General features: G+C 35.3%; 1 protein-coding gene across 1 annotated transcript; it reads left to right on the forward strand.

The window, feature by feature from the left end:
• Positions 1 to 879: 879 nt before the first annotated feature.
• On the forward strand, positions 880 to 70084 carry LOC140168645 (protein Wnt-10a-like). Its single transcript, XM_072192056.1, is given in 5 exon segments — positions 880 to 1739; positions 8026 to 8303; positions 38090 to 38212; positions 38215 to 38351; positions 67957 to 70084. Coding segments are annotated over 5 exon segments (1086 nt in total). The 5' UTR covers positions 880 to 1671; the 3' UTR covers positions 68437 to 70084.
• The last annotated feature ends 74095 nt before the right edge of the window (positions 70085 to 144179 follow it).

A 144179-nucleotide genomic window follows, 5' to 3' on the forward strand; every position in this document is an offset into this window, starting at 1 on the left:
CCTAAGGCACACAAGCTCTCCATAAACAAACAAGCAAGCCGGAACTGTGATTGGTCGAATGTTTAACATGAATCGATAATATCAAAATGTTCGATTCCACGTGGACTCGCGAATAAAAAAAAACACATAAAGATTAAAAAAAATACACGCTCGGTCCATCACTCCATGCATGTCATTAATTTAAGGAACTGGGTATGAAAATATCCAAAATATCGCGTTAGGCCTATAATATTTTGTGGAAGCTAATGTAATCATCTATCAATATAAATTGCACTCTAAAACTTCAGTTAGGCACACGTCAGACCATTATATACCTAATGTGGCTGCCAACATCATGTCGCCAAAGCTTCCCTATTCATCTGTCTCAGTATGGCGGTGAAAACCACCTTAACAAGCTGCAAAAAGAAACAAAAATATCTTAATAACCATTAACAGTAAGTCGTCATATATAATCAAACGCTATTTGACGTCCGCCAAAAGCGAATCAAAATTAACCGCCTCTACGATATATAAAGAAAAACAAAAAGATGAAATCCTAGGCGGTAAACGCACAACAGGAAAAACAAATGTTGCCAAATTTAAGGGTGACATTAGGGGTGATAGAACCCCTAAGGCATTGTGTGGTGAAGAGAAGAGTTAGTGAACACGGTGAACGGTCAGTTTGAGTGAGTAGCTAAATTGGTAGGCCATTTGCCGGGCATAGCTACGCTGTTGGGTATCCAAAGCTACACGCCACGAACTCACCGCTACTCTTAACGCTTTCAAAAAAAAAGTTTAAACGTCAATCAAGGATTAATTTATAGTCAGCCAAAATCGGATACACTGCGCGTGTGCGCAAAATCACAGCAACATCTTGTGCTCTTTGGGTTTAGTCGGTATAACATCAAAAAACAAGATGATGAGGATTATTATAACAAGCGATGTGGACTATAAAAGGTTTCAATGGGAACAAGTCATTGTGAAGTGGTCATAAAAGTTTTCTTTCCTCGTGTTGGGCCTCAGTAAAAACACTCTTCAAACACATGCATACCACGACTGCCGGCGATAAACCATCTCTTGCAAAGTATCCTAGAGGAAATATCGGCATCATTGGAAATCACAACATAACTGGGCCTTTTCTTTCTTCTTTTATATACGCGGTGTGATGCTTTGACGAAGCGCCAGTGGATTCTCTCTCGTGGATTCGTTCTATTCGAAACCCTGTAGCGGTAAAAGCGCTGTGATTTACAAATTAATACTGCGCCGGCTATTATAACTTAGTAGTAACATACATATCGGTCACTTTGTTATTTTTGGCAAAGTGTATTTTGATGTGAAAATTGAGTTGTATTGGTTCACTGGAGGAACGTCAAATGGATAATAAAGTTTTCAGCACTTTTTCGTGGAAGAGAAATAAAGAATAGTGCCAATTGTTTGGTGTTTTTATCATCTATAAAAATAAAATGTTTGGAAAAGTTGTTTGGTCAACACTTGAAGGCAAATAGCAACTTGACAATGTGATGCGCAACATCAATTTATCGTTGAGAGATATCAGTACCATCATTATGTGTTCTTAAAATAAGGAGATATTTGAGCTATTTACGTGTATATAGGAATTTTTACTTGTCCTGTCGAATTCGACAACCGTTCAACATTTTCCATATTTGGCCCAATTTGGGGCAACCGGAAACAATGTGGATGGATATTACCATGGTTACCCATCTGTTCGTCGTCATAGTAACTTGGGATTGTTTACAAAGGTGAGTTTCTACATTAATATAAAGGCAAATTAGCTAAAACGGACGAATGGTAATACTGATAAATAGGCATGGGCCAGGAGGAATATACCATAACATATACCAGGAGGAATATAACCATGACCATCCGGCGCGACCGATGGAGAATGTTGTCAGTCGAGAGCTAGAGACCCGCGGTATCGAGGATGTTACTACCCTATATACCATGGAAGTACTAGTACTTTCATGCATTGCCTATATACTATATCTTAAAAAATTCCAAGTAGAACCAAAAATTGTGTGTAGAACCTTAAAAATAGTTCTACAAAGATCTAAATGGTTATGCAAAAAAGAACTCGGGGGTTCCTGCAATTCTAGTAGAACCCTAGCTGTCTAGTTTGTACAGTACATGTAGAACACTAGTACCTTTTGTTTTCTAAGAGCACTATAGATATAGGCCTATTCTTAATATTAGGCATCGCCCAAATATGGTAAATGAATAAATAATATAATTAGCTTCTATATTTGACTTTTTGTTGGATGACAGAATGACACAATTTTAAGTTCTATAAGACACTTACATTTGTGTACATTATTGAATACTTACGTGTCCTTAAATGCAAGACATGTGTAGGACCTAAAATGAAACATGCACGGTCCGCATCACATAATGGTAGAATTGAGAAAACATTCGAGTAGGCCTATATTGTTTGAGCTTTTGAAACTTTTTTCTTTCAACATCTAGGCTACTATTTTTTGTGCATCAGCTTTCGTCACTGCAGCTTGTTGTCAGTATGTAACATGCTTAATAAACTTTTATAAACAAGGGGTTGCCAACTGAGGTTAACTTTGTTTTGGGGCAATTGACTAGAAACTCTCTTTTTGGCTAATGTCCCTTTCCCCTCCCACTCTTCCTGTGGGAGCCTCACATCAACTGAAAAGTTCTTCATATCAATTTAATCACCTATTAGAAACAAACAGAGCATTGTTCCGTACTCTATGCCCTACAAGTTTCCCCCATAAGCTTAACTCACAAATATATCCATTTCATGTTTTGTTCGCAAGTCACAATATCATAATTATGATATTCAATTTCACCCCGCAAGAAAAGATCTCCTTCAGTTTGTAAAAGTATAAGCTTCAAACATGATAAAAAGTTCATCCGCCAGATATACATGTAAAGTATGAACGGAACCGTTTTCTGCTCTTAACACAGCTCAAGGGAATTGAACGCGTAGTATGTAAGACGGTGTCGAATTTGGCATACTTCCTTATCCACTCAACCACCGAGACACCTTTAAATGAATGAGTCTCCCTCATTGCCGAGAGCTCGCGGGTACAGCCGACAGAGAAAGTCCATCCAGTCAAAAGCGTCTTTTAGTCTAAAGTTACTCATATCTTGGATGGCAAACTTGTAGTTCGGATGATGCTAGTTTAGTGTGAGGATGTTATTTTAAGATTTTATGGCGAACTTTTGAAGTGATGACTCCCGATGTCTTTATTTCAACCTGTGAGCGAGATACTAGTGGACATACATGTGCTTAAGGACAGATTTTCTCGGTGTATTATGCTGCTGAATATTCAATTGATTACTTTGTTTCAGTTTATGTTTATTTCACTTTGGAATGAGTAAGTACAAAAAATATGATTTTCTTTCCTCCTTTTTCTTCTTCTTCTTCTTTTTTTTTACATCTAGTTGATTTAAAGATTGTTAGTTTATTTACATAGGTTGATGCTACTTTTCATTTTATAGCATATCCTAATCAATCGATCAATCAATCAATCAATCAATCAATCAATATCGTCAGGTTACCCTCTAACATGTCTAAATTGAAATCAACATTTCGATTTCTAAATTATCACAAAATTCTTTGGTTAATTTATTAACAATTTATCTTTGTCGCGTCATTTATTATTAAGGAATGAAATAAGAATGCTTTATTTTGCATGTTTTTTATGTGATGTAGCCCTACCCACATACATGTAGTACACTCGAAATTTCACATGGAACAGGTTTCCCAGGGCAGGTATCTCTTATATATCCCTTACGTATACCAGACCACTAAATTAGTAGCAACTCGTTTAAGTCACTAATAAACATGATAAACATGCTTGTATCATCAATAAGCATGCTAATAATAAAAACATTCTCTGTAGCCAAATTCTTCTGGGACTTGTTGGGAATAAGTTAAGGCTTTCAATAAGTACACAATGGCTTTACATCTTTCTATCAGATCAGTACAGTCTAGAGTATTATAGTTTAATGTGTGAAATAGTAAGATCCGTTATGCTGTCATCACAGATATCACGGATATGATGGATATCTCTCTTTTGCTTCATTTCTGCCTGCACAGGTGTCTTTGCAGACATACTATATGCATGCTAAGGATTATGCTGTTCATGCTTTTCCCGAATATGGCTTTACAAAAAGTGTCTCGATCTGCATCATGTGCAAGAATAATAATATTATTATTAATACAGTTTAACATACCAGATCTGATATACAGTGCGCAAAAGAAGGTACCAGTTATGTTCATCTCTGTACATGTATATCCTGAACAAAGACAGATACCGTAAAACCTCGTCTACAAGTGTTTATGATGAAAGCTAAATTAATACAAAACAAGTGTAAGTATGCTAATACAATAGATTGGTCATACAATAATACTGGTTTATATATGCGTGTATCTGTAATTTATTTGCCCAAACTCCATAATGTCGCCTCGATTAATTTAGCTTTCATCAGATGCACTCTGTATGCTTGTAGACGAGGTTTTACGGTATGTCATAACTGGAACCAGCAGCCAATAGCTGCACCTTTAGCTCGGATTTAAGACCTCATTTGTTGAAATCGTTTAAGAAACAAAGATGCGATGATCCGAAACCCAAGTAAGATATAAATTCATAAGTTGCAGTTTGATCTATTATACATGTGTACAAAGCGTTCTCGAACAAGTGAACTAGCGTCGTGTTTTCCATTGACAAGCACATTAAAACTAAAACTTTTCATCTAATTAAGGCCAGAGTATTGGAAGACACATTCGTCCACGACCGAATTTGAGATTTTTTGATATTTATCAACACTAAGATGTATTCTTTCACTTGAAACTGATAAAATACAACTTGCTAATATTTATTCGTATTTTTGCTTGATTTATTTCACTCTTTTCAACTCTAAAAAGTCACATGGCTCAAGACAGCTTAGTAAATTGGCGGGAAATAATGAGTCAGAAATGCGCGAATGCGAAATATTGTGATTACGCGCGCGATTCGCGTCGCGTGACGTGGCGCAACTCTGCGAGTATGTCCAACGCAGTCAAGGCGCATTCGGTATGTTGTTAACGCAGGCAAGTGTGGTGTAAACAAAACAAAAATTTGCAGTCAAAATACCATTTAGATTTTTTAATTATTTTGAATTTTGGCGCACTGAAAGCAGAGATTATAGATTCATTGGTACAAAAAGATGCATATTTAGACCATGCACCAGATACATCTTTTACAAGTGTAAAAGTCTTACCGTTTTAAAATTTAAGGACGTTTTGTGCATAATTTTGACATTTTTTTACTAAAACGTCGATTTCTCAGAGTTCACTTTTGACAATATTGCGCGATTTTTGTGACAAGATAACTCGAAAAATATGCAAGCAAAGGGTATACTTTTTGCACTATCCTTTAGAGTACATCAAAGTCTAGGGAAGGTTTTTTCATTTTTTCCAAATATTTGTTTTAAACAAAAATATACACCATTATGTGCAATTTTTAGCTTAACAGAGTGACAAAATGGCTTTTTTCACATGTTTTTTTCAATATTTCGAAAAAAGAGACGAATTTCAAAAAAATAAAAAAACCTTCCCTAAGTTCATGTCTCTTCTTCATGAAAAGCTAACTGATTTTTTTTTACTCTGAACGGATTTTTTTCTAAGTTGTCACAAAAAATTGAGGTAAAAAATTGAATTTTTGTGATTTTTTCACAAACTTGAGATTTTTGAACAAATCTGACGTCACCATGGGATTCCTTGACTCATTTCCTTTCCAAAAATGTATAGTTTTATATACTTTGGACATATAATTCAGAAATAATGAAGCTCGAAAAGGTCCATGTTCTCTCCCATTACTCTGCCCTTAAAACATAAAAGTGCAAATTTTGATTTCGTTCCTTCGTTAGGTTTTAGATCACCGTTTCTTTAATTCTCAAACAATTTCAACAAATGATGTCTTAAACCAGACCTAAAGAGCACAGGTATTTGCTGCTTGTTTTAATTGTGCCAGATTTGTCTTTAGTACATACAGGGGTGAACATAATTGGTACCGTAACTGAGTGCTCTGACACCACACTATAAGTTTGAAAAGCTCATCTGAGAGTTGAGAAAGTAAATTCTGTATAACTGTCTTTCTTGTGTCTTTCTTTGACTGAGTTCTGAATCTTTTAATCTTTTTAGATGCATGGACATCATTAGAGTTTTCAATCCTTTCAAAGTTTTCTCCTTTGCAAACTCATTAATATTGAGTGTCAATCTTTGAAGTTTAGAGGCATGTTATAGAAGTTCTGTTGTTCACTACTTCGATCCTATACTGCATAGTCAAATATCCTAAAATCAGTTATGGACGTCTCGGGGTGGACGTGGACCAAGTGACCAAAAGAAAGCAAACATTGATGGCACTTGTGGACATGATTGAGTTTGATTGCAATAACAATGTTAATTGAGTTTGCTATTGCATCAAACTCAATCGAGTCCACAAGAACAATCAATATGTGATTTCTTCTGGTCACTTTGTCCACATTCGCTGAGAGACGTCCATGAGGATGTGTGTGACTACATGTATGCAATATGGTATAGGGTCAACTTAGTGATACAAAGTCAGCGCTTTCCCGGCCACCCAATAATGCTCTTGTTATTTAGTTGTATCGAATCGGCAGAACAAATTAATGTTAGAGCGTGAATGGTCAAAATATGTATACGTATCTATTTACAAGCAACAATAAATTATTGGATATTCTAACAACATAAAGTTCAAACAATACCAACGTGTACAATAACATTTTGCATCGAAAAATCTGGTTATTCAAGTTGACAGGTTCTGATGTAATAATGAAGCAGTTCATATAAACGTGTATATAATATTGTTTCTCTGATACATCTACTTCTTAATATTAATATTAAACTATAATCTAGTCAACTGGACTTACTATTTTTGAGTGGGAAATTTTCACGTCCAATCCTGAACGCATCATCAGCCCTACTGATGTTGGGGCGGCAAAAGTTCATTGACCTGTGAAACGGATGTTGTAGTATCACAGGTCACCACCTTTGAGTTCAACCTGAAAATTTCCCAATCAAAAATAGTATTAAAGTCCAGTTGACTAGATTATAGTTTAATATTAATACTGTTTACTACCTGGATGAATGATAATCTTCACAAACGTACTTCTTAATATTGTTTCTCTATACCGTAAAACCTCGTCTACAAGCATATAGAGTGCTTCTGATGAAAGCTAAATTAATCCCGGTGCCATTATGGAGTTTGAGCAAATAAATGATATATAGATTCAAGCATATACGAACAAGTATTATTGTAAGACCAATATTTTGTATTGGCATATTTACGCTAGTTTCGTATGAACTTAGCTTTCATCAAAAACACTATATATGCTTGTAGACGAGGTTTTACGGTATTTGTCTATATAATCTTGCTTCAAGATTTTGTGTGTTCAACAACAATCAGACGACTTCAAAAACTCCGTACTCTTCAGCAGAGCAGGTATGCAGACGGTGCCAAATTTGTATTGAATAATGTAGCTATATCATACACATGCATACTAACATAATAGGATACAGGATTTTTGTTTTATTTCTTGTACCTAATTTGGAAACTTCCGACATTTCTTGAAGCTGTTTTGTTACTGCCAGCGTTATAGGCAATCCCAATACACAAAGCATGAATACACCGGGTTTCATAGCCTTTTAAACAAACAAACAAACAAGCAAACAAACAAACAAACTATATTTAGATTACAGAGCACAAATTGAAGTTTTTAAATATTCGAATAAAATAAAATAAAATAAATATAATACACATTCCAATGAAGAGACTGATAAAGAAGGAAGTTTATTCAAGCATTTTTTTTAGATATTTACGAAGGGTATCATATAATTTACGAGGGTCATTTAAAAAATGCTGCCTTAACCCTCATACTTCTGCTTCTAGAAATCCCAACCTTATTAAACTTTTTGAACGACCCTCGAATATGGTTCATTCTATATAAAATAAATTTCTTAATCGTTTAAATTTATTTTATCTGATCTTTTAGGACCAGTGCAGCTAAAGGCAGCAACGACATGGTGTTACGAGAAATATCCAACGAAGCCACAGATTACAGTCCTTCTACACGATGTCGCAGTTACCCAGGAGTAACTAAACAACAGAAGAAGTTATGTAGACAACAACCTGATGTAACGGCAGCGGCAATGGAAGGCATAGACAATGCAGTCAGGGAATGTCAACATCAGCTAAGACATCGGAGATGGAATTGTTCTAGTTTATCAACAAAAAATGGGAATCCCTACACACATGCTATGATGAGAAGAGGTAAGTTGTGTAATGTCAAGTAACAACGACGTATCTGCTTTTTGTATTGGTAGCAAGTACTGCTTTTTGCATTGGGAGCGTATCGTAAAGTAATATGATGTCACCAGCTTCTCTTAAAGCGCTCCACAGACTCCGAGTATTAGACGTACAATATTGTATGTCATGTAACATATCTACGTTATTTAATCTATTGCCATTCTATTTCTAGTAATGTTTAAGTTCTAACGAATGTTTGATGACGAAAAATCGATAATATGTTACATATAATATCTAGTAGAAATATATTATCGATTTTACGTCATGAAACATTCGTTAGAACTTAAACATTAATGGAAATAGAATGGCAATAGATTAAATAACGTATATATGTTACATACAATATTTTACGCACAACAAAAAGTCTGAATACTGCTTTAAACCTTACACATACATTGTATCTGCTACCAAATTGCAGTTTCGTGCTGTCATGCCTTACCACAGACAAGGCACAGCAGATATCATACGCATTGGGCTCCCATTCCATATAAAATCCACACTACTCCTGTTGAAGACTTGGAAATATCTTCCACAGGGGGAGTATGAATTTCAAATGGAATGAACACATTAGCAGCTCCATTCAGAATCTCACCCTCCCTCAGTGGAATATTCAGGTTGAATCTTTCTCAGAGGGTGTATGAAATTCAAATGGGGCTGCCTAATGTGTTCATTCAATTTGAAATTCAATTCCCCTTGTGGAAGATATTTCTAACATCTTCCACAGGGGTAGTGTGGATTTTAAATGGAATAGCCCATTTGATGGGTTTGGATTTGGGGTTTGAGTTTGAACTTCTGCATTATGTTTCAGATATCTATTGGGATGATGTCAATAACCTGCAGTCGCCGAAAATTTAAGTTGGACAAAAATGTAACAAACTGTGTTCTTTATTCGTGGTATGGCTGAACACTTGCAGATTTCATTACAGAGGATAATATTTTGACAAGACGAACCAACAAAAATTTCATTTGGAAGTTAAGAATTCACTCCTGCGAAATCACCCAACATGCAACATGCTCAAATTGCTCTCAAACAACAAATGAGCAAACGGTGCATCTCGAAACGCAGCCGAGTGTTAATCGCATTTTGTAAAATGCAGTATAACTTAACTTAAATAAGATATTTTCTCGTGAATCTTTGTTATTTTTTAACTTGTGGCAAATATAGCCTTCGTTACATGTAGTTACTGTTAGATAAAATGGAATAATTAGCTTTAAGCAGCTGGGAACAAAGACAGAGTCGACATACTATTATTATTTTGAGTGGAATATAGTAGGCCTTAATTTCCTTTAGCCCCATGCATCAATAGTATTAGGTCTATTATACCTATACTGTATAGAGATTTGAGGTCTCAAATCACTGTTAGAAGTTATGTTAAGCCAGAGGGGTAAACAGCCGGGGTTACATATCCACTTATCCACCCATTCTCAAGTTAATGCGACTTTTCTTCGCTTCACCATTTACCATATTCTAACTAACCTGTTAAACACCTGTACCACATACCGCAAACACCCCACTAACCTACATTCTGGTTGGTTAAAAGTTCATATGACGTCATCATTTCTAATTGTCAAACTCAATGACCACAGTACACGATATATGTTTGCGCCCTTCCTTACAGTTCATGATAATACTACGCACACCCATCCCCGTGGGGATTCTTAGGTAACACGGATTATCACACCGTACAAGTGTTTTCCTATCCAGAGAACATTTCTGTTAAAGAATTATAGGCTACATTTTTACCCGCGCGAAGTTATCATAGAATGCATAATAGATAATTACAATGTATGTGCAATGCAGATCACCCGCAAATCAGGAAACAAAACTCTCACCAGAAGACCCTTGTTTTCACCAAAAGCCCATTTTTCTCGATTCTTTCTGAAAAAATTGCTATTTTTAGTATTTTCGCCTAAAAGAACCCTATTTTCCACACAATTTTGCCCCCCTCCCAAAAGACCACCATGTAGATATTTTATTAGTTGAGTGCACCCCAGATTAAAGGCATGTGATACAATTTTGAGGTCACAAAATATACAAGGCGATTCTTTAATGTATACTTATTTGAAAGTTGTAGGCCTATAGGCCTAAGTACAACCTTTTAGATTTCACTCACTCTGAAGGCATCGTCGAATGTTATAGCCAAAAGTTTAAACTGAACATTTAATTCTACACTTTGTATGTAGACGAAACGCCCCATCAATGGGTATATTCTTTGGCATTCACTTAAACCAGGTTCTATAATATATTTACGAGTAAAGCGCGCTTCAGACTCCGAGTATTGTACGTACAATATTGTATGTACAATATGTACGTTATTTAATCTATTGCCATTCTATTTCAGTAATGTTTAAGTTCTAACGAATGTTTGAAGACGAAAAATCGATAATATGTTACATACAATATCTAGCAGAAATATATTATCGATTTTACGTCATCAAACATTCGTTAGAACTTAAACATTACTGGAAATAGAATGGCAATAGATTAAATAACGTGTATATTGTACATACAATATTGTACGTACAATAAAAAGTCTGTATACTGCTTAAGTGTCATATATTTCATACAGGTATTTCACATACCCCTAATAATTCCACCTGATCGATATCATGCAAATCGATATCATGAATGCCTAGATACATAACTTCATCCACTCCAGTAAGAATTTCCCAAAAGTCGTGTATTTTTTGTGGGTGATCCGTCACTCCTTGTTAGGTTATATACGGTCGTAAGTATATGTATTTACTAAACACGATGGCACCGCCGAGGTTCGAACCCGCGACTTTCCGGTTTTGAGTTGATGCTCGTATACGCCATCGTGCTCATAATGACATAATATTGAAGAATCCAAAAAGAAAAAAAGAGCATAGTATATCTTCACCTGAATCGTTTACCTGTCAAAACCTTACATACGTAACTTTTTCAATATTGTGTGGAAATGTTAAATTTCTGCCGTCAGATTCAGCTTACATTTGGTTAAACTCAGGTGATAAGGCGCGATGTCAAAGAGATTAAGACCCGAGTCTTAACATAGGAAGTCACTTGTGAATACACGACGCGATTCTTGTAGTTGGAGGTGACAGTAACTGGAACATTGGCCAAACTTGTATTACCTTTATATATACAACCATCTGATTTCATTTGGCAATATTTCGGATTTGCTTGATTCTTAGAATTGAAAAGTGGCTAAATGAACATTTTGTACATGCTTTCTGTTAGCTGACTAAAAGACTAGTTTATCATTGAAGCTCATTGAACATGTTGACGAGAATCGCTGAGGTAATGAGTATGTGGATTCTAGAAGGTTCTTACTCGAGTGGATGAAGTTTTGTATCTATAGGCCAACATGATATCGATTTGCCTCCTTTAAGGGGGTACTACACCCTTCGATAAATTTATGTGTATTTTTGCAGTTTTCTCAAAAAGTAATAACACACTGGTAACAAAAGTTATGTATATTATAGGGGCAAGGAATCCAATTACTACAGTGGAATTTCAGTGACCCAAGACAAGCGGTTCGTTATTTATGACAAGAAATGAACCGCTTGTCTTGAGTCACTGAAATTTCAGTGCAGTAATTGGATTCCTTGCCCCAATAATATACATAACTTTTGTTACCAGTGTGTTATTGGTTTTTGAGAAAAATACAAAATTAGTCACAAATTTACCACAGGGGTGTAGTACCACCTTAATTTAAAAGATCAGGTGGAATTATTAGGGATATGTGAAATACCTGCATTAGATATCTGGTACTTACGTCGCATATTATAGAACCTGGCCTGATTAATGCATACCCAATGAATACACCCATTTAATGGGTGATTTTCTTTAGTTACGTCATACAATTGTAGAATTAAACATGCAGTTTAAACTTTTGGCTATACAACATTTATAAACGATGCCTTCAGAGCTAGTAAAATCTGAAAGGTTGTCCTTTACGACTTTCAAATAAGTATTAAAGAATCGACTTTGTGTATTTGTGACTGCAATTATTGTATCACATGCCTTTAATCTGAGGGTGCACTCAAATAATAAAGTATAACATGCATGTGCGACACAACATTCAACATGGGGTCTTTCGGGGGCAAATTTTTGTGAAAAATAGGGGTCTTTCTGGGGAAATTACTCAAAATTGAGGGGCTTTCAGAAAGACTTGAGAAAAAATGGGTCTTTTGGTACAAAAAAATGTGTCTTTTGGTGAGGATTTTGTTTTAAAAGGGGGTTTAGGAGTAAATTGTAAAAATATGGGGTCTTGTGGGCTGTGTGGATGAAAATATGGAGGTCTTGGGTTGAAAGGACCTATCACAATACAAACCTCAATATTTAGTGCCACCTGCCTTCAATATTGTGGGGGAGTCTGATTGCATACATGTATATGATACCCGAACTATATGTGATTCATATGTTAATTTCATTAGTAAGCAAAATTAATTTAATACAGAAAACAAGAACTTATAAAACTTAAAACATTTTAAAAATTCAAGTTGTCAATAATTGTGTGGTAAATGTACCTGCCTTCGTCTGTTAACACATCGACTCCTTAGTACCAGAAATGGGTAAGTGCAATAGCTGCCATGTATAGCTGCCATTATAGATGATTACAACATACTGTGTGTAAATTGCCAAATGTTCACAGGGCAGCTATTGCACTTACCCACTTATGGAAATCGGTATGAAGAGGATTACATTCAGTGTTCGTACGAATTAAATCGTTTTTATTTCACTTTTATTTTATATATTATTTTTGGGAGGGGGAAGAGAGAGGTGCCTTTCGTGTGACGAATAATGACTTGTATGATATTTTAATTTATCGAAGAATTAGAAGTAGTCACTAATATTTAGTAATAATTGTTCTTGAATTGTGGTCCCCTGGGATTTCATTTGCTTTTAGTTGTACCGGGCTAATCCATTTGAAGTCCATACTCCCTATGTAGATGATTTTGGGAATACCTACCACAGGGGAGTATGAATGCTAAACGGAATTAGCACATTAGCACACCCTCCCTCGCGTGGAAGATTCACCTTGAAACCTTTTCAGAGAGAGTATGAAATTCAAGCTAATGCCCAATGAGTTCTTCCAATTCCCTGTGGAAGATATTTCCAGAATCTTCCACTGGGGGAGGTGCGGAACAGCCCATTGCTATTTAATATTTTAACTGCTGAAATCAGTGTCGTAACCAGTGGGGGGGGGTGAGGGGCCGGGGGGGAAAGCTGCCCCCCGACACAAAAAACTGGGAAGAAGAGCAAAAAATTGGGAAGGGGAAAAGGGGGGAAGGAGAGAAAAAGAGGGAAGAAAAAAGGGGAAGGCGAAGAGAAAAAAGAGGGAAGAAAAAAGGGAAGGAGAAGAGAAAGGGAAGGAGAAGAGAAAAGGAAAGAAAGAGGAAGAAGATCTATACTACCTTCATTGTGAAATTTTGTACTCTGAACACTGGATTTTTAGCTTCTAATATGCCAAAAACCATGAGCTTCAGGGGGCTCCGCCCCCTTGACCCCCGCCGGGGCTTTGCCCCTGGACCCCACCAGGGGCCCTAAGGCGGGCCCCTGGACCCCACCCGTTTATCACTTCGCAGCAAGCCGCTCGCGATGCGCACATAAATAATACAACTTTTGGTCAAAAATTGGGAAATTTTTCAATCTTGCCCCCCCCCCCGGAAGGTCAGGTCTGGTTACGCCCCTGGCTGAAATAACTCTTGTTTTATCTTTAAATATGACATGCTTTTGACAAACATCGGTTTTAATTAATTTTATTTGTTAATTATTGTTTTAACAACATGTTTTCTTGCAATTTAGGAATTTAGAGGATATTGAAAACTGAATTCTCGCTCTTTTATACGTTTAAAGAGTATAGAAGAAGGAAGAAAGGAAGAAACTATACTTTTGTTGGTTCAGTTTGATTCTTCCCTCCAGTAATTGCCTTGACATGTTCAAAACAGTTTTATATTAATAGTTGAACAAAATAGGCCTACATTTCATGTACAAACCCTCAGGCTAACCTATAGACCTACAAATAATGAAAGTTTTCAATCAAATAAATATACCTTACATTAATGAACTCCTAGACTGGTCAAATATAAACGCCACGACTGATTTCCTTTTTCTCTTGCCCGTATAAACCACGCCAGTTACCCCTGTGCAATGCCCTACATTGTGCCCACCACGAAAAGGCACATGCTTTTAAAAATTATATAGGTTAGGGTAATAGGCGGGGACAGTTGAAGCCTCATTCAGCGATTTGCTCATTCGGAAAATCATAAAAATCGTAAAATTTCAGTTTGTTTTTGCACCTTTCTTTTATTATAGCAAAGGCCTACATTTACATCATGCGCTAACATAAAACCGTGTATTTTTAAAAGACAAATAGGACGTACGTGTAACGAAATCAGCGCAGCCTCATTTTAAGAATACTTCATCTATAAATGCATTGCTATTGTTATTTATTTTTAAAGACACTGAAAACAATTGAGTTGCTCATACATAATCATTTAGTATCATTTTCTAACACTGGTATTTGGTAATTTTTAACGTAAAACAAACATTTTGTAAAAATATTATCATTTATTCAGCTTATTGTTATTGCTATTCATTTTTCTCATCTTTTTTGAAAAAACCAATTGGCCTAGGCTACATGTTTCAAATATTCTTTATTTTGCGGAGTTCCCAAAGTGTGTATCAATAACAAATTGGTTTAAAAACATAAACATTTTCAGATATAATACCTTATAGCACGGATAAATGTTGATTTCAAATATTAATATCCACACCAACGACATTAATTCGTGGACTCTCTGACTTGCAAGGAATGACTTGCACAATGTATGTCAAAAACTTGCTTCAATGGAGCTGGAGCCAACAGCAATCATGATGTATGTTTCACAATGTCCAATATGAAAATAAAACCCTTTTGCATGTGGTGTTCCAGATCATTGCTAATGTAACCGCCCTAAATTTGCCGACTCATTTGAAACAAATTGCGACCTGCATTTGACATCATTCTTAAGGTAAAAACAGTGAATGTAAGAAACATTGATTTTTGTCTGCTGTTCGGCTGTGTTTTCTTGTTCGTTTTGGTTTACGAGTTTGTCCAAGTCAGATGAAAGAAGTGTAGGCCTGGAAGTTTAGGCCTATAAAAGTAAAAGATTTGGACAAATACAGCGTATATTCATTCATCATGACTTCAACCACGTTCATTTTTACATATTTGCCTAAGCGATTTTATAGTAAACATTTCTGGCCACTGGACATTGTTGTCAAACTGTTCTTCTTCTATTTTGGATTGAAGCATCAAACTAATTATTGGTATACTATGAACAAAAATCTTTAGATTAGCGGTTACCCTTGAATTGGTTTTCCGAATCCACTTGATCCCACATTGTATTATATTATTAATTGAGTACAGTTTCATCAGGAAATGACATTATATATATTATCTGTATTGCAAACCACTGACACAGGTATTTGAATGAAAAGCATGAAGCAAAATTCCCAATAAATAGTCATTATCATCACCGTAAAGCGATTTCAATCAGAAAATCACGATCATAGGAACACATAGGCAGCTAAGTCTAAGACGTTCAGGGACCCGATGTTAAGGGTACGGATATAACTTAGTCACCTTAAATACCGGGCTTATCAAGAACAAATCTACGACTACTTTAAAATGTGTCAATCACAGCGAGACATAATAATATTATTAAATTATGCAAGATATATTTAAATTTAAATTTATTATCTACATAATGACTATTTTGTTAACAATTAATTTGGTTATACAGGCTATTTCTTTAAAATATAGTTTGATGTTGACCTTCATTCTGTGTAAAATGACTCAATTTTGTTTCCTGTAACATAATTTAAAATTTTATCTCTTAATTGAGGGCTGTAATTATCATTCATTTAATGGATAAAGATATATACATGTAGAAAGGTCACTTATATCCGACTGTCAAAGATTGTTCTTATAAATTTCGGAAGTGTACAGACAGAGGGTAAGTGATCCAGAGTGCATCTGTCGTACACAACATATTACTCAATGTAGGTTTCAACAGGTTCGCCGTCGGTAGGTCTGACTTCTTCAAGACAAAACTATTGCAACGTTTGCAATTAGATTGTATATCTTGTCTACAAAGTCTGATAGTAGGCTCCTTGCCTAACAATGATTAAGTAGATTGTCCCTTTTCTACTTATAAGATGTGGTGGCTCTGAAAAGAGTCGTTGTAGTAGGTGTCCCTTTCCTACCGAAGATGTGATGGCTCTGAAAAGAGCTGTTTTGGTAGTAAAGGTGCCCCTTTTATACCGAAGATGTTGTGGCTCTGAAAAGAGCCGTTGTAGTAAGTGCCCCTTTCCTACCGAAGACGTGGTGGCTCTGAAAAGTATTAGGGACCCCTATAGACCTCAATATGTAGCACGAATAACCGTTGTAAAAAGCATATCTGGTCAGATACCTTTGAAGTTGGCCAACAATTGCTAAATCTCATTTTAAAAGCTATGCACGCGGGGTCCTGAGACAAACTTTTTTTGCCTTATATGCAAATCATACCTTTGAAAGTATATCATGTACTTTGATATGTTATTACGTGTGAATAATACCATGCATGGGACCATGTCTTTAAAAATACCAGGAAGGCATTATTGCAAATTCACCGTGATGTGTTCAATAATATCATGTATATAGACAACAAAAATAGCATATTTGGCTTACAACATGTACAAGGCACCACCTCACCTGAAAACCACATTATGTACAGGGAAAGGTTTTCAGTTACATCTTGTTTCACTATCATGATTATTAGGGGGTATGATGATCTTTTGCGTAAGTGACATTGTTATTTTTGTAACGAGGTTTGGAAATATTTTAAAGTTTTCAGTAGAATTTTATTTAGTATAATTATTATTGCAGTCACAAAAGTTTACGACATTTACAAGATATACCCCCGGGGGCCACTCAAACACCCCCTAAACGAGTTTTACCCTACCAGCAAATTTAGGCCCTTAATAAGGTAATTTAATATAAAATTTACCCCTAATGAGTTTTTGGCTAGTAAAATGAAAAATGTACCCTTTTTGGACTCGTAACTTACCAAAAATTTGAAAAGGTACCCTAAACAAGTTGTTCAGTTTCAGAAAACTACCCTTATTCTTGAAAATCAGTGTTTTTTAGACCCTAAATGCGTCACTCACGTAACTTGCCTTGCCTAAAAAAACCACCCCCTTTTCCTTGTTTTTTTTGGTCACGCATGCGTACAGACCATTTATGTGAGTGATCCCCCCGGGGATATACCCATGCATTATTTTATGAATTATGACTTTTTACCAAACTTTGCTCTGACAAATTTGGCTGATTCCATTTAGGTGCAAGTTGGGGCACGTGTAAATATTAAAAATATGCCAAAAAATCAGGTTTAAAAAAAACAATTTCATATTATAAGATCGTACATTATGGCTTTAATGCATTTTGTTTTTCAAACTATCGGACAAATTGAAACGTTGGTTGACTAGTTGTAAACCGCGTGAACTAATCCGTCCCATCGGGTCATCGGGCAAGTAAATAAGACAAAATCAATGCGGATATCACGAAACGTTTTTAGTTCTACATGTACAAATATATATCAGAAAAAACAATTGCAAATAAGATCAGAAAAAAGTGCAAAAAGAAAATTAATTCCAGATACGCCTTCACTCTCATATCCGTGATAGCAGACTTCCCATAATGTGGTAAATATGGTTTTATTATAACTCAATCAACACGATGGGTTTAATCTAAATTAATTTGAACTAAGCGCGATTCAGATCAGGTACGTAACGCGTTATGCGCAATATACGGATATGCACATAATGCGTTGCTCTTTTTTGGACGATAGATGCGAATCGATTCGTCGCAATACCTGTGTCCGCGTGGTATGCCCATTTTAGAAGATACAGTGCTCGTCTTGAATCCACTTCAACGTGAATCTAAACTTATCGTTTGAAATGGCCCTTTAAATCACAAACAAAATTGATCAGGAACAAAAAACCCGACTGGACCAGAAACGTACTTGTCGAACAAGCTCCCAATACAGCCGTAAAATACTTGAGTCACACGACACGGGGGTGCCCTATATCAAGAATCAAGTTCATAATCATTTAAGCAGTCTAACATGATTACATTAAATACTATACATTTCATCATAAGGCACTATGAGGCAATTATAATACAGCATCATTCCTTTTGACATATTTCAATCACCGCCATTATTGCTGTTGCTTTGGCCAAATCTTACACAATGTCATTTTTCAATTGAGGGTTATTGTTTTCAAAACTTTTTTCAAAGAGTTATAAAATGTTTTAATAACATCAATTTAAAAACATTCTGTATAATTGTGAAGAGCTTATTTCCAAACCATGTTAAGTTCACAACCACATGTTTCTCATTAGAAACCAAATTAGAAAACATTAGTAACAATGAGTTGTACCATCAACAAGCCATTATTTACCATAACAATGCTGCGAAACAATATGCAGACTATTGTTCTCATTTGGGATTCAAATGCCTCACACAGTATTGTTACTGTGCATCCATCCACTGTTTGCTTTGTAATGGTGTATCCAAGTGAAATACTATACGCTGGCGAAGTTACGTAATAATCGGATTAACTACCATAGCAATACATGTAGGTCATAACAATGTTTGAATATACCGCGCTGCACTGGTACGTTCACGCGGTACCTCTTCATTGAACCATATCATGCTGATCACATGCACCTGTAAGATTAGTATATTTGAAAAGACCAGTATTGTATTCAATCTATGATTGCAGACATACACAGGTGATGAGTGTAACCTGCTTGTAGTGCAGCGCGATAAGTTCAAATTGTTTTGACCTATTGCTATGGTAGTTAATCCGATTAATTACGTAACTTCGCCAGCGTATATCATCACACCCATTGCAATATATCGCACAGCAGAAACATGTGTTTGTGGACTTAAAACACGGTTTGGAAATAAGCTCTCCATATCATCAATACATGTTTTAATAAACATGATAAAGTTGTCAAAATTTTACTGAAAAATGCGTTTTCCTAACAATAATCTTTTCAACAAATATTGTGTCCCTACTTTTGAAAATATTATGAAAACTTTTTATAACCTTAATCTAACCTAACATTTAAACGTGTTCTGGCAATCATTTCAAATGTCATAATTTTGAACTTATATTAGACCTCATTTGATTAAAAATCTACTGCATTTTCTGTCTAGCTGTCAGAATTTCAGACGCAAACTAGTCTTTTTTTTTTTATCTCTGTCTTTCATTATACGTGGTGAGGCTAAGGTACATCAGAAGTAGGGACAGGATTTAATTCGATAATGTCAAAAACCAAAGAATCTGGCACCTGAATTGAGTGTGAATTCCAACAAAACATCCTCAAACGGGTGTTGCTCTTTTAACTTTCAAGCAACACATTTATTACAAATAAGAAGAGGATCACTACGCCTCGTTGATCCAATGTCGCGAGTGATTTCCACCTTATGACATTATTTATAAGCCAAAATCCGGACATGATACAAAGACTTTAAGATAAGGAAATATGTCAGCTCAAGTCATTTTCCTTCGCTATTAACGGTATTAAGATCTATTTGAGGTGTTTCGGTAGCTTCCCGTGGTCATGTTGTGGTTGTAATGGTGCTGTAAGGATGGTATAACACGCAAAGCGTTCGTTAAGTTGACAATGATGTTCATGTTAAAGGTAGACGAGGTATTGTTGGTCGAAGCAGCCAACAAAAAATCGATTTTCATTATCTAAATTATTTAAAAATAACACTTTGATGTTTTGAAAAAGTTCATTCTACAAATCATATACCGGTACTTTGAAAACTTGCTTGATTTATTGTTGTGAATGAGTTATGTACGTTTTACAAAAGTGTTGTTGTTTCAGCCCTCTTTACAACATAACTCAAGACACACTGGACTTACAAAAGTATATCTGTGATATTTGAATTCTTCTACACACTCGCTATGAAATGATCATTGCCATTTTTGCCAAAGCTCACTACCATTCGCAAGATGCTATGAACTACCAAATCGCAACAGTTTAAAATAGCTGTTAACCTTAATTTAACCTAACATTTAAACATATTCTGGCAACTTTTGAAAATCATTTCAAATTTAGACTCATTAATTAATAATCTAAAAATGAGCTGAACATTGTTACGTGATGGTAAAAGGTACATCAGAAGCAGGGAAAGAAAGAAAGAAAGAAGGAAAGAAAGAAAGAAAGAAAGAAAGAAAATGTGATGTGTTGCAAGCTGTAATTATTGTCCATGCTACACTGAGACCTCAAGAGAACAAACGGTTTTATTTGATGTTACCAAAGTGCAAAATAAAAGGTAGTTTCAAATGTTACAATAAATACATACTTTTATATGTTTTATGTTTTTTATGTTCAGTCCCACCGTCGCGACCTAACATGCCAATTTAACAACAAAATGTTGCGAAGTTTAACGTATTTCCAATACTAAATAATCTGTAAAATAAAATGTGTTGATAGATACACGTTCATATCAGCAACACGGCACCACCTTCTTACGGATTATAAGCTATATGAAATAGTAGTAATTGCTAAGAATAGCTGTTTATAGGGTTGGGTTTCCTAAGATTACATAAAATCTTGGAGTCATGTTTACAAGAAATTAATATTACTTTCATTCAGTGCGTGAACTTGCGTTATGTCACATTTTGTACCAATGCGTGACTGTTCATTATTTTTTTCTAATAACATGAGAAATGAATTAATGTAATGTAAAACATTGTGTATGTACCTGTACCACAATACCCGTCGAAGGATGTATTGTAAACCTACCTAATATTAAACGATAATATCTCAATCAATTTGTGCTGGCTATACATGTAATATTTTGACTTGGTGTTTGTGCCGATGTAACAATTTATTGTTTTCATCAAAATTATTCTCAAAACTACGATCTGAATCAGGCCAGAACCAAAAACAATCGACAAAAAGGGCCACTTTTCAGAGGAAAATGTTAAAATTTACTCATGAAGATCAACATTATAAAGAAAAATGAATAACGTCCATTTTTGCATTTAAGCATTTGGAAAAATGTCCCTTGTCAAATTCCACTGCCCTAAAATTCCTGGCTATGGGCTTGATCTGAATCAAATGGCCTATTCCAGTTAAAATCCTTACACCCCCTATGGAAGACATGACTTTAATCTCCAACACAGGTGGTGTAGCTTTCAAATAGAGTCACCCATTCAGGTAACCCCATTTAAAATTCGCACTCACTCTGTGGAAGATTAAGGTCATATCGGGAATAGCCCAATGTTTCCTTGAAATTAATGCCAGCAATGCTTTAAAGGGTAATGATCAGTTTCAAAAGTATGAACTTAATGTACATTGAATAATACGTGTTTTGCTGTTTTGAATTAAATGTCAAGCGATTCCAATTTTGTCACGATTTCAAATATCAAGAGAAAAATCTAAAACATAGCATTGCGTCATCTGATTGAATTATTAAATTTGTATGAGAATCAAATTTATTGGTTAAATTGGATAATTTTTCTCGGAGATAATGCTTCCGATTTTGTACGAAAACCCTTCAGACAATAAAATTGCTATTTTGATCAATTTAGAGACATGTTGAAAAACATGACAGAATGCGTGGTGAATACATATAAACACCTTTCTTAACAAACATTCGTAATGCATTCTTTCAGTGTTTATATCCGTTTTACCTCTCTTGACGCGGGTGTCGACTGCAGACGACAAGTTTCAATTTTTTTTAATTAAAAAATTTTAGAATTGTAAATTTTCATGACCATATTTGGAATCAGCATGAAAAATGCATTAAAATGAGTACAAACAAGCCTAGTATTGCTTCAGTGATTCTTGAGATAGTTCTTGATATTTTTGGGAAAATATCTCATAACTTGGACGTTTTATGTTGAAGCCTACGGTTATAACATGCATAGCATTATTTTGCACTTTAAACTGCTTCTGTCAATTCAATGCGAATGTATGAGTAGATACTTAAACTTCGGTGCTGAAAAGGATATGTGTTTGCATTTATTTTCCCCCTAAATTGTCTGAATTTTGTATCATCAAGAACCACTAGGCCGCACATTTTACATAAACGCGCTTTCATTTGTACGAAATTCAACATTTTAATTCTACTTTAGTTGTTGCTTTATCGTCACTTGGATAAAAATCAATAGAATGTTATAGATTCGCGAAGAGACATTGCTATAAGCGATGACATGCACATTTCTCTTGGTGCTACTTGGCACACCTTAATAGTTTGACATTATTAAATGACCTTTTAATAAAAATATAATTTTTTTACACATTTGTCACTCAATATAGAGCAATTTTAGCTAATTTCCATTTTCTTTCCAGGAGATGTAGATTGTATTTTGAGTTTTTAAATGTTGGCCATTGAACCCATTGGGTAAAGTGCGATGTAACCTTATTATACTTGATCAGCTCTTAATAGGCGGGAAATGTTAGGCTTTACCACTACGCCGAAAAGTAGACCCACGTTAAGAGTGCTATTAGTTGACCTGTCTGGCCTATATTTTGTGTGTTAAAGAAAGTAGACAAAGTACAGGACTTCAATTAATAATTTGTGATGCTTCTGACGAGATGTCAAAAGACAATAAAATATTTTGATATTAATTCGCGATGTTTAAGGCCCGTCGATTACGAGCTGATCAAAGTATACGTGTTGTCTCTAGTTTTATCATGGTTTGATAATGCTTAGTTTTTATTTTAAGATTTTTTTCGTAGCAAAGGCATCATAACAAATTTAATAATCTAAATTGAATGATTTGTTGCCCAGTGTCTTCAATAAGTTGTAGTTAAGGGCAATTCAAGAACTTGTGTTGTTCCTAACTTTATTCTTTTAGATAGGACAATTTGACTCAAAATTTGATTCAGAAAATCTGAAAAAAAAACCTATCATTGAATATGTAATTTTTTATACTTGTATTCTGCAAGACCAAAGGAGATCTACTAAGGATAACATTTTTTCAGCTGAGTGCACGAAGCTCGTTAAGCAGCCAAAATAAAATCGATTTTCATTATTTAAATCAATATATTATTGAAAAATAACACTTTGATGTTTTGCAAAAGTTCATTCTACAAATCATATACTTTGAAAACGTGCTTGTTTGATCGTTTTTAATGAGTTATGTACGTTTTACAAAAGTGTTGTTGTTTCAGCCCTCTTTACAACATAACTCAAAAACCACAGGACCTACAAAAGTATATCTGTAATATTTGAATTCTTCTACACGCTCGCTATGAAATGATCAATGCAATTTTTACCAAAGCTCACTAACCTTCACAAGATGCTGTGAGCTACCAAATCGCAACAGTTGAAAATAGTTGCTCACCTTAACAAAGCACTTGCCATCTTCTTGCACACATATGGTAATGCAGCAATATGAAATTGAACTGAGCTACGCATTGCTGCTTTATAATAATTATAATTTGATCTCTTATCACTTTTGAACTATTCTTACATATTTCAAATATGTTAACGCTTTCGTTGGGATTACTGACAATGCCTTCCCAGTATTAGGTATAGGTAGGCTTTATCAGTCCTACAGAGACACATCTGACGAAAGCTCGACCACTCACACAGGGACCGGATGCACCTCAATCGACGGCGTACGCACCATACGCCCGTATATCTATTGTGACGGGATTTTGAATCGATCTACGGGCGTACGATACGTACGTTTGGAAATCGCAACCTCTGTAATATAACTTAAGTATTCCGTTGCGAAGTAAGGAAACACGCTATCAGCTATCACTATCATGACTATGGACCACAATGGCCTCATCCCAATGGCATAGTTCAATAACCTCAATTAAACAATCTTAGTGCAAAATTTGACCCCAAGTTGCAGAGTATGAGTTTTTGTACCCACATTTTCAGAGGAATGTACAAATGTATTGGGGTTAAGGAACTGTGCCCTGATAGGTGAGCATGTTGTGGATCCTAGAGTATGACAATCTGATATCCTTGTCTCACGGTATACACGTATTAAAGTAATGAGTAAACTTTAAAAGAAATATTTATCGCATACTCATGATACTGGACTGTAGTTTGGTATACTAGTACTGGGTAATTCCATAATACAACATTGATGTATACCTTATAGTTGCACAAGGATGGAAATGAATAGTAATCCTATAGGAAATTATTGGTAATCTGTAGGACTAGAGAGGTATCAAGATATGGCTTGGGTGGATTGCAATACCTTCCGTTCACAGGTGACGGGTATGGAATCTTGTTATGTACCTTAATTGCTTTAAGGGTACAGAAAAATGACTTGAACTGTATTTCACACTTTATTGTTAACTCCGAAATTGGGAGAAATTCCGCGTGCACTTTTGGGATTCCTGTTTTGAGTGTGATTTAATGGAAGTCCAAGGTTGATATAGAAAGTTAAAAACAAAAAAACCCAAAAAAAAAAAAAAAAGAAAAGAAAAGGGAACAAGCATACAAACAGATAAAGAGATAACTCATCAAAGAAAGAAAGACAAAGCAAAAGAAAAAAAGGAACAAAAGAAAGAAAGAAAGAACGAAAGGAAGAAAGGAAGAAAGAAAGAAAGAAAGAAAGAAAAACGAAAGAAATTAATAATGAAAGAAAGAAATTAATAATGAAAGAAAGAAAGAAAAGAAAGAAAGAAAGGAAAAAGAAAGAAAGAAATAGAAAAAATAGAAAAGAAAAAAGGACGAAGGAATGGAAGAAGGAAGAAAAAAGAAACTTAAAGACAAAGTGAGAGAAAGAAGGAACAAAAGAAAGAAAGAAAGAAAGAAAGAAAGAAACAAACAAAGAACGAAAGGAAGAAAGAAAGAAAAAAAAGAAAGAAAGAAAGAAAGAAAGAAAGAAAGAAAAAAAAAAAAAAAAAAAGAAAAGAAAAAAGGATGAAGGAAGGGAAGAAGGGAGAAAAAAAGAAAAAACAAAGTGAAAAATAAAATACTAAAAGAGAGTACGATGTACATAGATTTCGGGAGAAAGAAATATAGAAAGAAGGAAATAAACAAATGAAAAAAAAAAAATGAAAAGATAAGAGAGAAAAGCTGAAGGATGACTCCCGGGGAATGACTAAAAACTAAAGAATAATGAATAAAAGTTTCAATGTTTGATACACACGTAAACTTCCTATGTTTCTCAGATCACACTTTAATATTCCACTATGTGACCCGTCAAAGTTTTAACACCAACCTCTGTTATTTCATTAAAGATAATTAATATTTCGTGTTATAGCTATAATGTGCACCATTTTTAATGCTGTGGTTTTCGTTAATCGAATGGAAATTAATGTAATTAAAACTTAATAACATTAACCAAGATCAATGTAATGTCAAGTGACATTCATGTCATATATAGGAGTCAGAATGCTTCAATTTACCATTACCATGGTAACGCCTCTAGTGATGCTATGGGGGTTCGCATGCTTTTCAACTCAGGTTTCGAAATTTCATTTTGTAAGGATTCTAGACAATTTTCTAAAACCATATTGTTTGGGAACCAATGCTCTATCAGTGGTGATACGACGAAAAAGCAAAACAACTTTTACCAACTCTGAAAAGTACTATTTTGTACCTCTGTGTTCTGCGATCGCATTGTTCTGTTTAGTAGTATTTATTTTTGAGAGGAGCACCGCATAGCTCTCTGGGATCGGGAATAAAACCTATCTATAATTAAATCGCCCACTCTTGCCTCTTCATTAGCTTAATCAATATATTAATTGAAAAATAACACTTTGGTGTTTTGCAAGAATTCATTCTACAAATCATATACTTTGAAAACTTGCTTGATTTATTGCTGTTAATGAATTATGTACGTTTTACAAAAGTATTGCTGTTCCAGCCCACTTTACAACATACCTCAAGAACCACAGGACCTACAATAGTATATCTGTGATATTTGAATTCTTCTGCACGCTCGCTATGAAATGATCAATGCAATTTTTGCCCAAGCTCACTACCATTGACAAGATGCTGTGAACTACCAAATCGCAACAGTTTAAAATAGTTGCTAATCTTGAAATTGGGCTAATCCAGTTGAAATCAAAACACCCTCTATGGAATATAAGACCTTAATCTGCAACACCTACCCAGCAAACACAAAAACGTTTTTAAAACGTTTTAAATAAGTTATATTTTGGGTTTTGGTTTAGGTAAAATCGTTTTAATAACATTAAAATGTCGGGTTATATAAAGGTCATGAAATCGTTTTAAAATGTTTTGTATGAAAACACACTACAACAATGTTTTTAAAATGTTTTCGAAATGTCATTGTAAACTATTTTTGCAAACATTTTTGGCCAAATATTTTGTCAACACTTAAATAACATTATGTTAAAATATTTGCACCCAGCAAACACAGAAATGTTCTTAAAATGTTTTTTACAAAACGTTTTAATAACATTTAAATGTCGGGTTATATAAAGGTCGTGAAAACATTTTAAAAACGTTATTGTAAATATTTTGGGCAAACATTTTTTGCAAAATATATTTTCAACCCCAAAATAACATTCTGTTTAGAATGATTTGTACCAAGTTTTCAAAATGTTTTTGGAATGTTATTAAAACGTTTTTATACCCTTTATATAACTCGACATTTAAATGTTTTCTGTAAAACATTTGTGTTTGCTGTGTAGTAAATTACCAACAAATGTTATTTAATGTTATGAAAACGTTTTATACCATTAATATACCCTTTATATAACCCGACATTTAAACGTTTTCTGCCAACCTTTTATAACCTTTTGCGAATGATGTAGAAAACGTTTTTGTGTTTGCTGGGATGACACAGGGAGTGAGAATTACAATGGGGTTACCTGAATGAATGAATCTATTTGAAATCTACACCCCCTATGCAGGAGATTATAAAGGTCATGTCTTCCAATAAGGGGTGAATGAATTTTAACCGAAATACCCCATTCAGGAAAATGTTTCTCTAGACCACCTGTACAACTTTTCGCAGCTTCTACACTCACCCACCTAATTGCTTAAGTCTTAAGTCATGCTTAATAAGTTCAAACCCCTTGGCGCAATGTTGCACTGTGGAGACAAAAGGAAATGACATAATTAATTTCACTTAAACTCTAATTTACCGTAAGCTATTATGTGCAACTTTTTCATGATCGTTAATTTAGTATGTGGGTAAAGGTAAGGACTTGTAAGGTTGCCAGCAATAATGATCAGATTTAAATATTTTATTAAAACATAGATGATTATTAATTAACAGGCTAATTTCTGGAATAGCAAAATAAAATATTCGCAAAATGTGACGAATATGAATATTTATTGATCCAGAATATGTTTATTTAGAAACAAAATCATATCATTTGCACGATGTTCATAAATCAAGGTTCCAACTGGCAAAAACTGGACTTTGTCTATCACCTGGACTTGGGCGTGGTAGGTGGGATAATTAAAAGGCAAGGTTAAGAGACCTGTCACACGACTGAGGTGCATTGGGCACATTGGGCACTAACTTGTATATTTTTCTATGATAAATATGAACGTGAATACATATTGATTATCAAATAGACCCATGTTAGGTAATACAATGGAATGGTGTTGGAAGCTCTCTTGATATTTCTTCATAAAAAGACTTGTTTTTACATTTCTATTTTATTTGATACAACTAAATGGTTCTGTGCTTATTTGTTCGATTTTTAGAAGTTGAACTTGTATAGGCAAATTATGTATTGACAAGTAAAGTCTGTATAATCTACTGCGAGTCATCGGCACTAGCTTTAAAGTTCAGCGTGTGCTGCGTTGGTTTAGCGTAGTTTCCTGCGTGTACATATGCGACACATTGATCGCGCGCGTAAAAATATGTACACGCACCAAGTAACGCTAAGCTACACACAGAACACGCTGAACTTCAAAGCTAGTGCCGGTGACTCGAGGTAAATATACAGACTATAGCTACCTTCTGAGTAATGTGTTTTCCCTGCTCTTTTTAAGAAAGAAATTATTCATGTATTGAATTGTGGACGGAAGATCAAAATCAGACAATAATATTAATATTTATATAATATTGAATGGCTTTGAGTGTGATACAAGAATATTTTTCTATCGAGTGCAATATATTCTTGTATCACACGAAAATAAGCCATTCAATATTATTATTATTATTTATATCAGGCTTCTGCTATGCGGTAAAATAAAAATTTAAGCTTACCTAGCCACCGGGTTTAACTAATGTGTATTGTAATGTAAGCTTACCTTTTGACCTTCTTGTTTTCTGCTCTTTACTCTCCAAAGACAATTTCGGAATAATTATATATAGGTTTATTTGTAGATGTGGATTATATTTCCTAAGGTTATCATCATCCAGAATTGCCGCGAATTAAGTTTGTGATTTTACTTGTTTATACAGTACTAAATCTCCAGTGAGCCGTTACGGTGTCTGTAGTGTATTGTTGTGCTGTTGTATCATGACGCGTGTTGGTGCTGTCACCCTGGTAACGCGCGACGCGTACGCGATACGAGTACAATATTTTGAAAATATTGTATTGCATCCGGGTATTTTGCAAATATTGTACAATATACAGTTTTATTGTATCGTTCAAAAGCCTGATATAAATAATAATACATAATACTAATTTGCTCTGATGCACTTTTTAGACTTATTTGAAGTTACTCTTATAGGCCTAGTTATATTTTCACATGCACAAGCGCTGTATATTACGTAGTTTTCTTCACAAAAAATGCTGCTTTTTCGAAACGTAATATTCTGTTAATGTATCCCATGTTCGCTGAGACAATTCTATATTTAAGTTTATCACCCTCAATATTCGCGGTAGCAGCACTGTGAAACACAGTGTTACGACTCTTGTATACATTATAGGAAATGTTTAAAGGAAGTTGCTACTGACATACCACTCGTCTGGTCTTATCATGATAAACACCGATTAGGGTTCAAAAAAGATCTACTGATATATTCCTTTTCATTTGTTTGCTGCAATACCAGCCACATATGTGTAATGTACAAGGTTTCATAACTTAAGATTAAGAGACCTAGTGATTTAAATAAGAAGAAGAAGAAAGAAAAGAGGTGGGGAGAGGAGAAAGAAGAAGGAGAGAAGAAGAAGAAGAAGAAGACGAAAGAGGAGGAGGTGGAAGAGAAGCAAAATAACACGAAGAAGTGTGATAAGTTATTGCTCATTCTAACTTGAATTTTTTTAATTCAAATTTAGTACCACGATTGAATGTATACGTACTTCATCCTTAGCTAGATATTCCACCCAAGGCAGCGAATGTCTCTAGAAATAAGTACTTTTAGTTTAAAAAGAAATCTTTTATTTTAGGCAATAAAGTTTGATAACACATTAATCATGTTTACAGTAACACATAATTGGGCCGCAAAGAACAATATGATAAAACCATTGAGCTAATGGTATTTGGTGTCGCATTTGTCATCAATCCATTCATGTAGCCTTTGGCCAGTGTGGAGTATGGAATAGCTATTCGCCGTAGAAGTGATGATGTAACAGGATTAACTACCATTGCAATAGAATATATCGCACTGCACTAGTACGTTCAAGCTGTACATCATATCATGCTGATCACTCGCTCCTGTAAGATTGGTATCTTTGAAAAGAGCGGTATTGTATTCAATCTATGAATGCATAGATACATTTATCTAACTCATTGCACAATCACCCTGCGTACATAAAGGATGTAGATGAACTGAGGAGGAGAAGGTGAAGAAGAGAATCCGTGGTTTAATAAGCTGAGCTGAGCATTTAAGGTAGAAAATGTCTCGTTGAAAAAATACTTAACTGTGATAAGAATCTGAGTTAATCTTTCATTATAAGGCAATAATAACATTAGTCATGTTTACAGTAACACATAATTGGGCCGCAAGGAAAAATATGATAAAACCATTTGGCTAATGGTATTTGGTGTCGTATTTGTCATCAATCCTTTCATGTAGCCTTTGGCCAGTATGTAGCAGAAAGTACATAGCAAGATCAATGTGAATTCATGGTGGGAAAAGGGTTTAGATACCTTATTCCCTATTACCATAGATCATCTGAGTGTTTCCCTCAAACAGTAAAGGGCTTCCCGACCTATACGTTCTTATTGACTTCCCCCCTTAAGTTTAAAGGGCCTCGCTAAGCGTTTGTCCTTATATTCATACGATTTTTGTCATAAATAATACGAAGCTTTAAAAATTTGAAGAAAGGGGAAGAAGAGACAAGATAGAAGATCAGAAGAAAACTGCGTATACCAACTTCGATTTAGCACAAGTACCTAAATGTGCCTTTATACTTCATCCATAGGCAAAGATGTGGAATAGGCTGACATGGCTATTACTACCTAAAGGAAACAATGTCTTTTTTTTGAAAACGTACTTTTAAAACTTAAAAGTTTTGAATATAATCTGAGCCAATCTTTCATTATTAGGAATTAATGTTTAATAAGACAATTAATCATGTTTACAGTATAACACATAATTGGGCCGCGAGGGAAAATATGATAAAACTATTGAGCTAATGGTATTTGGTGTTGTATTTGTCATCAATCCATTCATGTAGCCTCTGGCCAGTGTGGAGTATGGAATAACTGCGCAATTCGGATCGGGATCGTTATACAATCCAAAGTCTATAAGAAAACATTTATAGGTGTATTGTCTCCGAGGAATTCCCTTAAACTTTAAAATTCCTTTTAACGTTTCTCCATTAAGCTCGACAGCATTTCATACATGGACCTCCCTTTATAGGTGTATTGTTTCCGAGGAATTCCCTTAAACTTGGCGCATTGCCCACCCATCAACATACTAAAATCACAGAAAAGGTACCCTAAAAACGTGGTACATCCCTACACCTTTAACCAGAGAGAACCCCATCCGGACACTTCCCATGGTCAATCAGTGAAGGTGATATCCTTATCTTTAAGTCAGATCTTAAAAGATTTATCTGAAGTTGAAAAGGACCTCTTTAAAAAAAAATGGTCTTTAATCGATGCATTTTGAATGATTACATCTATAGTGGTTCTCGAGAAAAGAACAAAGATATATCATATATAACTCGACATCCTATAATACCATCTTCACCTGTTGCAAACAGGTATCTATCTGTATGTAGCAGTGGTAGCAAAGTGCAATGACAATAGCCTGAAGATACTGAACTCCTGATCAACTTAGCAACAGTTATAAGGCGTATCCTCACCTTAAGGCATTATTCTAATGGATTTGTACATGCTTAATGATCTTAAAACATGTTCCATGCACTTGACTTTTGAATTTCTTTTCGGGGTATTATGTTGCAATAAAACAATGAGGGACACAAATCGATGTATCGTATTGTCATTTAACTTTCCTTCCATTCAAGTTTGAATGTATTTAATTAATGTGAAAGTTTTCTTTCTTCATTTCTTTTGTTTCTTTTTTCTTGTGTTGTTTCTTTCTGTCTTTTGTTTCTTTGTTTCTCTGTTTCTTTCCTTTCTTTTTTTCTTTCTTTCTTTCTTTCTTTCTTTCTTTCTTTCTTTCTTTCTTTCTTTCTTTCTTTCTTTCTTTCTTTCTTTCTTTCTTCCTTCCTTTCTTTCTTTCTTTCTTTCTTTCTTTCTTTCTTTCTTTCTTTCTTTCTTTCTTTCTTTCTTTGCACTTTCTTTCTATCTTTCTTTTGTTTCTTCTTTTCTATCTTTCTTTTGTTTCTTCTTTTCTATCTTTCTTTTGTTTCTTCTTTTCTATCTTTCTTTTGTTTCTTCTTTTCTATCTTTCTTTTGTTTCTTCTTTTCTTTCGCTTTGCCTTTCTTTCTTTCTTTCTTTCTTTCTTTCTTTCTTTCTTTCTTTCTTTCTTTCTTTCTCTCTTTGTATGTTTGTTTCTTCTTTTCTTTCGCTTTGCCTTTCTTTCTTTCTTTCTTTCTTTTTATCTCTTTGTATGTTTGTTTCCCTTTTCTTTTTGTTTAAAATTTTCTATATCGACCTTGGACTTTCATTTAATCACACAAAAACAAGAATCCCAAAAATGCACGCGGAATTTCTCACAATTTCGGAGTTAACAATAAAGTGTGAAATACAGTTCAAGTCATTTTTCTGTACCCTTAAAGCAATTAAGGTACATAACAAGATTCCATACCCGTCACCTGTAAACGGAAGGTATTGCAATCCACCCAAGCCATATCTTGATACCTCTCTAGTCCTACAGATTACCAATAATTTCCTATAGGATTACTATTCATTTCCATCCTTGTGCAACTATAAGGTATACATCAATGTTGTATTATGGAATTACCCAAGTACTAGTATACCAAACTACACTCCAGTACAGTAGCATGAGTATGCGATTAATATTTGTGGTACATGTGCATGTTTGTATAATTTGACACAAATTTATATTTTCCCATATTCTAGATTTCAGAGTGTTTATTTTACGACTTTTCTTCCAAAACATACAAATATCCTTTTTCACATACTCACATAATTTATAAGTTTATATGCCACTGAATTCAAAAGCTGAAAATATACTTGATCTGATAATATACTTGATCGCTGAGCGATGAGCGATTAGTATATGACCAATAAGGTAGCGCGCTTTTCCCAACGCAACAAAAAGCGCTCTACGTATTGGCTAAAAACCAATCGCTATCACTTAGCGATGTAGTATAAATTCAGCTTAATACCAGTAGGCCTACTGCCAAAAGATTTCAAATCTCGATCAAGGGATAGACCTGTTTCCTTTATTCTCCTCCTTTTTCTTTTTCAAACATCTGCGGGGGATTCGGCGGTGTAAAAGCAAGCAAAGCTGCATGTCAGATATTTAACACAAAACACCGAGTAACACTGCAATCATGGTAATGTCACAAACGCGTTAGCCCGTATCCGTGGTATTCTAAAGGGTGCAATCATACTTATTAATGTTATGATTTTTCACAGTCAACGTATGGATTGAATTTGCGACCTGTCAATTTCAATGTAGTTATAAATGAGTGGCATGCAGATGCAAGACACCGTGCCAAAATGACTACTTAATGTTTCAGTTTTATTCAAAAAGAGATTTATGTGCATCTTAAAGAAATCTTTTAAATTCCGTATGTCTCTGAAACATTGTTATTATTTCAGAATATGAAAAGATACTCCTAAAGGATTAGAAATCGTAAAATTTTGAAGCTGATGGTTTTCGTTTCAAATACAGCGGGGCTAACTTTTTAAGTTTTGGTCATACTTTTCTCCCGGACTGTAATGATTCATAAGTGAAAAGTATAAAGATATGAATAAATGCCATATTGGGGTAACGCTTTTTATGGGAAATTTTATGTTTTGCTATGTGTTTAAAACACTAAATTTCGGCTCACAGCATCCTCAATCGCTTACGCCAAGAAAAAGGACATCTTAGGTTACCGATTACATGAAACCGCCCGCTTGTCGGGTTGCTTGTCCGCATTTTCCCGAAGAGTCCTCTCTACTACTACCAGGTGCAGATTATCAACCCAATCGTTACTCTAACGAATTTGACTCCGCTGCAGTGCTTAGCGCGGTTGGATAGCATTTGCTGTGTTTGGTTAAAATTAACCTCTGCGTCACCTATTTTTATGATATCATGTTTGTTTTTTGATTATCAAGCATTGGGAAACTCCTGTTGGAAAAACCAAGTTGTTTGGAATAAAGGAAAGCTCGTAGTGACATAGATGTTAGGAATGAAGTAAACGCGTGCACTCTAAATTACAAGGATTTAAAATAATATCTTAAGGTTGTAATTAGGAACTAATCAATTTTAGATTTAAAATTTATGTTATAGATTTGAATTTTAAATCTCAAATATTTAATTTTAATCTTAAAGATTTAATTTTAATCTTAAAGATTTAATTTTAAATCGGTAAGATTTAATTTTAAATCTAATACTGATTGGTCCCTAATCACAATTCCTTATAAGATTTTATTTTAAATCCTTGAAATTTAGATTGTACGAGATACATATAACTGTAGTATGGAAATGTTAACATTTTATGAACATACATCATACATGTCATACATGTGTATTTGAACTTGGAGTATCTGGAGCCTAGTGGAAAAGATTACCATTATTTTCTTGTAAGCAATATCAGTCAGAAGAAAAGAACACCGCATCCAAAGAAATCATATTATATCCGTAAATCGCGCAATTTGAAATATAAATGCAAGCTTAGATTAAAAATAGATTAAAATTGAACTAATCTAATTTATATTTATATTTCTTAATCTTAATAGATTAAAATTCAAATCCATATAAGATTAATTTCTTAAATCTTAGCATGGATTGATATTGGACTAAAACATACACTAATCCAAGACTAATCATATCAAAATTGAGATTAAAATTTCAATCTAATGGAGTTGAATTGTAATTTATTAGATTAAAAATTCAGATTAGCTCAATCTTAATCTGTAAGATTAAGAATTTTTAATCTAAGCTCGGATTTGTCCCACACCGCAATCGAAAATATTCACTTTTTAATCTTAGGAATTTAGAGAGTATAGTGATACTAACAATATGAGTGAAGTCATCAGTTGTGACAAATTGTGACAAAAATATCAGTTGTGACCGTTTGTCGTAGAAGAACAGTTTTAGTGTTTATATAATCATAGACATACACTGTAAAAATTTGACCGCAATTTTTATGATAAAATACCTGCACACTAAAGTTGGCAGCATTGCCCATAATCCTGTATAAATTACGGCAGATAGTATTTACATTTTACTGTAAAATACCTGGCAACTGGGTTGCCAACATTCTACCGTTAAAATGGCAGGTGTCGCCGTACCTAAACACTGTACATTATACGAAATAACATTCAAACACAATCTATTTACTTTAAAAAAAATTGGAAGATGTAACACTTTACACACAAAAAAATGAACAAATACAGTTTTAATAAAGGTACTAACATGCCTATTTTCAATGAAAGTAATTCAGTTTTACCGTAAAAAACAATAAAATTAACGGAAAAGTGCCGTAACATAACGGACATATTTTACCGTGTAGCCTACTCATAGAAAACAAACATCACATTACAATCGAATAAAAGGTTATTACCTTGTTAATGTTCTATGTGAAATTGATCATGCCCAGAATTAGAAAGATACTAGAACAAGTAGCCATTTAGCCAGCACGCACTTGTAATGTTATGTCGCCATCCGTTCAGGATTCACCGGGTACGGACAGATACTGCTTTACTCCAATACTTACTGAGCAACACATATAGTCTATGGTCCATGACACACCCAAACATTCAAGCAGGTGCACATTATTATACACATATCACACAGAAATGATAATATCTTTAAGTGGGTCGTGATTAAACTTGTGTGTTAAAAATGAATTTCAAGGACGTCCACATTTCTTACGGACTTTTTAGGGAGTGGATTAGCGTAGCGGGCCAATCTGTTGTCGCTTTGCAACAATGAGGTCTCAAGCTTCGCACCACTGAGGTCCCTGGTTCCAATCCCGGTACGACTTCACGTGCATTTGATTTCCAGCCAATACTTAATCTGCCTTGTCTTCATGCCCATCCTGAGCATCTCAATTGTACTAAAGAAAACGGTGATCTAAAACCCAAGGAAGGAACGAAATCAAAAGTTGCACTTTTATGTTCTAATCAATGAAAGCACGGCGCTAGTTTAATGTGCTAATCAATGGAAGCATGGCGCTAGTTCTCTCGTTTCAGAACGCTTTGTGTACAAATCAATTGGGCATGCATTGGAGCAAACTGCAACTTTAGAATTTGCATCTTTTGGGTTTTTGATCATCGTGTCTGTATTTCTTGAACGATTTCAACGAATGAGGTTTTAAATCCGATGCCGCTGTTGGCTGCTGGTTTAATTATGGCATAACAGGCCGTCTTTGTTTAGGATATAGGCTACAATCATGTACAGGGGTATAACGTAACTGATATCTTAATTTTGTTTTGTGCACTGTATCTTCAGTAATGCTCTACAGTTTTGAGACTTTATACTTTCATCTTTCTTGAATACGTATATTGTATATTATTGCATCACATAGAACTCGTATACAGGTATTATATGAAATGCCGTGGTAACTTAAGCAAGTATCGAATGACACATGAATATGACACATACCTACGTATCATTAAGACACACTTGAGTCGTATTAATTCCATGCTTACAGACATGATGTAATGGAGTTATGGTCTTTTAAGCAGTCTGATGTTGGTCTGATGTTAAGTTTGCGTCTGATGGCCTTTTAGTAAACCGGTTTGCGAAATCTTATATTTTGAAGCATTAATTCGTATGAATTCCGTAGCTTTAGACGCGGTGTAATGGAATTATGATGTTAATGTTATTTTTATGAGCAGTCTGATGATGTTTGAAATTGATTTGTTGTCTGTTGACCTATTTGTCACCAACATAAACGAGCTCATGCCGTAATATCAACTTTATTTTGTACGTGCAACTAACAACTTCTTCAAAAACTGTATGTGAAACTCAATTCTGAAAGAGGGGTAGAGAGAGGGAGGGGTAGAGAAATTGGGAGAGTTAAAGAAATTGAAAGGGGTTGAGAGAGGGAGAGAGGAGAGGGAGAGAGGGGAGGGGAGAGAGCAGAGGGTGTGAGAAGGATGAGTGAAGAGCGAAAGATTAGAGTTAGACAGGGGGAGGGTAGAGAGGGGAGAGTGAGAGATAGGGAGATAGAGCAAAGGAGAAGAGGGAGAAATAGGGAAGAGGGAGCAAGAGAGACAGGTAGAGGGAGACCCAGCAAACACAAAAACGTTTTAAAAACGTTTTAAATAAGTTATATTTTGGCTTTAGGTTTAGGTAAAAACGTTTTAATAACATTAAAATGTCGGGTTATATAAAGGTCAGGATAACGTTTTAAAACGTTTTGTATGAAAACACGCTACAACAATATTGTTAAATGTTTTCAAAAATGTTAATTTATACTATTTTTGCAAACATTTTTGCCAAATATTGTGTCAATACTTAAATAACATTATGTTAAAATATTTGAACCCAGCAAACACAGAAATGTTCTTAAAATGTTTTTTGAAAACCTTTTAATAACTAACCTTTTAATAATTTAAATGTCGGGTTATATAAAGGTCATGAAAACGTTTTTAAAACGTTATTGAAAATATTTTGGGCAAACATTTTTCGAAAAATATTTTTTCAACCCCAAAATAACATTCTGTTTAGAATGTTTTGTATCAAGTTTTCAAGAATGTTTTTGGAATGTTGTTGAAACGTTTTTATACCCTTTATATAACCCGACATTTAAACGTTTTCTGTAAATCATTTTTGTTTGTTGAGCAGTAGATTATCAAAAAATGTTTTTTAAGGATACGAAAACGTTTTATACTCTTAATATACCCTTTATATAACCCGACATTTAAACGTTTTCTGACAACCTTTTATAACCTTTTGCGAATAATGTCGAAAACGTTTTGTGTTTGCTGGGGAAGAGAGGAGGGAGACGGAGAGGGAGAGAACTTAGGATTACAGCGAGGAAGAGACAGGGATGAGAGGATTAAAGAGCGGGGAAAGGTGAGGGAGAGAGATAGAGGAGACAGACAGACAAAGACAGGCCGAGGGAGAAAACAGAGGTGATTAGAGTTAGAGAGGGAGAGATGGGACTGTTGTAATGTTGGCCCTTTATTTAGTAGTGTATAAAATCAAACATATTAAAATTATTTGCAGAGTTTTAATGCGAAATGGAATGAAAAAATTAGTTTTCACTTTTATGTCAGTGGTCAAATAAATGATTTTCCTTCTTATCATTAACAGGCTATAGAGAAACAGCGTTAGCATATTCCATGATATCAGCCAGTGTGTTGTACCACGTTACCAGATCCTGTAGTATGGGTAAATTACGGGGTTGCGGATGCGACACAAGATACAGCGGATCGGGGACGATTTTGAATGGGGCGGATGTAGTCATGACATCAACTTTGGCGAACGATTTGCAGTGACTTATTTAGATAGCCGAGAGAAGGGAAGCGATCCAAATTCACAAATGAATTTACATAATAATAAAGCTGGAAGAGTGGTAAGTAAACTGTATTTATCTTTTTACACATAATCTCAGAGTATTTATTCCTTATGCACACTCACTGGGATCACTGTATGGGCCTTTATAATTATTGATTGATGTCAAGAATCATGGTAACCACCCGATATATTTTAACTCCTCCAATTATAATTGTCACTTACTTACAAGAAGTTCTTCTCACTTACAATTCAATAAGAAACATCTCGTATAAAAATCACACAGAGCATACAAAAGAAAGAATGCAAAAAGCAAAAAGCAAAAAAAGGCCCAAAAAACCAAACCAAACCAAAACAAAACAAAAAAAAACCCAAAACAAAACAAAACAAAACAAGAACAAAAGAACAAACAAAAAAACCCCCAAAAAACCACAAAAAAACAAAAAAACAAAAAGAACCCCCAAAAACCAAGAAAACCCCCAAAAAACAAATCAAGAAGCAACCATAACAACTACCACCACAATAAGAAACTTCTTTTTTTTAAATACAAGAATCGTTTGTCATTGTGTCCAAAAAATGCGTAAAGCTACGATATTTAAAATGCAAAACAAAATCCCCAAAACAACAACAGTGATAAATCATAATCAAGCAAACAAATATATAGAACAAGAGGCTATTCAATAAGCAAATGAACAAATAAACAAATAAACAAACCATCAAGTAACCGGTATATAAACATAATGGACTTAAAAAATCTTAAGAAAATGCAAATTTATAATTAATGTTGATCCATTTAATTTAAAGTCTTAATCACATTAAAACGTGCCGTTTGTCATGTTTTGGTGATTTTTGTCACTAACACATCAAGTCTATTTTTAGGATTTTATATTTGTCGGCGTCGAGTAGACGCAAAAAAGAAATAACATGGTTTCTTCAGGCAGTTATTATTTGTGGTCAAAATGAAATTTGTTTTTCTATTCTTATATTCTTTTTGACCATCGTGTTAAATTTGATAGTGATAGGTATGCCCCGAAGTTAGTTTCAGTAGTAGTGACCACATATATGTGGACAAAATTTCTCAATTTAAAGTTCTTGAAGAGGTCACTCTACCATGTATGATGTTACTACATGATCGAAGAATGCCGTTTGAAGAATGTATCTATTTGAGAGGCCGGCGGCACACTGGTGCATCTTCTAGTTAATAGATTACTAAAAAAATTCTATTTATTTCTATTTGACTCACGCAGAAAAAGGTTGTAATATACAAATAGATTAAAACAATGTTATGTCTTTTGCCATACCGTAAAAACTCGATAGTTAGCATATGTGCTTACTATCGAGCGCTTAACGTCCGGCGCTTTACCAACTGAGATAATGGGTTTGAGACACAAATTGGCAGGCTAATTTGTTCGTATGTGTATCGATGATTTGCTCAAAACCCCTTACACTTTTGTGGATGGTGCTCTTCAGCTCTTGTGGAAGCGCTCAATAGTAAGCACATATGCTAACTATCGAGTTTTTACGGTATATTGATTGGTTAACAGTATGTCAGATACTTTGGCAAATGAAGTATTTTCCTCTTATTGTCATTACAAAGATACAACCTTTTACTATATTACGACAGTAAAAACGTTTAAATAATGTAAGTGATGCGCATTTACGTGTTAACTGCATCGGACATATTACAGTAAGCAAAAGAATTAAGGTACCAGTTATGTTCACCCCCTGTATGTCTTAAACAGAGACAGCTATGTCTTAATTGAAACTAGCAGGCAATAGCTGCACCTTTCAGCTCGAATTTAAGACCTCAATTGTTGGAATCGTTCAAGAAATAAAGACACGGCGATCGAAAAACCCACTTGCAAATTTAAAAGTTGCAGTTTGCCCGATTGCATGCCATATTGATTTTTACACAGAGCGTTCTCGAACAAGAAAACTAGCACCATGCTTCCATTGATTAGCACATTAAAACTAGCGTTGTGCTTTCATTGATTAGATGACAAAAGTGCAACTTTTAATTTCGTTTCTTCCTTCTATTTTAGTTCACCGTTTCTTTAATTCTCAACCAATTTTAACAAATGAGGTCTTAAATCAGAGCTAAATAGTACAGGTATTATCTTTTTGTTTATATTGACATATTTGTCTTTGTTTAGGATATACAGGAGTGAACACAACTGGTACCTTAATTCTTTGGCTTACTAACTGTATTTTGGATTCGGCTTTACCCTTTATTTTTTAAGCAAATATAATGATGTGATATGAAGTCGCCAAATGCTCAGAAAGTTGATACGAAATTGAAAAATGCTAAATTTTACACATCATCCAATTTAAAACGTCATTCATCGTTGCGTTCGGTCACAATGGCTTATACGTACGAAAAGATGCAGTTTTGAAAGTTGCTCTTTGGTTCATTCTAAGCTCACAAAGCACGCAGATTGTAATCTACAGTAGGCCAGGCCTGCTGCATTGCTTGAGAATTGAATGGCACAAAGTGTAACTAGCAAGATTGCATATTTTCTTACATAATGAATCATTGTGACCGAACGCAAAGATGTGAGACATGTAAATCGGACCAGTTGTGCCAATCAAAATGGACTATCAAAACGTTTGATTTCGAATTTTGTCCGATTTATTCTAAGAAGACTTAGGCGGAACTTAGAACTTGTGACACCTTTATTTATATGAATGAAATGGTCCACTCAAAAAATAATTGTATATCAGTTGAATGCATGGTTAACGAACATGATTTGATTTTCCCTAAAAACTCCTTATTAGAGTTGTGAGCTTTTTGGTACTCTAGCAAGTGTCATCCTCACCTTTCTTTGGCTCTGAAGATCAGCCCTCTGATAAGGATTTCTCTAGGAAAAAGAATCCTACTCGTGTTTACCGACGTCGAATAGTTTTGTAAAGCCCTACTCGTGTTTACCGACCTCGAATAGTTTCGTAAGAAACATAATAGTTTTCAGAAAGTACTTGTAACTTAATTTTGAGCAAGTTTGGGTACTGCACAAAAGACTAGAGAAAATATTACATACGAGACACAAGAACATTTTTGTTTTTGTTGTGAAATTATCGAAACCATAGATGTCATGTATCTGATCAATATATTAATTCAACCTGTCCATGTGTTACAATGAAAGGAAGAGTCTACAACCGTTCTAAACATTGATTAATTTGAGCAAGATGTGCCGATAATTTGTCAGATTAACGGTAAATTCATGTCTTTCGTCGAGTATGGAAACTCAAAAATCAGTGAAAATGTGGTTTTCTAAGTCGTTCCAAATTCGAATATCCTGTATTCATTGAATTAGCTTCCAGTATTACCTGTGATTATTGCTATTATCAAGATATCTGTTGGATAAGATACGACCAACTTTTGACCTCGTAAACACTTTTTTTAAAATGTTGATTGGCATGAATTTTATTGAATGCAAAGATGTTACACAAATTACAAGGTTAGCTACTATTTTAAACTGTTGCGATTTGGTAGTTCACAGCATCTTGCGAATGCTAGTGAGCTTTTGCAAAGGTTGCATTGATCATTTCATAGCGAGTGTGTAGAAGAATTCAAATATCACAGATATACATTTGTAGGTCATATGGTTCTTAAGTTATGTTGTAAAGAGGGCTGAAACAACAACATATTTGTAAAACGTACATAACTCTTTAACAACAATAAATCAATCAAGAATGAACTTTTGCCAAATATCAAAATGTTATTTTGCAATAATATGTTGATTTAGATAATGAAAATCGATTTTTTTTTGGCTGCTTCGATCAACAACACCTTGTCTACCCTTAACATTACCGGCTATCCCGTCCTTAAAATGTGAATAACCCTTAACACTTTAAAAATATTTCTGTGTTCAACACTGATGACAATATTTATAGCATGATACGGTGTTGATTGGTATGATAAAGTGTTAATACATATTTTCATGTTTTTAAGGATTATATGGTGTTAAGGGTAGACGAGGTATTGTTGGTCGAAGCAACCTAAAAATCGATTTTAATTATCTAGATCAATATATTATTGAAAATAACACCTTGATGTTTTGCAAAAGTTCATTCTACAAATCGTATACTTTGCAAACTTGCTTAATTTATTGTTGTTAATGAGTTATGTACGTTTTACAAAAGTGTTGTTGTTTCAGCCCTCTTTACAACGTAACTCAAGAACCGAAGTACCTAAAGGTATATCTGTGATATTTTAATTCTTCTACACACTCGCTATGAATTGAGCAATGCAGTTTTTGCCAAAGCTCACTACCATTCGTAAGATGCTGTGAACTACCAAATCACAACAGTTTAAAATAATTAAAGTGCTCAATGTTGGTCTTTAAATTTTTCAGAGGATTACGTAAACGTTTTTCTCTAAGAAATTTACTGTTAAGGTAGCTGTAAATGGGATTCCCCAAATGTTCTATATGTTATGAGCTCTGCTAGCAAATTGCTGACGAAAAAAGGAATCTGAATTACCGTATAGGGCATATAGAGGGTCATACATGAGATTAAGGGGTTACACAATTCATGTGGGTGGACATATTTTGCGTGAGTCCAAATCGTATCCTAAAGGAACGCTCATCAACATGTTGCAAAAACCCAATCTATTCAAAGAGCCAAATCCACAGGGCTTATTTGAAATCTTCCGATTGTGTTTCCGCTAAGAGGTTAATGTTACAAAATCATTTACCCTCAAATCTATTGAGCTTTAACACGCTTTAAATCCACAATATTTATCCTATACTTGGTAAACGGAATGAAGTTATCACACCGCACCAGACCAGTCCGGCGACCCTAAGAGAACCCTAAAGCCATACCGACCATGGCGTGTGCCGGGTTGACTTCGGCCAAAACATGTCTAATTTTCATCACTTTCCGGTGTATATGACTTAAGGGTAATCTTCGAGATCATTTTCAACCACAGATTGGCGGTGTGGTCCCAAGCGATGTTTGATACAAATTTCACGATGAAAATGCTCTTTTAACAATAACCGATAGTAACCTTGTACTTGGAGTTGATCTACAACTTACTTCATGCACTATTTGCTTAACACACAAACCTACCTATGAAATCGTGCATAGTCTAGGCGCCAACCCGTCAGCTTTTGTGTAATGATACCAGCTGTTAATGCCTTGATATGTCTTGACATAAAAAAAAGGGAGGTCTTTCAAGAACTCTAGAGTTTTCATAAACAGATGTGACGAAGTTATTGAAGAGCCCGAGATTCATCAGGAATACAGTAATCAGATTTCAAAGTTTTCATAGTATAATTCCAAGAAAAAACTCACGTTTTCCATACAGTTTCGTATATACTGTCTTTTGCCTTTCTCAATGGTGTAACAATAAGAAAGGTAACAGACTGGATTGCCGAAACTGTATATGGAAAACGTGATGTTTTCTTGGAATTATACTATGAAAACTTTGAAATCAGATGTGACGAAGTACTGAAATATAGAATGGAATAGAAATGGTGTAAAAGATGTTCCAAAGTTTATACTCTGGTAGAGTGTTCATCCGGGGATGTCCAGATACTTAAAAACACCAGTAAGCCTGTTTTAAGACTCTTTCAAATCAGTCAGATGTCAGAGGTTTACCACTTTAATGAGTGTTTCTACATTCCACATGAAAAGGTAATATGGAGATTATAATAAAGATTTTGCATTTACAATAATTATATCTAAACTTTAATTGCTGCCACTGGAGACAAAATGAAATGCTCATCTATTTTCCATCTCGTGTATGTTGTAAAAAGTACTGGTATCATGGTTTATAGGAAAGTTTGTATTACCATAGACTGTAAAAAAACATAGACTGTAAAATGGTTAATAGCAGGTACTATTATGTATAGGTCGCTCTTTCTATCAACCCACCTCCGGGAACCCATCCTTAAAAAGTTGAACACAGGTTTTTTCTACAATCTATGGTGACAGTTTCCAAAAAATGTCAATATTTAATTCACCTGTACATGACATCCGCGCATTAGGTTTAAATATCACGCCCTAAGGCTCGGCGGAGTAGGCTGCCGACCAAGCCGTCGGATTCTATGGCCAACCAATCCCGGCTAACATCTTGTTGTGGGCAGGACCACCGAAGGGGCGCCCTGTAAACTCTTTGAAGTACAATCGCTTGGTCCATTAAGTTCTTTCTCCTACAGTCCGCCTACCTCCATGACCTACAAGTTCAATGTATTGATAGATGTTATTTTCATGTTTACTACGGACAATGAACTTAGGAGATAGTACTTTTGTTTGTTTCGTGTGTATATACTTGCACTTAAACTTGAAATGTAAAGTTATTTAATCTGTCAGCTCTTGGGGAGGGGGCACATATATATTGTGACCTATATATTTGTCTTTCTTGCAACCGGGCATGAAAATAAGGGGATATTAGAGACAGGTTTCGTAGGACAAAGTGGTCATTAAGTATGGGTATGCAAAATATGGGTCACGAGGTGACCGTGCAAAACGAATGGTGTCCATATTATTTTTAGAAATTACAATTTCGTGATTTTTATAAATGTCAAAAAATTACAAATATCATACTTTATCGATAGACACTGGTCAGCTGGTTATTGATAATGTGTATGCAATGTATTACCTAGAATTCAAAATATAGAATACAAAATATAGTAATAAATAATTAATTTTGCAAATAAACTTATCCAATATGTCAAAATTGGTGACACATTATTGTTACTTATTGCCAGGCATATGCCATGCAATAAAAATGTACATTAAGGTTATACGATGTATTGTTGGTCGAAGCAGCAACAAAAATGTAGTTCACAGCATCTTGCGAATGGTAGTGAGCTTTAGCAAAAATTGCATTGCGTGTAGAAGAATTTAAATATATATATACTTTTGTAGGTCCTGTGGTTCTTGAGTTATGTTGTAAAGAGGGCTGAAACAACAACACTTTTGTAAAACGTACATTAACAATTAACAACAATAAATTAAGCAGGTTTTCAAAGTATATGATTTGTAGAATGAACTTTTGCAAAACACCAAAGTGTTATTTTTCAATAATATATTGATTCAGATAATGAGAATCGGTATTTTCGACCAACAATACCTGGTATAACCTTAATACACATGGACGTGGTCGTTAATGCATCTGTAAACTGAAATGCAAGTCAGTTGCATCTGACGTTCACCTTCGCTCCATAGCTACCCATCATTTTCAGATATTACCATTGCCAGTCGATTGCAGAACTAAGATAAGTGGTATCATAGTAGCAATATTACCACTGATGCCACTAATCTAAATTCTATAATCAATTGACAATGATAATATCTGAAATTGATGGGTAGTGGTGGGTTGAAGATGCACATCAGGTGCAGCTCGCATTTTTGAATGCATCAACGACCACATCCACACTGAAAGCCAAACTGGAGTCTAGGTAACTCTAAAAGCAGAGTCCAGCCACTCTGCGACTCTATGTCTAAAATGACTCCATATTGGGAGTCATTTAACTCCCTTGAAGAGTCATACATTTCTTGACTCCGCTGAAGAGTCACTGTTGATGACTCTACACAGGAGTCATTTGACTCGACTCCCAATATAGAGTAATTTTAGACATAGAGTCGCGTAGTGGCTGGACTCTGCTCCTAGAGTAACCCAGACTCCATTAATAGAGTTACCCTGACTCCATTACAGGGTCACTCCGACAGTCCGAAAAAAATACAAAATAATGATACACATAATAGATGTATATCAAGATAAAATTTCAAAGTAAAGACCTACCGGAATAGGAGACTTTACTCTGAGTTTCACGCCATAGGCGATTGTCAGACGACACGACCACCCTCCTCTTGGAATGGGAGAATATACAATCCATGGTGTCAAGAGCCAAGCAATTACAGAGTCTGACTCCCTTGAAGAGTCATAAATTTCTTGACTCCGTCGACGACTCTGAATGTAGAGTCAATTGACCCCACAGTTAGAGTCAACTGACTCTCCTGTGATAATCAGGTGACTCCTTTGGAGAGTCACTGCTAGTTTACTCCACTTATAGAGTCACTTGACTCCATTCTGGCTATCAGTGTAGCTGTATTTGCGTACATTCTTATCATGCACAGGTACAAGTGACATTCCTTATAACACTAAGAAATTCAATGACACCCTGTAAATTAATGCAACTCTGATTTTAAAACTCTAGTTTTAATTTTGACATATTTATCTCTATTTGTCATAACTAGTACCTAATAATTCTTTGGTGCACTATTAAATCCATGACAGATCGGTAGATACATACAGGTGCTTAGGGATGAAAACTCATCTCAGAGACGCGGAGATGATACATCTCTTGACAGTCAGTAACATCTTCCTAATCATTGGCAATATGTTGGTTTTCTCGCGTGACGAAGGCTAATGATGCACGAAATTGACAGAACCACAGCCACTTGTATGCAACACCACAAACCTCAAAACTTTAGCAATTGTGATGTCAGAAACAGGTAAAACACACCAACTATGATGCAGTCTTGAAACGAATAGCTTAGAATGGCTTGAAGGTTCTTCATTTTTTTATTTTGGTTTTAAGGCAAGATCCAGTTCATGTCACAGGTAATTAAATAAGACAGATAACGATCCTAATTCGGATGTCAGGTTATACCCGTTGTGGCTATATGACATACATCTACGTCTGAGAATTCAAAATGACCAATGCACGGCGCGCATTTGCCTTGACGTCAGACGCAAACTAGTCTTTTTATCTCTGTCTTTCATTGTAGTTCACATAGTATGACTAAATTAGACCGAATTCTGGGGCAAGTTAAGGACGTCGAAGAACAAAGAGAAGTAAAAACAATAGATGAAGAGGAGTAGGAGAAGAAGAAGAAACGAAGTAGCAAAATTACAGAGAAACAATTGCCGAGTCTCTTGAGTCACTTAGCGAATCATTGGACTCATCACGAATGACTCAATAGACTCATTATAAATTAGTCAAAAGACTCACTATTTTACTTGTGAGTGAGTTTCTTGACACATTTGGTTGGATTGGGTCTTTTGTCTCACCACAGGTTAGTCAAATTACTCACTATTTTATTTTTGAGCCATATAAATCATTCGTTTTTATATACGTTCAACATAATTGTTACACCAGCACCTACGGCACTCGATACGTCACGAACAACAAAATTACAAAAGATTGCGGATCAGTTGTCGCGTTCAGTCGACTTTTGACTCGGTACCAAAATAAGTACTGAGTCAAAAAGTCGATCTTGACTCATCATACAGTATTATGCGTCAACATATCCAAACCCGAAATGAGTCACTGCATATTTTGACTCATTATATTCATTAATGTGAGTCAAGTGCAACCCGATAGTCAAGAAATACGTCATATTACAAGTCACTCGCGCAAACACTAGGGCTAGAACATGTCGAAGTGAGTCAAGTTACTCAGCAGTTCTTTCTGTGAAATAGGTATACAGCCACATACGTACATGTATAGCCACGTCAACCAGTAATGTTGAAAATAAAATTATTTAAAATGAAACAAATCCAATACTGGCGGGTGGTTCAAAATTAGTCAGTTTTTGGTATGTTTGGAAGCAATGTGTCGACACCTTAAGAGTGCAAGTGGCAGACACAATTTCTTGTAATTTGTAAATTACGCGCACCGATGAAAGATATTGTTTAGTAATACATACAAAACAATTATCAGGAAAGAGGTACATTTCTGGATGCTTACCAATTATCAGTGTAAGGGTGAATCTATTTGTCTGAATTCAATGTTCAAGGTCATATCCCGCTTAAAGAAACGATTTTTACCCGCAATAGATGGTATGTGGTAAATCACAAGTTCCGTTGTTTGGTACAAATTCCTGAAAAACAACAATCCATAAATAGATTAACAAAATTTCTGCCAATAACAAAATGTTCAGCACTATTTACATGATTGTAAAGGGTTTAGAATGGGATTTGTACTTGCTTGTAGAAAAAAACCCTTTTGTTAAGGGTAGACTAGGTATTGTTGGTCGAAGCAGTCAAAAAATCGATTTTCATTATCTAAATCAATATATTATTGAAAAATAACACTATGATGTTTTGCAAAAGTTCATTCTACAAATCACATACTTTGAAAACTTGCTTGATATATTGTTGTTAATGAGTTATGTACGTTTTTACAAAAGTGTCGTTGTTTCAGCCATCTTTACAACATAACTCGAGAACCACAGGACCTACAACAGTATATTTGTGATATTTGAATTCTTCTACACACACGCTATGAATCGATCAATGCAATATTTACCAAAGCTCACTACCATTCGCAATAGTTTAAAATAGTTGCTAACATTAGAAGTACAAAAGGAATCGCAGAAATGTTTTACCTCACCAAAAGGCAACTAACTTCTTCTTTCTTTCTACATAGTGATACTACATACATTGTACAGTCAACTGGGTAACACTGATATATTTTTTGTAAGAATCGGATTAGACACTAAATACTCTGTAATGACATTATAATGGATTCAATTGGTTTAATATTACGTAACTGGCAATGCATACAGGCTTATTAATTTGTTAGTTTGTTCAAGTACAGTGTTCAAAAGAAATAACACCCCCAGAATTACAAAACATTTCTTTGCATAACTAGACATACCTTTAGTCATGTTAGTTGATTTGCAAAATTTAAAAACCTGTGAATAGAAGAATCTTTGTGCTACCCTCCCAGTCTTCTTTTATTTTAAAATCATTTTTTGCTGGTCAAAAATAATCACATTTTACAAAAATGATGCTTTCAGGAAAAAGTTACACTTTTCAACATCCAATACAAGTGATGTTTTGATTTGATTTAATTGTTAGTTTATTTTCTTACGTTTTATGTATCCGATTACTCAGTTACCCATATAATCATCTTTCAGTATAAAACAATGATTCATTGACATGAATTTTGACATGAATGGGGTTTTCAGTCGGTATTTCAAAAAGGTTTGTAGTGTGATGCTTATTTCTTGAAAGACGATTCCTCAATTCGCAGCATTTTAGATCGTTCAAATCAACAAAATGTATGTATGTCAAGTTATGCAAAGAAATGTTCTGTAATTTAAATGAGAGTTATTTCTTTTGATCCCTGTATATAAGTATAGGTGTGGAATGAGATGGGGCGTGGGGTTGTGTTTGTGTGTTTGCTCTTTTGTGCACCCTGATAAGTGATACCAGGGAAGTGCAAACTGGTGATACTTTGGCATGATGTCTGGCGTGTATGAGTATGTAGGATGGGTAAGGGTGTGTATTGGGGTGGGTGTGGTTTTTGGGCTGTTATTGTTATGGGTCCAACTTCGAGCAATCGTATGTTTGTATAAACTGTCAGCGTGTGCGTTAGTGACATTCGGTACAATTCTTGTTTACCCTGCGCACCATGAGTTTCAATACAATTCTGGTTTACCCTGCGCACCCTATTTTTAGGGTTAGGTTTGGGGTTAGGGTTAGGGTTATACTTGTGCGCAGGGTATACCAGAATTATTCCTGACATTCTAATGAATTCAATTGGGGGAAGGAGCTAGAACTTACTTATGAACAGGTCTTTTGACAATGAATTTTCGCTTTATAGATGTTTATGATTGATTGATAATTATAATGTTCAATTTAGAGTATCATTGTGTCATGGTACATGACCCCACCCACGTAAAAACCCAATGATCATGATGATACATTTCTTTCTATATGATGAATCGTCTTCATATACCTCCAAGCTGTTATACTATAAATATTGAGATATGTATCTCTCTGTGGAGTTACAACATATTTGATGTCTTTTCTATTTACAGCCCTGAAGCTGTTATGATCACGTGACCCAACTAGCAACGTGATCAACTGTACACTAAAACATTGACGATACAATTTGAGATATGCCGTCAATTTATAAAAGTATGTCTCCTACCACCATTCAAACTATTGTATTACTTCATTGACTGTTAAAAAGGAAGTTATGCATTGTAATGATGAGTTCAGAATAATTACTTGAAAAATAGGTAAGGGCAATGTCGCTGAATATTTTAATTCGTGTTATTTCGCTTGATGATTGGTTGACTTTTTGAAATTATCTTTGAGAAAATGTAGCTTTGGTCTTTAGCAATTCGGTACGATTTCCTTTTCTGGAGAATCCATATTTCTAGAGATTTTACCCATCATGCACTGCATGTTTTTCCACTGATGGTTTTACCAAGAATTCAATGAGAAAATGCTAAAATGTTTGGACTTGAAGGATTTTTTTCCAGCGACAGAAACATAGACGAAAAGGACAACATACAAACAGGCAAGTTTCAGCATCACTCGATAATGAGGGCTGGTTGTTCCATGAAATGCGACAGGCGAAACTGTTACGCACGTACCGCGTATTTTTACGGTCTTTCGCGTAAACGCGAAGGTCCAGTGGCGTACCGTGGCCGCCCCTTCCCCGGGGGGCTGAAGAAAATCCAATTTTGCCGCCCCTTCCTCAGGAGCCCGAAAAAGTTGCCCCAATTTTTTTACGGTCGTTTGAAGAAGTGAAGAGCAAAAAAAAAACGGTTTATAGGCGCTAGCGCCCCAAAAGCAACACATTTTGATGTATAGTACAATTTTTGCAAATGTTACGCCCTTCTACTAATTCTTTTTGCCGCCCCTTCTTCTTCCGCCGCCCCTCTTTTTGCCGCCCCTTCTTCTTCCCGCCGCCCCTTCGATTTTGCCGCCCCCGTTTGGACCCGGGGCTGGCACCCCAAAGCCCCCCAAATACGCGCATGAGCTCTATCGCGTATACGCGAAAGCACGCAACGCGGGCGTGATTGTTAGACACGACACAATCGAACGATCGGTCCTCATGAATATGCGAGAATTCACAGCATACAATGCACGGAGACTTCGACTGTTGATACATGGTCTGTAGTAGTCTGTGGAAAGGTGTCTTATTTTGTGCACTTCCGGATTAATGAAGTTTCGACTCATAATCATTTCTTTCTTTAAATCGCTTTCTTAAAAACTGACTCCATACTATGCAGTTAGGAAGAAATCAATAATACTAAATTCCGTTACCTATTTCGGACAATGGTCGAGGTCCAATGCCTTTTAAACCTTTCCCCAACACTACCGTGTATTATGGAATCAATTATAGTGCTACTGCTGCTGATGAAAAGATGAAAATGATGATGATCATATATAATAATTGATTTGCTACGGTATCATATGAATGAAGGATGTAAACAAATTATATGTTATAGCCACAATGCCCTGTAACCGATCATCGAAAATTTGAGCAATTTCACTCTAGGCAAATTGTTTCAGAGAATACAAAAATGATGAGTTAATACTAGATAATTTGATCACAGGATAGTGTCATAGCATTGGAATGTGTCGACCACGTAGTAATAATGTCAAAGGGATTCTAAAATTTGGTAAAGTTGATACTTGTATATTATCACTAGGATCCACATCATGTTCATCTATCAGGGCACAGTTCTTTAACCCCAATACATTTGTACATTCATTGAATGACCTTAGAAAATTTGAGTACGAAAACTCATACTCTGCAACTTGAGGTCAAATTTTGCACTATGAGTGTTTAATTGAGGTTATTGAACTATGCCATTGGGATGAGGCCATTGTGGTCCATAGTGTATGGTATCCCCTAGTGTGAAGATGATAATTTTAGGATGGCACGTACAGGGTGTCCCTAAAACCCACCCTGAAAGAACCGTACGATCGGAAAGTAGGAAACGTTCATTTTTGGGTGTTTTAATACCAAAACTAAACACAACTAAATAGTTGATGTTGTTGTTTGAAAATTACAAGATTGGGAGGTCGTGGGCTCGATTCCCATGCCGGCACATTCCCCCCTTTTTTTTAAAAGTTGGGTTGTGTGCCGGTTAGGATTTGTATTTATTTGTTGTCATGTTTATTGTAGCACTTTGGGTTGGTAAACTGTTCATTCTTTCTTATTAAATAAATTCAGTTTCCTCTTGTAGCGAGCAATCGTTCCCCATTGTGTTTATTTGTCCTTGTGCAGGATGCGTATCCCCATTACCTACTTTACTTATGAAAATTACACCCATTTCGACGATTTAAGGGTTGACTACGTTTTGTTGGTCGATTTTCATTGTCTAAATCCATTTTCATTGTCTAAATCAATATATTATTGACAAATAACACCTTGATGTTTTGCAGACGTTCAGTCTACAAATTAAATGTACATGCTTTGAAAACTTGCTTGATTTATCGTTGTTGATGAGTTATATACGTTTTACAAAAGTGTTGTTGTTTCAGCCCTCTTTACAGCATAACTCAAGAACAACAGGACCTTCAAAAGTATATCTTTAATATTTGAATTCATTTACATGCTCGCTAAGAAATGATCAATACAATTTTTGCCAATGCTCACTACCATTCGCAGGATGCTATGAACGACCAAATCGCAACAGTTGAAAATAGTTTCTAACCTTAAAGGCCCCTTCAGTGATTTGCTCATCCGGATAATCGTGAAAATCATCAAAATTCAGATTTTGGCACCTTTATCATTGTCTAACATCAGAGGATGTTTAAAGACATTCCCACAACCCAATGGGGTTTCTGACCTTGTATGTCTGGCTTTTGTACACATATGGTACAGTTGATCATGCCTTGCATTGGAATTGTGTGCAAATATCTGGTGTTTTCATCCTATTATTTAACATTCATAACATCGAGACTTAGGAATAAAATTAATGCAGTGGGACAATATGAATGTTTCCTGTAAGAAAATCAAATATCAGTCCTAAGTCTCAACTATTAGCTCGTTGGCTGCAGTTTTAAAATGACCATTTTGTGTGTGTGGCAATGGGGACTTTGCCTTTAAAATTAGGTTATATTGATCAAATTTCCCAATCATAGTGCATTGTAGTAATGCCTTTAAGCCTCCTCTGGTCTAACATAGCCTAGCAGATGTGCTAACATAGCCTAGTAGTGGTTCAGCCAAAAGCCATGTATTTAAGACAAAATAAGGCATTTTATACGAATCTGTAATTTATAATACTGACAGTATATAAATTAGCTACATGTATTTGAATGGGGCTTCAACTTTTTCCAATACTGATGCTGTTTTCTTCGTTTTTTGCCAATTTTAACATTTCCAAAATACCAAATGACAATTTGAATGACTTATCCTTCACTTTTCGTTGGGATCACTGAATCGATCTTTAATAGAATCCTCATGCTCAGTGATTGGTACTTCAGATTCAGATAATTGATTGATATTTGAATCCGTGGAACGGTTTGAAAATTAGGATTTTTTTGTAAAATGCTTTAAAGAACGAAACGATCTATTTTCAAAATTAACACAAAATGTATCATTCAACTGTTGAGGTTTTCGTAGTTAAATTAATGTTGAGCAACAATTAGTGTTTAAACAACATCAACGATATTGCCGATATCATGAACAACAACAACAAAAGCAGCAGCAAGAACAACATGAATAACAACTTCAGCAACAATAATACGACAAGGTGGAAGAAGTCCAAGGGACTCGAGGGTTAAGGGCCCGGTTAAGGGACCCGAGCTAAAGCGAAAATGAAGGGATTAGAGATGTTTTAAAAAAGGGCCCCGTACTGTTCCTTGCCCATGGGCCCCGAGGCCCTTGCTACTGCTACGCCCTTGTAACAACATGTTACAGACAATTTGAAGGTATATCGTTTCAATAAGATGAATATAGAATTATTATGTTTACCATAACGATTATTATACTTTATTGACTTGGTTTGACATAATCTTGATATCCAGCATACATCTACATTCTTTCACGCAGGGACTGTATTATATAAGTAGCATTCATAAAAACATTGAATTGACTTAACAATTAACCCCTCAATCATGATAATGAAGACAAAGAGGGTACCGTGATTAAAAAGCAGCTGGCCTTATGTCTTATTATAATCATCAAACTAGCCAGAAAATGAGCTATTACCATGATTACGATATACCCAAATTGACCTACATAACATTGGTAGGTAAAAGACAGAGCTCCGGATGTAAAACAGTGATAATCTCCTTCCTCATGCGCAGTTCTTTGATCCGCAAAGACTTCCATACTGCATGTAGAAATTATACAAACATACATTAAATATTTAAACTGCGCCAATAAAGTATCCTTACACTTGGAAAAATAATCAAAGTTTCAAAACTGAACAATCTTGGGGTAAATTTGTTTTTTTAATAGATGCACTATTTAATCCTGCACATTATGACACCACATTGAATCCAATGTGACCTCAAGAAGTAAAGTTACATGCAATTGAATAGAGGAAGGTCCAGTTTTAAAAGTGACAAACTGGCCTATACAAGGCGCAAAAAGATTCCAACAAGCGCTACAAAAAGACAACACAGTTTCTTCAATGAAGTGTTTGATATTAAACCAGTTTTTATTTCAGTTTAACGCATAAATTAGCCATTCACCACTCTCAAACCAGATTTGTGGTCTGTGGAGTTTTGAATAGGCCTATTTGTCACTTTTGAAACTGGACCTTCGTTTAATCAAAATACTTCTTGAAGTCACATTGGATTAAATGTGGTGTCATAATGTGCAGGATTAGATTAGATAGTGCATCTATTTAAAAAAATATTTACTCTAATATTGTTCAGTTTGGAAATTGTGATTATTTTTTCAAGTGTAAGGATACATTATTTGCGCAGTATATATAGCGCTGCTACATTTAGAACAAAGCACTTACAGAGCAAAATAAGAACATGAAGAGAAACCAATCAGCGAGAACTGCATATGAAAGAAACTCTACAAAATCTAAGGAAACAAAAGTGACTTTAGAACCCTCTTGAAAATACCTACTGATTGTGATTCCCCAATTGACAGTCTCTTCCAGGTGCGAGGCGCAACATCCAAGAGAAGGTCCTGCGTTCACCTGACATAAGGGTTTTGATTGTTTTGTGCTCATGAACAATCCAAGGCTAAGTAACATTTTCTTCCGACTTCGAAATGTGAATTTGTTGGAAATTCACATAATATGACGACTTCGTCTTGTATTGGGCTATGGTTGCACAACCATATAGAGGTGTTTGGATATTTAGACTTTGAAAGTGTCTTAATACGAATAGTTCACGATCGAAAATCCTAAATTTGAGGGACTCATTTGGGACAAAAATTCCGTGATTTATCATACCATTTTATTGCATATCCAAGCTATTAATTACCAGTATCATTGGCCACAGTAATTCCATTCGTATCAAGAAGCAAACCTGCATATCCAGACATTTCTTTATTAAAATTCTACTTCTCTATATAGGGTGTGCACTTATAGTCCATTGTTTGTTGTTTGTAAAAACAAAATCCATGAGGATAAATCCGCACCTAGTGAATTTTTAAACATGAGATTTGAAATAATGGAGATAATTTGGTTTCTTCTTTCATTATATTATAGAACAGCTACCGTATTGTATCATGGCCACATTAACATGTGATTGAGAATTGAAAGTTTCCTGGTATTTACCATGTTGAATCGATATCAGAAAAAACCATTTAGTCATTGAAATATGTTTTGTTACCTCTATATGATATAAAAGAGTAGGCGGATGATCCATCACCCAATGATGATATTTTTTTAAATAGATTATAATAAGTACAAATAAAAGCTGTAGTATAATATGATTACAATTTTTCATATCTTTACACGCAATTGCTTTAATTGTCCCATGTACACATCTTTTGTATTCTCCATTGAGGCTGGCTTTCCCTTTTAAAGGGAATTTTTATTATGCATCTCATTCAAACAAAGTGCAACTCAGAGTTCACCCATCTACTTTGTCCTTTTGCCCTATGTATTGATTCTTATCCGTCTTAATATTATGTTAAACAATCTCTATAGTTTGACTTTCACCTTAACCTTCTGCCCGAGGGTAAACTAGCAGACGACATAAAAAAAACCCTACTTTTTCTCGAAAATACGTACAAAAAGTTAGAAAAAGTTAAATTATTCAATATTTTATGATAAGTATTGCCATATACATTGGACTTGTAACACTTTTTACTAACCTAAGTCAGTGGTTCTTGTGAATTTTCAAAAGATACCTTAATTTTGGCTAATTTTAAAGACCGCGTGGAAAACATTAAGTTCCTGGCGGCAAATCAGCAACGCAGTGGGACAAAGTGGTGTGGCGCTGTGCTGTATTTACATTCCAAAAGCAATTGTAACAGTTTTGTTTCATACTGGCCGCCGCGAGCGCGCGGCCGATCATTTTGCTATAGAGTTATTTAAGGCTCTGCGTGCTAGCCATGCGCTTCATTGGAAAAAGTTCAAGTTTTGAAATATTTTCTCAAAATATCAAGAGCTATCTTAAGAACTACTGAATCAATACTAGGCTTGTTTGTACTCATTTTAATGCATTTTTCATGCTGATTCCAAATATGGTCATGCAAATTTACATTTCTGAAATTTTTGAATTTTGAATTTTGTTTTTTTAAACTTGTCGTCTGCAGTCGACACCCGCGTGAAGAGAGTTAAGGTTTGATGTAGTAGTCAGCTGATTTTTGTGGATGTTTTACTTTCATCATAGGGCAAAAACCATAGGATTCTGTCACGTACGTTTTATAAAATGTTTCTTATATATAAACTGCTCCCAATGACATGTTTTAAAATTAATTGATTGGCTTTACAGCTTCTCTAATACCATTGGTGTTCTTTAGGGTTCTATTGGTAACATTAACTTTAGAGGTCATAACAAAATTGAGAAAAAAATCTTAGTTGTCAAGAAACAACGCTGTCCAGTAATAATGACAGGCGAAGATATATCCCGAAACTTGTTTGTAAAAAAACTTATTTTCCCTCGAATATTTCGAACTGAACGATATCCTCATCCTCTCCTGCCTGCAAATTAGTGTTATAGTGTCACCTCAAGAGACAACGCTATCTAGGGCCTACTGATGATGACAGAATAAGATATTCCTCCAGAACTTGCATGTAACAAGGTGCAAGAAATGAATTTCAAAGATATCCTTATCCTCCCCTGCCTGTACATAAGTTTTAGCGGATAGTGTCACTTCTGCAAATATCATCAAGATGCGACAATATCGACTAACGATGGCAGATGAAGATATATTCCGAAACTTGTGTTTGTAAAAACCCCAGTTATTTCAAACGAGATCACCCTTGTCTGCCTCCATCATGTCCATATTAGTGGATATGTCATTTCAGCAAATGTCGTCAAAAGGCAACGGTATCCACGATAGAAAAATAAAGAAACATAGATCTTCTGAAACTTGTTTGAAAAAAAAAATCTGTTACGGATATGTTTTGGCAAATAGGCTCAAGAGGCGGGACCTTTGAATGACAAATAAAAATCCTGTCTGTATAGAAGCTAGTTTTCTATTGCAAAATTTGAAACAATTTCTTTTTGTTACGATATTGATATTATGATTTTAAAACTTAATAATACAAAAGCCTCATTTTAAAGTCTCATGATAGGTGTACTTATTGTTTAACCAGTTGGTCCGGGCGAAAGCACGTTTGGGTCCAGATAGGATCAGGCTCAAACAAATTGCCCAAGCCAAGGTAAAATATTTACATATATAAGAGCATGCTGGATGTTATGGCGAGGAAAAGAAAGAATCATAATTGAAGAAGTACAAGGGAAAGAATATCCCAACAAAATGATGTATACAATTTTAGTCTTAGCCTTTGGGTCGAGAAGTAATAAATGTGAAATTCTTATCCCATGTCCAAATACAAAGGCTGTAACTAAACAAAAGCTGTACGTCTTACAACATAAATGCTGCTTTACCCCTACCTCTCAGTTAGTGGTTTGAACTACGGAGGGTCGTTACACACTTGGATATGCCTGTATTAATTTAAATTGTTGAAATGATGTGACAGTATTCCAAATAAAATCATTGTGCAAATGAAGACCTGAGCGCAAGAAGACCGTAAGTCCACTTGGCCCCTCAACATGTATACACTAAAGTTGCGTATAGTTTCGTATAGTTTTTTAATGTTTTATACATGTGCAGGGGTCAAAACAAATCTTTCACAACCTTTCATGATGTTTTCACCCTGGAACATGTATTAAACATTACAAAACCATAAGACACTATACGTAACTTTAGTGTATACATGTTGAGGGGCCAAGTGGACTTACGGTCTTCTTGCGCTAAAAATAGTACAAGTGTTACTAATAATCATAATTTTATAATTTTATAATTTTATAATTGTAATCATAATTTTTAAATGTTTTTTGTACTCATACCACATAATTACATAATTATACCAGCAAACAGGTAAATATATACATTAGTTTGCCCTTTTTTTTAGCATCTTTTATATTGCAGTTTATTATTTTTTCTAAGATGACGGGTTAAAACGTGAAAGATCAAAGCATTATAAGACGTTTGAAGACGTCTTTACTGTAAGAGCGGGCCGCGATAAAGGCATCAGTCGACGGGGAACTATAGATTCATGTTACTACAGTGCTGAAATGATCCAAAGGTTAATGCTTACAAAAGTACAGTGATTGAAGTACGAAAGACCGATTTCAAATGGTGAACTGAAATGTGTTTTTAGACATTATAATTTTTATACAAATCTACTCAAATTAAGTGACTCTTGATGTCATGTTTTCTCAAATAGTATAAAAGCATTTCCTATAAACTGACAACATTTACACACTCAGTCTCAGTCACAAACCAACCAAGGTATACTATTTTTTTGTCTTGGCGAATCAGTGACGTCAAGGCGTTTTGCGCGCGCGTTTATGTCGCGTCTTTAAACGCGTGCGTGATTACGCCAGCGCTTTGAGCGAACGCTCGTGAATTGAAGCTGGGCCCAAATGAAATGCGCAATGACGTCACTAATTCACCAACATGAAAAATAGTATAGGGGAATAATGATGAGATGTGGTACTCCAGAATACAGAATAACCACTATTCCATGTTTATTATGTAAAATGCGTCATATCTACATGTATCTATTCGTATTTCGTCAGCCTGCTACGCTAATTGCCCATGTCATTTTTTGTAATTTTGAGAATAAAGAACAAAAATGGTTCAAGCATGCATCAGTTATGTAATCACTCTAATTATTTTGGATTATTCCCTTTCATTTGTATCACTATAATTTCTTCTTGTGCAAAGATTGGTGAATATGTTTAAATATTTTGTACTTTGTTCTCAAAATTACAAAAAATGACTTAGGCAATTAGCGTAGCAGGCTGACGATTTATAACATATAAATTATACGAATTCTTGAATTGATAACAAACTTTAATTCTTTCTGCGATAGTTCTATCAGCGAATCTAATATCATATCTATGTGTGGAAATTAGATCTAATCTGTTTGATAGTAATCAAGGTTTTATTTAATATGTTTGAAACATGTTACTATTTGGAAAAGTTTCAGAACAAAATATGACATATGTACACACAAGCATTAAACATAATTGGTCATTCTAAGGTCATCTTGCCTAATGGAAAGATGGACATAAAATTGGATAATACTTATTTAAGCATGGATATTGTTCACTATTAAGTACAAAAGTAAATGTAGTTCATAAAACACTAATAATGCAAAATCAAACGTTTAATCTTTTTGAAAAGATTATCATTCATTTAATAATGGCAAGTCTCAAGGATCTTAATAAAAAAATAGATTTACAGGTATCACTGAAAAGTCACATTAGGCAATACCATGTCATGCGACAAAACATATATATTGTGTCACAAGTTGGGTTAAGGTTAGCATTTAAACGGTTGCGATTTGGTATGTTGTAAAGTGGGCTGAAACAATAACACTTTAGTAAAACGTACATAACTCATTAACAACAATAAATCAAGCAAGTTTTCAAAGTATATGATTTGTAGAATAATCTTTTGCAAAACATCAAAGTGTTATTTTTCAATATATTGATTTAGACAATGGAAATTGTTTAGGCTGCTTCGACCAACAATACCTCGTCTAACCCTAAATTGAATTGTATTTACTATTTTATTATCTTTTTAATTTGCGAGCCAAATTGTTTGGTAAAACACCATCAGATTTACAAGTAACGAACTTTCAATTGAAGTGTTTCATCATTTAGCATTTTATATATGGAAAGATGGGTACAATAAGCTATTACAGAAAATAAGAGCACATCCCCTAGAGTAGAGGAGTAAATTTTCAATAAAAAATGTCTGGATTACCAAGTTCGCTTTCTACAAACGACTTGAATTCCAATTGTCAAAGTTACAAGAAAGAGCTTGAAAATGCAATTAAATGAATGAAAATGTCCAAAATGAGCTCTCAAATTAAGGAATCCCAAATTTTAAACTATATTCTTCTGGCTGTTTTTGCTTTTGGACACTTTAAAAGTCTGACTTTCCAACGATCACGACTGGACAAAAGGTCCGGATATCCAAACTCCTCTATTATGTGCATCTATTTTCTGGAATAGACAATTGTTATTGTAAGCTATAGATTTGGTTATGTATTTCAAAATAAATGTTCCCGATAAAAGACGTCTTTTACTTGCTCGCACCACATACACTAGGATCCACAACATGCTCACCCATCAGGGCAGAGTTCTTTAACCCCAATACACTTGTACATTCATTGAGTGACCTTTGAAAATTTGAGTACAAAAACTGCAACATGAGACCACATTTTGCACTATGATTGTTTAATTGAAGTTATTGAACTATGCCACAAGAATGATGCCATTGTGGTCCATAGTAGTGATATCTCCCATTGGATGTTACAAACAATTTCATCATCTGTAAAGTTCTTCTCCATTGATCTCATAACCAAATTCCATTTTACGAGCATGTAATGAGGGATCATTCAATTACAGTGCATAACGCATTCACACCCACGATAGAGGACGATGTAATGAATCGCCGACAGTGACACAAAAGGACTCATTTTATCACTATCTTCACCTGATGACCCTTCGTAGTGTCTAGTTATGTGAAGAAAATAGGTCATTATAAGTAGTGAAAGATGTCTTTATAAATGTTTTTGCAATCGTTGTAGAATCTGATGAAAACCCTATCAACTCTTATTGGTCATATCTGTAAGAATGTTTTTCAATATGGGGCATTTGTGTGGGAAAATGCTTAGGGCATACAATTCTGTACATTTTGTTTGCTTTACTGTCGAAAGGATATACAAAAGCTTACCAATACGTATATGTCAATTTGATGTTGATGTAAAGTCACACTTTTCATAACCAACAAACAATTAACCTTGAAATATTCTAGGCTATATCTCAATAGCAAAGATAACAAATAATGTAAGGTTTTATTATGAAAAACAATGTTGACAATTCACATTTTTGTCGCTGTCAAGTAGTGATCTTTCTGTTCCTAATTCAATATTTTTTCGGACAATGATCAGCTATAAAGATTTCTCAAAGACAACTGTTTAGTAATAGATGCTAAACTACCAAGTCACCCTTTCACCAAATTGTCGTAATTTTCATAATTGAAGAAAAATAACAAGGAAAATAAAGGATACTCCTAACAAATCAAAAGGACAATAATAATCACTCGGGTCAGGAAATAAGAAATTTGATAGTCTTATTCCACACCCCTATACAAAGATTTGCCTTCATGGCAATAAGCATTTTGAGAATTTTTTAAACAGACCATGATTTGTTGACAATTAAACATAATGAACATGTTCATCTCTCGGAGAAATTCCCGTGAAAATACTTCAAAACAAGTTGACAATAGCAAATGAGATACTGATCACCCCCTGGCGTAACCCACTTCCAAGTGATGAATAGAGCCACAATACCGGACGAGTGATGGGGGAAGGGGATAGAATACATGGTGACTGATGAGACGGAACAATGGCTTGATTGGGGATTGCTACTGTGTGGAAAGGGTCATTAAGTTCCGTTAAGGTCGTCGAGTTCTAGTATACCGCTGATATATCATGTCAGAGACGATTTGATAGCAAGATTAAAATGTTGGACGTCGTTTCTACACAAATTCATTTCTAGAAAGTATAACTCTGGGAAGTACTTGTTGTTCTTGGGTCTTAATGAACTCAAAGTATCAACATGAAGTTGGGGAATATTGAAGTCAAGCAAAATCATATATATAACAATATGTATTTTGAGAAATCTGATTTCTTTTAAAACACAACATGATTTGTTGACCATACGTAATAAACCTATTCATCTCTGTGAGAAATTCCAGTGGAAATACTTCAAAACAAGTGGACAATAGCAAATGAGCTATTGATAACCCCCTGGCGTAACCCACTTCCAAGTGATGAATAGAGCCACAATACCAGACGAGTGATGCGGGAAGGGGATAGAATACATGGTGACTGATGAGACGGAACAATGGCTTGATTGGGGTTGCTACCATGGGGGAAGGGTCATTGAATAAAGTTGGCACTATGTTTCAGATGGACATTTTATTTTTGAAAAGACCATTATACATACCTGTGATATACAATACATAAGCGAGATATAAACAAATAATTTGTATAACCCCTCCCGAAAATTGCATATGTATTTGCGCAAATAATATTTTGTGGAAATTGTATTACATAATTGAACATGTTGAATTGGATTCTGTTTTAAAGAACCTTTTCATTTTACATGTAAAATATATGGAGATGAAGATAAACAGGAGGCTGGAAAGGGTGCAATACAGGCTGTATCAAAATGATTGGTACCCATTAGTTTCCAGTGATATGGACATGATTGGCTCATCAACATACAATATAGGATGCACATAATTTGTTGATGAATGCCATAAACAGTCATATAACTATAAATTATGGTCATTTCAAGAAGACCTTATGTTGCATTCAGAAGAAGCAGGCTTTTCAATAACCATTCAAACTGATGGGTACCAATTATTTTGATACAGCCTACATGTGTATAGCCTCATTTTAGGCAAAAAGGAACCCCATACAACTGTGTCACAAAATGTTCATCAAATCCTACTTTAGCAAATGCGAAGATAATTACTTCTGAAGAGTGGGCTATAGCCAAAACAAAAAAATGCGATGTACCTAATGAAACAAAGGTACTGAGTACAGATCATTCCAACTCACACACTGTAAGGTAGATAACATTGATACATCAGATAAAGGGTAGCGTACTATCGTACAACGCCTTCAGGGAAACAAGCTTCTCTATTACCTGGCCCATCTTATACTTCAATTTGTTATTTGGCCAAGCAACTTATATCAAAGTATAGTATTTAATTCAAACGATTTCCTTCTCCTCCAAGCCCACACATGAGAGGTATAATTGGAAGAGTCACACAATAGCTGAAGGGATATAGAAAACCGCCTTGTTGATTGGGATATCCAGGAAATGCGTATTTTGGAATCTGTGGCGGGTCGAAATAATTGATTGTTCCAATAATGATATGCGGCTTTGATACATGTAATTATTTTGATAAGTTTCAGGAACATCGATAAGAATGCGACTTATTTGTATTTTCTCATTTGTTGATTGGGAATCCAGGAAATGCATATTTTTGAATCTGTGGCTGGTCGAAATAATTGATTGTTCCAATAATGACATGATATGCTGCTTAGTTACACGTAATTTTTTTGATAATGATAACAATGAGACTTATTTTTGTCTCATTTCATTTCATTGTTGTTAGTTTTTACAAAGTAAATAGTTTACAATTAGTTCTTAAATCGAAGAGAAAAACACGCGTTTCTTTATGGCTTATATAGGTAATATTATTAAGCAAACCAAAAGATCGAGGAAGTTCAATAAAAGAAATCTAGTTTCGTCATGTTCGTTAAGGAAGGGGGGGGTGGAGGTTGTGAAAAACTCAAGATACAAAATCGAAAGCCATCTAGAAAATTCACAAGCTGGTGGTCAGGTAGGATAACGAAGAAGTGCTCTTGATACCAACATGCAATGCGATTTTCCTTTAATACTTAAAAATGGAATAATGGATTTTATGTTTAGTCAAATGTAACCGATTTAGTGAGATCAGAAAAGAGGACCTAGAATTGGACCAATGAGAACGACCACTGTATAATAGTATTAACCTGTCAACCCATATCAGTCAACATATTAGAGCTAGTTAAAAAGTACATTTTAACACCTTTATAATCTGCTTATTTTATTTTAAATTATGTCAATCATCGGTAACCAAAATGGCTATTTATCAATCAAACAATTTGAACTGTAATGAAGTAACAGTAGGACACTCATACAAAGTAAGTGGTGGACCCGCGTAGTTCTTTCTGGTACCGGTATTTTACCACGTGTAACACCTGGGAATCGTTGGCGCCAAGCTGTCGGCTACCAAGCGATAAACTATTGTCATTTTATAAACCCGCCAAATCGAAAAATATCCGCACGGTGAGAATAAAATGTCAGTCTCAGCTGCAGGTTAAATTTGTTACTCATGAACTAATTGCCGATACAGGGAGTGGAATCTGTTTGGTGTAAGCGACTCAGGTGTAAGGGTTTTTCTAACTATTCATTAGCTAGTTGTGAAGCAGACGACTGGAAGCAGACGATATTATTTTATGTTAAAAATATCAATTTCTCCAACAATTTTATATATGTCAAATGTATTTGATGATACAAAAATGCAAACAAAGTAAACTTTTTGATAATACCTTCGAAATAACCACCAAATGTTTCTTAAATCAGCTTAAAAGTTTAAGCCGCTCTTTGAACATTAATGCGTCGTACTGCGATTACCTGATGCACCGCTGAGTAGTAATAGTTGCTCATTTAGGTGACATCTGAACGCCTGGCTTCAATATCAGAGTAACCTTTTGAAGTCAATTTTACAGTGTTATCTTGATAGGCCAGATCGTCAGCTATCGCATGCCATCGATGGTTAATGCGACGGTAATTGAGGGCTACCACGCGCACGGCAAAAACGTTACTATTTAAATACAATAAGATGCACCCGCGGGATAACATTTTCATTGACTTACCGTACATGATTTTTATTAAATCAACAAAACTCATGATGTATCATATTGGGTTTCTTAGAATTAGCTTGATGCTTTAAGTGTATCCGATTTAAGGAGCAGATCGTAGGGTTTAATGTATCTTGTCATTTTGACATGCTTGTACCGTCACACAATTCGAAACGTATGTAGACTCTAGCAGTGCTGCAGTAGCATGGCGTAATACTCGGTTTCATGCAATGAGCGGTGAAAGGTTAACAACTATTTTAAATTGTTGCGATTTGGTAGTTCACAGCATCTTGCGAATGGTAGTGAGCTTTGGCAAAAATTACATTGATCATTTCATAGCGAGTGTGTAGAAGAATAAAAACCACAGATATACTTTTGTAGGTCCTGTCGTTCATGAATTATGTTGTAAAGAGGGCTGAAACAACAACACTTTTGTAAAACGTACATAACTCATTGACAACAATAAATCAAGCAAGGTTTCAAAGTATATGATTTGTAGAATGTACTTTTGCAACCTGACATTAAAATTGTTATTTCTTAATAATGTATTGATTTAGATAATGAAAATCGATTTTTTGTTTGCTTCGACCAACAAAGATCGCGTCGCCTTTAGTCCAATATGTATAGTTCAACCTTTATCAATACGTTTTTTCATTTCGTAAAGACACTGCATTTTTGGTTCCCCGCGCGATTTTTTGTTCTCGACTGTAATTTCCCGCGCAACTGATTAGATTGTTTTGCTTTTCGACGTTTGTTCATGATGTCTATTGTTTCACTTCACCCAGTTGTATCGAAAGGCCCCGAAAGGGAACGTAAACGGCTAGGGAGGTAAAACAGACTTGTTGTGCGGAAGGTACAAGGTATGGCCCATAACAAATTCAGGGAGTCTAACGCTAACTTAAAGGAGTATTTCGTGATCCTAGCATCCTCTATTTATGTCATTTTTCATTAGATATCCACGAAAAAAACCATTCCCATAATTTCAGTTGCTTCCGATTTTGTGTTCGCGAGTTATGCATGATAGGCCTATTACACTGCTCCATAGACAATGCGTTGTAATTTCGTTCTGGTGCACCAGAACGAAATTCAAATTCCACGATATCTTTGCTAAACGAATTAATCTGCAAGAAATATTTTGTACATAAACATTATGTAGCCTGAGGTTTCCAGTGATATAAAAATCTCAACTTTTTTTTTGAGAAAAGTGGGGGATGAGGCTGTGGATCACGAAATGCCCCTTTAAAAGAGATCGTGTCTCTTCGGTCTGTGAGCTTTGTCTGTTTTACCTTACCTTTACACTGGTCCATATTATTGTATATCTCTTCCCATTTGAATGAGTTTTCAATCAGAGTAAAAATAATGCTATTTTAATCTACAGTAATCATAATCAACTTCACGGTTTAAAATTCGTACAACATTTTGTGAAGCTTATAAGAATTTCACAAGAATGCTATCGTATATTGCTAGCTTTCGATATCATATGTATTTGATATGCATGAAATATGTAAAATGATGAAAAAATAAATTTAACTGATAAAACAAACAAGCAAAACACAACAAAAACAAAAAACAAACAAACAACACAAATTTGTCAATCGGTGTAATTTGAATACATACTTGTAGCAGCACAATCTACAGCTTTTAAGCATTTCAGACCTGTTAATATTCGCTGGTTTACAGGACATACACCTATTTGTGTACCCAGTTAATGCTAAACACGGAAGAAGTCTGATCCAAGCCCTGTATAAATTTCCGGCAAAGAGAACATTGTATGCCTTATCTTTTCCACCAATAGACATCATTTATCGAGCGATACCCTGGTTAAATATTCATCATTATTCATAAACCTGATATGACCGTGAGCTTCTACTTTGATGACTATACAATTTTTTACTTCAAATCAATTCTTATATTCTTATATAAGTCTTATATTCAATGCATCAAGTATTCGTTATTCAATCTGTTTCAATTCATTTTTATCTTCTAAACGAATGTTTCTTGACCAAAAATCATTTATATTTGATGTCGAATAGCAGGTGTAAATATATTATCGATTTTACGCCAACAAGCATTGGTTGAAGTTCACAATTACTGGAAATGGAATTGAAATAGATTGAATAACGCCTGAATGCTTGTTGCATTAAATAAAGTATGAACCGGACTTAAGATGTTATATTTAAAGATTTTGCGACATGGTTGTGATCGCATCCAAAAATGTATACATGAAGCAATATTATGGTAATACATTATTGGGAGGCTGGTTATTGTGTTTCTGGAGTACATCACATGGTAGTAAAATGGGATGCTGGTTCCTTATGTTGATTGCAAATTAACTAGAGATGATTGGGCCCGTTGCAATCTTTATCAACTATTAGGGCTTACGGAAAGCTAATTATTACAAAATGTACGTTTTGGAATTAATCATAAAGTGATAATTGTATTTAATTGTTTGAAGCCAATTTAATTTATGTCTTTTTGGTCAGACAACTATCAATTACAAGTAGTCCAAACAAAATTGTTTGTTTTTCTTTGTCGCAAAATCACTTTCTGTTAAGTCGATCCGTTCATTTCGTCCATTAAGTAAGATAGAAAAGGTCCAAAGACTAAGCTTTATCTTTGAATTGCAACATACAATTATTGTTCAAATCTGATATGAATTGCTCTTTCCTTATAATAATGCAAGTATTATTTCCTAATGGTCTACCTCAAAGTCTATCTACCATTTAAAAATTGATTTTCGTTATTGCTACATGTATAATTTAATCTAAAATTGTGACATTTTTCGTTTCTTTGAACATTTATCTCTGCAGGCGGTGGCTCGCTACGCTGAAAAGAAATGCAAATGCCACGGAATGTCGGGGAGTTGCCAGTTGAAGACTTGTTGGATGCAGACGCCCAATTTTAGGGACGTTGGAGACCGACTCAAAGAAAAATTTCACTCCGCTTTAAGGATGCATGTCCACAATGGTGTCTCAGGGGAATTATTACTAGCGAGAGGAAACAGGAGAGGAAAAAGGAAGAAGCCAGCGCCAAATAGTGAACTTATCTTTCTGCAAAGATCGCCAGATTATTGCACCGCGATACCCGAGTTAGGTGTAATGGGTACAGAGGGACGGTATTGCAATAGGACAAGTACAGGCACTGAAGGGTGTGATAGTATGTGCTGTGGAAGAGGCTATAATGTCAGATTGGAGAAAAGGACCGAATGGTGTAATTGTACTTTTCATTGGTGTTGCTTTGTGAAATGCCAACAATGTCATAGCACTCAATGGGTTAATACGTGCAAATGATGTATGACGTAATGCTATGAATATTAATTTGGCTGACGTAAGTATATGTGCATATAGTGCCACTAATCATCAAGTGCAAAGTAAACAAAATATTAAATCTGACAAGTGATATGAATATGTACCACCAGTGCCGTAGTAGTATTCATGAGTTATTATGCTCATGCAAATTTTATGTTAATGGTACATTATGAATATTCATTGGAGATTATGCTGGATTGCCTAATGGTTACATGCAATATTTTCAAGTACAAAATGATCAACACTTTATGCTGACTGTCGTCTGTACTCACATCTTGCAAATGTAAATGGCGCCATCAACAACATCTTATTCAATTTGCAAATTTGGATGTAACACACGGCGTCCTTTTCTTTCTTGCACTAAGCAACGTTTGGAGAAGTCGCCAACAGGGAACTTGCCCAATTTACTAATGATGCCACCGAATGAAATGGACTGTTTATATAACATAGAGGTACAGATGAGATTTCACCTCATGCGGACACTACTTCTTTATTAATCCCCACTCCTCCGCCGCAACTTCGAGTTATGAAAATGTAGTTGGTTTGAAAACTTGTGTTTAATTAATAGCGTTTATGGTTACGTTACGTGGATGATGAAAAGGGATGAAAAAAATACTTCATATCTGTCACGAAGTTAAAGGCTTAAATTCTTAAACTGCCTAGGCAATTGAACCTGGACAATCATGAAAAGAATGTTCCCATACAAAATATTGAAAGCATCTACACAAATTATTTTTGCTGTATCGTTGCTTCCTATTATTTTTCACTAAAGTTTGACCAGCTCGTAATCGGCGGACCATATAACATCGCGGATTCAAATCAATATATTTTATTTCGATATTGTCCTATGACATCTCTCAAAATCACGAATTATTAATTAAAGACCTAAGTCTACTTTATTTAACACACGCACAATATAGACCAGAAAGGTCAACTATATCTATCACTCTTAACGTGGGTCTACTTTTCGACGTAGTGACTAGTGGTAAAAGCCTAACATTTCCCGCCGATTACGAGCTGATCAAACTATAGGACTGGTTAACTCTGATGTTTGGAAACATTTGTTAAATTAACCTTTCATATCATTCTGCGATTCTGCGATCGCCCAATTTATGTTGTGCTACATGATAATGATACTGGTTATTCTGTCGTCTGGAGTACCACACCCCAGGCAATAAGCTGAGCAGGTGCTGTGATTTTACTAGGGTATGGAAATATAGGGGAAGTTATACTCTCGTATGATTCTAAACATAGCTATAGTATGCTCAATATAAGACATAACCCTGTTCTTTTGTCACTTATATCACCGTATTTCACCAGGAGAGATGTTCGCAAAGTTGTGGCAAACTTCACTGAAGCCACCACAGTTTTACACTCTGCCCATTGGTCTTCTCTCGCGTTAACCTAATATACTTTTCTAAAGGTCATATTCCATTTTGTAGTGAACATACTATAGGATGCTGTATTCAGCTATAATCATGACAATGTGAAAAATGTAAAAAGGGCTTTATTCCCAGGATATTCCCGGGTGGGGGTCAAAAAACCAATTTTATTTAATGTCAAAGCTGTTTCACACCCTCACACAAAAAAGATTGTTCGTACATTATAGCCAATGTGATTTGGGAGTGAGTCGCGGTATTATGTGACGTGACGTTGCAAATAACTTGGTCTCAGATCGTTCCCAAGATCTCAAGGGCAAAGATTTGAAAGGAAGAAAGAAGAGAAAATATGAAAGTAAACGAAAAACGAGGAAGAGAGTAGTAGGGGATGAAGATATCAGAACATCTCGCAAAGAACATAATTAAAATATCTCCTAGCTTAGCGATGGATATTCGTCATTAATGAACATCATGACCCACTATAATGTGAAGCGAAAGGCCCTATAATATATTTGAGCCTGCCCCGGGCTTTGGAAAGAAGTAAATAACTTCCCCCTTACGCTTTGAAAAAATAAATAAATGGAAAGAATATTTTTAAGCACGTGTAAAAATGTAATAAGGTATGTATAGCGTACATTAAGGACACATAGCGTCCCACATCATTGTGTTCGCTCACAATGGTTCAATATAAATTTGAGGCCATTTTAAAGTTGCAACTGAGTCCATAGGCGTCAACTGTCCTTAACAAACTGAGAGTTGACTCCCATGGACTCAGATGTATCTTTTAAAATGGCCTCTTTTTTACATAATGAGCCATTGTGACCGAACACAATGATGTGTGACGCTATAAATTGGTCCAGATATGTAAAACAACCTCTTTACATATGTGATGCGATCAAGCAAAATCGGTCGGAACTCGGAAATATTAAATTTTCAGTTTTTTAGAGAATAGTAAAAGGCATTTGCAAAGCTGCCTTTTGCAGAAAACCCCATCGTAATTGAACAACCAGTTTCAAAGATATGAGCAATTAAAGACTTTCCAAAACAAAAGGAAACAAAAGGAAATATTGCCTTTGTTTGACTATATCTCCAAATCAATATTTCCGAGTTCCGACTGATTTTGCTTGATCGCATCACATATACATTTCATAGAATATATTTTCCATTTATTTCCAAAAGGAGGAACTTTTAAGTTGTGAATCCCACATTAAGGGATTAAAAAACATTGCAAGATGTACTCATTCAAGTTGGAAGAACATTATTACAATATTGTTACATCAGTATATTTAACAACACAATAAGTTTGCTGTTTTTATATGAATTATTAATTTTTATTAATCATGTTGATATGATTTTATGTTGTAAATAGCGCAATGTCAAATGGTACATTGTGTGTAAATAACGGTTTTGAATGTACTTTTTGAGTAATATAGGTATAAACAAAATATTGTAAATAATTCAAATATTATTTATTTCTTGAAGTTCAGAAAGTAATAATATTGTAATGTTATTTGTTACTTGAGATGAAGAAGGAGTTTATAGTCATAGTAAAGAATAGAAAAAAAAAGTGATTAATGCATTATTTTATTAATGAAATAATTAATCATGATTATTGCTACGGTTGCCAGATTATTATAATGTAGCGTGCCTTACAAGATTCGCCAAGTGCGATTAGCGACAATAAAACCAAACGGGTTTGCCCCAAAAGATTATTTTTTTATTAATGAAATGATTAATCGTGATTGTCGCACACTGACAGATACCAGGTTACACGTATAAACCATCCCTACATATCCCGTAAAGTGCCTTACAAGATTCGCCGAGCGCGAGTAGCGACATTGAAAGATGTATTCTTTTATTAATGAAATACTGGTAATCAATCGGATTTCCGCACACAGACGAATAGCTGATTACTATAAACCGTCATTATATATCCCTTAAATTACCTTACAAGATTCGCCGAGCGCGAGTAGCGACAACGAAACAAACCGGCGATAACGTCGCTCTCTGCATTCAGTATGATACAAAGGGACGGTTTATAGTTATTATAATTCGTCAGTATGCGAAAACTATCATAATGGGGAATACGTCATAATGCGGCATTGTATGCGTTAGAAGCCAATGTTACTGGTATGTAAAGCGGGTGTCATTTTCCCGGAAGGGGAGGGCCATGAATATGTCTGTGACCAAAGTCATGACCCTGTACGTTGTGTTGAGACTTTTATGACCCTCCTATCTCGGGATGAAATTTTGTATAGCCCTCCCCATCTCACAGAGACCCGAAACTATGACATCCCACTATATTCATGACCCATTCAGAAGAAAGACAGCCCCCTGATACTGAATTATGAAGTAGGTAGCCACATGGAGCTTTTATAATTAATATATATATCAAACAAAAGATATATTTGACAAAGTTTTGTTATATAGAGCATTACGTAAATTGAAATTATTGCCTATACTAAAGGCAATAGGAGAATTGGTGATTGAGGTTGTTTTGTCAAAGCGCTGGTTTTCTCTCACAAAACCCAGGATTTTGCTCACTTATTTCTACCTGATTGGTTTATCTAAAAATGTCTAACCTTGATAAATAATTTGTGTTGCATTACCAACGTTAGGCTACATATCAATCAGGATCAGTCACGGATTTACGGTTTCCAACGTATGTATGTTCAAGGTCAAATACTCTCCTGTGGGTGGATCGAAGACGCTCATTAAGCTAGTATTGAAGATTCTGTACGTAAGGAATGAACGCGTTGACGAATGAGCACAATACAGCTTTGGGCCGAGACTAGCGGTATGTATAAACATCCATATGAACACCCGTATGTGTGTCCGCACGGCGCAAGGCAACATCGCAATCTCTCTAATATGATGCTCGAAATACCGCACCATTATACAATGCCCAGAGATGTTTGCTGGATAAATCCAAAACGCACTCGTTCAGTATTTTGTAGGGTCTCTGGAACAACACAGTCCCACTATTTATTTTGTGTACATACATGTAGCACAATTGTCCAATCGTGTGCACGCCATCTTTCAAAAGCGGCGAAACTGGGATTCGAACCCGGGCCTCTATATAATGAGCAGACGATAATGAGGGGACTCCTACCATTAGAATAGCTGTTGAGCTGTCAGCGTGACAATTTTAATCCTAGTTTTGAGGAATAAAAACAATCACAATCACGATCAAGATCAATAATATCGGTTTGGAAAAGGCTTTACGACCGCAAACCGAAAGCTCATGTAAGTGAACATTTTGGTTGTGAAAATCAGTCAGTCATAAAATTCATCAATAAATCACAAATCACAATCGATATTGCTATTATTATCCAAAGTCAAGAAAACGAGAGGGCAGTATAGTATTTTAATACTGCAGACTCGTTCAAAATGATTCTTCACCATTTTTTTGTTTTGGAAACACTATAGCTGCCTATTCAATACGCACATTTTGATCCACAGGGAATAAACATACTTTATTCTTTATGCTTTTTAAAAAGTCCGGTCATTTCAAGTTGATCCAATGATGTGTTAGGAAGAGGCAGACATTAAAAAAAGAAAGAAAAAATAAAAGACAGAGAACAGATGAAGTACAATCGCTTTGGTACAATATGTACTGCCCTGAATTTACATTAGGCAGAGGCGCCCTATTTAGTGTTAGCTTTAACCCGGGTGAAAATCAATAAAACAATTAAATTTCCAAAGCTAGCGTTAGATAGGGCTCCTCTGCCTAATGAAAATGTGTTACTCTAGAATGGGTTGGCCCAGCAAGCACAAAACGTTTTAAAACGTTATAAACAGATTATATTTTGGGGTTTGGTTTCGGTAAAAACATTTCAATAACATTAAATATCGGATTTTACAAAGGTCGTGAAAACGCTTTTAACCGTTTTGTATGAAAACAGACTAAAGAGTTTTTAAAATGGTATCAAAATGTTATTGCAAAATATTTCTTACAAGCATTTGTGTCAAACATTTCGTTAACACTTTAAAATAACATTTGGTAGTTAGTTTTCAAAAAATGTTTTTGAATGTTATGAATACATTAATGCAGCCTGACATTAAATTGTTTCTGGCAGAATTTTTCAAACCTTTTGCGAATAATAACGTCAAAAAAGTTTTGTGTTTGATGGACACCATACTTGAGATAGAGTCAACTAACAGTAATCCTAGAGCACAACTCTATTTGTATTCACATTAGTGGCGCTGTTTACTATTTTTTTACGAAGTGTCAAGACTAGTCTGAAGGGGTCTGCATATACCGCACAGGCTAAATATTCACTGGAGTGTGCCTGGAGACGTTGTCAAATGATATTTAGATAGAAAATTTACTTTCCATGAGTTTACATCATGGTGTTTATAATGTAGTGAATATACCTAAAATGGCGGTTTTAAGGAGGCTGTATTATATGTATCACTTGGCATGTATCACAAACGAACGACACCATGCTTGGCTCAGATTGCGATGTGTAGCTGTTTATAATATGTGTTTTGTTCCGAACTAGATGCTGCGTTGGTGGAGTCTCAGTAAAACTTCTATTTATTTTCTAAGGTCTGTAGGTTATAATAGAATAGCTGCCCGGTGATGTTAGAAAACAAGTTGTGCTTCAGGAGAATTGTTAATTGACAAAATCTCAATTAACAAATTTATGATGGAGTAAAATTCATCGGGAATGTCATTTTGAATAAATAAAAGTACGGATTTGCGAGTCAAAAGCTGACGTGAAACATCAGCTCCAGTATATCGAAATTTTAATAGATGTACTCATAAGATGCAATATAATTTTTTTTACTGTAATCTAAATAAAATAAGTTTTTTTTATATAAAAGAAACACACTCAATGTTTGTTAGAGTCATTCAATCATTTCAAGTAAAATACATTTCTATCAAATAAAATTCAATCGTGCCTTATCAGAAACATTCTTGTGTGTCCAGTTATTTTAAGCGATATAGAATTGGGTGTGCGACTGTACAAGTTATAGACGGTATTCAATACTACGTCACTCATGACCGAACCATCCTCATTTAAATAAAATTCTGTCCTCCATAAGGTAAGACGGGGTAATTCGCACGATAATGAATGGTTGTGGAATCGATCTAGAGACCTGTCCCTCTTAAGCTATCTTAGAACTGTCCTCCAACATGGCAGCCATTTCAATTGTTATACCGTTCTGGTTGGTTTATTGCATACACTCTTATAAATATGAAAATTAGTAATTCGTCTTCCCGCTGACTTATCCATTGCCTCAAAAAGGAACTGATTGGAAAGGTGTGGGCCATAAATCGAGGTACACTTTTGTGTAACATAAACTTCCATAAACTCAATTTTTATTTTGCAAATTTTACATTTTACATGTTTAAACAAAATTTACATATATTCCATGGTAGTATAGTCGAAGACATATACCACATATTATATGCGGATACGTTTTAATTCTCACACGACAATACTTCGCACGTTTGTTTCACTAAAGAAGGAACGAAGGTTTAAAAGCTTTAACGTGTAGCATAAAAATTGCCAAATTGATTATAATCGAATAGCTACCTGAGATGAGCCATCAAGGCGGTGTTTCAGTAAGATATATGTACTATTTACGACTCGCAGACTATTTGTAAAACTTAATTTCAGTCAATACGAGCAAAATGCAAAACTAAAGTTTCTTGTACGTGCTTTTCACTAAAGCAGGAACCAAACTCTGAAAGCCTTTACTATGATCTGTGCTGTACTGATATTAACATCATTTCATATTGCAGCTACTTGTTTCGTGAGAAGTAGGGGAGACCGGGGATGGAAGTTACACGGGGAGGTTGTTACACCTCTCAGTGTGCCAAGCTGGAATAAGAGAGGGCATGCTAACTGACATCCATATGTGGCCTACACATCACTGGGGTATACTGCTAATCGCGAGCTTTCTCCATTGTTCTACTAAAAAGTTAAGTCAACAAAACTTTTTTTGTCCTTTCCTAGTAACTTTCTGACAAAACTGTAATATTGTAATAGCTCTAACAACTGGAGGTGCATAATGCTAGCTTTGTTATGGTAAATATAGTATGTGTAGGTCACTAATATATCACCGAGTCATGACCTGTAATTCTGCCTCAGGGTTGTGTTATAATGGCTTATGTGTGTAAAACTCCCTATGGGGATAGTTGTTACACTGTAACAACCTACCCCATGTAACAACCTACCCCAATTACATTTTACATGTGTTGAACTAAATTTTGTTTCAATTTTCAGGTTTAAATATTTCATATGTTTACTGTGTATTTTGCTTTACCTAGAGCTGTAATTGTTCTGCTGTTAATGATGCCAAGAACCTGAAAAGGAAGACAGAGAGGGGGAAAACACCTCTTAATGTAATGGGAGGCTGCTTCCCAACGTGTGTTGGAATATGGTGATTCTCTGCGAGTTGCAGCGGCTGACCATAATATAAGAGCGTCATAATTTAATATAAATGAACTTATTATAGAATAAAAATGATCTAAACGCTTCTAAAGGCATATAAAAGGACCATAAAATTTTGTAACATTGTAACAACTTACCCCACATCGTGTAACAACTTACCCGGTATGCGGGGTAAGTTGTTACAAAAAATTACCTTCATTAGTTAATTAGTAGTTAATTAGTTGTTTGATGTTTTCATATTTTGTATGCCCCAAATTTTAGTAAACATAATGGGCTAACCACAGACCCAAGATGGAGTGTTTGAGTTCTTTCATTGGAATTATATGGGGCAAAATGTAAATTTTGTAACGTCCATCCCCGGTCTCCCCTACTCTGAACTGAACTTAATTTTAGATAATAATATGAGGCAAAACTAAAGTTACTTGTACGTGCTTTTCACTAAAGAAGGAACCAAACGTTAAAAGCTTTTACTATGATATGTAGTAACATAGTAGAATTACATTTAATGTTGTAGCTACCTGTGTCGTTACGTGTGCTCTGAACTGGATTTAATTTTTCAGATAATATAAAGCAAAATATTCCTGTAAATAATACGACCCAGATAAAATTTGAACAAAATAGGTCTTTTGCTTATATAGTTTTATTTGTTTGAACTCTTGGCTCGATAAATTCTAAAAGTAAATAACTTGAGTATGAGTATGGGTACGGGTCCCAGGCCCTGAGTACGGGCCCAAAACACAAAAACGTTTGTAAAACGTTTTAAATAAGTTAAATTTTGAGTTTTGGTTTAGGTAAAAACGTTTTAATAACATTAAAATGTCGGGTTATATAAAGGTCATGAAGTCGTTTAAAAACGTTTTGTATGAAAACACACTACAACAATATTTTAAAAATGTTTTCGAAATGTCATTGTAAACTATTTTTGCAAACATTTTTGGCCAAATATTTTGTCAACACTTAAATAACATTTTGTTAAAATATTTGCACCCAGCAAACACAGAAATGTTCTTAAAATGTTTTTACAATACGTTTTAATAACATTTAAATGTCGGGTTATATAAAGGTCGTGAAAACATTTTAAAAACGTTAGTGTAAATATTTTGGGCAAACATTTTTTGCAAACTATTTTTTCAACCCCAAAATAACATTCTGTTTAGAATGATTTGTAACAAGTTTTCAAAAATGGTTTTTGGAATGTTATTAAAACGTTTTTATACCCTTTATATAACCCGACATTTAAATGTTTTCTGTAAAACATTTGTGTTTGCTGTGCAGTAAATTACCAACAAATGTTACTTAATGTTATGAAAACGTTTTATACCATTAATGTACCCTTTAAATAACCCGACATTTAAACGTTTTCTGACCATGCTGACAACATTTTATAACCTTTTGCGAATGATGTCGAAAACGTTTTGTGTTTGCTGGGGGTACGGGTACCAGGCCATGAGTACGGGTACGGGTACCAGGCCACGAATACGGGTATTTTCTGAATACCTACATGTACATGTACTATGAATACAATAAATGTACACAAACATAATTATGATAGCTTTTCTTTTCCACATTACGCATTATTTTGTTGATTTTGGTAATGTTGAATTCATCTGCATACCAGCAAGCATCAACAGGTATTAGAACTTCTTACAGGGTGTTCGAAATATCTCTTAGAATTAAAATTTTAACAAAACGTCAATTAAACATTAAAAATTCAAATTTAAATCTGATTTCATGTTATTTATTTCTCACAAGATGGGTTCTTTTAAATCAATAGCTTTAAGGTGGTAAGTACACCCACTGATAAATTTTGTGACTAATTTTACATTTTTCTCAAAAAATAACTACACACTGGTAACAAAATTTTTGTATATTATAGGGACAAGGAATCCAATTACTTCTCTGAAATGTCAGTGATTCAAGACAAGTGGTTCATTATAATTATGTTAAAAAAATGAGGTACATTCTAGTGGTACCTCTTTTCTTATCGTAAATAACGTACCGCTTTGTTACGTATTTGCAAAAATAGTCACAAATTTATCAAGGGGTGTAGTACCACCTTAAATTGACATACTTAATGCAAATCATGCATATCACATGGCATATTTAAAACAGAATAATATACATACAAGGGCGAAAAAACATTTTCATTTCACCTTTATACAACATATTTTAATAATTATATACATATTTGAAGTCGGCTTTTTTCAGTGGGACGTCACAGTCTATTTGTTTCTTCTTTTTTTCAACATACAACTTAAACATACCAACAAATTCTGTACAGTCAATATCGATTATAGCAGCAATACCTTTTTTAAAAACACATTACTACTACCATACGTTTGGTCAAACATTTTTGAAAAATATTTTGTCAACACTTAACTAACTTTCTGTTTAGAATGGCTTGCAACAAGTTTTCGAAAATGTTTTTTTTTAAAAATATTATTAAAATGTTTTTATACCCTTTATACAACCCGACATTTAAATATTTTGTATAAAACGTTTTGTGTTTGCTGAGATATTACCACCAAGCGTATTATATCACACAATATACATATAACTGGTGAGAAACTTAAAATGTGCCAAATATATCACCTTACAACATGTTTTAATATATACATATATACATATTATTTTACCACAAAAACATGCAATCAATCTAAATTCGATTAGACTAATCGATCCCATAAGACGAACAAATGGAGTAAGTTAGTCATAATACTGAAATACAGCTGCTGGTAGTGTGCACAGCTTATTACCAATTTGATATATACTATCAACATATTTCATTATACACATTTTATTTGATAGATACCATTAACATATTTTAATAGAAGTCATTTTGATAGATACCATTATCATTCGATTAATATGACGTCATCTTAACATCTTCAATCAGATGCCTGACGAAGTCCGATGCTTTCGGACGCAACGTAGCAAAGTGAGTTGCAAATTTTAGTTCAGTATTTGATTTAATTTACAAAATAATGTTTTGAACTACTGGATGAATAATCTACACCAAGATATTCCATTAATATTACACATATATATTTAGAGAAGTCTATCCACTACGAAGTACGATAAAAATATTGGACCTGCCTGTCATCTATCACACTGTAGAGGATAGTAAAAACAAAACTTCCGATCGTTTATTCTCCTTCTTAGTCAGTTAATTATTATTTTGATAACTTAAACTAGTTTTATTTAGAAAAAAACAAGTTATAAAACTTACGATTATGAAAACTCCCCTTATTCTAAAATGAACGAACCTGTTTACAAATTCAGTTTCGCGCGTAGTGTGTGGCGCCGGCTTATAACGCACTACGCTTACAACCAGCTACTTACTCGCAGCTAGTGCGCACCTTGACAAGCGTGTTCCGTAACGACGCGGACTATATCCTACTACTACCGTGTGATAGACGACATGCAGGAACTATACAGCGCTTACAAGCTAAACCACAGCCACTGACTAAGAATATTTGATAGATACTATTATTATTTGATAGATAAATATTCCATTAATATAACTTATATATACACGTATTATTTGATAGATACCATTAACATATTATTATACATCAGCTGTTTTCAATTTACTAATTGTTCTTCGTTTCTCATAAAACCAGTGTGGAACAACAGCAGCAAATTCTTAACACTTGTGTATTGCAACAATACAGTCATACCATTCCCTATTGTGTAAAATAGAATTAACAACCACATGTTAAAGTTAACCAACAGCTGTTGGTTACGGTTTTAACCAACAAATGTGTGGTTCACCTGATAATCTGCTGTTGGTTAAAATGTCAATCAATTAGATTAACATTGTGATACATATTTTAACAACAGTGCAATGAGACGTCAAATTACAAGTGACACATTTTCTTACCTATATACATAACATGGACATTTTTTCAGAAGATACTTTCTTTTAAATCAGTATCTATTTTCAGTGTAACACACCTCATGAAAATCTTGACATTGTATGTCAATTAATGTTATATTATATCACATAATATATATACATATAACTAGTGAGAAAACTTAAAATGTGCCTAATATATCATCGTACAACAGCATTAACATGTTTAACTATATTAGTTGTTGATAGATACCATTTTCTCTAAGATACTACAGTAGTATTCAACGATGCCAACTAATTCTGAACATTTTAATTTCAATGACATTCATGCCATTCCTTTTTCTTTTGACATTTCCTTTTTTTCTATATATTAGCATGTAATCATTCCTATTTTTTAGTTTTTATTCTTATCATTTTGCTTCTATTTTTGCCTGTATTTCAATTTCAAAATTGCCGCCTTGGTTGGATCACATCAGACCACATATAATATCATGCTTAGAGAGGTAACACTATAAGTAACACATTTCCTCACCTACAAAACACTCTCATTTTGTTCCTCATTAGATGCTTTCTTTTACATCAAAAGCTAATTTTTAAGCGTAACATCATACGTGCCACATACATTTCATGTATATACAATAATGAATGTTATATTTTAACATTTAATATGCATATAGTAAGAAAATTGATAAAGTACCTAACATTTTACCTTCATACAACATAGTTTAATATATATTGGTGTCCCAAAAAGGTTACATGTAACCTTTTTTGGGACACCTTGTACATATCTTTCAAATCAGACCAATGTTGAAATATGTCCTCTGGTAAAGTACCTAACGTAAGAAGAGCTTGGTTCTAAACCATGTTAAGTCCACAAACATGTGTTTCTGATTTACCTGTGCGATATTGCAATGGGTTGTGATGTTATAGGTATGGTAATTTCATGGATGCACCATTACAAAGCAAACAGTGGATGGATGCACAGTAACAATACTGGGTGAAGCCTTTGGTTCCCAAATGATAACAATAGTCTACATATTGTTAAGCAACATTGTTTTGGTAAACAATGGCTTGTTGATGGTACAACTCATTGTTGCTAATGTCACACTTGTCAAAGTAATTGTGATTGTATCACACAAGTAAATGAGAAACATGTGGTTGTGGACTTAACATGGTTTGGAAACAAGCTCTTCATATATATTACCACCACGAAACAGATTTCTCAGATTACTTTCACCTTGCAACTTTCAATTCTATTGGACTAATTGGTTCCTTAAGGGATCTAAAATGAGCGTTTATTGCGTTTCGACAGTATTTTTTGTGGGACATGAGAGCACCTCAGACCTATCGAATTGCATTCTGAATACGAAGCATGTCTTTCTGATATCAAATCATTTTCATTTTTGAAAATTACAATATAATACAAATTTTATGACAAATTATAAAAAATTTGATATTTTTCAAATTTTGATATATAACAGTCCTCGAAGTAAATTATATAAATCTAATGACATATTCTTAAAGTGTATGTAGCAGGGAGGAAAAGCCGACGGTCAATTGAAAATTTTGACCTTTCATATTGAAGATATGGATTTTTTCCCAAAAAGACCTAATTTTTTTTTGATGTTTTGGGAAAAAAATCCATATCTTCAATACGAAAGGTCAAAATTTTCAATTGATCGTCGGCTTTTCATCCCACCTACATACACTTTATGTATAAATCATCAGATTTATAAAGTTTACTTCAAGTACTGTTAAATATCAAAATATCAATTTTTAATGATTTGCCATAAAATGTGTATTAAATTGCGAATTTCAAAAAATCAAAATTATTTGATATCAGAATGACATTCTTCGTATTCAGAATACAATTCGATATGTCTGATGTGCTCTCATGTCCCTAAAAATACTGTCGAAACGCAATAAACGCTCATTTTAGATCCCTTAAGAATGGTCTAAATTATTCAAATCCTGAAATACACCTGCTGGTAAAGTGCCCATTTTATATTATATCACTCATACATAAATTCTAGACAGTTCATTGGTTGATTACCGTTTATCATTTTACTATCACCCTCTCCGTGTGATAGTCTTTACCATCATGTGCTCTGCCGTAGTGCGCCTGCGCAAAGCCGTGCGCTGACTCTTGGACTCGCCGATTTAGTTATGGGGTGGACCCCAAAATGTGAAGTATATCACGGCAAAACATGGTGTTATGTTGATGAAAAATGTATTTCCTACCTTAAATAGTATTTTAGTAATAGAATTTATGCATGAGTGATATAAAACAAATATTAACTGTCTTGAATTCGTGTAATGGTCGAAATATAATCACTCGGTGAAAGATGTATTGTTCCATTTCCACTCGCCGTTCCGGCTCGTGGAATGGAACAATCCATCTTCACCTCGTGATTATATTTCGACCATCATCTATAGACAGTTAATATTTGTATACTATCTCTTTATATTTCACTATACACATTTTATTTGATAGATACCATTAACATATTTTAATATAATACATATCATTTGATAGAAACCATTATCATACGATAGATTAATATTCCATTAATATATTCTAATATACACATAGGCTATATATTATTTGATAGATACCATTTACATATTATACATCAGTTGTTTTCAATTGGACATAGCGTAATACATATTTCTTCGTTTCTTATAAAACCCGCGTGGAACTAAACCAGCAAATTCTTAACATTTGGTCATTACAGTATTTCACTTATCCAGCAACAGTCTTGAAAAGATTTAATGACTCAGTCTCAAGTTTTATTGTTTTCTCCTTTATTATTTGTTTCTTTTTCCTCATTATCGGGCCTAATGTTGACGTTTTTGTCATGGTTTTCCTTATTCTTCTTACGCTGGCGAAGAAATATCCATTTGATTCCCAGATGCAACAGAACCACTGATAGTTTTAGCAGTTATTGTTCCACTGATAGTTTTTGCAGTCATTTTAATTGACCAACATTTGGTGTGTTTTGAAAAGTTGGGTTTTGGTTGAGTGGTATTTGTACAGGAATATTGTTTTCAACTTGTTGCTCTCTACATTTCGAAATAACTTCAGCTATAGTGTAAAGATATGGGTTAATAGCAGAATTAATAGGCAACACAAAGGTCACACACCAGGCATATACAGAAGAGGGCAGATTAATTATCCTTGTTTGTACCAAGATCCCAAGAATTATTATCGGAAACCAACAGCAAAAATCTGTTGCAACTATAGCTGAAACCTTCGTGGTTAGTCGAATCTGTTCATTCATTTCACTAGAACGTCCTACACGTTTTGACGACTTCCTGACAGCCCTCACTATCTCAATATAACAGCCAAGTATAATAAGGTAGCACACACAGTTCAAACCCAAGAAAACTGCACTTGAAAAGTAAAGCCCATCAATGAAACCATCAAATACATTTCTGAATACTGAAAGATATACAGACCCAATCTTATGACGCGAGATTTCAGTGGTATATGTTTTTGTCAAGGCAAGTGGAAGGCCAATACATACATGTGAGTTATCATAAAATTTAAAATTTCTTCCAGCTAAGACAGATGGAACAATACCTAATGAAAATGAAATGATCCATGTCAGTATAATCAAAGTTTTTACCGATTTTTGTGTGATCTTCATGTTTGAAAATGGAAATCTAATGCATATAAATCTGTCAATGCTGATGAGAGATATTAGGAACACAGATGCTTCACTGGAGATTATTGACAAAGCCCCAGCAATCCTGCAAATGATACCCGATCTCCACTTTTCAGACATCATTGGAAAATTCTGTCCAAAGTACAAATCAGCTGATGCAATAATTAACATGTAGATGCCCATGAGAAAATCAGATATGGCAAGATTACTTAACAAAACTGAGTTGACTTTATTTTGTGTGGTCCCTTTGTTACGCCAAATCATAACAAATATATTTCCTCCAAATGCATTCAAACCAATAAGCCACATAATAGCTACAAGGGCCATCTCCGAAAGCAACCGATCACATGTAAGATATGGGGATTCCTCATCAGTTGCTGAACAAAATACGTTAATGGGAACATAACAATCGCAAACCTCATGTTGGTCAACCCATACTTGTGAACGTCTTATAAGGGAAGAAAAACTATCACGAGTTACCAATGTCAAGGGATTGTTGTGTATGGTTAAGTGAACGGTCCTATTTTGAGGCTTATTACTTGATATTTCAGTTAATCTGTTATTAGTCAATTCAAGATAAAGAAGATAATCTGTACCCATCAATATGTCAAATTCTAACTTTGTTAAATGATTGTTATGGAGATATATATATCTTAATTTGGCTAAACCTTGAAATACATCTTTATCCAAGCTTTTCAATTGGTTTTGCCCTGCATCAAGGTAATATAACTTAATCAAACCATTGAAGACACCATTAGTCAATTCCACTAAACCATTCCTAGAAATATTGAGGGACACCAAATTGCCTAAATCCTTAAATATATCGAGATGTAACTGTGTTAGATAGTTATTTTGGAGGTATAACCACTGTAATTTTACTAAACCTTGGAAAACCCCTTTATTTAATTCCATCAATCCGTTGCTTGAAATATCGAGGGACGTCAAATTCCTTAAATCTATCAATATTCCTGACGATAGCCTAACCAGATTTCTATGGGTAAGTTGAAGGTTTACCAGCTCTGGTTTGTTACTTAAAACTTTTGGCAGTAAGCTTACATTATTAGTTCCAAATTCAAAGTGAGTTAGTCTCCTCAAACCGTTAAACATGTTCCAAAACAGAGTCTCATTTTCACCCGATGACCAATTAAAGTAAAAAGAAAATTGCATCAAATTTCCCAAAATGTTAAACACACCTTCTGTTAAATGAATTTCTTTCAACATATTGTTAAACAAAAATAGAGATCTCAGGTTTTCTAATCCTACAACTAATACCAAATCTAATTGTACTAACTGATTGTGACTGATGTCTAAACTTTCTAAAGTACTTAAGTCCTGAAACATCCCCTCTGGTAACTTATCCAGCATATTGTTTTTGAGGTTCAGATGCCTCAACATGGTCAAACCTTGAAACACCCCTATATTCAATCGGGTTATGTGATTCAGTTCGAGGTACAAACCTTCTAAATTGGTTAAATCTTTAAATATCATTTCTGGCAAAGTGCCTAACATATTGCCATCAAGATACAGGTGAGTCAGTTTACCCAAACCTTGAAATAATTCTGCATTCAATCGGGTTATTTTATTCCCACTGAGGAACAACCATTTCAAATTGGTCAAATCTTGAAATATCATTTCTGGCAAAGTGGCCAACATATTGCCATCAAGATAAATGTATTTCAGTTTACCTAAACCTTGAAACACCTTTGCATTTAATTGTGCTATTTGACTGCCACTGAAGGACAGTATTTCTAAATTGGTCAAATCCGGAAATATTCCCTCTGATAGAGAGCCCAGGAAATTCCGAGACAGATACAGTTTGTTTAGCTTACGCAAACCTAGAAAACCACCTGCTGTCAATTTGAATATTTGATTGCTACTGAGATTCAAATCTTCCAAATTGGTCAAATCCTGAAATTCCTCCTCTGGTACAGAGCTCAGCAAATTCCTAGAAAGATTAAGTGTGTTTAGTTTGATCAAACCTGTAAACACACCTACAGTCAAACTAATTATTTGATTCTCACTGAGGGACAAATATTCCAAATTGGTCAAACCCTGAAATATCCCTTTGATAAAGTGCTCAGCATATTCGAATTAAGATGCAAACTTCTCAATTTACTCAAACTTTGAAACAATCCTAAATTCAACTGGGTTATTTGATTCTCACTGAGGTTCAAAAGTTCCAAACTGGTCAAGTTCTGAAATATCCCCATTGGCAATGCATTCATTAAATTGTCGTTGATCGATAAGATTTTGAGGGTCCCTAAGCCATGGAATACTCTGACATGTAATTTAGAAATTTGGTTACTACTGAGGTGTAATCCTTCCAAGGAGATTAAACCTTTAAAGCTTCTATCATATATTTCCACTAAGGTATTGTTTGATAAATCTAAAATGGTCACATCAGTTGGATAAACGATCAAAACTCTGTCTTTTTTTGACATATTCAGATAATTACACTGATAAATTACTTCTCTGAAGCCAAGCGTTGTATCACAATTAGTTTCAAACTTAATTCTACACGTATTGTCATCATGCGACTCACATGTTATCTTGCTATTATACCCCTGTACATTCTTACACATATAACTCTGACTTATTTGAGCATCTATTATATCTTGATCAAATTCTGGACATTGGTGTAACGTACTTTTTGCTGGTTTGGCATTGATTGATAGGTTGACAACACCTTGCACAGTTATCTCTACATTTCTCTGACTTAAAATAGAGCTACACCTGTCATATAATTCATCAAAAACTATATACTTATTGGGGCAAATAGTAAGGTCCTCAATTCGTTCAATGTACAGAAATGGTTGACCAAGGGAGCCATTCTTCACTGGTCCCTTTATCTGCAGTTGGATGTGAGCTCCTTGATATGATGTTACCTGAAGGCTGCATGAGTGACCAGTACTTCCTCTGAAGTACGTCACATTTTCACTGGTGTTCACTTCCTCAATGCATAGATTGGTATCATTGACAGAGAACTCCCACAGAGATTTTGCCAATAACTGGGCCGATACTCTCAGTACGTCATTGTTGTTCAATGATATGACTGTGATAATAATGAGCAATTTTGAAAACTTGCCCAGAATGCTTGAAATGGCCATATTTATAGACGCATATTCCCTATGCAATTAATATTTATACCACTCTAGGATTAAATATCGGCACAAAAGAGTAACATATAATGATAATTCAGCTATTCTACCATGGGAGAGTATATTTAAACTAAACGCATAGATAACCAATGCGGCTTGATTTGTCATGTGTTATGCATTAATTGTTTTTCAATAACAAAAGCATAACACTAAAAGACCATCCGTGACAAATTTGCTTACGAAGTCACATTAATGGTGCCCCATATAACACATTTTTGTTCCTCAGAATTGATGATAAGGTATCCCGTCGCATGTATAAATCAAGTACAATGTACAGAAACAAACAATGTACCAATTTTCGGTCTCAATGGAATAGAACAATATACAACTCTAGTAATGTCGGCAACTCTAGTAATGTCGGCAACTCTAGTAATGTCGGCAACTCTAGTAATGTCGGCAACTCTAGTAATGTCGGCAACTCTAGTAATGTCGGCAACTCTAGTAATGTCGGCAACTCTAATAATGTCGGCAACTCTAGTAATGTCGGCAACTCTAGTAATGTCGGCAACTCTAGTAATGTCGACACAAAACAGCAACGTAGAATGAATAATTCAGCGATTCCCCCATATGGAAGTGCAATTTACGTTAATAAATGCATTGCTATCCAAAGTTTCTTGGCGCATCATAGACGCTACGTATGGAAAATGTTTTGTCAATAATAGAGCACCAATATCCACTCAATGATTTCAGATTACAAAAGCCATAAGTAGTAAGTTTTCCTGGTTGGTCGTTGAAGAAATTGTTCCTCCAGTAGTTATCAAGTAAATACTGTCACATATCTACCAAATCGTACACACCTTGTCATCAGCTAAGATAGCTGGCATCCTTCATGGGTAAGACTAAATATTAAAATTATTTGACCAAAACTAGTCCCACTACGAATGCATGCTTTGGTGTACGTTTGTACAAACATCCTCCAAATGGTTTATAGCAACGACCAAACTCGTTAAGAAATACATCAAAGTAATGCATCAAATCGCGACGTGACGTTTAACATGTTTTTTTCACTAATGTTAGTATGAAGCTTAAAAAGCTTTTATCTGTAGCGTGAAAATTACTTAATTGGTATTACATTTTATACTATACCTGAGATGAGCCGTACGAGCTCCAAACCTCACCCTGGTATAATTTCCGATAATTTCAGATAAAATGATGCAAAACGTTTTTGTACTTGCTTTTCATTAAGAAGTAAGAAAACTCTAAAAGCTTTTACATGCATTGCCACAATAGTGAAATGTATATTTAATTTCTAGATACCTGTGTCGTATGATGTGCTCTTAACTGAAATTTACTTCAGATAAAATTTTTCATTAAATAAGGAACCAAACTCTGAAGCTTTTACTATGATCTGTATTGTAACACTAGTTAAATTTATATGCTCTAATCTTAACTTAATTTCAGATAATATAAGGCACAACCTTCAATTTAAACGTTTCTTGTACGAGCTTTTCACTAAAGAATTAATCAACTCTGGAATTCTAAAAGCAAAAAACGAATGCTTCATTCTCTCTCTCATGATTATAGCTGTCGATTTCTCGGATTTCAAAATCTTAATGTTAGACTGGTTCTATTTTCGAAAAATCGCGTTCGAATCAGCAAGTTTGTTTCTAAAAGCTGGCTACCAGCTTATTTTTTTTTGTTAAAGCGGGTACGCTGAACTCGAATCCGTTGTCTGCAAGCAGAATTTTGAGACCGTAACCCTCAAAAAGGTCAAAAAGACACACCTCTGAAAATGGTCCGGCAAGATCAAATAGGGGAAAAAATTAATTTCATTCCAATAACGCTTTCAAATATATCAACTTATTCGTCTGGCCCTATGGACTTTCGGAAGCGTACGCCATATAGTTAATAAGTTATGGGGCACTTAAGGTCAATTGTTCGTCAAGTAAAATAAACACAAATAAAGAATAGTTCTCTTGCACCTTCTAGGATACTTTGTCACCAAGAGAACATCATAAAATAGGTTATGGTCAATAGGCCCTATAGACTGATGTGACCCCCAAATAAAACCCCTGACCTCTCCCAATTTTGACCTTTCATCTTATAACTCAAGAATGGTATGTCACAGACAGGTTAAACTATACTTTGTAAGGAGATGTTCAGTTTTTATTCAGAGGAATACTTTGCCGTGCTTTTGACCAAATCTGAGCAATTGTAAAATTTCAATCCTGTTGTATAAAATTTGATCCCTGTTGACCCTTAGGGACTCTTTTTTAATTTCTTTCCGAAGGTGCACGCTAGACCCTCCGTCAAAATAAAATGCATTACAGCGGGGGACGTACAAACCTATTTTCTTCATTCTTCTATCTCGCTCCTCTTTTTGTCCAACCTTTGTTTATCAGGCTTCTCTCTTTTCTCTAACACTTTCCTTTTTTGTATTAATTTGAACGTGACTTTCATCGTATAACTACAGGGTGAGTAAAAAAAAGTGCAATAGAGCAAAAAATCGATATTTATGCAAGAACCAAGTCAAACTTTCCCATTATAGAAAAGTTTTATAAATGCCACACTCAAAAGTCACCTTCTGTGAAAATATGAAGTGAATCGCGACTACCGTTTGATTTTTATAAGTCCTTTTGCTGCAGTACCCAATTTCGTTATTTGTCCACGAGATACCATGTATTTTGAATGAGAGTACACAATGCACGGTAAAGGCATTAGCTCTGAAACTGACATCAGCTTCAAAAAGTTTGGTTTTTACGCTATTTTAATTTCTTTTTTTCTGTTCAAACAAACTTTCTAACATTACTTTAAGTCCTTCATACCTCACTCGACTTCAACTCCAGTATTTTAATCCCAATATATCCAACTTACTGGATATTATGTAATTCACTCCACTTTAATTTGCGCGCATTTTATTTTGACATTTGAAAAAACCCGTCTGCAAATTTGTATGTTTTGATTGAGAATAAACATCTTTAAAGTAAAGGTAAAATGAAAATAACAACAAATAATGTTTCCTTTCCTTAAAAAAAGACCAAGGGCAATAGCACTTTGGGTGCTCCATTTAATTTCAATGCCAATGAGGTTAAGGAAATGGCAGTTGTTCCAAATCTACCTTACACAGAGTGCGCTGACATTCAAATTTTAGATGTCTTTTGGACAAACATTAAAATTGGGTATAGCTATAAAATGTATCATAAAAACAAAACGGTAAATGCTAATTCCTTGATTTCTTCACACAAGGTTGCTGATAAATATACCATATATAAAATGTTTTCAAATCTAATAGGTTCAACTCGGTTCTTTAATAAAAATGGATTCTTTTCTCTATTGCACTTTTTTGACTCACCCTGTATAAGAAAAAATTTTCTTATTACTCGCACGTACACACTCGACAGTTTTGTAAATTACTTACTTTAACTGACTTTGACCTCCTCCACACCAGTCTGCCAAAATGCTACAGCGACATCCATAATCATGTTGTGTTGTACTTGGGTTTTCCTTCTTGTAGGTGGGCGACATGATGACCTATAGGGAGAGTCAAGTCATTCTGGTCGACTTGAAGAGGGAGACGGTGGCTGGGCATACGGACAACATGGCAACATCATTTCATCTGTCGTTGGGTAACTTCTTCAGAATCTTCTTCATAATGGCCTTTTTACGTGCAATCTGAACTTTAACCCGGCGGCAGTTTTAAATACAATTTTTGTGGTGTGATGTTTATCATTTGAAATGCTGACAGAGATTAGCAAACTCTCAGCTGCATGAAAATGAAGATCAGATTTGCAGCAAAATGACCTTTCACAAGTTATAGTAAATGTAATATCAGCTTTTCCTTAAGAAGAGCACTATTTGTTTAATAATGCTACACCATACGGACGGTAGCTGTAGCGGCTAAACGATGGTGATAAATCATGCATGATTTGTTTTAGAATTTTGGCCTACAGATACAATAAAACCAGTTTGAGTCGTTGATTCTCAAAAATATCGTTGTCACGCCGAAGCAAATAAAGATATTTTAATAAAATTAACATAATAATTAGGGGATGTGTATAACATTGATTTAATATTTTAAATATTTTTCTCAACGCGGAAAAGGCATGGTATGATCATTATGGGACACCCTGTAATAATAACAATGATAATAATTATTCCTGCCCTGAGTAAATATTACTTCAGAAAGAAATTAATGTAAAATGGAATATAATAAAATATGTCTTTTTATTAAAGAAATGAATGTCAGAAATGTTCCGTGATGCACGCTGATTCAATTTGATGTTAACATTTATATTTTCTGCTGTTAAACGAATTGCTATTGTTAAACTTGCTCGAAAAAGTATACAATTCATTTTTGTGAAAAATCAACTACCTTTACAACATTTCATGGATACGAAATTCTGTTTCATTCAAAACATTTACGCTTGAGTTGCTCTTTGTCTCCTGTCTGTCGTCAAATTTCTCTATTTACAATTCTCTCACGCCTTTCCTCTTTCTCTTTCCCTTTCTCGCTCCTTTCGAGTTGTTCCAATTCTTAGATTGTTTGCTTTTATCTGTGCAATGTGATTATTTATTATATACATGTTATGTATTTTTTAATGTGTTGATAATAACATTAAATAAAAAATGTGTTGATAATGTAGCGGAACCGGCCTTCGGTATCTATGGTAGCGATTGGCAAAGTAAGGCTTAGGATCTAGTGGGTGTACGAACCATATCGTACCTGACACTGGCAAATGAAATACTCTCAGACACACACAGATATGAGAACAAATGGCTCAACACCTTTATTGGGCTTCGGGCTGATCCAAGATCGTAGTGGAATCAGAAGCGGCGGTTTGGATGCGTTCGGAGCGAGAGAGGTTAATTATCTAGTCGTCAACCTATCACACTTACGGCTACAGACAGACTGGCCACACTTGGTCTGACACTTGTTGAACAGACGGCCCGGCCCGGGCGCACTGGCCCGGCCGACCTGGCGAACTGGCCAAGAGTGCTCTTGCACTCGGCTTATATAGTCAATGAAACGTGACTGAAGGAGGCCCTCTCTCGTCGATATCCATTTCCGCCACACACTCCCCTCCCCAAACCGATACGTCCCGGATCGTACATAGTCGGGCCAGGGCGGAATATGGGCGGTGATTGTTTTCAGAGCTGATCAAATTACACGCAACTGAATCGTTCCGACTCGGGAAGGATCGATCACTTACGCCTACTCGGAGCGGGAATCACCAAAAGAGCCAGACAACGACATGCAAGAGCATGCGGGAGGATACGAACATGGAACGAGATCAGCCATGATCGTGCATTACCCTCACCGGTGCCCATACACATTGCTTTCAGATTCAATCGGTGCTCCGCCGTGTCCAAAATCCGGAGTAAATGATGTTTCCTTAAAAACTATCATCTTTATATTAAAAGATACTCTTCAACACTTTATAACATATAAAAAAACGTGGGAGAATTAATTGAATTTTCCAAAATATCGCCAACAAGTAATTTGCCATATCCAAAACATATTATCATAAACTTTAAACGTACTTGTTGTCATGCTTTGTGATGTTGAATTGTTAAACCAAGCAGTTCTACATAACTTCACAGCATGTATATTATATGCTGATAACCTTTATGACATTATAGTTACAAATCCGGAGTCGCCGTAAAAGAACTGTATCCTTGCTCCGGTACAAAGCATTATCGCTGGTTATTAATACCAATGATCATAAAAAAAAATTGTTTTACTGTCACGATTACATGTGTATTTAGTTCACACGCAAATAATAGGAGCAACCATTTACTCTTTCACGGAGCCATCACATCAAAGAAAGAGCCGGCCAGTGATGAGCAAGAACACAGGAGGAGCCATCATAGATCGAACATCTATGACAGGCTAACGATCCTCGCTAGTGCACATACCACTCACCGGTAGACTCCCCCTCCGATCCGATGAATCCCCATCCGGAGCAAACAATGTCGCCTATTATCATTTAAAAGCAATCATATCCTACTAAATCATCCTGATTAATTGTTTACACAAAATGCATGGTCATGCTCCTATAAGTAATTTACACAATAGTACAACATAAAAAATATGTACATGTTGCAACTGCTCTTCATCAGAATCTACACAATATAATGTTGTCTTTAACATCTTTATCCAGATTTTACATAGTAATTTGACTGATTATTAAAAATTTCGGAATGAGTGATCCACCAATATGAATTATTGTGTAACATCAACATCTCACTTACGGTAGCATTCCATCCACTCCCAGATGCTTTTTTAGGAATCACCGGAGCAGCGGAAGGGCCCATACAGCGAAATGCAACGACATGGGAAGACTCCGACAAATCCTCAACCAATGCCCATACATGACACCAGGGATCACAACCGATGATCCAACAATTCCCGGCATCCGGAATAAATGTTTCACCACCATGCACCATCAAAGCATTACATCGCGATTACATGTGTGCGATGTTGATTTCACATCACGCACAAATACTACTGTAGGAGTAACCATTTACTCCTTCACGGAGCCATCGCATCAAAGAAAGAGCTTGCCAGTGATGAGCAAGAACACAGGAGGAGCAATCATAGGTCGAACATCTATGACAGGCAAACGATCCTAGTGCACATACCCCCACCGGCAGACTCACACTCCGATCCGACGGATCCACAATCCGGAGCACAATCCGGAGCTTTAGTGGGAATCATTTCTAAATCCAAACTTCAAAGCTGATGTTGAAGTAAAATAAACTAGTGTGTTTAACAGCGTCAAAGAAAAGCTACGCCTCACATTTATATAAACTTGCTCCGAAATTCCGGAGTATTAAAAGAGCACAATTTTGCTGGATCATTTGTCATTGTTAAATTAAAATGTTTTAAGAATCAAGAATTATTAGATAAATGAAAATGGACAATCATAAGAAATTCAGAACATTTTACTACTTAAATCACATCATTTTCTCGTGTACATTCCCAGTAACACGTTACCATGATTACAGTTCACAATTCTTCTCGGAGTTCTTGCTTGTTTCAACTGCGCCGAATTTAGAGGAATCATTCCGTCGGAGCAACTTCTCCGGATGCACATTAACCATTCCGCCGGAGCAACTTCTCCGGAGACCCGTTTTCTTTTCGCCGGAGCAACTTCTCCGGATTTAATGATCATTGCCGCCGGAGCAACCGAATAACATTCTTGTTGTTTCCACACTACACATATTCGCATGCGTTGGAGGCTCACCTCCAGTGTGCAGAATTATCAGATTAAAAGCAGTTGTCGGCTCACCCTCAAAGTGCAGAGCTACATGTACATCGTATCATGTACTCATCTATATACCGAAGCCTACTCCGGCATGCACCTTGTCACCTCCAAGTCTGCATTATAATCACGGGATTCGTCTACACGCTGTCACCTCCAAAGTCTATTCTACAAGATTCGGTAATTCGTAATGCTGCTCCGTTGGATTTGGATTTCTGTTTCGTTAGATTCAGATCCCTGTCCTTGCGCTTCACACTGCCGAAAACTAAAACTACAAAATTAATTCTCTCTGGTCCCATTCCATTTCGGGCTCTGCTCCGACCACGGCATCTCAATTTCCTCGCGGGAGTCTATATTACTGACTCCGACCACGGCATCTCAATTTCCTCGTGGGAGTCTGCTACATCTCTGCTCCGACCACGGCAACTCAATATCCTCGTGGGAGTCTGCTACATCTCTGCTCCGACCACGGCAACTCAATATCCTCGTGGGAGTCTGCTGCATCACTGCTCCAACCACAGCAACTCAATTTCCCCGGAGTCTCTTTATTTCAAGTTAATTAACTGAGCAACGGCTACTTGTGAAGGAGGGCTAGTTTTATTCTTCAGCTCGCTATCAGCATGCACAAATCCGGCGACAAAGTTCATTTTGCTACAGTTCCAATTAATTATTCCGATAATTTTCCCAGATTTCACAATTATTGCTCTAATTATTTCAATCACTTTAACGAGTTCTATCGAATCCGGAGCAACTATGTCTCGGAGACACGGTGCACCGGATTTCCGGAGCTTCGTAGGGTTTGAGTCTATCAACTTCGCACTCCATAGTTCTCTCGCTAACCACCTGTCCTACAATCCCTGATATGTTGATAGTAGTCCAATGTCACAAAAATCCCACCGCTGCCACCAAATGTAGCGGAACCGGCCTTCGGTATCTATGGTAGCGATTGGCAAAGTAAGGCTTAGGATCTAGTGGGTGTAAGAACCATATCGTACCTGACACTGGCAAATGAAATACTCTCAGACACACACAGATATGAGAACAAATGGCTCAACACCTTTATTGGGCTTCGGGCTGATCCAAGATCGTAGTGGAATCAGAAGCGGAGAGCGGCGGTTTGGATGCGTTCGGAGCGAGAGAGGTTAATTATCTAGTCGTCAACCTATCACACTTACGGCTACAGACAGACTGGCCACACTTGGTCTGACACTTGTTGAACAGATGGCCCGGCCCGGGCGCACTGGCCCGGCCGACCTGGCGAACCGGCCAAGAGTGCTCTTGCACTCGGCTTATATAGTCAATGAAACGTGACTGAAGGAGGCCCTCTCTCGTCGATATCCATTTCCGCCACAATAATAACATTAAATAAAAAATAGTCAATCAATGAATCAATCAATGAATCAACAAACCATCCATCCGTTCATCAATCAATCAATCAATCAATCAATCAATCAATCAATCAATCAATCAATCAATCAATCAATCAATCAAGTAATTAATCAACAAACCATCAATCAATCAATCAATCAAGTAATTAATCAACAAACCATCAATCAATCAATCAATACATCAATCAATATATCAATCAACCAATCATTCACACAATCAATCAATCAACCAATCAATCAATATATCAATCTGACAATCAATCAATCAATCAATCAACCAATATATCAATCAATCAATATACACTCTCTGTCATTCAAATCGAGTTGTTATAACTGTATTTCGACATTTTCAGACTGCGTGAATCACGGTGGAACGATTTAATTAAAGGAATTATGTTACGCATAAAAATATTTATAATCTCGCCACTCGTTAAACAGTCATGCTTTTGGATTTGTAATGTCACCAGGTAAATGCAGAACCTCATTCGTATTCGTACTTGTACTCGAACCATAGTACTCGTACTTATAATTTGTGACTAAAATGTACTCGTACTCATGGCTATGTATTTGTACTCGTACAAGCAACGATGTATTTGTGCTCATGAAAATTTACTAATTCTGGTTATGGACGAGTCGGAAAGACTCATGTCCTAAATCACCTTTGGCCCGAATTCTCTTCAGAATGCACAACAAAACACACTGTTTGTTTTAGTTAACATGATTCTCGTTAAGAAAATGTATCAGTGCACTTAAAACAAAAACCATATCTTAAAGACACTAAATGTGTCTCGGTTCAGTGAAGGTCCTTGCTTCTTGACCTGTAGCTTTGTTCAGGGCTTTATTCAATTCATGCAAGTTTTCGTTGTGTCTGTCGCAACGTCAAAACGCCTGCTAGACGTCGGACTATATTTCAGGCTTCAAGGTCAAGATGTAGTCGGAAGTCTTGTGAGCGTTTCACTATTGCGACAGACGTAGAGGCTAATTTTCCGTAGCGTCTGGCCGCAGCAGCTGAAATTTAAAGCAGCGTCTTTCGCTGGAGAAAACATACATTCAAAACGCGGAAAACAGAAGGTCGCAATGCGTAACGGAAAATCGCTCCGGTGAACGAAAAAAAAAAAAAACCCGACGGACTATATTTTGGCATTTACAGCGTGTTTTTCTTTACGTCAGACGTCACGCTTTTGGCTCTCAGTAGTGATATTCGGTTTTCCGCTGTGACCTTTGGTTCTTTCGGCTTATATGTTCAGCTTTGTTTGGGACTTTGTTCATAGTATTGACGTCCTCTTTCTGTCGCAACGGCATAATGCACGAAAGACGTCGGACAATATAAGCCTTTACCCTATTACATGGGCAGACGTCAATGAAAATCTTGCATGTCTAAATAATTACATTGTATGTACAATAATGAATGTCATATTTGAACACGGAATGTAGGAATATAAATAGCAGTGTCGCCTTCATATAGCTCATTTTAATATATGTATATTATTTTACATTAGCTGTTTTCAATGGGACGTCGCCATCTTTTGAACTTTAATGACTGAAGGGCTATGTCGCAAAGATCGCAAAACTTATTTTTATACGCGGCAAATTTATACTTTTACTCTTTATTCTCACACAAACGACGCAGCTTTCAACTACTAATATAGTGTCATGCTTAATGAGATGTAGACTTACAAGTAATACGTTTCCTTACCTTCATGTTACCATATTTCTCATAAAATGCGGTCTTTTAAATCAATCATCAACTTAATTAACATCATGTAAGTCAAATAATTACACGAAGTTGTAAATACAATGTACAACAACGAATGGTAGCTTATATTTTAACACAGAATAATATACATTAAAGTGACAACAAACTTTTCATTTCAACTTTAAAAACCCATTTTCATATAATTCATATTACTTGATGCCATTAATATTATTTTACATCAGCTGTGTTCAATGTTACGCCATCATCCTTGGAACCTTTCTGTTACTTTTGCATACTATTTGTAGGGTTTTTACCAAAAGTTCGCCCTGACGAGTGAATTCTTGGCCTATTTGAGACAGATCGTTCCCTACTTGCAGAATGTACCTGGGATTCATAGAACATACGCACCAAACACAGTTTTCACTTACAAACAAATTTTAGTGATTTTAGTGTGTTCAGTGGTAGAACAAATTGTAAATACCACGGGTTACAATCCACCATTTTGTTTGTCTGAATTGTTTGCACAACTTCTGCGCAACTCCAGAGATGAGCTAAATTTAGATCGCTTGAATTAAGGGCGCACCACACATGCAAATGCTTTAAAGCCTAAATTGGCACCAACACTATTTACTATTTTTTTAAACGTACCAGTATTAAACACCCCTAAAGATGACATTGGGATTTCCCACAGCTTTCCCCCTCAATATTGTTTGGGAATTCCTATCATAAAATGTCGAAAGAACATCCCATTTCCCGTCCAGATGCACATCAGAATGTACAAAAATTGGGGATTCCGATCACTTTTTGGAGTAAATGCATGTAAATCCCAATTCCCAAATGTACACTCTAAATATTTGGCTGGGAAATCCCATTGTTATGTTATGGGTTGCTCAGGATATCGCAAATAATTTTGAAAAATCATTCATGGGAAATCCCACATTTTGTTTTAAATTTAACTTTGTCATCTTGGGGGGTGAAAAAGTTTGCCCATTTTGCATTTTATTTTATTGTTTTTTTAACTTATAAGTAACACATTCCGTTACCTACATCAATAGTAAAATACATTCTTTTACATCAATAGTAAGATACTTTCTTTTACATCAATAGTAAGATACTTTCTTTAACATCAATAGTAAGATACTTTCTTTTACATCAATAGTAAGATACTTTCTTTTGCATCAATAGTAAGATACTTTCTTTTACATCAATAGTAAGATACTTTCTTTTACATCAATAGTAAGATACTTTCTTTTGCATCAATAGTAAGATACTTTCTTTAACATCAATAGTAAGATACTTTCTTTTACATCAATAGTAACATACTTTCTTTTACATCAAAAGTAAGATACTTTCTTTTACATCAATAGTAAGATACTTTCTTTTACATCAATAGTAAGATACTTTCTTTTGCATCAATAGTAAGATACTTTCTTTAACATCAATAGTAAGATACTTTCTTTTACATCAATAATAAGATACTTTCTTTAACATCAATAGTAAGATACTTTCTTTTACATCAATAGTAAGATACATTCTTTTACATCAATAGTAAGATACTTTCTTTTGCATCAATAGTAAGATACTTTCTTTTACATCAATAGTAAGATGCTTTCTTTTACATCAATAGTAAAATACATTCTTTTACATCAATAGTAACATACTTTCTTTTACATCAAAAGTAAGATACTTTCTTTTACATCAATAGTAAGATACTTTCTTTTACATCAATAGTAAGATACTTTCTTTAACATCAATAGTAAGATACTTTCTTTTACATCAATAATAAGATACTTTCTTTAACATCAATAGTAAGATACTTTCTTTAACATCAATAGTAAGATACATTCTTTTACATCAATAGTAAGATACTTTCTTTTGCATCAATAGTAAGATACTTTCTTTTACATCAATAGTAAGATGCTTTCTTTTACATCAATAGTAAAATACATTCTTTTACATCAATAGTAGGATACATTCTTTGACATCAATAGTAAGATACTTTCTTTTACATCAATAGTAAGATACTTTCTTTTACATCAATAGTAAGATACGTTCTTTTACACCAATAATAAGATATTTTCTTTTACATCAATAATAAGATACATTCTTTTACATCAATAGTAAGATACATTCCTTTACATCAATAGTAAGATACTTTCTTTTACATCAATAGTATGATGCTGTCTTTTCATCAATAGTAAGAAACATTATTTTACATCAATAATAAGATACTTTCTTATGCATCAATAGTAAGATACTTTCATTCACATCAATAGTAAGATATTATACATAAGCTATTTTCTCAATGACGACACCTTCCTTAGGAATCGTCTGTTATATTATAACATACGGCACTACATGTTATGACATTTGGGTATTGCAACCATCTATGCTGCGTCTTTAAACACGTACATGTGGATACATTTGAATATTTACCCCATTAACATCCATTGTATTTTAATATACATTTTTGACAGATACATTAAACATTTTCTCCATCAGCTCTATTCTGTAAGACGTCATCTTCCTTGGGAATTATCTGTTATACTACATGCTTAACACCAGCAAATTCCGAACATTTGAGCAATAATACGTCTTTAAATGCGTACATAGTTAATTGGGAATTAATTGTACACTCTAAATATTTGACTGGGAAATCCCATTGTTATGTTATAGGTTGCTCAGGAAATCGCAAATAATTTTGAAAAATCATTCATGGGGAACCCCATATTTTGTTTTAAATTTAACTTTGTGATCTGGAGGGGGGGGGGTTGGAAAATGTTACCCATTTTGCATTTTATTTTATTGTTTTTTAACTTATAAGTAACACATTCCGTTACCTACATAACATCCTTATTCTTTTATATTAATAGTAAGACACTTTCTTTTACATCAATAGTAAGATACTTTATTTGACATCAATAGTAAGATAAGATACTTTCTTTTACATTAATAGTAAGATACTTTCTTTAACATCAATAGTATAATTGAAGACCGAATTAAAAAAGTTTGCGTACGACGTCCTGTCAACCAGACCAAAAAGGCCGTACTGCGCAGGTCAGCAACCAATCACATCGCGCCTTTGGCCTGACGTCAGACGCAAACTAGTCTTTTTAATTCGGTCTACAATTATAGGATACATTATTTTACATCAACAGTATGATAAATTCTTTTACATCAATAGTAAGATACTTTCTTTTACATCAATAGTAAGATACTTTCTTTTACATCAATAGTAAGATACATTCCTTTACATCAATAATAAGATACTTTATTTTATATCAATAGTACGATATTTTCTTTTACATCAATAGTAAGATAATTTTTTTAACATCAATAGTAAGATAAATTCTTTTACATCAATGGTTAGATACATTCCTTTACATCAATAATAAGATACTTTCTTTTACATCAATAGTAAGATACATTCTTTTACATCAATAGTTAGATACATACCTTTACATCAATAATAAGATACTTTCTTTTATATCAATAGTACGATATTTTCTTTTACATCAATATTAAGATAATTTCTTTAACATCAATAGTAAAATACATTCTTTTACATCAATAGTAAGATACTTTATTTGACATCAATAGTAAGATACATTCTTTTACATCAATAGTAAGATACTTTCTTTTACATCAATAGTAAAATACATTCTTTTACATCAATAGTAAGATACTTTCTTTTACATCAATAGTAAGATACATTCCTTTACATCAATAATAAGATACTTTCTTTTATATCAATAGTACGATATTTTCTTTTACATCAATAGTAAGATACTTTCTTTTACATCAATAGTAAGATAAATTCTTTTACATCAATGGTTAGATACATTCCTTTACATCAATAATAAGATACTTTCTTTTACATCAATAGTAAGATACATTCTTTTACATCAATAGTTAGATACATACCTTTACATCAATAATAAGATACTTTCTTTTATATCAATAGTACGATATTTTCTTTTACATCAATATTAAGATAATTTCTTTAACATCAATAGTAAAATACATTCTTTTACATCAATAGTAAGATACTTTATTTGACATCAATAGTAAGATACATTCTTTTACATCAATAGTAAGATACTTTCTTTTACATCAATAGTAAAATACATTCTTTTACATCAATAGTAAGATACTTTCTTTTACATCAATAGTAAGATACTTTCTTTTACATCAATAGTAAAATACATTCTTTTGCATCAATAGTAAGATACTTTCTTTTACATCAATAGTAAGATACTTTCTTTAACATCAATAGTAAGATAATTTCTTTAACATCAATAGTAAAATACATTCTTTTACATCAATAGTAAGATACTTTATTTGACATCAATAGTAAGATACATTCTTTTGCATCAATAGTAAGATACTTTCATTTACATCAATAGTAAGATACTTTCTTTAACATCAATAGTAGGATACTTTCTTTAACATCAATAGTAAGATACTTTCTTTTACATCAATAGTAACATACTTTCTTTTACATCAATAGTAAGATACTTTCTTTTACATCAATAGTAAAATACATTCTTTTGCATTAATAGTAAGATACTTTCTTTTACATCAATAGTAAGATACTTTCTTTAACATCAATAGTAGGATACTTTCTTTAACATCAATAGTAAGATACTTTCTTTTACATCAATAGTAAGATACTTTCTTTTACATCAATAGTAACATACTTTCTTTTACATCAATAGTAAGATACTTTCTTTTACATCAATAGTAAGATACTTTCTTTAACATCAATAGTAAGATACTTTCTTTTACATCAATAGTAAGATACATTCTTTTACATCAATAGTAAGATACTTTCTTTTGCATCAATAGTAAGATACTTTCTTTTACATCAATAGTAAGATGCTTTCTTTTACATCAATAGTAAAATACATTCTTTTACATCAATAGTAGGATACATTCTTTGACATCAATAGTAAGATACTTTCTTTTACATCAATAGTAAGATACTTTCTTTTACATCAATAGTAAGATACGTTCTTTTACACCAATAATAAGATATTTTCTTTTACATCAATAATAAGATACATTCTTTTACATCAATAGTAAGATGCTTTCTTTTACAACAACAGTAAGATACATTCCTTTACATCAATAGTAAGATGCTTTCTTTTACATCAATAGTATGATGCTGTCTTTTCATCAATAGTAAGAAACATTATTTTACATCAATAGTAAGATACTTTCATTCACATCAATAGTAAGATATTATACATAAGCTATTTTCTCAATGACGACACCTTCCTTAGGAATCGTCTGTTATATTATAACATACGGCACTACATGTTATGACATTTGGGTATTGCAACCATCTATGCTGCGTCTTTAAACACGTACATGTGGATACATTTGAATATTTAACCCATTAACATCCATTGTATTTTAATATACATTTTTGACAGATACATTAAAAATTTTCTCCATCAGCTCTATTCTGTAAGACGTCATCTTCCTTGGGAATTATCTGTTATACTACATGCTTAACACCAGCAAATTCCGAACATTTGAGTAATAATACGTCTTTAAATGCGTACATAGTTAATTGGGAATTAATTGACATATTCGCGCTATTAACATATTTTAATAAACACGTATTATTCGACAGACACAATTAACACATTGTACATCAGCTGTTTTCTATAGGTCGTCACCTTCCTCGTAAATTTGAATGAATAGAATTATACCAGTAAAAACTAACGCAACAGCCTTAAAAATATTAATTACTAAATCTCAAATTCACTTGTTTCTCCCTTTTGTCTCTTATTATCTCTTTCATTGTTGTATCTATTTTTGACCAACAGTTGGTTTGTTTTGGTTGTGTGGTATTTGTACAGGAATATTATTTTGAACTTGTTGCTCTGTACATTTGGAAATAACCTCAGCTATAGTGTATAAATACGGGTTAATAGCAGAATTAATTGGCAACACAAATGTCACACACCAAGCATATACAGCAGGCGGCAGAATAATCACCCTTGTTTGTACCAAGATCCCAAGAATTATTATTGAAACCAACAGCAGAAATCTGTAGCAACTATAGCTGCGACTTTCGTGGTACGCCGAATCTGCTCATTCGGTTCACCAGAACGGCCCGCACGTTTTGAAGACTTCCTGACCGCCCTCACTATCTCAATATAACAACCAAGTATAATAAGGTAGCACACAGTTCAAACCCAAGAAAACTGCACTTGAAAAGTAAAGCCCACTAATCCACCCATCAAGGTTAGTTCTGGATTTGCCAAAGCCTACATTCCCAACTGTTACGGTTGAAGTTTCAGTGGTATAGGTTTTTGTCAAGGCAAGTGGAAGACCAATGCACACATGGGAGTTGTCATAAAACTTGAAGTTCTTTCCAGCTAAGACAGATGGAACGATACCCAATAACAATGAAACGACCCATGTCAGTATTGTTAATGCTTTTACCGACTTTTTCGTGATCTTCTTGGTTGAAAAGGGAAATCTAATGCATATAAATCTGTCAATGCTAATAAGTGTTATCAAGAACACAGATGCTTCACTTGAGATGATTGACAAAGCTCCGGCAATTCTACAAGTAATACCAGATCTCCAGTTTTCAGACAACATTGGAAAATGTTCTCCAAAGTACAAATCAGCTGATGCAACAATTAACATGTAGATACCCATAAGAAAATCAGATATGGCAAGATTACTTAGCAGAATTGAGTTAACTTTACTTGAAGTTTTCCTTTGTTTCGCCAAATCAAAACTAAGATATTAACCCCTATTGCATTCAAACCAATAAGCCACATGACAACCACCAGTGCCTTCTCAGATAGCAATTGATCACATGTAAGGTATGGGGATCTTTTGTCAGTTGCTGCACAAAATACATGAATAGGAACATAACAATCGCAAACTTCATGTTGGTTTACCGACACTTGGGAGGTTCTTATAAGGGAAGAAAAACTATCATGAGTTATCAATGTCAAGGGATTGTTGTGGAGGCCTAAGACAAGTTTCCTATCTTGTAGCTTATTACTTGTAATTTCTGTTATTTTGTTATTAGGAAACCAGGCAAAAAGAAGAGGATTTGTACCAGTGAATATATCAAAATCTAATTGTGTTAAAAGATTGGTATCGAGGGATAGCGCCATCAAATTACCTAAGCCTTCGAAGACATCCTTATCCAAGCTTTTCAATTTGTTGTGATCTACATATAGACGTACTAGGTTAAACAAACTATTGAAGACACCATTAGTCAATTCCACCAATCTATTCCTTGAAATAATAAGGTTATGTAATTTGCCCAAATCCTTGAATATGCCACGATGTAACTGTGTCAAATTATTTTCTTGGAGGTATAACTCTTGTATCTGTGTTATGTCCTGAAAAACACCGTTATTCAATTCCATTAAGCCATTGTTTGAAATATCCAGGGATATCAACTTGCTTAAATCCATAAATATTCCTGACTCTAACCTAATTAAATTCATATGGCTTAGGATAAGAATTTCCAGGTCTGGCTTATTATTCATTACCTGTGGCAGCAAATTATTAGCATTAGTTCCAAATTCAAAGTGAGTTAGTCTGCTTAAACCGTTCAACATGTTCCAAACCAGAGTCTCATTTTCACCAGATGACCAATTAAAATAAAAAGAAAATCGCCTCAAGTTTTCAAAGATTCGAAACACACCTTCTGTAATGTGAATTTCTTTCAGCATATTGTTAAACAAAGATAGAGATCTCAGTTTTTCTAACCCTTCTATTGAAACCAAATCTAATTGTACTATCTGATTGTGACTGATATCTAAACTTTTTAAAATAGTCAAATTCTGAAATAGCATATCGGGTAAAGTACTCAGCTTATTGCTTTTGAGGTTCAGATGGCTTAGTATACTCAAACCTTGGAAAACTTCTACATTCAATTGGGCTAGTTGATTCTGTTGGAGGTACAAACCTTCCAAATCGGTCAAATCCTGAAATATATTATTTGGCAAAGTGCCTAACATATTGCCATCAAGATACAGGTCTCTCAGTTGCGTCAAGCCTTGAAACACCTCTGCATCCAATCGGGCTATTCTATTCGCACTTAGGGACAGATCTTCCAAATTGGTCGAATCCTGAAATACTTCCCCTGGTAGAGAGCCCAACAAATTACCATTAAGACCCAATATTTTAAGTTTACTCAAACCTTGAAACCTCCGTAACTTCAATAGGGTTATTTGATTTCCGTCGAAGGACAACGTTTCCAAATTGGTCGAATCCTGAAATACTCCCTCTGGCAGAGAGCCCAGCAAATTACCATTAAGATCCATTATCTTAAGTTTACTCAAGCCTTGAAACCCACCTGCATTCAATTTGATTATTTGATTTCCAGTGAGAACTAAATGTTCTAAATTGGTCAAATCCTGAAATATTCCCCCTGGCAGAGAGCCCAGCAAATTACCATTAAGATCTAGTATTTTAAGTTTACTCAAACCTTGAAAAGCCCCTAACACCAATAGGTTTATTTGATTTTCACCAAATAACAACTTTTCCATACTGCTCAGATCCTGAAACATTCCCTTTGGTAAAGTGCCCAGCTTATTACCATCAAAATTTAGACTTTTCAGTATACTCAGTTTATCTTGAAACCAGTCTACGTTCAATTGGGATATTTGATTCCAACTGAGGTCCAAATCTTCCAAATTGGTCACATTCTGAAATATCCGTCCTGGTAAAGTGTCGAATATATTACCATCAAGATCGAGATATCTCAGATTACTCAAACCCTGAAACAACCTCGCATCGTATTCGGCTATTAGATTCTCACGGAGGGATAAATCTTCCAAATTCGTCAAATTCCAAAATATCCGCTTTGGGAAAATGTTCAGCTTATTGAAATTAAGATACAGACTTTTCAGCTTACTCAAACCTTGGAACACCCCTGCAGCCATTTGAGCTATTTGATTCCATTCGAGGGCTAAGTCTTCCAAATTGGTCAAATCTTGAAATATGTCCTGTGCTAAACTACCGAGCAAATTGTCATCAAGATTCAGACGTCTCAGTTTACTCAACCCTTGAAAGCACCCTACATTCAATTGGGTCATTTGATTCCAACTGAGGTCCAAAAGTTCCAAACTGGTCAAGTTCTGAAATGTACCTATTGGCAATATACTCAACATGTTGTAGTTGATAAATAAGTTTTTGAGGGTCTCTAAGCCATGAAATATTCGGAAACCTAATTTGGAAATTTGGTTGCTACTGAGATACAGTTCTTGCAAAGAGAACAAATCTTGGAAGCTTCTATCGTGTATGTCTACTATCGTATTGTATGATAGATCTAAAATGATCACATTAGTTGGATAAATAACCAAAACGCTATCGTTCTGGGACATATCGAAGTAATTACATCGATAGATTACTTCTCTAGAGCCAAGTGTTGTATCACAATTAGTTTCAAACTTAATTCTACACTTATTACCATCATACGACTCGCATGTTATCTTGCTATTATACCCTTGTACATTCTTACAAACAGAACTCTGACTTACTTGGAGTTCTGTTATATCTTGGTTACTTTCTGGACATTGTTGCAATATCATTTCTGCTGGTATGTCATTGATTGACAGGCTGACAACTCCTTGCAGATTTATCTGTACATTTCTATAAGTTAAAATAGAACTACACGGTTTATAAAGTTCATCAAAACTTATATACTTATTAGGGCAAATGTCAAGTTCCCCGATACGCTCAATGTACAGAAATGGCTGATTAAGAGGGTCGTTCTCTGCTCCATTAATCTGCAATTGGATGTGAGTTCCTTGGTGTGCCGTTACTTGAAGGCTACACGAATGAGCAGAGCTTCCTCTAAAGTGTGTCCCGTTTGCCCCGTTGCTCACAAAACATGGATTGGTGTCATTGGGAGAGAATTCCCATAGAGATTTCACTAGTAACTGGGCCGATACTCTCAGTACCTCATTGTTGTTCAATGATATGACTGCGATAATTGTGAACAACTTTGAAAACTGGTGTAAAATGGCCATCTTCTTACAGGCAAAAAATGTGTCCAGTACTTGCTTAAAAACTATTGGTATAATGTCATTGTTTGTCAATAAATGTATACCTTCTTGAAAATAATGGTCTCATCAAGCAGAAAGACAACACATCAGAGATATACAATATTTAATATCATGAAATCACTGGTAAAGGTGTACTTTCTTCATGTGCTCTTGAAAATGATATGACTGCAGAAATAGCGAACAACTTGTGAAAACTGGTGCAAAATGGACATCTTCTTGCTTGAAAATTATTGGTATAATGTCATTGTTTGTCAATAAATGTATACCTTCTTGCACTCAAAAATAGTCCTATTACTTTGTGGGAAAATAATAGTCTCATCAAGCAGAAAGGCAACACATCAGAGATAGGCCTATGCAATATTTACTAATAAAGGTGTACCTTATTCATGTGCTCTTGAAAATAGTATCGCGATCGTAGTATTTCTCATAAAATCTCAATGTTACCGTTTCCACACTTCACTTTGCTTTGTTTGTAACCTGCAAAAGGGGCGGAGTTTATACCATAAGTGAATTTCACATCAAGCAGTTCACATTTAAGTAGCTCTCATTAAACATTCGATTTGTATTTGTTTAATACAAATGTTAGACTCTCTCTACATGTCCATTGTGATTTGGCGCATTATAGACATGATATACGCTACGCACGATGAATATCTTCCATTGACAAAACACCACCTGTAGCAAAAAAGAATGATTTAAGACCTGGTTAGATATGTTAACAAAAAGTAAATTTAGAATATTATGAAATTATTTAGTGATTATCCTTTAAGCTTAGTGCTTGACTTCATTTTGATGCAATATCTTCAATTCAATTTAACAAAATATGCAAATGTTGTATATTAGGGCGGGTCATAAATAGGGAAGGTTTTTATTTCAAATCGGCCATGGCCAAAAGGTGTTCCACTTGACCCCACTTGAACAACTATGCACTTTAAAAATAATTGAAGCGGGTCTTCAGACCCCACCACCACCCTTATTCCCCTACTGAAATATGCACATTTTGTCAGATATTCAAAGAACAGATACATAATGAGAGGACATGTTGCTTCAAAATGTACATTTTATCCACCCAGAAGCACTTTTCAAACACAAATTAATCATCTACTATATATAGAAAATAGTCTATATACAATACTTTTCTCTTAATTTCATAACACTTTGTATGCTAAGATGTCCAATATTCACCATTATTATGTTTTCAGGGTTATTAGGAGTTAAGAAAACCTAATAATGATAATATTGATGGCTTATTTGCATGATACCATAACATATCGGATTCGTCATAAAAATATCGAACTCGCCGTTGGCTCGTCCGATATTTTTATGACTCATCCGATATGTTATGGTATCATGCTCAGCCATCCAATATTATATCAATATCGCATAAATATTACACATACAAAACTGGGTAACTTCTAATAACATCTATAGCCATGACAAAATTAGGTTGATGTATTATTACCGGACTTGCTTAAAAGGGAATTCTGTTTATATGGGACCCATTAAGACAAACCCCGTCATACGTCGCCACTTTTGAAGATACATCCCAATAAATATTACATTAAAAAAACGAATTTCGACAGGAAAATTTTATATTTTCATGGACAAAAATTTAGCAAATGTGACAAATGATATTCCATTCATATTAGCGGTTTACTGTTTACCTTCAGGAAATCAAAGTCTTTTCAACCATTTTTGTGTGTATATACTGGACCTTATAAATCAACCTTACCTTTCAACACGTTTAATGTCACTGGTGATGCAAATTATTGTCACCTGACACTACACTTGAAAGTCTTTCTTTGATTAAAATACTGGCATTAAGGCACGTGATCGGCAGATTTGACGAATGTAACCATCCCTTGCCTTCTGCCCATATACTTTCTCACTGGCTTCAGACACCAACTTTATCGCTCTTTCCACTGATTGTGTGTGGCATGGATATTTGGGTACATTTAGTGGGACATTTACTATATCTTTAACCTGCTCATCAGTTAGGTGCTTTGTCAGAGGTGGCTCAGTGACAGTCTCTTTGCGCCAATCTATCATTTTGCTGTAAGCCGATGCTCCAAACTTGATCTGAGGGACTTTGAAAAAGCGTACAGTCTCATCTGTTGGGTAGTCTTCATCAGGAAACATGTGCCGTCAAAATGCTCTGCAACAATGACCGCGTGTTTCTGTGCAGAAAGTATCCATCTAACAGCCTCTTCACGAATGATTTGAGTGCTGTCAGCTGCCATTGTAAGGAGGAGGTTTTCTGGGTGATCAGAAAAGGCATTTCTTTGCATTGACCTCTTAGCTATGTTCTTCTCAGTGGTTGTCAAGTATCGCAAAATTTTATCATCTGGAAGAAGTTTCTCTGAGGTGCATCTGTGATAGAAGGATTGCTTTTGATTGTGAACCACATAGGGGCGTAGAATTTGACAACAATATTTGCCAATCTTGCCAGTCCAACAGAAGGCTCAGGTGTTCTCTGATATACAAGCATAGAATTTGTTCTGCAGTTGTTAGCCAATGTGAATGATTGAGACCACCTGGTTCATAGAGTAGATCTTCTGGCCAGTTACCTGAGAACACAGCCATACAAAACTTGTACAAGAGTTTTTGATCCCAACTTAGATCTTCAACTATTTGATTTGCTCACTTAAGTCTTGTTCTTTTATGAACTTGTAGATGGCTTTGGCAACATTTATCCCATGGCCTGACAAGGTAGTTGGAGCTGATGGGACAAACGTCAATGTTGGTTGGCGAGCAGGTGCAATCCGCTACCTAGAGATGTTCCTTGGTAGACCACTCAAATGGCAAATTTGTCTTTTGCATGGCAATGAGTTACCATTCAGAGCTTTGTTTACTCACTATGATGGGCCTACCACAGGCCCAACCTCATTTGGTGGAAAAATCCGTAGTCAACTCAAAGAGCACCTATCTTCAAGGGACATTGTTGAGCCTTCTGTTGGACTGACAAGATTGGCAAATATTGTTGTCAAATTCTACGCCCCTATGTGGTTCACAATCAAAAGCAATCCTTCTATCACAGATGCACCTAAAAACTTCTTCCAGATGATAAAACTTTTGCGACACTTGACAACCACTGAGAAGAACATAGCCAAGAGGTCAATGCAAAGAAATGCCTTTTCTGCTCACCCAGAAAACCTCCTCCTTACAATGGCAGCTGACAGCACTCAAATGCATTCGTGAAGAGGCTGTTAGATGGATACTTTCTACACGGAAACATGCGGTCATTGTTGCAGAGCATTTTGACAGCACAGGTGAAGATTTACAAGACAAGCTTGTCAATGTAGAAGTAGAGGGATACAGTGATGGTGAAGCAGAGGGAGACATGTTTCCTGATGAAGACTACCCAACAGATGAGACTGTACTGTAAAGTATATGAGCGGAAGGCAAGGGATGGTTACATTCGTCAAATCTGCCGATCACGTGCCTTAATGCCAGTATTTTAATCAAAGAAAGACTTTCAAGTGTAGTGTCAGGTGACAATAATTTGCATCACCAGTGACATTAAACGTGTTGAAAGGTAAATATACAAGGATGATTTAGGTCCAGTATATATACAAAAAATGGCTGAAAAGGCTTTAGATTTTTTGAAGGTAAACAGTAAACCGCTAATATGAGTGGAATATCATTTGTCATATTTGCTCAATTTTTTGTCCATGAAAATATAAAATTTTCCCATCAAAATTCCTTTTTTTAATGTAATGTTTATTGGGATGTATCTTCAAAAGTGGCGACGTATGACGGGTTTTGTCACGATGGGTCACATATAAACAGCTTTAGATTCATTTAATTCCTTTTTATAAAGCAAGTCCGGTAATAATACATCAACCTAATTTTGTCATGGCTATGTTATTAGAAGTTACCCAGTTTTGTATGTGTAATATTTTTGCGATATTGGTGAATATTGGACATCTTAGCATACAAAGTGTTATGAAATTCAGAGAAAAGTATTGTGTATAGACTATTTTCTATAGTAGATGATTAATTTGTGTTTGGAAAGTGCTTCTGGGTGGATAAAATGTACCTTTTGAAGCAACATGTCCTCTCATTATGTATCTGTTCTTTGAATATCTGACAAAATGTGCATATTTCAGTATATAGGGGAATAGGGGTGGTGGTGGGGTCTGAAGACCCACTTCAATTATTTTTTAAAGTACATATTTGTTCAAGTGGGGTCAAGTGGAACACCTTTTGACCATGGCCGATTTAAAATAAAAACCTTCCCTATTTATGACCCGCCCTATTGTATATCAATCCGGGATATCAATAAAGTTTGTCGCTACGTACAGGCACAACGCCTAGACGTTGATCCACAAGTCTCAGCACTTTACTTAGTTCGAAAAAATATTGGCAGGCCGTTTTGGTCAAACTACATGTAGGATGTTAACGGTGCGCCGTATAACACATTAGAAAAAGTTGGATGATATCTGCCATTCATTCTGAGTTGACTACGTAACAATCACACACTCCTTTCTTCAGTCGTATTTTGCTAAACAAATTTATTTAGGCCAAAATATCACAATTAATATTGATTTTAATAATTAAAAAATATAGACACAGATATTAATACATTTCACAACACTGTGTTTCACGCCAAAGCGATCATCAGGTGAATAAATTAAAATTGAAAAACACGATGATCAAAGGCCTTTCCAAAAACTCCGTAACCTAGCAACGCGTGCACGCGGTGTCGAAAAACACACCTGGCGCGAGTATGACGCACAACGGTAGGTGGTGACATAGGTTATGGAGAAAATGAATAGGCCTAAACATACCATATAAAACATTACTTTTTCTTAACACGGCTATGACGACATTTGCTTATCAGCTCACTTCTTTTGTTGAGCGAGATTCTTGGATTACTCATTTTTGAGTTTAAGATTGCCATTTTTTCTTCTAAACAAAGGTTACAAATTCCTGATTTTCTCATTTTGGTGTTGGATTTTTGAACTATATCCCAACTGATGTTGAACTTTTCATCTTTGTGTTTAAGTCCCCAAACATATTTCGATAGTTCTGTCTCCTTTTGTATTTTTCTAGCCGAAAAGACTTAGTGTGGTTGTTGTACCTTTCCTTAAATGTACCGCCTGCTAATCCAATATATTGCTTTGATTCATTGTCAAAGTTTACTGTGGCTTTGTAAACTATAGCTTGAGATAAGCACTTGTTGATTTTAATAATTATGTTATCTTCATATTTCTTGCATGTACCGATGTAATTTCAACTCAGAATTGCTTTAAAAATAATTTCAAATACAGTGAAATGAAGGAACATTAGGCCATTTTAGTCATATTTGCGTAAAAATGAAATAATAATTAATGAAGTCATTATAGAAAAACAGTTATGTACATTGTAAATAAACGAAACAATATCTCGGACAATATCCAATGCGGCTTGGCGCATCACATGAAAGGTTTTTTTTTCAATAATAGAACACCACTATCCACTTAAGGAAATGATTTTAGATTTGGTCGGGTGTGTTACACAAAAGGATGTTTTCCTGGGTCGTTGTAGAAAAACAGCATTTAAGTTCCTTGTTGCAGGCTATTATCAACTACACGTTAAACATCCATAGTCAAATTTTATCTATATCTAGTCACAACTCACACGTGTACCACATCCCAACCATCGGTTTCAAGCTCTGATAAAATGCTGTCACAAATGTCCCTAGATGTGTTCTATCATTGGTAAAGTACGAATAAATCAATGATACAATAAAATCATATAAATATCATGCGCTCATTTTTGTATAGTGAAGCTGCTTTAATTATATTAAAATATTAATATCTAGATCAATACTGTATTACATTTTATCATTATTACACAGCGAGAAGCACTTTCATTCAATTTAAAAACTATTGTCATTTAAAATAGTTTAAAGCTTAATATATTTGATTATAGTCTTGATGCGTTGTATTTATGCATTGTTTTGTTCAGGCCATCTGTACTTTTTTCCTCGACGGATATTCTTGGAATGCCTGCCGCTTTGCAAATGATATTACTATTATTTTGTTTGTCTACATGTTAGCAAAATAATAATAGGCTCCATTTTTTAAATTAAGGTATACACAAACTTAAATCTATAATCAAAATATACCAAATGATTGAACCATGATGCAGTCATGTCTACAGTAGAATTCAATTCGACCTTTGCAGGACTTAAACCCCATTAAAAGCTATTAAACCAAGATAACACTCATTGAAAGCAGCTCAACTGATTAAATCATATCTTCTCTGGTTAAATACACACATCATATGTTTCTGCTTTTACACGTACAATGGAGCAATGGCTGGGATTATAGTTTCAGTTGGTTGAACGATTATAAAGCGAGCGCTAGAGAACAATTCTGTGTGGTCTTTTGTTTACGACATGAGACAAAACTCTGCTTATTGTTAACCAGCGTTCTTGAAAATGAGAAACATGGTGGTTTGCAGACTTAACACGGTTTGGAAATAATTTCTTCATATTTTTTGGTGTTATCTGTCGTTTACATATCATTCCTAAAACACCAAAGTACGAATATTTCCAAACATCTAAATTAGCTAAAAATTTAGGACATGTTACAAAACTATATTGTCTAGAATTTTAGAAGAGTACTTTTAATATTGGCCGGTTATTTTTCACACAGCGACGTTAACTAGGCAATGTACTATTACCTATAACATTAACTAAAACACCAAAGTACAAATATTTCCAAACATCTAAATTAGCTAAAAATTTAGGACATGTTACAAAACTATATTGTCTAGAATTTTAGAAGAGTACTTTTAATATTGGCCGGTTATTTTTCACACAGCGACGTTAACTAGGCATATCCCCATTCTTTTAACGTAGGCTATTTGTAGAGGTCACGCGTCAATGGGAAAGAGCACTGTGTATTATGTATAGGAAAACGGACAGTAACTGCAGTATGCATCACTCAAACATTATTACCGACTTATATAGAGTCCACAACTTATAAGTTCCCCCTAAATACTTTGTGTTTGGTCACAATGGTTCATGGGGCAGATGTACTTTTAACTTAATACAAACGATATTCTCATTTACATTACAAGGTAAGTTATTGCAAGGTCGTCAGATGGAACTAATTGCAGTAGCTTTTATGTATGTGTTCTGTGAGTAAAACGTTCTCTAGTTAAATTTGCTACAAAATGCATCTTTTCCAATTCCTTAACAAAGTTTCTTGGTTGTTTCTCGAAAACAAATTTATAATTTAACCAACTTTCACGTAATTAGCGCGGATTTCGGAATTAGTTTAATAAGCGGTAGCCATTTTCAGGCTACAAAAACATTAGCACTAATTAGCGTTTTTGTGCTAATTAGCGCTCTTTGGAAAATTAGCGGTAGGGTAATTAGCGCGGTTTTCGGATATTTTCTGGCTACTAAAAATACATTTATTGTGCTAATTAGCATTAATTAGCAATTTTTGTGCTAATTAGCGCTTATCGTGCTCTCTCGAAAACAATATGGTGCCAAGTAGTTTAATTAACGTTAGCGTAGTAAGGGTTAGCGTAATTTTGATATTTTTCTCGATACAAACATTCTCTTTCTTGGTTTGAAACAACGCGGTTCTCGAAAATAATATGGTGCCAATTAGTTTTTAATTACATTAGCGTAATTAGCGGGTTTTGGACTCGCTAACGGCAAAAGCTAAAGTCGAATTTTTGGAGGCTTTCAGCAAATCAAATTTAAAATAAACAAAATACATGAAAAATAATGGAAAATAAAGATACATAAGCACGATAATCGCGTTGATTTACGGCAATGCCCCAAAATACAGAAAAGATGAGAAAAAAATGCTTGGAAAGAGAAATAGTGATAGAGATAGAGAATGAGAAAGCGCGCTAGCGAAAGAGGATTGACAAAGAGCTGGATTGATAACAGGGATCTAATGAATAGCCACTCAAGTATTGGTTAATGCAATTTTAGAATTCTATAGATGATATTAAACATAAGTAAAAATATATTCTTTTGTTCAAATTTACAAGGTCGAATACATAAGAGGAGAATATTGAATATTTTCCACTCTCTTACTTTCTACTTTCTACAATAAAATATTTACAAAATACAAAGATTTATCCATTAATATCAATTTACTATTGTTACGAGCTGTTTCGATACAGATAAATAGCTTTTACTTTTTGTTCGCTTTCTCTTATCTTCTCTTCTCTTCTCTTCTCTTCTCTTCTCTTCTCTTCTCTTCTCTTCTCTTCTCTTCTCTTCTCTTCTCTTCTCTTCTCTCTCCTCTCCTCTCTCTCCTCTCCTCTCCTCTCCTCTCCTCTTCTCTTCTCTTCTCTTCTCTTCTCTTCTCTTCTCTTCTCTTCTCTTCTCTTCTCTTCTCTTCTCTTCTCTTCTCTTCTCTTCTCTTCTCTTCTCTTCTCTTCTCTTCTCTTCTCTTCTCTTCTCTTCTCTCTTCTCTCTCTCTTTCTCGCTCTCTCTCTCTCTCTCTCTGCAAAGCCGAATATACCAAAAGGCTGGATATTTGAAGACTTCATGTAGCAGCTATTCTATGCAAAAAAATATGTTTTTAATAGAAGCTCTGACAAGGTGATGTTTAATAGTTTACTACAACATGTTTGTCAGTACAGAATTTACCAGGCAAATTTTAAAACATCTTTTTGCAGCGCAACAATCGGGAAATTGATATTCAATTTTTCCTATTTAATTAACCTCGGTTGTAAGATGTGTCATTGAGATGGACTTAATACCAGATAATATAAAGCAAAACAAGGGTTTTTGTATTTTATTTGCTTTACACTAAAGAAAGAATCGAAATCTGAAAAGCTTTTATCTGTAGTGTAGCAAGAGTAAAATGTCTGGGTTGTATTTTGCGCTCTGAACTGGACAGAATTTCATAATAATATAATAATATAATAGCAAAGTAGATTTTCACTTACTATTACGACGCAGATAAAATTTTAACAACAATATGTCTTTTGTGTATAACTTCACCTTGATTTGATGAATTCCATTAGCAAATTATCTTTCTTTCTCTCTTCAATTACGTGACGGTCTTACACTTTCTCTCTTAATTGCCACTCGTTTCTCGCTTTCTCTCTTATTTTCTTTTTCTCTACATCTCCTCTCTCTATCCTCTCAACCCTTCCCTCCCATTCTCTCTCTCTTAATTTTCTTGCAACTGCCTTTATATTTTGACGCATACACATCGCAATACTACATGTATTAGTCCAAAAAATAAGGGGTCCTCTCCAAATTGTCCCTTTGAAATCCATTACCCCTTTGAGTCCCCTTTGAGCATTTTAAAAGGTGCACGATATAATTTTAAAGGGGAGGCAAAGGGGACTCCATAAAATTTCATTGGGGATTATACACCAATCCGAGAAGCGTTTACTGTATTTGGCCCTCTATTGACGGCAACACAGATGTACCAGAGCAGGAGATTTAATTCGTAATTCAATACTCATGATTGTGTATTGAATATCACTGTTGTGTACAATTCCCGGGTACAATTCTGTATAGCACACAATAAATAATGGATAGAACCCCCGACCTCGGGACACCGCAGTTTTACATCGGGGACACCGCAGTAATGGCGAAGTCGGATAGGTGTATAGATGAACATAGATTTTTACCACAATATCTAATTTATCTATAATTTATCTGATTGATGAACATAGATTTTTACCACAATATCTAATGTATCAACTAATATCTAATTTGTTATATTTTCGGCACATATAACAATATAAGATCTAAAATATAGATAAACACTAAAAATGTTTCTCTATTAGTAAAGCCAACCTTCACCATTTGGATTACAGTGTGATGTAATGGAGGAACTTAATTCCCACATCAGCAATCAACGTCATGCTAGGGGGGGGGGTTGTTAACCTTTTAGGTCAACAATTTATAGGGGATATGGGCAATCGTAACGGGCGGTTTTAAAATTTTAACGGATAAATATTGGGACTGGTCATAAAGGGGACTCAATGGGGCCCTTTGATTTCAAAGGGACAATTTGGAGAGGATCCCTAAATTGTTTCGTTCCCCTTACAAGACAAAAATTTGGAGGGTCGGTAGGTCGATCTTTTTTGTTTCATGGGCTCTTCCTCCATTTTGCATCCATTTTGAAAAGGCTAGTATTGACAAATTCTTGATCATTTTACATTAAAAGAACCAAAAATCTTACACTTGAAAACACAACTTCGCCGTTAGCTACGAAATTAAATATAAATTTTGCTATTGTTACTCTACAGCGCAAATGCTTTTAGAGATTGGTTAGAGCTTTTATGAAAAACGTATTATTTTGTATACATCATCAACAACTGTCTGCACGATTGGGCTATTCAACTGAAATCCATACACCCCCTATGAAAGACATGACCTTTATCTCCCACACAGGGGATGCGGACGCTCCCTGTGTTCCTGTATTGAAGAATAAGGTAATTTCTTCTATGGGGTGCATGGATTTGAAAAGAAATAACCAATTTTTACTAGAAGTATGATGAATATGAAAAAATATAGCTATCTATCCCTTTTAAGTGCTCCAACTGGACTGAATTCCATTAATAAACGTCACAATTTCATACCTTTGAAATGCAATGCAACAATAATATGTTTTCATTATTTTGTCTGCATTGTGTCCTTACAAATAGAAGGAAGCAATCATATTCGACTTTGAGTAGATTACCGTACCTAACACTGTAATAAAGTGTTCTTTGTGTGTAGAAAAAAAGGAAATTTCCCTTCTACAATAAATATTGCCAATTTGTCATTATTTAAAAGGGTTTTTGATTCTATGAATTCTAAAGAGGTAATCATTAGTAACCTTGAACGCTCCCTATGGTGTTCGCCAAGAGGACAGTGAGCAGTGGTATGGGTTGCCAGTCTGAAGAAGATGACAGATTATCATCATAGAAACATCACTGGAAACGAAATATACCATCTTTTACTACTGGACTTGATATAATAAACTTTCAAAATCATTTTCACAAGAATCCACATGAACTTTTTTTTAAAAGTAACCTTGTTATTCTCATTTGGCATACCGGATATATTGTAAAGTCTCAAATATCTTCTTTCTTTATCCCAAATATACGGTCATTACAAGCACCAACTTGGACCATTTGACATCCTTTTACTTGAAATTCAGACTGAATTTCAGTCTTTAAGCGGATTTCAGCTTCTTTTTTGTTGTTACTCAAATTTATCTGTTTTATTTATTTTCAGCCGGTGCTATTTTACCCCAATTTCACACTATTTTTCAGCTTTGTAAAACCTTTCAGCTTTTTCTCGTGTCAGTTTCAAGTCTGGAATGTAAGGTATTTCTTAAATTATACATCTCACACGAACAAAACTACACATTTTCTGAAAGTTTATGTTCTTAGGACTCCAGCTGTATAAAACATATAGGGTGATATCATGAATATACCAGATGTTAAAGGTGGGTGGCCGATTGTAACACATGATGTTTTCTACCTCACATCAAGGCCCATCACCCAAACATTCTTATTTAAAGTTTTCAGTTTGCCCCAACGATGGGACTCCCATCATGAAGGGGAAAATAACCCAATATAATGACCCTACCTGATCAAATTGCACTCGTAGTGCGCAAAAATGACTAGTTCAGTCATAATGAAGGTGAATTTTGGCCTCAACAGTTTCATAATGACTATGTTAAAATTCGTGGGAAGCGCGCCAAACATGTGACTTTTACCATTTGAAGTGGGCACTGAATCGACCGATAATCCATCAATAAGGCGCCCGTCAAACACTGCCCCGCAGGGCAGGTGTAGAGCTCCTGTCACTGAATGACACATCGATCTAAGCCTGTTTTGCTTCATTATTATATTGTAATATTTCTGTTAAATCATGCTGTTAAATCATTGCCTCCTTAAAATGTTATTTCAACATTTATTTATTTATTTATTTATTTATTTGGCTTCATACACTGGTTACAATATCAAATAACAAAATTAGATAAAAGATGGATAAATATATTGCACAAAGTAAAAGTATAAAAGACATATATATATACATGTGAATAAAACGCACCACGGATCCAGCACATGTAGGAGAGATACCAGTGTAGAGGATTGGGATGAACAGGTGCATATCACCTCTAAGACCATCCCACCTCAAGATCAAAAATCTAATTAAGATTACAAATAGCACAGCTGCATACGAAAACCCACGTACAAATGTCAGCCGGCCGAAAATTTAACTCAAAATGAGAATGCAACTAGACTTAGCTGTGGTCTAAGACCACGAACACAGCCGTGTTATGACCCTTTAATCACCTTTGACCCCAAAATATATGAAAACCCCATAGACATTGGCTAATGTCAATGCACGTGTCCATGTGGCATCACTTTGCTATGCTTTTTGTGGCAGAAGGGGCATTTTGAAGGTATATCGTTTTATACCGGAAGTGACCCCTTACTGACCTTTGACCCCAAATGTGTGCTTACCATATAGACACTGTGTTATAACAATGCATGTGTGCAAGTGACGTCACTGTCCTACGTAATTTGTGGAAGAAGAAGCATTTTAAAGGTATTTCGTTTTATACCGGAAGTGACCCCTTAATGACCTTTGACCCCAAATAAAATAATACCACATATAAACTGGGTAACAACAATTCATGTGTGAACATACCGTTACTGTCCTATGTTTTTCTTAGCAAATACAATTTTTTTGAAGGCTTTTCGTTTTATACCGGAAGTGACCCCTTAATGACCTTTGACCCCAAATCTGTGTACACCCCATAGACACTGGGTAATAACAATGCATGTGTGCAAGTGGCGTCTCTGTCCCACATAATTTGTGGAAGAAGATGCATTTTAAAGGTATTTCTTTTTATACCGGAAGTGACCCCTTAATGAGCTTTGACCCCAAATAAAAAAATACCACATATACATTGGGTGACTGCAGATCATATGTGAACATACCGTTACTGTGCTATGTTTTACTTAGCTAATAAAAATGTTTGAAGGTTTTTCATTTTATACCGGAAGTGACCCTTTAATGACCTTTGACCACAAATCTGTGTACACCACATAGACACTGGGTAATAACAATGCATGTGTGTAAGTGGGGTCGCTGTCCTACGTAAGTTGTAGGAGAAGATGCATTTTTAGTTGAAATCACGTTTTTGACCCCTGTGACCCCTGCGTGACCTTTGACCCCACGAGTTTCATGTGACATGTAGGGGCATGGTCAATGATCATTGTGACCAAGTTAGGTCAAAAGCGATGTAAGCATGTGAGTGCTAGAGCAAATGTAATGGTTGACAGAAAGAAGAAGAACTAGACTTAGCTGTGGTCTAAGACCACAAACACAGCCGTGTTTTCACCCCTTAATCACCTTTGACCCCAAAATATATGAAAACCCCATAGACATTGGCTAATGATGCACGTGTCCACGTGGCATCACTTAGCTATGCTTTTTGTGGCAGAAGGGCATTTTGAAGGTATATCGTTTTATACCGGAAGTGACCCCTTAATGAACTTTGACCCCAAATCTGTGTACACCCCATAGACACTGGGTAATAACAATGCATGTGTGCAAGTGGCGTCACTGTCCTACAGAATCTTTGGAAGAAGATGCATTTTAAAGGTATTTCATTTTTTACCTGAAGTGACCCCTTAATGAGATTTGACCCCAAATAAAAAAATACCACATATACATTGGGTGACTGCAGATCATGTGTGAACATACCGTTACTGTCCCATGTTTTATTTAGCTAATAAATTTTTTTGAATGTATTTCGTTTTATACCGGAAGTGACCCCTTAATGACCTTTGACCCCAAATCTGTGTACACCCCATAGACACTGGGTAATAACAATGCATGTGTGCAAGCGGCGTCTCTGTCCCACATAATTTGTGGAAGAAGATGCATTTTAAATGTATTTATTTTCATACCGGAAGTGACCCCTTAATCAGCTTTGACCCCAAATAAAAAAAATACCACATATACATTGGGGGACTGCAGATCATATATGAACATACCGTTACTGTGCTATGTTTTACTTAGCTAATAAAATTTTTGAAAGTTTTTCATTTTATACCGGAAGTGACCCCTTAATGACCTTTGACCCCAAATCTGTGTACACCACATAGACACTGGGTAATGACAATGCATGTGTGCAAGTGGGGTCGCTGTCCTACGTTAATTGTGGGAGAAGATGCATTTTTAGTTGAAATCACGTTTTTGACCCCTGTGACCCCTGCGTGACCTTTGACCCCACGAGTTTCATGTGACATGTAGGGGCATGGTCAATGGTCATTGTGACCAAGTTAGGTCAAAATCGATGTAAGCATGTGAGTGCTAGAGCAAATGTAAAGGTTGACAGAAAGAAGAAAGAAAGAAAGAAAGAAGAAAGAAGAACCTGTAAGAAAAAGACACAGCCGTGACTAACGTCACGGCTGTGTAATTAGCTGTGGTCTAGGACCACGAACACAGCCGTGTTGTGACCCCTTAATCACCTTTGACCCCAAAATATATGAAAACCCCAAAGACATTGGCTAATGTCAATGCACGTGTCCATGTGGCATCACTTTGCTATGCTTTTTGTGGCAGAAGGGGCATTTTGAAGGTATATTGTTTTATACCGGAAGTGACCCCTTACTGACCTTTGACCCCAAATGTGTGTACACCATATAGACACTGTGTTATAACAATGCATGTGTGCAAGTGGCGTCACTGTCCTACGTAATTTGTGGAAGAAGAAGCATTTTAAATGTATTTCCTTTTATACCGGAAGTGACCCCTTAATGACCTTTGACCCCAAATCTGTGTACACCCCATAGACACTGGATAATAACAAGGCATGTGTGCAAGTGGCGGTAATGTTCTACAGAATCTGTGGAAGAAGATGTATTTTAAAGGTATTTTGTTTTATACCGGAAGTGACCCCTTAATGAGCTTTGACCCCAAATAAAAAAAAAAAATACCACATATACATTGGGTGACTGCAGATCATATGTGAACATACCGTTACTGTGCTATGTTTTACTTAGCTAATAAAAATTTTTGAAGGTTTTCGTTTTATACCGGAAGTGACCCCTTAATGACCTTTGACCCCAAATCTGTGTACACCACATAGACACTGGGTTATTACAATGCATGTGTGCAAGTGGCGTCACTGTCCTACGTAATGTGTAGGAGAAGATGCATTTTGAGTTGAAATCAGGTGTTTGACCCCTGTGACCCCTGCGTGACCTTTGACCCCACGAGTTTATGTGACATGTAGGGGCACGGTCAATAATCATTGTGACCAAGTTAGGTCAAAATCGATGTAAGCATGTGAGTGCTAGAGCAAATGTAATGGTTGACAGAAGAAAGAAGAAGAAGAAGAAGAAGAAGAAGAAAGAAAGAACTAGACTTAGCTGTGGTCTAAGACCACGAACACAGCCGTGTTGTGACCCCTTAATGACCTTTGACCCCAAAATATATGAAAACCCCATAGACATTGGCTAATGTCAATGTATGTGTGCACGTGGCATCACTTTGCCATGTTATTTGTGGCAGAAGGGGCATTTTGAAGGTTTTTGTCTCAAACCGGAAGTGACACCTTAATGACCTTTACCCCAAATAAAAAATACCACGTATACACTGAGTAACATCAATTCATGTGTGAATGTACCGTCTCTGTGCTATATTTTTCTTGGCTGATAAAGTTTTTTGAAGTTATTTCGTTTTATACCGGAAGTGACCCCTTAATGACCTTTGACCCCAGATCTGTGTACACCCTATAGACACTGGGTAATAACAATGCATGTGTGTAAGTGGCATCACTGTCCTACGTAATTTGTGGGAGAAGATGTATTTTAAAGGTATTTCGTTTCATACCGGAAATTACCCCTTAATGACCTTTGACCCCAAATAAAAAAATACCATATATACATTGGGTAGACATAATTCATATGTGAACATACCATCACTCTCCTATGTTTTTCTTAGCTAATAGAATTTTTTTCATGTATTTCGTTTTATACCGGAAGTGACCCCTTAATGACCTTTGACCCCAAATTTGTGTACACCCCATAGACACTGGGTAATAACCATGCATGTGTGCAAGTGGCGTCTCTGTCCTACATAATTTGTGAAAGAAGATGCATTTTAAAGGTATTTCTTTTTATACCGGAAGTGACCCCTTAATGAGCTTTGACCCCAAATAAAAAAAATACCACATGTACATTGGGTGACTGCAAATCATATGTGAACATACCGTTACTGTCCCATGTTTTACTGAGCTAATAAAAAAATTAGAAGGTTTTTCGTTTTATACCGGAAGTGACCCCTTAATGACCTTTGACCCCAAATCTGTGTACACCTTATAGACACTGGGTAATTACAATTCATGTGTGCAAGTGGCGTCTTTGTCCTACGTAATTTGTAGGAGAAGATGCATTTTGAGCTGAACCTTTTTGACCCCTGTGACCTCTGCGTGACTAACGTCACGGCTGTGTAAAGAACCTGTAAGAAAAAAGACACAGCCGTGACTAACGTCACGGCTGTGTAAAAAATTAACCACATTGCTTTTAAAAACAGAAAAAGATGAAGAGGACCTAACACTAAGGGGAAGCTGATTCCAAATTGGCACAATGCGGTTAAAAAACTGGACTTAAAAGCTTCCGTTTTGCAGAAGGGGATCCTAAGGCGCAAGGTGTCACATGTTGATCTTGTGTTGGGACGGTCTTGTCCAATCTCTGACTTGTAAAACTTGACATACTTGTAGACATCCAGATCGTAATTGTCAGACAAGGACTTGTAAAATAAACAAATATCAAATATCAACATGCTTTGCTTTAAATCAGTGATAGCAAATTACTTTTGGTACACTATAATATTCATGATTATATACAATTTCATCTTTAAATTTAATGATTCGATATCTTTTTGTTTAAAAATTATGGCTACATAATACCCGTATTGTTTTTGTTTTGTTACACAGCCGTGTCTTTTTTCTTACAGGTTCTTTCTTCTTTCTTTCTTTCTTTCTTCTGTCAACCATTACATTTGCTCTAGCACTCACATGCTTGCATCGATTTTGACCTAACTTGGTCACAATGATCATTGACCGTGCTCCTACATGTCACATGAAACTTGTGGGGTCAAAGGTCACGCAGAGGTCATAGGGGTCAAAAACGTGATTTCAACTAAAAATGCATCTTCTCCCACAACTTACGTAGGACAGTAACGCCACTAGCACACATGCATTGCTATTACCCAGTGTCTATGTGGTGTACACAGATTTGGGGTCAAAGGTCATTAAGGGGTCACTTCCGGTATAAAACGAAATACCTTCAAAATTTTTATTAGTTAAACCAAATATAGGGCAGTAACGGTATGTTCACATATGAGTTGCAGTTACCTAGTGTATATGTGATATTTTTTATATGGGTCAGAAGGTCATTAAGGGGTCACTTCCGGTATAAAACGAAATAACCTTTAAAATGCATCTTCTCCCACAAATTACGTAGGACAGTGAGGCCACTTGCACACATGTATTGTAATTACCTAGTGTATATGGGGTGTACACAGATTTGGGGTCAAAGGTCATTAAGGGGTCACTTCCGGTATAAAACGAAATACTTATTAAATGCATCTTCTTCCACAAATTACGTAGGACAGTGACGCCACTTGCACACATGCATTGGTGTTACCCAGTGTGTATGGGGTGTACACAGATTTGGGGTCAAAGGTCATTAAGTGGTCACTTCCGGTATAAAACGAAATACATTCAAATATTTTTATTAGCTAAGAAAAACAAAGGACACGTCTGTGTTCATATATGAATTGTGGTTACCCAGTGTATATGTGGTATTTTTTTATTTTGGGTCAAAGGTCATCAAGGGGTCACTTCCGGTCTGAGACGAAAAACCTTCAAAATGCCCTTCTGCCACAAATAACATGGCATAGTGATGCCACATGCAAATGTGCATTGACATTAGCCAATGTCTATGGGGCTTTCATATATTTTGGGGTCAAAGGTCATTAAGGGGTCACAACACGGCTGTGTTCGTGGTCTTAGACCACAGCTAAGTCTAGTTTTAATTGTTTTTCAGGGGAAGCAACATTTACAGGCTTTGCTTATCGTTATACCTCCTCTATCGTGTTGTATAATTTTTTTAAATAATAATATTGTATTTTGGTGTTTTATGTTGGAAAATGAATAAACTTGATTGATTGACGTATGACAAATCTGATTATAATTTGCATCTTATACCTACGAGGGGCTTAGAAATGGCACGTACAATAATTATAATATAGAATACGACCAAGTAGATACCCCTATAATGCGAACAGTATTGCTGAATACTTGAAACAAAAATTAAAGAAATGTTTAAATGGGCGTAATTATGGGATTAAAAACCTCGGTCGAGGTTTTCCAAAGTTTAAAAAATAACGGTCAGTTAATGAAATAACGGTTAGATAATGAAAAATAAGAATGTACAATTTAGCAGCGCGACGAGGTTTATTTACCCGTAATAGAGTTCTATTGAATTCGCCATTGTATCCGCCATTGTGTTCTATTCATAAAAACTACTGCAGGAATCGCTGCAATTTCTGAAATACACATTTATTGCTGATCTCTACCGCCGGCGTTTCGCAATTATTAATTGTCAAAATGATCCCGTACTCTTACAATTATATATTTATATGTGCTTTTTATATAATATTAACAAATTGCAATTTTGAAAACTACTAATTTTGAAAGTGAAAATATATTTACCATCGAAAATATATCATACTTAAATTCTATAGAATCTATAATACCCAACCCAGAAGTGCCCATTTATTTTCTAAATTGTTGTAATCCGCCCAAATATCCCCGCAAATATCTTATACACGATTTTATTGATTCATTTTGGGCTTACCAAAAGTCAGAAGTCGTCAAAAATGGCAACATCCTCACTATTACCAAACTGTGTATGACTTGCTGCTTTATTATCCTCACTTGACCAAACACGCATAATAACGCATGCAAAAGAAGCTTACATCTACCTAATGACACTAGTTCATTTACAAAAACCTATTGAACAGTACGTAGTCATTCAATGGGCTATTCCAGAAAGTAAGCGCACACCCCCTATAGAGGAGTTCGGATATCCGGACTTTTTCTATCCATCCAAGCTCCGGATATCCAGACTTTTCATATAGAGGAGTTCGGATATCCAGACTTTTTCTATCCATCCAAGCTCCGGAAATCCGGACTTTTCAAACATTTTCCCTACATAGTGCTCGACCTATAGAGGAGTTCGGGTATCCAGTCTTTTTTATGCATACAAGCTCCGGAAATCCGGACTTTTCAGACATTTTCCCCTCATAGCCATACGCTCGACCTATAGAGGAGTTTGGATATCCAGACTTTTTCTATGCATACAAGCTCCGGAAATCCGGACTTTTCAGACATTTTCCCCTCATAGCCATACGCTCGACCTATAGAGGAGTTCGGATATCCAGACTTTTTCTATGCATACAAGCTCCGGAAATCCGGACTTTTCAAACATAGCTATACGCTTGACCTATAGAGGAGTTCGGATATCCAGACTTTTTCTATTCATCCAAGCTCCGGAAATCCAGATTTTCATCTTTTGAGTCTGGACTCGGACTTTTTTTGTCGGATTCGGACTCCGACACAAACAGACTCGGACACAAGGGGGCAGTCATTATCCTCGGAAAGGGGAGGGGGCCAGTGGGTCACTGTTTTTTACTACCATCAAGAAGACAATTTTCAATCAATGTACATGTACAAAATAATACAGATATCTGGGTATTTGTGTCTGTGAATTGAAAGGGTCGTACAAATGTCTGGTATCTGCAGGGGGTGGGTCTCAAAACAGGAAAGAATATAAAAATAGTGGCCATGATCTTAAAGTGGCCAGAAGATCATAAATACAATAATAAAAAAAGGGTTAGTATCCCTTTTTTTTATGAAATAGAAGATGACCACCTCACCTCCCCCACCACCACCCAAAAATATGACTCAAACTTGGAGCCAAGTCATTTGATCATTTGATCCTAAATTGGTTGGCTTCACTAATTTGCCAATTTAATCATAGGGGTCTATATTTAGATGTATCTGTCACAATAGTTGAATCGTAATAATATTATCAATTAATAACAGAATATTTATTTATAATTATAATACATATTTTGCCTAGATATATCCTACTTCAACTTCTCACAAAGTTTAGGGACCGTTCATTATTTCTACCTCAGGGGGGCAGACAGAAAGTCACTGCCGAAAACTATATGACCCCCCTTCTCCGATAATAAAAACCATATGACCCCCCCCTCCGAGCTACATGAAAATAATATGACCCCCCCCACACACACACACACACTAACGCCAACCAAACAAGAAAAGGCATTCCCGCCGAGGGGGGGGTGTAATTTTGATTACAGGGATGTGCCACGCAGACCTTTAAAAGCTGTTTCTCTAAACCATTTTTCACCCTGATGTAGCAGTGATGTCAGTGTGCATTTCATTACACAGCTTCATGTAGCTGGTGGACGCTTAAAGTGCTGGCATACGCACACATGTGATTAAAGACGCGCAATAGATGCGCGCATGGATCAGCTGCCTCAACGCATTACGTCACTGACACACAGGCCCGTACGCAGGATTTTTTGGGGGGTGCTGATTTTGAAAACGTGGACTTTTTTTTTTTACAAGGGGGGGGCAATTTTGTGAAAAGTGGACTTTCTTCCCCAAATTTGGACCTTTTTTGACCAAAAAAGTGTAAAAAACCTGATTTTTTGCCTGCAGATTCTGAAATTTTGGGACTTTTTGTATACTTTTGCAAATTTGGGGAGGTGCGGTCGCACCCACACCCCCCTGCGTACGGGCCTGCTGACACATCAGGCTGAAAAATTATGCCTACTTCTTGCTGCTTTCGCCACTCGGCCATCAGTATTCCAATTTTTCACAAAAAGCACACAAATTTACCCTAATTTGGCACATCCCCCCCACCCAAATATTGGTCTCCACTGAATAGCCATCCATCATACCAAAATCGTTGAAAAGGACCCCAAAATCATGGCATATCCCCACCTTCAACCAGGTAGAACCCCGGGGTATTTTACTTGTTTTAATACAATATTATTTGTTTCACATGCAGTGTACACAGATTTTGGTTCAAACTGCCACCCTGTGCTCCAGCAGCTCTGATGCTCCAGCTATATAGTATGTGTACTTCAATACCACAGGTCCCTGAACAAACCACACGTGATATTGATTAAAGTTACAATTTTTTGCATCAATATGGCAGGTTTGGAAACTTGGGGTCAAAATTATTACCGGTAATTCAATTTTTTTTATATAATTAGGCTAAAAATCAAATAAGTTAAATTTCTTCATTTATCAAGCTATCAAGCGGCTGATTTATTAATTTTCAGTCTCTTAAATTGTAAATATGCATCAACTTCTCAATATACCTTTTGATACTGGGTAATAGTGAAGTTATGCCTGTCCTTTCTCAACATAATGTAGCTTGCATGTTGAATATAGTGTAAAATGAATGAGTTGCGAAATCTACTTCTAAGTCCGGACTCGAGTCCACTTTTTGTTGGACTCGGACACAAACAGACTCGGCTCGGCTCAAACTTGGACACAAAATGTCCAATTAAATCCATGTAAAATGTGAAATGATTACTAAAAATGTCAAAATAGATCTCAAATTTGATTAAAAATTGTTGACTTCACTTTTGCCCATTTTCCTAATAAATTGGGGGCTGTCAAATCTGTGATCTGTCATAATATCCTACATATCCACCAAATTATTTAGATTTATCTGTCACTTCCCAGAATCAATACTGTTAAATCTTTAATGAAATAATTGATAATTATACATAATTTAATAAACATTTTGACTGTATAAAATATCTAAAACTTCTTTCATGGAGCTAAACTCTTGAAAGAGAAAAACATGCACACAGACATGTACACCCCATCCATAGGGCTAGTGTTTGTGTTCACTACTTACGGGCAGTCACTGAACATTTGTCTGGGACATTTATCCAATTTAATAATTTAAAAAAGATGTTTAGAATAATTGATTAATATCACACAAAACATATTTCTGAAACGGTGAATTTATATAAGTATTAATATTATTATGAAGACGATGATGATGATGACAATGTATGCTGCACATGCAACCTAGTGACACTTGGATATTTCTCTGAAAAGGTGTACTATTGGAAGATAGGCAAATATGAATTTGAAAATGGTTATAAAAATGTTTCCTTTACATATCTGTAAGTAGTACTGGGCCGGGTTATACAACCATGATGTGTCAGATTCCTTAGGGCTTAAGCTTATTTGATGCAGGATGATCTCCTGCGTATTTTGACACCTTTTTTACTGAAATCGACCAAAAATGAGAAGGTGCCGGCCAAAAACTTATTCGGACAGGGGGGGGTCTGGGGGGTATGAAATGTTTCATTTTGCATCAAAATGTTATTCTATGCCTTATTCTATTGATATTGGTGTTGTTTTATATGTCAACAAAAAATCAATTGGAAAAGCTAATTCGAATTTAATGCAAAGCGCCCTCATACCCTAATTTTGACATAAAATGGCCGTTTCCGAGAACATGGATGCTCCAAATCTTATACAACTTTAAAAAATGGATTCTCTGGCACCAATAATTTATAAAACAACACCAATATCAATAGAATAGGCATAGAATACTATTTTTGATGAAAAATGACAATTTTCAGATCCCCTTCAAACCCCCCCTGTCTGAGTAAGTTTTTTGGCCGGCACCTTCTCATTTTTTGGCCGATTTCAGTAAAAAAGGTGTCAAAATGCTCCGGAGATCATCCGGCATCAAATAAGCTTAAGCCCTAAGGAATCTGACACATCACCCTTTTTTTTACCCCTCTATAACCGACCCCTACTGTAAGGATGTAAGTCTCTAGTGCATGAAAACAATATTTGGCGCAATCTTTAGGGCGCCCTCTATATTATAGAGGGCGTAATTTGCAGGTTGTGCCAGGTGAGCATCATCTCCGTCACATTTAGGCCAAAAAGGAAAAAAGGACAAAAAAATTGTTAAAACTCTTAATTTTGAGTTTTATGGATAACTTGTAAGTTGCTTGATTCATGTTTGCTTTTTTCATTTAAAAAAATATGATTTTGTACTTTCGTCATTTAGTTGGGACAATGAGAGGCAGGCTGTACGGAAAATGTCATGTCTGTTAGTATTTTTTTTATGCAAACTTAAGTATATTCATAATTTTGCTTGAAATAACTAAATAAATTCCTATTGACATAGTAAATCATCTCCGTCACAGACATTTGATTTCAGTAATGTTTTCACACTACTTGAAAATGAAATTCATACAGATGAGAAGGTTTAGAATTGGTAAGCATTTTCTGATAAACTAAACTGGACTTCGCTGTATCTCAAGATCCGGTGATGTGATGGAGATGATGGTGATGTGACGGAGATGATATTTCTACACGAATTCCTATAGACAATCATCTCCGCCACGGCAAATTGTGAGCGGAGATGATGGTTCAGACATTGCTTACGATTAAATAGCAGGGTTAAGCTTACCCACGTGTTACATATCACCACAACAGCTTGTGGGACATATTCAACCATCATTATTTTCCGGAAAAATTCAACAATAAGACTTATATCAAATTGATCAGAAACGTTTGGAGATGATGTTGAATAAAGGTACGCGCGTGTATACTTGAAGATACCCTCAAAATTGGCAGGAAAAGAGTTCCAATGTGCACCTATTCCGGGTTGATGTTTTTCGTCGTCTGTAAAAGGCAGCGTACAGGGTCAAATTATTGACCTCTGATATTTGGTCTTCACCTCCAGCCGTTTTGATGCTAATGTGACGGCAATGATGCAAAACCAAGGGACAGCAATATTTTGACACAAATTTTTGAATTATTCCATAAAATTGACTTTAGAAGTGGTTTTAAGCATTAAAAACCTTCTTAGACATAATATTTACCCCAGTCAGTGGTAATTTTCACTTCCCACACTTGCTCACAAAAATACTACAAAATCACTAAAATTTGGTGCGTGACATCGGGACATGGGGTTTTCAGGGGGGTCGTCAGATATTGAAGAATTTTTTGACTCCTAGAAATTAATTTTCCCCACTTGGATGTTCTGAACTATTTTTATACATACAAAAGTCCATGACTAAGCCAAAAAAGAAAGAAAAAAATCCGCTTTTAAAACTTTTATGAGCGCCGAAAGTCGCGGGACTTAAAAGTTCCCCTTTTCAGAGAATCACCCACTTCTCTAGTACCTGGCCACTTACATGTAGTGTGTCACACACACAAATACCCCTGCAGCGGACTGTTGACATGTGATACATGTAGTTTTTACCTTCGGAGTTACTTAGGGTATGGAAATGACTTCATTTTTTTGGAAATGTTCTACCAAATGACCCATTTTTTCAAGATGTTATACCAAATTACTCCTTTTTCATTTTGTTATACCCTGTGACCCCTTTTTAGAGCATCATTTAATATACAAATAGGCCCCTACTAAGCAATGCCAGTAGACAGATACCCGTCACATAAAGTTAAATGACTCCCAACACCAAACCCCGGCATGGACTCTGACTGAGTCCACCGGACTCAGTCTTATTTTTGTTGGACTCGGACTTGGCTCGGACTCGGCACCCCCGGATCGAGTTGGACTCGAGTCTAGACTCGGACACAAAAGGACTCGGACAAGCTGGACACTTTATTACCTAGCTGGGGGGTTTTCAACCCCCCGAGCTAGGTACTGTTTTGCTATCGGATCTTTCTTTCTTTCTTCTTTCTGGCAATAAATTTGAAAATGCTTCTCCTCCTACATGTTACACCCTACAATTATGTAACTTGCACATATGTATTGGCTATATCCAGCGCCCATAGGGTCTAAACAGAATTGGGGTAAATGGTCATTAAGGGGGCATTTCCTGTATTTAACCAAATACCTTCAAAATGCTTCTTCTGCCACATATTATAAAGTACAATGATGTCATTTGCATATATGCATCGACTATACCCCACGCCTAGAACTTGCATACAGAATTGGGGTCAAAGGTCATTAAAGGGCAAAATCTTACAATTGCATTATCTGGACATCTGTAAGGGGTATGGGGCTCAAACTCGGTGACAACAAATCTCATGACCAGGGGAACAATTTGCATGGGTCAGGTCAAAGGTCATACAGAGGTCAAATTTCAGAAATGAATTTCCTGGACATCTGTAAAGGGTACGGGGCTCAAACTTGGTGACAACAAACTTGATGACCAGGGGAACATATTTGGAACATTTTGCAGGGGTCAGGTCAAAGGTCATCTGGGGTCAAATATCAAAATTGCATTTTCTGGACATCTGTAAGGAATACAGGACTCAAACTCGGTGACAACAAACCTCATGACCAGGGAAACATTTTTGAAACATTTTGCAGGGGTCAGATACCTCCACAACACCAACACGCCCCAGCTAGGTTTGTGGTCTATGACCACCATTTGCCACTAGTTTCATTTGCCGTGTAACTTACTGCATGTAGGCCTAGTATTGAAATGTAATACAGCTTGGTAAAATTTTGTAATTGAATTTCAATAGGACCTATATGTATTGGTAAAAATTTACAATAAAAAAAAAAAAAAAAAGGTTTGTCTCAAAGCTCACGAGAAATTTAAAACAAATACGAAATGCAAAAAAAAAATTTTTGAAATAAAAAAACTTTCTGCATTTCTTTTTTGTCAAATCATGCGATTTTACAAACGCGCGCGCAAGCTTTGAGACAAACCCTTTTTTTTTTTTGACCTTATAATAATTAGTTACAATTATAGAATTTAGTCCCTTGGTGGTGCTAAGTGAGTGTAATTGTGAACTTAATAACACAGAAATGCATCCAAATCATGTAGTTTTGGTGCAAATGTATGTGAATTCACACCACAGCAGGTGAAAAACAAGCAGATTCCTCCAAGGCCAGACATAAGTCCTGACTAGGAGTGTCATTGTTGGGTGGGGAGTAACACATGGATCCAGATAGAAAGCTATAGCAAGTGCCCTTAATTTTATTTAAGCTTGGTCCAGGGCCCTGAAAAAGATAAACCCAGCCCTGGGTACACTGACAAAATGATCATGAATGCTGCTACACTGTAACAGCCTGTGCACATTGCCACCCATATCCATGCATCATAATGGTCCTGGCATATGCTACATGTCTCATATTCACACAATGACTGATCAATTAATACAGAAAAAACCAGCAAACTGGGAAAACATTTCAAGATTTGTTCTTTTGTGGGGAATTTCAAGTTATCATGTTAAAATATCATTATTATATAGCTTTTATGTTTATTAATCATTTTGATATTCCCCATCCAAATACACTCCACTACTACTATGCTGCACAGTGCACACATGTGGAACTACATGATGTGACTGGTGTGAGATTTTCCGCCAGCCACATCACATGTATTTCTTGTGCCCAGGCTTGGACTAGTGCATGTGAGTAAATGAATACAGAGGTCCTTACCATACAGAAATTTGGGATTTATAGGAGATTTATAGGGGTTTTTAAATACCGGTATTAATAAAACATGGATATAATTAACTGGATGTGCATAATTAATGATAATAATTATATGATTAAGCTAATGGATAATCTGGACTATTCTGGAGGATGTAGATCATGTGCATGAATGATTCCACTTACTTGGAAAATTGTGGACAATTAATGTAATTCCAATTGATGTTTTGAGATAAATAATTTTTCCGCACATTGTCCATGGATTGATTGGACTGGAATCGGACTCGGGGGTCGACTTCGAACCCAAGTACTTCTTTGCCGAATCCGACCGAGTCCAGCAAAAAGTGGACTTGAGTCCGAGTCCACACTCGAAAGCTACATCACTACTATCACTGCTAAATATATGTTGAAATTAGTATTGCACAATCTAAGTGTCCATACAGTGATCACGTTTTAGTTCTCAAGACTATGATTGACAAGTATATTACCAAAGCCGGTAAATCTTATCTATATGTTTGTTTTGTTGATTTTTCGGCAGCATTCGATACTGTTTGGCGTAAAGCACTTTTATATAAATTATATAATTCTGGTATTAATGGACTTTTCTTAAAATAATTCGTAGTATGTATGAGCATGTCTCATTTGTTATTAAGTATAATGATAAAGTAACAAATGCTTTTCAAACTTCTGTTGGTGTTAAACAAGGATGTATCCTTAGTCCAATGTTTTTAATCTTTTTTGAGTGATCTTCCAGACATCTTTGATAATCATTGTGATCCAGTTCAACTTAATAACTCTAATTTGAATTGTTTGATGTATGCTGATGATTTAGTCATTATTTCACAGAGCGCTAAGGGTTTACAATGTGCTCTAGATAGACTTTCTAATTATTGCAAAAAATGGAAACTTATGGTAAATACTGATAAATCAAAGGTAATGATATTTAATAAGAGTGGTCGTATTATGTGTAATCATGCTTTTAAGTTTGGTGACTTATTACTTCAAATTGTTGATGAATATAGTTATCTTGGTATTGTTTTTACACCATCTGGGTCATTTACTAAAGCTATGATAAAACTTAAGGAAAAGGCTTCTAAAGCATTTTTCAAAATTAGAAATAATTTATATAATTCTTCTGTTAAATGTAGTTTCCAATTATTTTACTCACTTATTCAACCAATTCTAGCATATGGATGTGAGGTTTGGGCACCTTATATGCTAAAGAACTTAAAGGATGATAATTTTATTCAATTATGTGATAAATTACCTAGTGAAATTCTACATGTTAAAGTATGTAAGCTTATTTTAGGTGTCCACCGAAAGACTACAAATCATGCTGTAAGGGATGACTTAGGTAGTTTTCCTCTTTTGATTTTTATGCTTAACCTTTCGGTTAAATACTGGTGGCATTTGAATGATTTATGTATGCAAAATAGTTATAGTAACAAACTAGTTATTACCTAGCTGGGGGTTTACACCCCCCAGCTAGGTACTGTAATGCTCTCCGATTCTTCTTTCTTTCTTCTTCTGGCAATAACAATTCAAAATGCTTCTCCTCCTACATATTACACCCTACAATTACGTAACTTGCACACATGTATCGGCTATATCCAGTGCCCATAGGGTGCAAACAGAATTGGGATCAAATGTCATTAAAGGGGCATTTTCGGTATATAACCAAATATCTTCAAAATGCTTCTTCTGCCACATATTACATAGCACAATGTCGTCACTTACACATGTGCATCGGCTTTACCCAGTGCCCATACCTTGCACACAGAATTGGGGTCAAAGGTCATTAAGGGGTAAAATCTTACAATTGCATTATCTGGACATCTGTAAGGGGTATGGGGCTCAAACTCAGTGACAACAAATCTCATGACCAGGGGAACATTTTGCAGGGGTCAGGTCAAAGGTCATGTAGAGGTCAAATTTTCTAAATGCATTTTCTGGACATCTGTTAGGGGTACGGGGCTCAAACTCCACAACAACAAACTTAATGACCTGGGGAACATTTTGGAACACTGTGCAAGGGTCATGTCAAAGGTCATCTGGGGTCAAATCGTAGAATTTCATTTTCTGGATATCTGTAAGAGGTACGGGGCTTAAACATGGTGACAACAAACCTCAAGACCAGGGGAACATTATGGAACATCATGCATAGGTCAGGTCAAAGGTCATCTGGGGTCAAATCTTAGAATTGAATTTTTTGGACATCTGTTAGGAGTACGGGACTCAAACTTGGTGAAAACAAACCCCATGACCAGGGGAGCATTTTTGGAACATTTTGTAGGGGTCAGATACCTCCACAACACCAACATGCCCCAGCTAGGTTTGTGGTCTATGACCACCATTTGCCACTAGTTGATGCTCTTGTTGAAAACAGAAAACTGTCTAATAATAGCAACAGTTTTACATGGTCACTTGGTATTAAAAAGGTTCTTTCTGTTATCAATAGGGATGATATTTGGGACAAACCCAATGCGTGTAGTTCATCTAGTATTTCTAAAACTATTACCACTGGTCTAGAACTTTTATATAATACTCAGTGGAAATTTGTTACTTCAAATTCTCAACCTAAACTGAGGACTTATTGTACTTTTAAACAACAATTTTGTAAAGAAAATTATACTGTTATGTTTAATCGTAAACGTAGATTAGCATTCACTAACCTTAGAATTAGTTGCCATTCTCTTAGAATTGAGTCAGGTCGACATACCTCGCCAAAAACTTTAATTGAAGACAGACTTTGTGTTCATTGTGACGCAAATAAGATTGAAGATGAATATCATTTTGTTATGGAGTGTGGTCTGTACAATGAACAACGTTTGCACTTCCTTTCTGACATGAATAAGATGTTACACTGTAATGATATGTCATTGAATGACATATTCTTGTTGATTATGGGTGCTTCAGATTATGATGTTCTGAAAATAGTAACCAATTTCGTTCAATCATGTTTTGATGTTAGATCTGGTAAAGTATGAGTATTTCTTGAGATATTTACTTCTTATAGTTTATATAGGTCTATTGTACAAGTTTGTGTTATTGTCTTAATTGTTGATTATACCATAATGTTTGGTGATTGTCAATAAACTCTTCTTCTTCATAGACATAGTTTTTTTCACTTGCATCTCAAAATATGCCACCTTTAGGCTAGATTCACTATAACCACTCTTTTTGTACTTGTTTAATTAATTTGTTTATACCCATATACCTATAATAGGACCCATACAAGTCCCAATTTCCATACCTGTACCCATGGCCCGTACCCGTGCCCATATTGGGAGCAATACCCATACTCGAGTCCCAATTTCTGTACCCGTACCCGTACTCGTACCCACGGCTTCGGACCCGTACCCGTACTCATGCCTTATTTTGACTTTGGACCCGTATCCATACTCATGGAGACCCATACCTGTACCCATGGCCTGGGACCCGTACCCGTACTCATGGTCCGAGACCCGTACCTGTAATTATGGCGAGTCCCATTTGCATTTTTTGCCCAAGTAATTCTCAGAACGTTTTGTGGCTTTAATTGTCATATGAATCTACACTGGACCTTTTTCGCAGTCCATGTTAAATTTTTGCATCTAAAATCCCAATAATACCGATGCCCACACTACTCCGGCTCCAGAAAAATGCAATACAAATTTTTTGTAATCAAATAAATATTATCCTGTTTTGGCAAATGAAATATAGGCTTTGCTAAATCCCAATCCTGGCCGTGAAAATCAAGACCAGCCTTGTACTAAAAACCAATTTCAGGTTATGGATTCTAATTTTCAGAAAACACAATTTCTAAATATCTTTTATTCTCAATTATCAAAATTAACATAAAAAATTAAATTTATGAACAAACTCAGCCTATACTCAAAATTTTGAATACATAGAATTGAGCTTTGAATATTGTGACTGCAATTGTAAGAAATCATGCAAAATTGCATGTTTTTAGCCAATTTTCCCTCAAATTGCAAAACTATTGAAATTTGACTTTTATTGCCAGTTAAAGCTAACTAAAGGATTAGGATTAAGCCGGGGGGGGGGGAACTTGCAAGCCTGTATGGGGCGGGGGCCCAAATCCACCAAGCAAAAAAAAATTTGCCGCCCCTTCATCAAAAGGTTGACCCAATTTTTTTTTCCGGTGGTTTGAAAAAGTGTGGATTATAGGCGCTAGCCCCGGGGCGAGCAACACATTTTGTTCTCCCCTCCTCTCCCTTTCTTCCTCTCTCTCTCTCCCTCCTGTTTCCTCTTTTTTCCTTGAGCTGGGGGGGTCAAATAGCACTAGGGGCGGGGCCCAAACAGGCAATTTTTTCCCCCGGCAGCTACGCCACTGGGGAGACTCGAATATGAAAGTGACCTGTGCCTTAGGTGATCTATGGCAGTTTTTGTCGAAAAAAGAGGGCACCAAGAAAATTGGGTTCATTATGCACATGTGCAAAAAATTGGCTGTCAGTGACCCTGAAAAATAACTTTTAAGCTAAAAATGTGAAAATAGTCCAAAATGCGCACGAAGCATGCAAAAAGTCACCTCAAAAGTGGGAGTACCCCCTCTCCCCGGAACACACGGGGTAGACAATGGACCTTTTCTCTGTGGTCGGTTCATATTCAACTAATCAACTTTTAAAATAAAATGTTCATTTTATACCAGTCAGTATAAGGCCAATAAAAAAAACATGTTTCTCATCCCCTTTTTTTGAGGTAACTTCAATTTCATTTTTGTTTTTTGAAATTGAGTTATAACATTTTTGAAAGATGTCTAGGAAGTTGAAATGCTTTATATAAGAAACACTTTTGGAAGGTTTTGTGATCATTAGAGGGGGCCTACCTACATATGAACAATTTTTACTTGGCCTAAGGTTACAAAACTTGATCATCATCATCATCATAATTATTATTAATATTATTATTTTGGGTCATTTTGGACCTATTTCCATTTTTGGTAAATAGTTGGACCCATTTCCATTACGTTCCATTTCGACTCATTACAAAATATTATTTCCAAACCCCCATTTCTGAACACTCCTTTGCATATGTGACCAGCTCCAACAAAACCCGGAACAAGTCACCAGACATGTTTTTTGAGTTATAGGCCTTTAAAGATTACATTCCCATAACAAAATTAAATTGTGGAATTCTTAATTTCATGGTATAAATAAATACATATTTAGTAAATAAATATCAAGGTATCATTTACAAAATTATCCATATCTTGAAAAGTATTGATGCTATGAAACTAATTGGCCCATTACTCAGAATAGCAATTTGACAAAAATATCAAGGTATCATTTACAAAATTATTCATCTTGAAAAGTATTGATGCTATTTATATAATTTTGGTATCATTTTAAAGCTTATTGTCTTGTGTTTACCTGGGTGTTTACATTTTATTCAAATCATGAAATGTCAAAATGCGACTTGTTCCTGGTTTTGTCAATGCGGGTCACATATTGATATCATGATTCATGATAGACTGGTAGTTACTGAATATGTACAATTTACTATAGGGTTGATTGTCACAGCATACAAAAACACCCTATACAACATGTTTTTGGTATATAGACCTATAACCAAAATATAAATATGACTTTTTAGTAATAGTTTGTGTTACTAGCAAGTTAGCAAAACAGAATAATATGATCCCAAATTCTGGAATTGGAAGTAGTCCTATGACTCCTATCCTTCAAGCAATGAACTTCCCTCCGGATAGAACTTCCATAAACCCACTTTTGCAAAAAGAACCTCCTCATGGAAATTGTTACAAACAAATTCATGTATTTAATTATATGACATATTCAATAGGTGTAAATAAAAAAAATATATGCAAAATGCCAAAAGCATAATGCCAATGCCATAGAAAGTACATGTACTAGTATTACTTATAGTTATATACATGCAATTTGTATGTCAGTGCAAATACTCCAGTGGGCCCTACCTTAAAAAGTCAAATTTGCCCGCTACATACAGTATCAAAGAGCTAGAGGTTGTGAGGTTAAATAGTGGTTGGCTCAAGGTTACACCAGATCAGATACACAACCCTGCTCTGCCTGTGTCTGTGATAAAGCATAGTCTAATACACGCATATCAGATTACTATCAGAAGTGTGATTCAAAACATCATGCAGTTGGTTTATATGTCTTGAAAAGAAAGGAATTTCATAAGTTTTCAATAGTACTTTAGTAGCCCATTAACTTCAATAATAAACAACATACACATTTGTACAGCTTATATTAAATTCACAATCATGTTAAAAATAAAAATGACATTTATTTAATACGGTATGTAAAAATATAAAAGAGAAATTATAAGTCCTAAACTTTTAAACCAGTAAAAAATCAACCATGTAGGCTGTGGCTAAAAAATACAAATACTGTATTCAAATTGTTCCCCATACACTCACAAAAAAAATTTAATTTTTAAATTTTTGTTGCTTTTATCATAATTAATGTCTATCACCTCAAAATATTTTTTTTCTAATAGGCTATTGATCATATTGAATGCCACTCCTCTACAACCCTTGGAAATCTGAACATTTCCTACTCGTCGCTAAAAAATCAGGACATTTCATCGTATTGTCGCTAAAAAATCAAGACATTTCATCGTATCTAAGGCCACCCATTTGTCCCATTATACTCCTTGGAAATCCGGACTTTTTGACATTTGTCATTAAAAAATCCGGACTTTTTCAACATATTTAATGTCACTCCTCTATACCCCTTGGAAATCCGGACTTTTTACATTTGCACTAAAAAATCCGGATTTTTTCAACATATTTGATGTCACTCCTCTATACCCCTTGGAAATCCGAATTTTTTCAACATATTTGATGTCACTCCTCTATACCCCTTGGAAATCCGGACTTTTACCCACTTGTCACTAAAAAATCCGGATTTTTTCCTCGTATTTTATGCCACTCCTCTATACCCTTCTGTACAATATGAAGTTGGAATTCCGAAACTTCAACATGAAAGTGGTTAAAATTTCCGGGTTATTTTCACTTTTTCATGAAGAATATGGAAATCCGGGTTTTTTCTTTGATTATTTGTAACCGGAAATCCAGACTTTTGTAGAGTTATAAGCTTGGAAATCCGAGTTTGTCACTCATTTCAAATTCACTCCTCTATAGGGGGTGTGCACTTATTTTCTGGAATAGCCCAATAGTGCGGACACTCTTCACTCGCAAACCACCAAAATTCGTGCTATTTTGGCGTTAGAAAAGAAATGTCGTGAATAGAGTGCCCTCTCAAAAATATCTACTATCTGACACAATCTAGAAACGCCAACTAAAATCATCCAACAACTTCATTTTACGAATTGTTTCAGTATCGAAATCAATAGGAACAGAAACAGTATGGTCTCAACATTCCAGGAAAATGTTTCATTTGTTTCTTCTTCCATTCTATATTTCCCTAAAATTATCACATTTTTTCTCCAAAATCCTATGCAAATGATTCTCCACGCTACGCAGAAATTATGTGCAATAATTCATACAAATTTTACACAATTTTACATAACTTTAGACAGTATTGGAATATCTTGATGATTTTTAGGCATTTTGAAGGGCAACATAAATATATTAAGAAATCAAATATCGCGCCCTCGTCTAAACCGCCATGTAATCGAAGGTCGTAAAAGTTAATCCGATAACAATAGAGGGTATTCATTAATTCATCATTTATGTGGCTGCTCATGCATAAAATTCCTCCACATAGGCTGTTTAGCTTAATCGGGAAGTGACCTCTTGAAATAATATCACACTGATCAGACTGATCTTTATGTGTGTTTATGGTTCGGATAGCGGTTACTTAGCAAATCTCGTTCCGCTTGGGTTTATTGAATACACTCTATATAAAGTCACCAATATGTCGTTTCCAGTCCCTGGCTGAACTATTTTGTTCAGCTATTATTTTTTTAAATAATTCTTTTACCCCATTGCATTAAAAAACTAGTATTTTGATAATTAAAATAGCTGGATGCGGTATGCAGCTGATTGGGGTGGTTACGAGTCGTTAAAACCACTAACCGCGATATGATGATATCCAACTAGTTTGCCCCGCAGGGCTACAAAGAACCGCTAACCGCGTAATATGGATATCCAACTAGTTTGCCCCGCAGGGCTACAAAGAACCGCTAACCGCGAAATATGGATATCCAACTAGTTTGCCCCGCAGAGCTACAAAAAACCACTCACCGTGAAATATGGATATCCAACTAGTTTGCCCCGCAGGGCTACAAAGAACCATTAACCGCGAAATATGGATATCCAACTAGTTCGCCTCGCATGGCTACAAAGACCCACTTACCGCGCAATATTTTTTACCTCAAGAAAAAAAAAAAAAATTAATATCTACCAAAAAACGTTTCAAAACGTAAAAAGTGGTCAAAGTTTAAAAAATCTTTCATGTGTGGCTTTTCAACCTTTTAAAACTTGGTCCCATTTATGAAAGTTTCTAAAGACCCATACCCAACTAGTTTGCCCCTCGGAGCAAAAAAAAACCACTCACCGTGAAATATGGATATCCAACTAGTTTGCCCCGCAGGGCTACAAAGAACCATTAACCGCGAAATATGGATATCCAACTAGTTCGCCTCGCATGGCTACAAAGACCCACTTACCGCGCAATATTTTTACCTCAAGAAAAAAAAAAAGAATTAATATCTACCAAAAAACGTTTCAAAACGTAAAAAGTGGCCAAAGTTTAAAAAATCTTTCATGTGTGGCTTTTCAACCTTTTTAAAACTTGGTCCCATTTATGAAAGTTTCTAAAGACCCATACGAAGTCATCTATAGGCTACTTGTTGGGTTTTTTTTAGTTGTCAGTGTTTATTTTGTAGAGCACATGAATTAATGTTCGTGTGTAATTGAAGTTTTAACGTTATAATGTATTTTGATTTAAGAAAAAGTAGCAATTAATACTCACTTTCTTAAATTCTTCATCGTCATGTGCGATTCTGCGCCGTATGTACAGATGTAGGGCCTATATCGTCGCTGGGCAGAAAAAACCTCACATGTTAATTCAAAGGTCAAATGCAAAACCTCATATGTAAAAAGTGGGCCCCAGTACTAAAACCTCATATTATGTGTAATTTTTGGTCACCTCAATTTCAAGCAGAAATCACAGCGAATGAAACAGTAGTCTAGTTTAAAAAGATTTCTCCTCTGCATAACTAAATCTACAAAAAGACTGCTCTTTTACCGTAATTAACTGAACTGTTTTTAACCAATGGTTAATTTTGTGTGTCTATTGTAAATGTCAAAATGAATTTGCTACATATGAGGTTTTGTCATTGGTCCTTTTTTACTACATATGAGGTTTTGATTTTAGAGGTCAAATGGACATATGAGGTTTTTCCTGCCCAGCGACGATATGTAGCAGGTTGACATACAGTCAATTTGCTATAATACTCTACTACTCTTTATGAACACGCAATATAATAAAACATAAATCTCATACATAGCCTACGTCATATTGCACCGCTTTCGAACAGTCTTAAACCTATAAGAGCACATTGTTGCATGTAAAAATTAGGACTCATTCTTCATGTTATTACTACTTTACTAAATGGGACCAAGTTTAAAAAAGGGTGAAAAGCCACAGAGGAAAGATTTTTTAAACTTTGGGCATTTTTTACGTTTTGAAACGTTTTTTGGTAGATTGTATTATAGTTTACTTACCTGTCAGTACGCATGTCAGTTGTAGCAACAGTAAAACGTTACACAGGTTCATCAAGTTGAACACCCATACGTTTAACGATCTGGGAATAAAATGTAATGGACTGTGAATCAGTACGGTGGATATCTACTGCACCAAATAATTATCGATATCAACTTACAGCAAGTACAATTAACAAAAAAAACCAAATATACAAAATTCGATCATTACAATTGGTCATTTCCACGTCTGTGTAATTTTCAAATCTGTGTGATTTTTGTGTATTATTCTATATCAACTTTGAATATAAAACATTTAACAAGCTGACCTTAGGGCGTACTAATACCCAGCTCAGTTATAATTGTGAGTTGTGAGCTATATATTTTACTCAAAATTAAAAGTGTATTATCAAAAACACACCGAAATGTATAATAAGCTTTATTTTGAACACCAATATTACCTAGAAGACTGAAAACTACAACCTAATTTAAACTCACTTTTATTGTTCCAGGTTAATTGGTTTCTTATCCTTCCATCAAATTCAGACATAAGTGGGTTTGGTTGTGGAGTGACGCCACACACAACCAAAATGATGTTTTAACACGATAGCACTTCGAGCTGTTGCTACCAACACTTACGCATGCGTGAAATATTTTACGATCAGCGGTATCATGAGCGGTGTTAGTTAATATAAAGATATATTTACGGTTTATTACCACGAGGTTGCTATGATAGAAACGTAATGCAACTAG

This window comes from Amphiura filiformis, chromosome 13, assembly GCF_039555335.1.
Source record: "Amphiura filiformis chromosome 13, Afil_fr2py, whole genome shotgun sequence".
Lineage (NCBI taxonomy): Eukaryota > Metazoa > Echinodermata > Ophiuroidea > Amphilepidida > Amphiuridae > Amphiura > Amphiura filiformis.